The 144,179-nt window shown below is 37.3% G+C and overlaps 6 protein-coding genes across 6 annotated transcripts in view; 3 read left to right on the forward strand and 3 right to left on the reverse strand.

Annotated features, from left to right (window-relative positions):
- The first annotated feature begins 15,091 nt into the window (after positions 1-15,091).
- Positions 15,092-66,727, forward strand: LOC140171469 (uncharacterized). Its single transcript, XM_072194738.1, has 9 exons — positions 15,092-15,394; positions 21,581-21,827; positions 22,714-22,773; positions 23,968-24,040; positions 35,488-35,666; positions 38,366-38,605; positions 40,337-40,419; positions 41,225-41,433; positions 62,310-66,727. Exons 1-9 carry the CDS (start codon positions 15,208-15,210, stop codon positions 62,781-62,783), a joined length of 1,752 nt encoding a protein of 583 aa, XP_072050839.1. The 5' UTR covers positions 15,092-15,207; the 3' UTR covers positions 62,784-66,727.
- LOC140171993 (uncharacterized) lies at positions 54,417-59,717 on the forward strand. Its single transcript, XM_072195340.1, has one exon. It carries the CDS (start codon positions 54,417-54,419, stop codon positions 58,263-58,265), a length of 3,849 nt encoding a protein of 1,282 aa, XP_072051441.1. The 3' UTR covers positions 58,266-59,717.
- A 10,104-nt stretch (positions 66,728-76,831) lies between the features above and the next one.
- Positions 76,832-90,555, forward strand: LOC140171461 (hatching enzyme-like). Its single transcript, XM_072194732.1, has 9 exons — positions 76,832-77,106; positions 83,518-83,632; positions 84,487-84,680; positions 85,044-85,251; positions 85,840-85,998; positions 86,699-86,959; positions 87,799-87,923; positions 88,672-88,813; positions 89,604-90,555. The coding sequence occupies exons 1-9, from the start codon at positions 76,909-76,911 to the stop codon at positions 89,891-89,893; spliced, it is 1,692 nt and encodes a 563-aa protein (XP_072050833.1). The 5' UTR covers positions 76,832-76,908; the 3' UTR covers positions 89,894-90,555.
- Positions 90,556-92,224: 1,669 nt separating this feature from the next.
- On the reverse strand, positions 92,225-105,718 carry LOC140171462 (stromelysin-1-like). Its single transcript, XM_072194733.1, has 9 exons — positions 105,422-105,718; positions 102,106-102,229; positions 100,708-100,913; positions 99,938-100,163; positions 99,154-99,312; positions 98,239-98,394; positions 97,257-97,396; positions 94,212-94,347; positions 92,225-93,533 (listed from the first exon to the last, which is right to left on the reverse strand). The coding sequence occupies exons 1-9, from the start codon at positions 105,515-105,517 to the stop codon at positions 93,196-93,198; spliced, it is 1,581 nt and encodes a 526-aa protein (XP_072050834.1). The 5' UTR covers positions 105,518-105,718; the 3' UTR covers positions 92,225-93,195.
- Positions 105,719-115,245: 9,527 nt separating this feature from the next.
- On the reverse strand, positions 115,246-130,530 carry LOC140171463 (matrix metalloproteinase-18-like). Its single transcript, XM_072194734.1, has 9 exons — positions 129,977-130,530; positions 126,797-126,925; positions 125,745-125,945; positions 124,951-125,164; positions 121,759-121,917; positions 121,167-121,289; positions 118,991-119,130; positions 118,121-118,256; positions 115,246-116,277 (listed from the first exon to the last, which is right to left on the reverse strand). Exons 1-9 carry the CDS (start codon positions 130,085-130,087, stop codon positions 115,931-115,933), a joined length of 1,560 nt encoding a protein of 519 aa, XP_072050835.1. The 5' UTR covers positions 130,088-130,530; the 3' UTR covers positions 115,246-115,930.
- A 5,576-nt stretch (positions 130,531-136,106) lies between these two features.
- Positions 136,107-144,179, reverse strand: part of LOC140171465 (matrix metalloproteinase-18-like) — a 10,921-nt gene continuing 2,848 nt past the window's right edge. Inside the window, 9 exon segments of the mRNA XM_072194736.1 lie at positions 136,107-138,862; positions 139,510-139,527; positions 139,530-139,644; positions 140,124-140,263; positions 140,804-140,935; positions 141,092-141,250; positions 142,026-142,239; positions 142,564-142,769; positions 143,099-143,222. Of these exon segments, the coding sequence (XP_072050837.1) occupies positions 138,504-138,862; positions 139,510-139,527; positions 139,530-139,644; positions 140,124-140,263; positions 140,804-140,935; positions 141,092-141,250; positions 142,026-142,239; positions 142,564-142,769; positions 143,099-143,222 (1,467 nt within the window). The 3' untranslated portion in view covers positions 136,107-138,503.

Genomic DNA, 144,179 nt, shown 5'->3' on the forward strand with positions numbered 1-144,179 from the left:
GCTCCGTGTATTTTGGTTCACCACCGCCAGATTCAAGACCGACATACACGAGGCAATTTTCCAAGCAATTGCCTGTTGCACACACCTTGCAACAAGATTGCTCCGTGTATTTTGGATTTGCAAGGCATTAATCCCCGAGCATCAGGCAAATTAATCCCCCGGTTAATCCCGGGTATTCTGTAACGGGTCGGGTGCCCCTGTGCTCAGTGCTTTAAAATTCTTGTAAAGTTTTATATTTCTCAGTGCCTCATTCTTGTAAAGTTTTATATTGCTCAGTCCGGATGCTCAGTGCTTCATTCTAGTCAAGTTAACTGTTAAATAATGGTCGAGTGCGTCAATCTTGTTAAGTTTAATATTGCTCAATGCTTCATTTTTGCAGTTTTCTATTGCTCAGTTTTTCATTCTTGTAAATTTTATATTGCATGTTTCATTCTATTAAAGTTTTACATTGCTCAGTGCTTCATTCTTGTAAATGTTATATATTGCTTATGTTTCATTCTTTTGAAGTTTTATATTGTTCAGTGCTTCATTCTTTTACAGTTTTATAATTGCTCATCAGTGCTTCCTTCCTTCCCTCCTCCTTCCTTCCTACCTTCATTTATTTATTTTTTGTTTTTATTGATATATTCATAATATTGATTAACTCATTTATTCATCTATTCATGCTTGCTTGCTTACTTGCTAACTAACTAACTAACTAACTAACTAACTAACTAACTAACTAACTAACTAACTAACTAACTAACTAACTAACTAACTAACTAACTAACTAACTAACTAACTAACTAACTAACTAACTAACTAACTAACTAACTAACTAACTAACTAACTAACTAACTAACTAACTAACTAACTAACTAACTAACTAACTAACTAACTCACTCACTCACTCACTCACTCACTCACTCACTCACTCACTAACTAACTAACTAACTAACTAACACACTAACTAACACACTAACTAACACACTAACTAACACACTAACTAACACACTAACTAACACACTAACTAACACACTAACTAACACACTAACTAACACACTAACTAACACACTAACTAACACACTAACTAACACACTAACTAACACACTAACTAACACACTAACTAACACACTAACTAACACACTAACTAACACACTAACTAACACACTAACTAACACACTAACTAACACACTAACTAACTAACTAACTAACTAACTAACTAACTAACTAACTAACACTAACTATAGATTAGGATCGGAAGTATTATACAGTCTATAATAGGCCTGTGATTAGACATTGTATGACCTTTCGTGACCTGCCAGAGGTCAAATTCAAAATTGCTCCACACCTTAAAAAAACGTATAGACTTTGTGCTTCATGTGTGGTAATCTTCATCACAAAGTGCAGTTCCCAGTCCGGTAGCCCGTCCCGTAGCAGCTGCATTTTTGATGTAAATCTCACGAAAGCCAAGGAATCACACTAAAACCATAATGATTTAAAATTATTACATCATAGAAATAATGTCATCCCTGGGCTGCGTGCTTCCGCTCGACAGCCTTCGGTGATGCTGCATCATAGATTCTAGAAGGAACTGGTTGCTTCAAATTATCTTCGTTGGCAGTGCAGTGGGAGATGCCATGGTTTTTGGAACAAATAAAAATCTGTTTAAAAGGATTGTCGTGTAGCCAACTTTGTGGAATACATTGTATGCCTATGCATGGTAAACGTTTTTTAATAAACTAATGAACTGATCATTTTACTGTATTTATGCCAGAAGATGCGCATATTTTAAATATTTCACTTATACAGATCCACCGGAGCTGAGTCCAATGTAACAAAATACTCCTGTATCCAGTTTCTCGACATGAGCGGTCACTGTACCGCAAACTGGTGGACCGAGCAAAGTGTACCCTTCGCTTTTAGGAGTAGATCCCTGGTTGTCATTTAATTGTATTCTTTTTAATTATTAATTTCAAATTAAACAAATTAGTATAATTAATTAACAAAATCAATATTAATTAATTCTTACGTGTAAGAAAATCAATCGCATTATCGTGTTCACTCTAGCGTAAGTTTAGGCCCTATTTGACTCATTGGAACGTTCGAAATTAAGGACCTCCTCCCCCGCGCGACTGTCAAGGTAAAATGAATCAAGTATAGTTCTCTTGTTCGCGAACGCTTTGTGTACAAATCAATAGGGCATGCGATGGAACAAACTGCAACTTTTAAATAGGCATCTTCCTTGGGTTTTTGGATCGTCGTGTTTTTATTTCGATTCGACAAATGAGGTTTTAAATTCGAGCTAAAAGATGCAGCTATTGGCTGCTAGTTCCCATTATGACATCATCTGTCTTTGTTTAAGATATACAGCCTACATAGGGGGTGAATATAACTGGTACCTTAATTTTTTGGCTTCTAATCCAAAGTTGCATAAGTGCTGGATGTGTGAATTCTTTTGTTATTCAGCTATAAAACACCTTGTACTATTTCTGTCAACCATCTCCTATATTCCAGCATGGAAATGGGTGGATTAAATCCGCTTAAAATCGATGTTGAATTGTTTGTGTTGTAAACTTTCATCATGATTTTGTCTACGTGTAACACGGGTGATGAAATGCAGTTTAATATCCCCGCCAAGGCCACACCATTTCACATTTAAAGGCCGACATACACGAGGCAATTTTCCAAGCAATTGCCTGTTGCACACACCTTGCAAAAAGATTGCTCCGTGTATTTTGGATTTGCAAGGAAAAAAGTGGCACTTTTCAACATCCTCATTTATGTCAAAATTAGCTTCAACGAATCATTATTTTGCACTACATGATGTTTGCATGCATGGGTTGCTGAGAGATCAGAGACAGAAAGGTGATAAGAAAAGAAAACAATTATCGAGAAAGTTTTTTACATTATATGTATTGGATGTTGAAAAGTGCAACTTTTTTTAAAGCATCTATTTTGAAAAATATGATTATTTTTGACCAAAACAAAAGGATTTTGAGAAGGGATAACTTTGCTAAGGTAGCAAAAAGATGCCACTATTCACAGGTTTTTAAATTTTTTAAATCAACCAAATGAATGTCAAGTTGTGCAAAGAAATGTTTTGTAACTCCTAAATTTACCATTTTTTGAAATACCGGCTCAAAAAACCTAGAAAAACCACGTACATGTCAATATATACTGCAAGATGATTGCATGGGTAACTGAGTAATCGTATACATTAGAATTAAAGAAAACAAAAACACCATTAAATCAATCAAAACATTGATATCGAGAATGTTTTTGTACATAAAATGTATAGGATGTGGAAAAGTGCAACTTTTTCTGAAAGCATCCATTTTTGGAAAATGTTTTTTTTTTTTTTCCATAACAAAATGATTTTTTAAATAATGAACTTTGGGAGGGTAGGAAATGATTCCTTTATTCACAGGTTTTTGAATTTTTCAAATCAACAAAATGTGTGTCAAGTTATGCAAAGTTATGTTTTGTAATTTTAGGGAGGGGGTACTTTTTGTGAACCCTTTACTTTGTAACGATTCAATGTATAGGTGCCTCGTGAACGTTGTAGAGCTTGAGTTAAACACCATGATTTTTTTTTACAGTATCAAGCATTGTGTTTTTATTCTGACATTTACTAAAAAAATTAAAACTATTACTTTTAATTTAATAAATCATAACGTAAAAAGGCGTAGGTCAAAAAGTTTGCTCATTTCAACACTAATTCGATCGCTTCCAGTGCCTATAAATATGACTGAATGGGCATTGTATAACAATAACCAGCAACTGACTAACGTTCTGAGTGTACTGACCATAATTATACTGCATTCTGTACGAGTACAGCTCAACTGATCATACTTTTCCTACATTCGACCTTGCATGATTTTTGAGTTGACACAGTCATGAAAATAACTATAGATACTTGACAGACCATTAGTAGCCCAGTTCTGAACCTTTTCATTGATCATTCATAATGATGGATCAGTGAAGATAAGAAGGGATTATAATATATCCGTAACCTTGATATTATAGTACATCTCGAGGAAAAAGTGCAATGGACATGTTTTCATTTTATGTTTCAAATATCCCGCGCATGAAAATTGAGTATTTAACCCAAAATGGAAAATGGAACAATTTATTGGAAATCTGTTTTAACAGATTTTTTTGACATCTTTTTCTGCACTGTATTATACCTAAATTAAGAAATTTGATAAATATTCAAAGAAAATATAGGCCATCCAAAAACTTGTGATTTTTACACATTTTGGGGCAAAAAAGGAAAAATAAGCAAAAATATCAAAATCTGTTTTAACAGCTTCATTCATCAAGTCATAACAAACGGCCTACATGCTTAATTTCGAATAAAATATTGAAATTGTGAAAAATATAGGTATTTATTGATTTTCATGTTTTTTCTTGCAAATATGCTAATAATATACAAATTATGAAATTGCAAAAAGATTCGATGAAATGTAAAGGTGTAGTAACAGTTTTGGCATGGACTGTCTGGTTAGGCAAAGTACGGTAAGTTGAGCTGTAGTGTATGAGCTTTCAATCGATAACAAGCTACAAGCAGGGCTTCTCTATTCAATCAACAAGAATTGGATGGTCATTTTCTTTCTGAGGTTTTGATATAGGCTCTAATACTGATAACGATTTTTGTTCAGGGACCATCACAGATTTTATAAAGAAATACCCAGCTATAAAAATGCATGGTTGGCAAAATATGACCTAGCTTCTAATTCTACGAACAACTTGATATAATGATTCTTTTGTTATAGATATCACACTTCTATAATAGCCCACTTCGCTCAAATCAAATCAATTTCAGTTATCAAAAGAAATGTGGTATGTGTGTGAGTAAACTGCGTAAAGGGTCAGGACAAAAGTGCTTATTACCGGATTCGCACCATGCACTTGCATTGTCTACATTCAAATGAATTTAGTGAATGATCTCTAATTGTTGGGGCTAACGATTTCAGGGATTTACATTTCCTGAAAAAATTACAAAGAGTTAAAGAATCCCTCCAAGTTGGCTGCAATAATCAAAACTCGCAAAATGTTCAGGTGCAATCCTATTCATGTAGGTACCGGTCAATATTTGCGCATATGAAAAGAAAAAAATACTGTTCGGGTTCTACCGTTCTGGTATGAACGTTTACACAGTAATTTTTGTGGGACGGTGAGAGCACATCAGACATATCGAATTACATCTGAATACGAAGATATTTAATGTCCTTGTGATATCAAATAATTAGATTTTTTTGAAATTCGCAATATGATACAAATTTTATGGCAAATTATTCAAAATTGATATTTTTGACATCTATATAAGAGTCCTCGGAAGTAAAATTGATAAATCTAATGATATGTATGTAGCCGGGAGGAAACTCCGACAATCAATAACTTGTGATCTTTTGTATTAAAGATCTAGATTCCCCCCCCCCCCAAACACCTAGAAAATTGACAGGTGGTGAGCGCCACGAATTCTCTAAATTCAGTACATTTCCGTTGTCAACCGTGTAATTGAATAGGATTATAAGTAGGCCTATGTTAATAAATAATATTAATACAAGCTAAAACCGTTGGGGTTCGACAATGAACCCCACAAAACTAACCGAGTGATAGAAAATCATGCCATACGGCTGAGAGGTTTTGCCTTCTCTCCGCCCATCATGCCGCTCGCCGCCTGAAAATTAAGGCCTGTTGGGAAAAATGTGTATCTTCAATACGAAATGTCAAATTTTTCAAATAATCGTCGGCTTTTCCTCCCAGCTATACACACTTTAAGTACATATCATTACATTTATAAATTTTACTTCGAGGACTTTAAATATGTCAATTTTGAATATTTTGCCATAAAATTTGTATTACATCGCCAAAAAAAAAAAATCTAAATTTATAAATACCAACAGGACCCGGGAATAGGACATTCCTCGTATTCAGAATACAATTCGATATATCTGATGTACTCTCGTGTCACACAAAAATACTGTGCAAACGCTGTTACGTTGTTTGCTAGTCCAAAAATAAGGTTCGCTAATTCAAATTCAAATATAGAATAGTTTGCATCATCTAGGATGTTTTGTTACCTAGACAACACAGTAAAATTTAAAATCCCATCGGCTTATTTTACCTATTTTTCTATTACCTAGTTAAGTTTGATTCTCAGGGGATATGGGAGTTTGGGACAGGCATTTTTCTTTCACCGCCGAAGGCGGCAGATTTTTTTTTTACAGAACCAAACATTTGACCTTTGACCTTTGACCTTTAAGGTAATAATTCGAGAACGGAACATTGAAGATAGGTCAAACTATACTGTCCATTTTCCGAATCTTGAATATTTGAACCCTGTGGAACCCAAAATTTAACCCTTTTGCCAGTAACTCGAGAACTCACTGTATGCTTACAGTATTTTTTCCTTCTACATGAGTACTTAACAATTTCTTATTAGGACAACTGAGCCAAGTAGTACATCGGAGATAGGTCAAACTATTCTTTTTCGGAATCCTTATGATGCGTGCATCGTTATGATTTTTAACCAGATTTAATCAACTTTAAAAATTGAGCCCGGATAATCAGCCATTTTGGTTTTACGCAAATTACTCCCTATTGCAGAAAAATACAGCACTCATTTTTCATGGGATTAAAATTTTTTATCAAGTTCTGCCAAATGAAATATATAGGGTCCACACGTTCCCCTAAATACTTTTTAAGATAAATCGAAACATATTTGACGAAATGTAAATGTGTAAAAAGATATAAGTAGCCGAATTCGTTTTACACATGGCGTCACACGTCATTGCGTTCAGTGAATGGTTCATTATGTAAAAAAGAGACGGTGTTAAAAGTGGCATCCGAGTCCATAGGAGTCAGATCTCAAACAATACAGTAGGCCAGGCATATTCATATGTTTTTTTAAAGAAAACTTGACTGCTATGGACTCAAGTGCAACTTTTAAAACGGCTTCTTTTCTTTCACAATTAACCATTGCGACTGAACACAATAATGTGTGACGCTATAAATTGGCACACAGTGGTAAAACAAATGGATTATACATTATCTTTTTACATGTTTATATTTCGTAAAATATTTTTCGACTTATTTTAAAAAGTATTAGGGGTAATTTATAAGTTGTGGACTGGAGCTGTATAGCTTAATACTAATCATTCATTTAACACTAACTGGAGATAAAACAACATATTTTCACCAATTTCTTGATAAAAGAGCCAAAACATGCATTTTGGGCATGTTTTCTGATAATTAAGTTACAAAAAAACTTGCACCAAGCCTAAGCATTTAAGATCTTGAGTTGATTTTCACTTTTTTGTATTACTTTATTAAACGAAACATGTCTTTTCCAAAATTTAGAATGCATAAATTGAAATTAGACTTCGTACAAGTCTTTAGACTTTTTTAATCTCAAAAAATGAGTGCTGTATTTGTCTGGAATGGTGAGTAGGCCCTTTCCCCTGCAGGGGTTTTCGTGGGACTTTCAGTATGGCGTTCTGGTGAACCCGTAGATGTTACACATGGCTATGTCACTGACTGAATCGAACTTTGGACATCTTCCCCCGTCACGCATTTCCCTTTGCAACCAGAGCTTTTCAACATGTCACGGGAATTGATTAGCTCTTTTCGCGTCGCGACGCCTTAATTTGCGCATAGACCTTTGACCGCGAAGTTGGTGAAGTACAGCATGTCTGCCAATGCCGACTCAACCAGAACCAGAACCAGAATTTTTTAGATATCGAGCGATGACAATTATTCATACACTATATGAAATCAAACTATTTGCCCGAGATTTATCTCAGAAATAACAGGTTTACATTTGCAATTTATCGTGACCTCTAATTTGTTCGACTATGCTCTGCATACGTTTTGACAGTAAAATTAATCTATCGATGCACACAATTAGGCCAACAATAATAAAATTCTCACCCGCGCCAGACTATTCTGTCTGAAATTATGAGACATTAATCACTGATATGACTTACATTGCAAAGAGGTCCGGCGAACCCAGAAGATAATGCAAATAGACTGCAGAACGAACTAGGTACTCATTAATTAGACAGCCCTGTTTATCTGTGGCCATACGACTTGGAAAAATGGTTCCATCTCATGATCTATGTATATTCACTCAGTTCCAAAAACTTAAACTCCCTGCTCCTCAAACGTTCGAAATTTGTAGTTACTACAACTGGTATTCACTGGACGGCATAACTTAATAACATGCATGCCAATTTTCATGAATGTTTCGCAGTAACAGTTGATACATTTTAACACATTGTAATGCAAGCTATAAATTCACATACCATAGACAATCAATGTATGTTTACTTCAACGTGTTCGAGTCCGATACAGGCATGATACTGCTCAATGGGCTGTGAATAACTGATAGGTTATTGCATAATACTGCAATCCGAAGAACTTTTGTTTGCAAAGTCCTAAATTTGATCCAAAGGGAGTGAAGTGGGTGTGACCAATCAGAATCCAGAAGGCACTGTTCTCCATTTGATTTGGGGGTAAAAACAGACAACTAGAAGTGCGACCTCTGTCGTCGAACTCTTTTGGCATGAATAGAGGGCCAAAACAATTTCAATCAACGGTATCGCATTTTAAGGGGTCGTTTCGTGATATGTCGCCGATTTCGAGACAGAAAATGCATTTTTCAATTTGACACCATGGATTATATTTTCGTATTTTTTGCACCATTTATAAGAACTCGTGAATGTTACTAAAATTGTGATTGAAGTTAAGCCTTTACCCATCTGATGGGTAGAGGACGCCTGGTTTGGGGTTCCAGGAAGTAAAACGTCCCCCATTTATCACAAATCATAAGTTGATCTAAATCAACGTCATAAAAGATTTGTGATTTTTAGTTTTTGCTTCCAAAACATTTTTGTAGGGGCGCTAATTAATGCTCAAAAAGTCGTTTCACTGGTCTCCTCCACAGCCGAGATGATTCCGCTCATTCAACACAAACCGGCGGTGGAGGAGACTACGGTAAAAAAGGGTACGTAAATGCCTGCTGCTGATTCAGTCCTAAACCGCCTGGGAGACTACTAACTGTTGGTACGACAAGCCCCAAATAACAATTTAAAAGCCGGCTGAATGATTTATGAAAATAAATGACTTTGGTTCAGGGAAGTTGAATTTTGCTTGGATTGGAACTTTAGCAGACCAGACAGTAAAACGAATGTCATCTTATACAGATCATTCATGAAAATGGGATTATACTAGTTCTAGGAAATCTTACTCTCACTCTTCCTGCAGAATTTACCCGTGTAAAATTCAATCTGCGTAAGAATTTGTCATATAGTTCACAATGTTGAATGTAACCCAGTTGTAGCATAGACACAGAGTACCGGTACTCTGTGAGCATAGACAGTAGTTTTCTCTACTGTCTGGTCACTACAAATTTCGAACGGTTGAAGACTTGTTCTCGAGTTGTAGGAAGTGCCACACCAATAATATAACCACCGCTATTACTTCGTAAATCGAGTTTCATAAAACTAACATAATCAAAAAGGCAGATTGTTTTTGATATTCAGTTACTGCCAGCACTACTCCCTGGTAGTCATATAACGACCAATAGATAAATGACGAGTATGAAGACTCCGCAGTCTAGCCAGCACAGATACAGAGTGTTCAGTGGCAATCATGATCAGATTGGGTTGCCAAAAGATTTCAGCCCGAATCGCGGGTCAAATAATCGAAAAGTCGCCCAATTTTTCTCTTTACCATTGGTTTCTATGGGGCAGGAAACTATCGAAAGTCGCGGGAGCTAATGTTGAAAAGTAGCCCAATTTTTTCTTAAGCATTGTTTTCTATGGGACAGGAAATTGTCAAAAGTCGCGGGAAAAATCTTCAAAAGTCGCCCAATTGGGCTACCAAATCGCGGGTTTGGCAACCCTATCAAGCAAGTCCACACATGTACATAACAAGGAGAACAACTATTGATTGCAAACAATAATAAACTTATTGATTACAGTACTTGAAGATAAAGCATACAAAAACAGTTCAATCAGTTCAATCACTGTTGGTGTTGCTGTCTCATTTACTCAGGTGATGCTAAAATTGATGAGTTTATAAATTTTTTTGTGCCTACAGTTTACGATGAGTTCAGCGCGTTTTTGAGAGATGAATATTTAGAAATCATGATAAAGCATATTTCAGACAGGAGCTGACAGGCATAGATTACATCATTTTATTGCTGCCCGCTGAATTATGGACCATTTTATGTTAAAGTCTGTGATGACTTTCGGTGGAATTTGCTTTGGATTTCATTTTAAAGGAATGGGTGTGGTTTCCTAAAACTAAGAACGCCTACAAATGTCTGAATTATATATAAAATTTAAAAATCGAACAATCAATCAAATAAAAAGAAAGAAAGAAAGAAAGACAGAACTTGAAGAAAGAAAGAAAGAACGAAAGAAAAAACGAAAGAAAGAAAGAAGGAAAGAACGAACGAACGAAAAAAGTGGAGGGAGGGAGAGAAGCTGAGTGACAGAGGGAGAGAGAGGGGGAAATAAAGAAAGAAAGAAGACAGAAAAAGAAGAAAAGAAATTGAAAAGTATTTCATAGTAGGCCTACAGCGCGCTAATCGATTACGCCACGCGCGGAGGTAGGGGCCTACTGACCTCAGTTGATCTCAAAGCGAATATGCAATAGTATGCTTTCAAGCTCCTCGCCCCTGAAATTTAAGCTAATTATGCTTATCAATGGCGAAAAACCTCGTTTTTGCAATAGTATTTCAATTTGGTGTGAAATTGAAGCGTGATAACGAGTTGCAGAAAGTTGGGAAATAATATAGGTAGGCCTACAATCCCGGTTATAAGTAGTTAGAACACTTCAAAGTAGGACTGTTTGAAACCGACATATTAAAATTTCGCTTTCTTTGGTGTGAAGTACCCATGTTAAGGCAGCTGTGTACTCTCAGATACGCATGTAGTAAAAGTGCCATAACTTTGTAATTATTCACGCAAGAAATGTAAAAGTATACATTTTTATAAAGGCAAGACATCAATGAATCGCAATATAAGTACAGTTTTGGTGTAAAAACAACAATTATGAAGAAAATCACAAAAAAGTGAATTTTTGGCAATTTTTGTTCGGTACATCATAACAAAAATACACTCTTTCCAAAAATTTTTGTTTTGCTTTTTTCTTAATCTTGAGGCACCATTCCAAAAACTGTTTTTTTAGTTTTTTGATATTGGCCTTATTTTTGGAGATATTGACCATATAAGTAGGTATGTCACAGTGGCTGCACAATAATTCTGCTACACTGTGCATGCAAGCATAACAGTGAATTGAAAAGGGCGCGCTTCAAATTTGGCCAATTTTAGAAAACATCCATGTCGATAAATGAATTTCTTTATATGCTTCATTTATCCAAATTGTTTGAATTTTTAATATATGGTGTGTGAAGCCTTCCCGAGGCTACCATCGGGTCCCCCCAAATTAAAAATTGTTTTGTTTAAGAACTACTGCCTGTTTTTATGGATTTTTGAAGATCGCTCATAAATCAGTAAATATAGGCCTACTGAAGTAAAGGAACTACCACCATTTAGCTGAAATACTAATCTTTCTTAGCATGTAAATTAATTCCGTCGACAACAAATGAAACACTTCCCTAAAACCAGTTGAAGCAAAACATTAATCAATGGGTTTTTAGGGAGTAATTTTCAAACCACAATAGCTCTAAGCCATTGTGTGTGTCCAAGGCCATACTATTTTTGTATACGCGGTCAGGTAAAATTGCTGTTCATTTTAACGATTATCCTCCCATGTTAATCCAGATGACAAAATGTTAATTTAAAGTCTCATTGCAACTGAATTTTAATTTTTACTTTTCGGACTTGGCTTTGAGTAATGGTGACACATACCATGTTTACAGTAAAAATGAAAATTATGTTCCAGACACCGTCAAAATGTCAAACTTTTAATTTTTTTGTATTGTTTTTAAATAATTAACTGCAGTTCATTTATTCAACCTCATAACAGGATCATACTTAAAAGATTTATGATGAATGAACAGACGTTCATTAATATTGAAAAAACCCAAAATTACTCATGCCTAATTTGCATAATAATATCATAAATACATAATTAGCTGTAATTACCTAATTTGCATAATTAATTACTTTTTGTGTATTTTTTGTCATCAATTGAAAGAACTTTGTATACATATGTGTGCAAAAAAAACCGCACCTTTATATCATGTACGGTTTTCTATTGGCATCAATTTTGCATATTAATAAGCTGAACTTAGTCATTTTTTGAGATTTAATTTGTCTGCAGATTGGCCGAAATGGCTAAAATAGTATATTTGATTAATTTATTATAATTATTCAATGATGGATTTTTTAATTTTGTTTTCTGTAACGAAGTCAGGAAAGATAGGCATTTAACATGTGCTATTTAAATTAACGCTGTTTTTCCAAGCAAGCGTCCAAATAAACCTTCAAAATCTCGAAATGTGCCAATTGGCAGGATTTCATTCCATCTACGAGCATCTTTAAATTGACATTACATCACAATGCATTGACCGATTTCAATTCTGTTTTTGATTTTTGATGCTTTAATAAAGCTTAATAATGTAGGAACATTAAATAACGCGTTTCTGCTGCGATTATTTTTGAGGTGATATACCTAATATAAGGCATCAAAATGAACTTTTTAAAATTCACAACCGCCTATTTACACAAAATGATGCCTAAAATTGGAAATAGACCAAAATATAAAAAAATGAGAAAACCGTTTCTTAAGTCAATCATGCTTTTTATGATAAGCATAATTGCTTGCCTATAGATGCTGTATTTATTGAGTTATCGTGTACCTAAATCGTCATTTTACCGAGAAAATGAACATTGAAATAAAGGTCGTTGAAGTTTAAAGTGGTCACATTTTGCACTTTGATCGAAGCTTACAGGAGAATACGGCAGTTCTCGTTTTTCTACCTTACATTACGTGAACATCGGGTAAATCCACAGCCCCTTGAGAAGTTTGAGCGAAATCTATTCGTATCTTGATGTTTAAATCGGGGAAAGAACTTGAAAAAAATCACATTTTATCAGCTAAAACGGAGCCATTTGACCGCTAGGTTTTTGTGAAATCGGTGCTTCCGTGGTGTTTCCATAAGATGCGCCACGCATGCAGATAAGCGTTGCGTATGCGTAGCGTATCTGTGCGTTACCAAATTGCGCGATACGCAACGCGATGCGTTATTGCGCGCGTGTACCATGCTGGTACAACAAAGATTTTCTTTCCTTTTAAATTTCAAACACGAGTGGAATAGTGAAATAAAATCCTTAAAATATTGCAGTTGGAGTTTATAAATCTGGATTTTCATTCCTTGTATTTATAAAAAACATAACAAAGTACAAACACATAAAAAAACTCAATTTCGCGAAAGAAACAATGTCTAGAGTACACAGCCGCGTTAAAGTGTTCTAACAATGACCGGGATTGTAGATCCCTTGTAGATAGATGCCCAAAATAACGTTCCACAATCAAGATATCGATAATAGGCCTATAACAAAACAAAACAGTTTTTTGTCATGCAAGATTCGCCAAAAAAAAATCATCCCAAAACAACGGGCTTCTGAAATTTAATCGGTACTGTATTTGGATCTCGTGATATGGTGGATGCGTAAAAAGAAGGTAACCGAAGGATATACAAACGGATTCTAATGTACAGGGTGTAACAATAAAATGTGTACAATTTTGAAAATAGAATGACACAAGTATGCCGATGCCGCTTATTTTTTGATTTGATATTTATATGTCTATCAAGATAATTTCTTAAGCCACCAGATAAGCTTTGTTCCAATAAAATTGATGGTATACAAGTGAAGATTTGGCCAATTATGTAACCTAGTCTTAAAACCGCTTGGGCCACCTTTGTCTAAGTGTTACAAAAGTGACTGAATAGAGTTGAACCATGGACCAGTTGGACGGTACTCTAAGGCCTCGTATCCATAAGCTGTTCCCTTGTGGCGTGTGCCCTTGTTCCGTGTTTACTCTTTCCCATGTGACAACGAACCTTTGTTTTGCTTAGTGGCCGCTACGGTTCGTTGTCTGTGTGGCAGATCACATGGGAAAAAGTAAACACGGAACAAGGGCACACGCCACAAGGGAACAGCCTATGGATACGAGGCCTAAGGCCCCGTATCCATAGGCTGTTCCCTTGTGGCGTGTGCCCTGGTTCCGTGTTCACTTGTTCCCGTGTGACCTAGTGCCACACAGACAACCTATGGATACGGCCACTAAGCAAAACAAAGGTTCGTTGTCTGTGTGGCAGGTCACATGGGAACAAGTGAACACGAAACAAGGGCACACGCCACAAGGGAACAGCCTATGGATACGGGGCCTTTGGCCTGGCCCTGGGTCCCCATAATAAGGTTAATCCCACCTGGTTAAAGGGGCCCGCATTGCTCCTTGTCCATGGGCCCCTGATGCTCTTGCTACGCCCCTGAGCACATAAAACTCACTTCAGAAGTCTCAATATTTAAAAGGGCATTTCGTGATCCACAGCCTCATCCCCCCACTTTTTTCAAAAAAATTCGAAATTTTTATACCACTGGAAACCTCTGGCTACATACTGTTTATGTACCAAAATTTCTTGCAGATTAATTCCTTTAGAAAAAATATCGTCGAATTTGAATTTCGTTCTGGTATACCAGAACGAAATTACAACAGTGGCCTCGGAGTGGCCTATGGAGCAGTGACATACGGTACACATGATATGATCATACATAACTCGCAAACGCAAAATCGGAAACAACTCAAATTTTTGGAATAAACTTTTTTGTGTGGATATCTACTGACAAAATGTCATAAAAAAAGGATGCTAGGATCACGAAACACCGATATTGATATAATGTACCCGGGATAATGTAGTAGTCCTCCGACCCGCCTTTAATAATGCATACACCCAAAGTCACCAAAATTCCTGGCACCACTGTGGTGCCGTCAAATGAGGGCGCTCGTTTTATGGGTGTTTTCCAGGACAGTCTCTTACACATAATTGAGTGTATAGCAGCGCTAATATTATCCACATTGAATGACTAGTGCTAGGATTGGGAAGAAACTGTTGAACTCCCAAAATGGTGGCTTGCATAGCAGCTTTCTGATTTTCTGACATGCTGATACAGTGGTTATCAGTTTAATATTTAACTGATTATTTTGTTGATTTCGTATTTACGACCTTTAAGCTAACTCCATATGGATCTCGAGGAAGCAACCAAAAATATGGTGATTGGTTCGGGCTTTGGCACTGCCCCGTTCGCTACTAATTCGAGTGGGCATCAGCGACCGGCCATGTCGCTTTCCGATGCCATACACAGTCTTCAACCATACGATAAAATCGTACAGATTATTGAGGACAATCCGGCTGCCGTTAAAGACAAAGGTGGGTGGGGCACTCTTGCTTGTTTGTTACATGGAAATGGTGCGATTGAACTCGTTGTCAAACTTATTTTTGTTCAGACAAATTTAATTTCAATTTGACCTGTCACTAGAGTAGACGTTCGCCTTTCGTATCTCTTTCCTTGTTGGAAAGGTATAAACGTTGAGGAGATAGGAACATGTACAGAAGATCCGGGACCTACTCTGCCATTTTTGGCTGAGTAACGGTACATGTACACGGCCTTTTGTGCCTATGTAAATTAGTCATTGTGTAAAGCTGTGTTTATACCCAGACTGAATCATTGTCGCTAACTACACAAGTTATGTGTTCAATTTTAGAGAACGTTGATAGTCAGGCTCACATCACACACTATAGGTGGCGCTATTCGTCCATAGGGAAGTGGAATGTGCCTGTACGGTCCAAAAATGGCTTTACTGTGGGGCTCAATGCAAAAAATTACTAAAAATTAATTTTGACAACCAAAACCTAAGTGATGTTGACTTATGTTGGTACTGGCATAATAATGGATTCATAAGCTATCACATAGTGCAATCTATGTTCCACCAAGTGGACGCTCGTTAAAGCGAAAAAGCAATTTGTGTGCAAATCAAGACCATCCAAAACAGCTTTCTTACAGTAAAGAATAGGAGGTCATCTGGGGTCACATACAGTAGTGTACATTGTACATGTGCCTGCTGTCACAATTTCACACACAAAATTTTGGACAATTTGGTGACACTATTTTTGTCTGTAACTTCAAAAGTAAATGCACTAGAAACATGATTGACCCCTTATTGTTTAGATAATTTGATTCTCTTTCAAATGAAAGAACTTTCAGCTAAAAATATTGAACTTCAAAATTTTATGAACATACCTAACGTTGACCGACAGAGGGTGTCAATATAGGCCTACGACGTGTTGCTTTTGAAAAACAGCGAATCATGCGCATGCTCAGCAGCCTGAGCAGGCAAATACGACAGCGATTTAGTACACTGACCATGCGTGCGATTCAGGTTTCTCCAAAAGCGATTGAGTATAAATGCATCTTTAGAAATGACCGGCGATTGTGTGTTCTCAAGTGGGTTTTATCATGTTAATTAGTGACCTCGATCAAGCATTGAAATGCTGTCATTTTTTGTACTGGATCGTTCAAGCATCTCCAACAAAATTTTCAATGTAAGTGCCTCTGGCCCTAGTAGAAGTAAAAACGGATACTATGGCCAGAGTTCTAGGGCTACCTGTCACTGACAGTCGCCAACACACATCGTCATCATCCCTTTCCTTTCCTTTCCTTTCCTTTCTAGTACTTTCTTCCTATAGCAGCTCATTTGAGCTAAACTGGAAGTCCTCTGGAACTTAGAGGAGGTGATTATACAGATATATCAGAACCGGGGATGATCTAGTCATGCCAGCAAGACTTCAGTCTTTATCATAAACAAAATGACATCTACTGACCTGAAGTCTTGCAGCGGTACATAGTCATAGGGATGCACTGTACATTTAAGAAATCCAAACTTCAAGCATCAAGAAATATACCTTGTATTTGTCAGTTTTACCTCAGAGATGCTGTAGACCCTCTCTACACAGTGCAGAAACATCACAAGTAGAATGTTGCTCAATATGATAAATCCAAATCATGAAAATCAAGACATTTTGCAGAGCAATATTTTGACCACTTTTGCACTACATTGTAAGTAAATTACTCCCATGAAGATTGCAGGTTTTGCCAACCCTGGGAATTTTGAACCCACCCAAAAGATGAGATAAATGTTGATCAATTACCTCAACTTTGTGAGTATAGACTAGTACAGTGGGATTAAAATCATCCAAGCACACCCAAACCCTGGTACAATGGGAATAAAATCATCAGTGCATGCCCAAACTGTTCCTGAGCTACATCCTTAGAGCCCAAAAATGAGCCCACATATTGTGACGTTTCTTATTTGTGGAATAGATAACAATAGAGTGCACTGTAACTCTAGGTACGACGAGTTACAGTTACTGGAACTAGGGATGACCCCCCTTCTCTTTTCGAATAGCTCTGACACTTAACGTGCACAGGATTTGACTCTTCCTGTACACGGGACCACCAGCTTTACGTGACTTTCCGAACCACGAGACACCGTTCATACACTACATGGGTCATTCCATATCAACTCACCTAATTTTCAGAAAAGGTTGGCTGGTCACCCTCTCAGATTTTCTTTAAAATCACTTAGGCCAAGTAACAAAAATAACATGTATATCGTCCCCGCCCTCACCGATTTTTGGAGATTTTCAAATATTTTTGTTATTTTTCCTAGATTTGCTCCCTAACTTTATTTCTAAAATTGTTGTGACTAGAGTTAAAGCCTTAATGTACGATCTTTTTAAATTTTTAGATTTTTCTTTTTTTCTTCTAAAATGATAATATGCAATCATTGTGAAAGTTCCCAATACATTTGGACGCTTGAAAAACATTGGGAATTTGCAAAGAAACAACATCATAAACTTCACCTCTATCACTCGAAACATCTCGCACTATTTGGATTAGGACAGCGAAAAGTGCGGCCTCAGAGTTAGTCTCCTCTGGCGGCCAGTTTGGTTACGCTCCCTCCACATGTGGAGGGAGCGTAACCAAGCTAGTTTTGTACGAGACTACGGTTTGCGATCGTGCCCGACACAAAGTCATATTCTAAAAAATTATGACTTTATGTCGGACCAACAGAAAACCGTCCCGTTTTACTACAAATAGGACGAATTTGACAGTTTGCTCATAGATTTAAGTTAGAACATGTGTAAGTATTACAAATATACCAAAAAATCGGTTTTGAAAAAAATAAAGGTAAATTCTGAAAAAAGATCGTACATTATGACTTTAATACCCGTATGCGTAAATGATTATTAAGCTCAATATGCCCATATGCATAACAGCAACATAGCCGGACCCACATGACCTTTGACCTGTTTTATGTCCTTTGACCTCGGATGACAATTAATTAATTAATGAATTTATTTATTTATTTAACTGACCATTTCTTTCTTCAGTTAAAGGGTTAATATAGCCTAATACAATCACCAGCATAAAGTGGTATAGGTCTAATCCTGGGGACTTTTATTTATCATAGCCTGATTCCTCAGTTTTATTTTACCAAGTTTAAGCTCAATCCAGCTGATAGTGTACTGTTTCACCCCATTGACCCCTTATGACCTTTGACCCTGGATGACCTATTGGATGACCTTTGACCTCAGATGACATCACTTATTTACCGTAATTAACTACATCAATTAATAAATATATTTTTATTGTTTTACTGACTACACTTTCTTCCTTCCTTCATTTAATGGGTTAATATAAAACCCACAGTGGAAGACATTGGCTTGATAGCAAGAGTTGGTATATTGTGCAAGGCCTATACATGTATCAGCATGATCAGAACATATCATCAGAGCATGGAGGTAGTAGAGAGCTATTTATAGATTAACAGAGAGGGCATTCAGGGTGCAATATACCATACTGTGGATTTTGGATAAAACAAACAAAATATCACATTTTCGCAGATTTTGAGCCCAATCCTTTACCGATCTCGACCAAATGTGACCTCCGCATTCCCCTCGCATCAAGGAGTCCACCCTCCGAGTTACAGCCCAATTGGACCAAGTTTAAAATTTGACCTTTGACCTTCGACCTCCGATTTGACCGAAGGTAGCTTACGACACTCCCGTATTTTTCTGCATCCCCGTGCGAATTTGGCGAGGGTCGGATGAAAACTGAGGGAGCCTTTTACCAACACGCATACATACACGCAACATAAGGCAAATTATAGTAAGATGAAGAGACATGTTCAGAAGTTCTTGGTTATCATTTATAAACACATTGTAAACACTTTCTTCAAGCTAGGGGTAGGGCTTTGGGGAAATAACAAAAATATCTGGGGGCCTCCCCGATTTGATGATGTGTTGACAAACACTTTGCAATTGCGATTTTACACAGAAATGAATGGTAAAAAAATAACACAATAACAAATAATAAGGACCTCCCTCTCCGATTTTTGAAGAAGTCCGGACGATATACATGTTATTTTTGTTACTATGGGTCAAATGAACACATTTCAAACGGTAGGTCTCAACTCCTTGTCGTTTCTGAGTTATGGCTCGTTGAATATTTGATGTTTTTGGCGCTTAATTTGTCCACTTCCCATTGAAATACACACAAAATTGTCCTAAATACCAACCCAAATTTTATTATGTGGAAATGACCCACCATAATCAAACTCTCACATATTCAAAATACTTCTATGATGTTCCTCTGTACCAGAAATCAAAGTGGTGTCAAGCCATCTTCATGGATAAATGACTGTTTGGAGATCGCATTGAAATACACAGTAATGTTCTAATTCCCAAAATGCAAAGTTCATCAATTTACTGTGTATTTCAATGAGAGATTCAAACACTAATTTAACCATGAAGATGGCTTGACACCACTAAGATGTTTGGTACAGAGGAACATCATGCAAGTATTTGAATTTGTGTGAGTTTGGTTATGGTGGATTATTTCCCACAAGGTCAAATGGGGTCACGAACGGGGGGTCTTTTGGCCGAGGAGTCATCTTTGCTCCACACCTTGCTCAGCATTTTGTATAAATTTTAAACACAATTCGATGCTGTTCTTTTTTATGACCTTTTCATTGTAAGTCTATGGATTGGAAATATATATTAGAGAAGGCCGGAAAGGGTGCTAGCCATTATAGCATCATTTTAGGCACTTTAAAGGGCATTTCATGATCCACTGCCTCATCCTCCCACTTTTCTCAAATAAAGTTGAGATTTTTATACTACTGGAAGCCTCTGGCTACATAATATTTATATGTACAAAACATTTTTTGCAGATTAATTTGTTTAAAGCAAAAATATCGTCAAATTAAAATTACTTTCTGGTGTACCAGAACAAAATTACAACAGCAACCTATGAAGGAGGTGTAAAACACTCGCAAACACAAAATCTGAATCAACTAAAATTTTGGGAATAATTAAATACTTTTGGAGAGGGGCAGGGTTCGAATTCAGTCAATTTTTTTGCATAGCTGTTTGTGTGATGCAAAACACATGTTTGTATAGCAGTTTCCAAATTTTGCATAGCAGTTATTTTGCTATGCAAAAAAAAAAAATGCGTAGCATTTTGCGATGCAATATTTGTATTTTGCTATGAATCTACAACTTCTGTCATTGTCATCAAATCTCGGCTACAAAGCCCCCAGACGATCACATGTCACGCTCGAGGGCAGAGTTTGAGGGCAATTAGCAAATATAATTATATGCACGAAGCAGGATCATAGCATTTGAAAAAAGGTAGGCCTTTTACCGCGAGGAATGAGCATTGAAAAATAATGTTGCAATTTTGCAAACCTGGTAAAGTCGCCCCACGACCATAAAGAACAGCAAAAATACCACAGATAAAAAAACCCTTCAAAAACGATAAAACCAGATTAAGTCTTCAGTAAACTCTTCACTTAATTTTCGTTCAATATTTTCTCAACATTATCTCATCCCCGTAAAAATATTGCAAGCTTCCGGAGGTCGCTGATCTTATGGTTTTGGTAACTCCCTTCACCAGGAACATGTGTTATGATTTTGTGTATAGTTAGTGTGTGCAATCGCGACATTCTCTCGCATAATTGGGGGGGGGGTAACGCTAGTAAACATAAGCATGACATAAGCAATCAACCACGACAGATTCCGCAATATGGTACCCAACATTGCTTTGTCTTATTTTTGCAACGGAATACAGCATAATTATCTTAGATGTAACGAGAATGAGCAAATACCGACTGTGTGATGTTTTTCGTGGGGAAAACCAGATCATCCAGATGTGTTTTGAGGTAAATGCGACGTGTCGCGGAATTTGGCTCGCAAATAGAGATGCATTGTGGGACTTTTGAGGCAAATGCGACGTGAAATTTAGAGCTGTTTAGCTCAAATTGATGTATAGCACTTTTAGCGATGCATTTTGGAAAAGTGCATAGCAGTTGATGGAAATTGCATCGCAAAATGTGATGCGAAACCATCAAATTCGACCGCTGGAGAGGGGGGGGGCATGAGCATCACCTGATAATTTGGTTGATATCCCAAGCAATGACACAAGAGATAGTTTGTTACCTTTGTTCAAGTTTTGTAAAACATATGCTTTTTGTTTCATTTGTAACATTTTAGGATGGCATGGTTTAACCCCGATGCACAAAGCCGGCTTACGAGGTGACCGAGATGTCACCAAACTCCTCATGCAACATGGTGCTAATATCAATGAGCCTAATGACTACGGAGAGACACCGGTTCATTATGCATGCAAACGAGGTAATCCTGTGAATATTCATGAGATGGTGCAAGCAGGAGGGGATATAAGAGTGACGGATAGTGCTGGAAGGAATGCGCTACACCATGCAGCTTCAGGTGGATGTGTGTAAGTATATCACTTTTCATAAACTTTTGCCAAGTCAGTGAGTTATGTCACTGAGAACCATGTGTCACTGAAAACTATGTGTGTCCAACAGTGTCATACCATTTTTAAATACAATTTCAAATATGCATCTTTGTGAGAAAACAAGAACATTTTCAGCTTAAATTAGCACAATTAGCATGAATTTCTTTCTGGTCTGGCATCCCAAAACAACACTGTGTAGTAGTACAATGTACATGTAATATATTCCCCCTTCATATCCCAAAGTTTCGCCATACCACTACGCCCAAATAGATCTTTCTTGACAAGATATCTCATGCATTTTATTTAATTCAACCCTGAAGTATTTCTGTTTAATGTTGCTGGTATATATCATTGCTTTTATTTTATGATCTTTTTTTTTAATGAGAAAATGATGTTTCTTTATATTTTATTTTAATTAATTCTTTAGTGGGAAGCTCTCTTGTATTTTTTTGTATGTTCCTCGTGTCATATTTGAAAAGATAAGGTCATGATTTTTATTTCGTTTCATAAATATCATTATAGCACCCTCTATAAATTTTGATCTATTTTTCTGGATGAACTGGTATCGGAGTGAAACGTCTCAAATTCACCGATTTCATTCGGCCTGGTCCAGAATTCCTGGGTGTGATTTGGTAACCACAATTTGTGTGAAAAAATATTATCTATTACATGATACTAAAAAATCATCAACAATGAGAAAAATGGGGGGGGGGATGATGATTGGGTTACAGACCTTAAAAAAATGTGAAGGTCATTTTTGGTGACAAATTGATGTGATGTGTTCAGCAAAATAGTAATAACATGATTTCTAAAATATAAAATCTTTAGAATTACCAGTATTTTCCTGTTTGCTGTTATTTTACAGGGCAGCTATGCATTATTTATCGGAGGTTTGCGGGATGTCATTTAATGACAGGGATCGCAAGTGAGTATTTATGACCCAATTAATAATTGACCATTTCGGTAAATTCCATAAGTCTTTGCGGGTACACCTGAGAACTCATCATTTTATGTCACGCTGACTTGCAATGCGCAGTATCGATGTTCGATAAACAATGTGCGCATTGGCGCAGATCGATGTGACGTCAAATAACGAGTTCTCTGGTGTACTCGCAAAGGCTTATGGGATTTACCGAAATGGTCAATTGCCAAACATATTGAGCTTAATATTCTCTGATTTCAGACACATTTTTTGCACTGTAATTAATTTGTTTTTTCAGAACTGATTGGTTTCATAATCATCTACAGTCTACAGATTAAATTTAGATATGCTCTCTCCATTATAAATGTCATGAGATAGTTTTGTCCTGTGGAGGGGATATTGCAACATAAGTAGCATGTACTCAGTGTACAGAGAGCCACCCCTCTCCTCTAATTCAACATAGATGAAAGTAGTTTTGCCAGTGGACTTTCCAGTATCCTCAACATTAAGGGAGAATAAGGAAGGGGAATGTTTGTACTTCTCATAAGACATTGTATCTCTCTGAATTTGCAAAGCAGCAATGAAGAGTTTCAAAATAATGTCAAAGCATGTCCACATAATTTGTATGCGTCCACTGTGAAGCATACATCTGTACCGTCGTTCGTCCTGATGCTGTAGCTCTTGAATAGATAGGCTAATTGACTTCAGATATTGTAGGATAGGTAGGCCATGTTCAGAAACATTTTTGAGGGTCTAATTTGCATATTTGTTATTATGATGATGAGCTAATTTGCATATTGTGGGCTTAAATTAGCCCTCCGTCCATCCGGATGCAGTATGGATAAACGGAGCAACTTCAGCTATTGTAGGGTTTTTAGAACATGGTTAGAAACTCTGGCTACTTTTTTCTAATTTGCATACATGTATGAGCTAATTTGCATGTTTTTGTTTTAAAATTTAAAAAAAAAAGTTCAATTGTTTTTTTCAAATTTTTTTTTAAAAGGTTTTACTTTTTCAAAAACAAAATGTTCACAAATTTCGTACAGCAACACACATCAAGGTGGAGGTATTGTGTTCGAAGCTTTGCATTACGAATCATCCAATTCTATTTTTCTTTGATTGTAGATGATTTGATCAATAATAAAACCTAAGTGTGTTTTAATATTTGTGATGTTTTTTATCCCATTCTATGTACAGTGGACAGATGGCAATTCATATAGTGTGTTACCAAGGCTTTCAAGATGCTGTCAAATATCTACTAAGGAAACAGGTAGGCTTACATCTCAGGGAAATATTAAAGAAGGTTGTATCTGTGAAGGAAAAACCTAACAGTTACATTGTACACCCCTTAGGTAGACTGACAATATTATTTATACGTCCTACCCAGTCTCGTTAAGGCTTTTAGCGGGATCCCGCAAAGTGGGGCGATACCTCGTCCCATTTTTTTCACATGTCTGATTGTGGCAATTAGCACCTCGTAGGTGTTCCGATAAAATCAATGGTCAATAATAGTAGTGGCACCAGTCGCGGTACGCTGCAGTACGACAGACCTCTGCACCGTGTACATTGAATAAACAATTGGCAGTGATTACTCTGGCTTAAATCATGGGTCAATATAACTGTTAAAAGATTCTAGGAAGGTGTAAATGTGTGATAAATGGATGAATATAACTGTTTACTGTTACAGTAACCAGCGACTTTATTGCCAGGTTTTAATATTGCATTCTCCAGATCGGTGTAAGAATTATATATCAATCATATAAATAGCCAAGTAAAATGTGAACCCATGCCATGTCGTGATAATTATTTAGTTATTGCTATCACCATCCTATGGTTGTGGATATTATCATCTATTTTAGTGAAACTATGCAATTTATGATATATTTGCGATATGTGAATTATTTAATATTCAATTTTATTACATCCCAGCGACTCCTTCTGAAACAAAACAGAAAACTAAACAACATCAATTCAAAACACACATAGCGATCAAGATAATTAAAAATTCATGATAGGCCTATAATTATTATTAGTTATTTTCTTTGAACCTCGCCTATTAATGGGGGAAAAAGAAAAAAAATTCTTAGCTCTAATTTACGGTTTGTTGTTATGTGGTTTTCATCTCAATACTAAAGTTTGCGTGTACCCAGGCATCGAGGCATTCTCAACCAGGGACTCGTGGAAGCATCTATGTATAGATGGAGGCCAGCCGCGAAACCCCGATCTACAGCTGTAGCAAGCCTAGATAGCGGCCCGATGCTAGCGGGCCAGGTAGTAGCCAAACTCTTCAGCTCGTTAGAGAGGGAACACTTTCAAATGGTTATCATCCTTTTTAAAAGAGCGCCATCAAAGAGTGGTTGTTGACGGTCATCACTCGGAATGGATCCATGTCGACTCAGGGGTTCCCCAGGGCACTGTTCTGGGTCCCCTGCTCTTCCTACTTTTCATAAACGATTTGCCTCATAACATCTCGTCATCTGTCAGACTTTTCATGAGCGACTGCATTCTTTATAGAACTGTCGGTGGACCAGAGGGACGAGAGCAGCTGCAACAAGATCTCAACACGCTAAGAGCATGGGAAACTAGGTGGCAGATGGCCTTCAATACGGAGAAATGCTTCGTCATGAAAGTGACTCATGTTAAGAACCCATCTACCCATAAGTACATGTTGGGAGGATCCATCCTTCAGGAGACTTCAAACCACACCTACTTGGGAGTTGAAATTACGTCTGACCTCAAATGGAACCATCACGTGGACAAGATCACTGCCTCTGCCAATCGTAGTCTAGGCTTCTTACGACGCAACATCTCCATCTGTTCAAGAAGAACCAAGGCCAGGGCTTTCACCACATTCGTAAGACCTCATCTGGAATATAGTGCGCTGTTTGGGATGCATATACACAAGATCAGATTACTCAGTTAGAAGCCATCCAACGCAGGGGAGCCAGATTTGTCTTCAATGACTACCAGTATACAAGCAGTCCTACATCTATGATCACCGCCTTAAAGTGGGATCTCTCTCTTTGAGGAGGAAGGGCGTCGCCTGAATGTGCTGTATGGCGCAGTACACGGTCACCTATCCATCCCGGCAAGAACCATCTTACGCCCGACCACACGCTCATCTAGATTTGTCAACATAAACAACACCTACCACCGTATATCTACGAAGAAAGACTGCTACAAGTTTTCTTTTTTCCCAAGGACCATAGTCGATTGGAACCAATTACCTTTTCACATCACATCAGCAACTGACCAAGAAGTATTCAAGCAACAACTCCATGAACACTTAAGAAACTAAATCATAACTTGCGCACTCACTAAACCCTGCTCGGATTACTCCACCTGCATACAGCAACAAGGAGTGTTGGGCAGTATATCAGCAGATGCAGATACATTTTCGCCCTGGGTTTTCGCCGTGTTGAATCTCCACTCGTTGCACTCTAGGAATGCTAAAATTAAATAAAAATGAAAGTTTCTTAAAAGGTCCTATTGATGATTCGATCCTTGAAGGTTGAATTAATTGTATTCGATCGACACATCGTGTAGGTCTACCCGCTTTAAAATCAACAAGAAGTTCAACTTGAAACATCACTGGGAATCAAGCCCGGTCCCCGCACTCCGTGCATCCGCGGGTATTCATGCTTGTCGAAAATTTTGCGAAATAAGGGGTGTTTTCAGATGAAGAAACGCGATTCATGAAACACACAAAAAAGGGTGTTTTTTCAAACAACGTGTTCGCGAAATTAAAAAAGAAGGGCATTTTCATCCAGCAGCCTACGCGTTTCTGCCAGAAAAGGGTATATTAGAAATATCGTTCAAGCGTTTTAGCTAAAATAGGGTATTGTCGAAGGGCAAATAATTCGCGAAATCGCTAAAAAGGGTCTTTTTCCCTAAAACTTCGCGAAATGAGGTGCAAAAGGGGTGTTTTTAAAGTTCACCGACAAGCATGAATACCAGCGGATGCACGGAGTGCGGGACCGGGAATCAAGTTGAAGTTAAATTGATTTTGATATTATCGACATAGTTCATGTGCAAGATATTATCACAAGACTTGTAAATTTTATAGGCCTATCTTGCACATTTCTTACCTGATTTATATTGCTTGTATTGCTATAATCATTTCAAGACATAATTTTGTATGCGTTTCAGCAGTGTTTTTTAGTACTTTTGGCACATGTTCCCACTACAATTTTTTTACAATCGTCCGATGACGGCATTTTTCTTGTCAGATAGACCTACTTGTCATGCTTGTTCTCCATCTCATCATGACAACACATGCGCACCGATGGTATATATAGTAGGGTCATTAATTTATCTTTTCCATTTTCCATAGACCCTAGAGTGAATGTTGCATCGTATTTCCATTTTAAAACGTAGGCTAGTCATCGTTTTATCTTTGGTATTATATTCTGTCCAAAAAAATGGACCCGTAAAGTCTATGATGGACCATGCTCAAGGATCAGTGATCCCTTGCACGATCCATGGACATTGCCCTGCACTGCAGCTCGCCTGCCTGATGCCTACCGTGAGCCGAAACATCATCTTTCTTGTTGCTATTAAACCTCCCACGAAGCCTATCGGAGATATCAGTGAAAATCATGGTGAAGGCAGCTTTTAGCCTTGGGGCTGGTATTGTTCCAAAAAGTTCGCATCTCTAATATTCTGGCTGACCTCACTAGAAAATTCAATTCAATGAACACAGCCTTGACATAGATCCCGCCAGCGCTCAGCGGCGGGCCCGCCATGGAATCCCAGTTCACTATCTGATTCAGGTACATGTACATCATCGGATTTAACATCCATCATAAAAAATGGCTTGAAATTTTGAAATATACCCCAGGAGCAGTACCAGGCCTCACTTGCAGTACATGTACAAAAGTCAATTTAGTATTTAGCACCATGGCATGGCAACAGCTGATTTTCTCTGGAATATTGTCAACAAGCCCATATCATTGGTACATTAATACCATATGCATCGAGTTGTAACCATGGTAACGCCGGGCGGTGGTCTTTGTGGTCGATGTCCATACCATTGGTACATGTACCATGCATGGAGTTGTAACCATGGTAACGCCGGGCGGTGGTCTTTGTGGTCGATATCTGGTATATCATGCGTATACATTACAACCTGGATGTACAACCAATCACAGTGTGGGAAAGCGAGTTCAGGGGCTGTGCAATAGTTATGAGCCGGGAGGGGGCAGGGCTGTCAACGCATTGGGTCACTTTCTCACGGTCTCACGCCAAGGTAGTATAATATCACGCCTAGTAGTAAATCTCACATAAAAAAGCTGGAAAGCGAGTAAAATCTCACGCATCGTCAAAATTTTTGTTGTCCCTCCCCCCCCCTTTTTTCACATTCTCGAGCCCGTGGCTCAAATAATCATGGATCAAAATGAACATTGTAGTCGGCAAATCCCGGGATAAGTACGCCTCTGTCTCACGCCAAGCAATTCCAAAAAGTTGACAGCCCTGGGAGGGGGTGGGGGATAAGAGTTTTTCGGATTCACTTTACTTCCAAGAATTTTTTCCAACCCCATTAGAAATGTATGCCACCATAGGCGTAGATCCCGAGGTGGGGATATATCCCCCCAATATTTTGCCATGGGGGATTTACATTCATCCCCCCAGGGGCGTCGCGTCAAAGGGGCACGTGGCCCCCCCCCCCCCAATTGATTGCAAAATTTAGAAAATGCCATAGGAAAATGCCCCCAAAGCGGCTTGTGCCCCCCCCCCCCCCAATCAGACCCGGTTGGGTCCGATTGGTGCCAATTTTTGAAATGATTCCACTTTTGCACCATATTTACACCAGTTTAGCTTTAATAAGGCACAATTTTTCATTTGTACCATAAACTTATTCTCTTGCCAAAAGGTGCCTGATTTACTATACTTTTTTCCAACCCCACCCCCCCCCCATGTCAAAAAGAAATCTATGCCACTGCATGTTATACCATGGAAGTACTAGCCCTTCCATGCTTTATAGGCCTACTCAATTCATACTCACTGCGCTCTAATTTGTCAAATTATTATTGGAGTAGCTATAATTAATGACGGGGAGGGGGAGGCAGGCGCGTTGTTTCCTACAATAATGCTGGCCAATATTTTTAAATATTAAAATATCGTTGTCCTACACATTTTGGTGTGTAGCCAGTTTTTCAGAATGGACGGAGGGGGGATGGCCACAGACTTGCTATATTTTTTGCCAACAGAACCCGATTTTTTTTTGGGGGGGGGGGGCCAGAGCTCAAGAATCTAACTAAAAAGGGAGAGAGATTGGGGTGCAGAGGAAACTTTTCCAACAATTTTTCACCGCACGTTTATGGGGCTGGCATTTTCTTGGAAGGGAGGGGGGTCCAAATTTATAAAAAGTCGGCGCCAATAAAATTGCGACCCCTATTTTGACAACAAATATTTAATGACCCTCCCCCCACCTTACCCCCTATATATGCTTAAAACACACTATCTGTGGTCATCTTGTGACTCCTATACATTTTGGTCATCAAAATTTTATGACCCCCTTTTTTTTTTTCCAAAAGTTTATGAGCCCCAATATATTTGGGACCTACCCTCTTCCGAAGAAAATGCCAGCCCCCTTATATACCAATATCTGTTTCCCCTCCCTCTCACTGCTCCCCCTCCCATAATTCCCGATACCGTCACTGCGGCATGCGGATAAACATTTTGATATTGAATTTTAAAAGTCAATATCAAAATTATGTTTACACCAGGGTTACACGCACACATATTATGTTGTTGCCATTCCGTCTGGTTACCATGGTTACATACACATGGTCCCCCAACCGCTCCCCAATAATAATGATCAGGCGGCATAGGACACGCAACACGGACGTACGAGGCTGGCGAAGATACAGGGCTGACAGCCCCATTCACAATACACGGTTAGCGATTATAAATGGACAATTAACATACTTGCAGTGGGGTACTTTGCAGAACCCCAACGGTTTTAGAGTAAGATAATTTTGCTTTGACACCACATAACAAATTTAGAATTGTTTGTGAAGATTTCATGATTATGTGTTAATCCAATGGCGACGTCAAAAATAGCGATATCGCATCCACCATCATCTGATAATGATCATGATAATAGGTCATCAACGGGTCAAGTATGTTATTTACATCAGGGATGTGAGGCTATACTCTCACATCCCTGGTACCATGCATCTAGTTGTAACTATGGTAACGCTGGGCGGTGGTCTTTGTGGTCAATGTGTACAGCCGTTCGGGACAAGTGTGTGAGAAGCGATTTCACATCAGGCTGTATTTGTTTATATTTTTTTGCGTGTAAAGTGTTACATCTTCCAATATTTTTAAATAATAAATAGCCGTATTGTCCTGGCAGATTGTGTTTAAATGCTAAGTTCAGTATAACTTTTGTGGTGAATAGTTACATCAACAAATCATGGTTGAATGTTGGCAACACGTGCTTTCTACCGTATTTTATGGACATTCTACCGTACTTTTACAGAATACCGTATATATGCTAATTATACGGTACTTGTAAACATCATCGTTTTTGCGGTACAATGCTGGCAACTTTAATTGACGGGTATTTTACCGTCAGTGTATGCTATTAAAATGTATAAAAATCTCAACCTTTTTTTTATAGAAAAGCGGGGGGGTCCAGCAAAAGTGGATTTGAGTCCGAATCCATACATCACTGCAGTGTTAAATGCATGCGCGATTTGGGGGGGGGCTTTAGCGCCAGCCCCGAGGTAAAAGCAGGGGGCCAAAAGAAGGGGGGCAAAACAGGGCGGCAAAAAAGCGAAGGCGGCAAAAAGAATTGGGAAAGAAAAAAAGGCGGAAAAAATGTGAAAAAGGAACTAAAAAAATACAACAAAATGTGTTGCTTTTAGGGCGCTAGCGCCGAAAATCCTTTGCTTCAACCCCGGGGTAGGAGCGCCACGGCACGCCACTGAAAATGTATATTGAAAAAGCAAGAAACAGAAAAATAGCTCATGCAATAAGGGGCTGTGCAATAATTATAAGCCCCGGGTAAAATTTCGAACGGCCCGCCAAAATTCGCTTGCCCCCCCTCGGCCTGCCAAAAATAAAAACCCCCTCCTCTCGGTCCGCCAAAAATCTTTGCACCCCCCTTTTACACATGCCAAATTTTGGGATCCCAATTTTCAAACTTTAAAAGGTCTAGATATATGTTGCGAGCGCAGCGAGCAGGAACATTTGCATATTAAAGCGGTTTCGTACTGTTTTCCTAAGCCTTTTTAGAGCGTTATATTGAAAGGCGCCCCATGAATGTGTGCCAAAAATCGCTCGCCCCCTCTCGGCTGGCCAAAAATCGCTGCCCCCCCTTCGCTCGCCAAAAATTTCTTGCCCCCAATTTCACCCTCCCCCAGGGCTCATAGTTATTGCACAGCCCCTAAATAGGCCTATCTAAAAAACAAAACAACAAGCAAACAAACAGAAACAAAAACTTGCCCGATCTCAACATTCATCCCCCAGTAGGCCTCTAAATATTCTAGCACTTCCTTAAAAAATCATGAGAATTTTATTGACACATCCTATACCAATTAGTTAATTGATGTATGCATAGCAGGTATTTTATGGGGATAACGTAATCTAATGTAATCTGGCAAAACCAATGTAATCTGGCAAAACCAATGTAATCTGGCAAAACCAATGTAATCTGGCAAAACCAATGTAATCTGGCAAAAGCAATGTAATCTTCTCTGAATCTGTCAAAAGCAATGTAATCTGTAAACAATGCATAGACAATGTCAAGTAGTCCCTATATAATCGATGATATTGTACACAAACCTGTTAAATCCAATGTGCGGTGGACTGCGGTATACTTTGCGGCAAACTGCGGCATCCTTAGACACTCGACATATCTGAGAAATGTCGACAGACGTACGCATGAAAAAAAAAAAAAAAAGGTTTGTCTCAGGACCCCAGCGAATAGCTTTTAAAATGAGATTAACTTTTTAGTGCATTTTTTCTTTTCTTTCTACCTTTTTTTTTTTTTAATGATCATCGTAGTTTCCAAGAAAAATTACATTTTCGGCACAAACAATTGGCGATCATTTTGACAAAATGTCAAAAATAAATAGGCCTACTCCAAGAACTGTATGACATCGTTCGCTCTGAATACCGATCTGGGAAAATGGGTCTTTGTGACCTATATTTTGCAAAATTTTCTGACTGCGAGGCCTCGCACCCCAGTGTGGTCCCACAAAATATTTTTAAAGTTTAAGCCCCCCCCTCCCATGTTGAAAATCTTTCCAAGTCTATGAATTTATTTGTACTACACAAAGTGCCCAGTTCATTCACTTTTCTTGCATAAGGCACCCATCCAATCTCATCTAACCAAACATTTTTATGTACAAAAACTACATTTATTTACCGTAGTTAGATATTTGGAGAGTAGTTTCGAAAAATTGGTTTGAAATCGCCACTTCCAAACTCACTAGAAAGTCGTCAAAATTTGCCGCAAACAAGTGCCAATCATCTGATCTCTTCCGGGTTTGATGTGTGCGTTGGTACCATGCGCAATGGAGCTTCAGTTTTCATTTAGACTTAGAAACCTACGGCATGGAAACACCGCGGTTATCAGCGAATCGCACGTGGTTTTTTTAAATTACGTTTTTCGAATCACGGTCATCAGTACTATTTTCGTTACATATTTTATGAAGAATGAATAATATTACGGGGATGAATAATTAAAGGTTCTGTTTTAGTTCTACGGACATGCATGATTCATGGCGAATCGAGTCATAATGTAAATAAACATGGATTGGATATAAAACTAGCAAACATTTTACTGGCGATCTGTTGAAGACACAATTTTACTAGGCCATTTTCTGAGCACTGAACATGCTGGATGATGCTGAATCAGTCAAAATGGAGCCAAATTTATAGGAAAAAATTATGCATCGCACATGTTGCGATCATCTACTGTTCGATGTTGCGATGTATGATAGCAGGGAAGTGTATAGCAATTGGCAAGTTTTGCATCGCATTCGCGATGCGAAACCGGCTAATTCGAACCCTGCATGGATTATACTTTTCATTTAATATTCATAACTTATGATTCTGATATTTGTAGCGTTTAAAAAAATAAACACGAGGCGATTGTGCAGATTTATCAATGCGGAAAAGGGGATTGCATGACGGTCGTGGTCAGTCGTGTATATCCGAGGTTCTCGCGATAGCCCATGTAATATTACAACAATGAGGAATATTAGGCGCATTTAGGCCTAAGTTGGTGAGTTGATATCAAAAAGATAAGCTTTCTAGGACTAGGTTAAACTCCCGGGTTAAACTATGGTTAAAACAATTTTGACCGGCGATTTTAAAATGAGTAGGCCTAGGTCTATTTTCAGGGTTTGTCATATTAGACATCAGTAGCCCAGAATGGCTTCTTTATTCTAATTATCTCTTAAAAAGCTATAGGTCTAATTCAAAAGTTTGAGGCGTTGTCATTGCCCCTTAAATTTATTTGATAGTATCAGAAGGCCTATAGGCCTCACGACCACGATAACAGTTCATCCTTTTGACAAATTGTCTCATATCTTCTCTGCATATATACACCCGTGCGAGCTACCCGGACAACACAGTACACTTTGTGATCGCCAGCAAAATATAAACATACAATACAGTTATATCTTAATTATATATTATCAACTCCACAACATCATACAGTTATATGTAAACTATCAACTTCACAATATAATCATGATTTAAGATATTAAGTGGACATGAGTTTCAAATCGGTGACAACACAAGGTAAATACTCCCGATCGATCGAGTAGACGGTGACAATGTTTGTTCTTCCTTGTTGCCAATTAGGTCATGTAAATAGATCTGTGCTTGCGGCTTACCGCGGTAGGCTTCGTATTGAGTTGATGCGATGGTGTTTATTGATCAGTCTCACACTCTCGTGATAAAGCAGATTAGCTGATAGCGTCTAATTGGGTCGGCGGCCTGCGGTATAAATAAAACAATGGATTCGCGATATGCGGCGGGTCCGTTCTACTGCAGGAAACCTTATAAATAATATTGTCAGTCTACCTTAATTATGACCACAAGTACCATATTCAACCTAATTAGCCCCTTCCATAATAAACACCCCCTTCAGAATTGTTTGAGTGACATTGTCCAAGTGCCTCCTTATCAATGCATTTGTAAATATCGAATATTGTATTTTAGCTATAGACTTGTCTGTAACCATCAAATGGGTGCCACAACTTTACACGCTTTGCATTTCTGTGGCATCCACATCTCTCATACCACATTATTAAAATATTATTTTGTAATATTAATATTGGTATCTCAATTGTAAATTATTTGGCATTGCATTGTTACTAATTTATTACAAAATGTTTTTTTCTATATCATGTTATTTATATGTATGTGTGTTGAGATGAAAATAAAACTGAACTGAACTGAACTGAACTACAACTACATCGTAAATTCCACCCGGTGGGTTCAGTCTTCACTGACAATGTGTACGCATGATGGTTCCAATTAGGGGTACTTTTCAAGAAATGTCCGCGGAATTTTCGAGGACAAAATTGTTCGCGATTGTCATGTTACTCCGAATTCACTAAGTTTGTATTTTCGCTTATGTCTGCATTTAGACAGCAGTTCTGAGCACTTGTTTAGGGTCTTTATCAGCTGTCAAGATGTGGTATTTCTGTGCTAGACACAGTAGTTTGCCTGATGAATCCATCGTGGATGGATGGATGAAACTGCCAGTAGCAAAATAATTGAATTTTTGCATTATTACCATTTATACTTACGCTCTTCTTTACGAATCGAGCACTTTTACACGCTTCTTTAAGAATCAAGCACTTTGCCTACCAGCAAGTCAGCCTTATTTACTTTATATCAATAAATAAATATATAATATTCAATGTTTGATAATACTAGCGGGACACCCGTCCCGCTGGATTAGTAAGTATAAAGTCAATGGGAATGTTCACTAAAACAGTAATTACTGAATAGGTAGAATCATTGAAAAGGTAAATTTTATTTATCTAAACCTGCCTCTCCTTACATGTAGGTCCACATTTCCTTTTTAGCTTCTTTTTAAACCTACCCCTTGTTAGGCCTACATAATTTCCCTTTTAGCCTCTTTCTTTATTTTTAGTTTCTTCTACAGGCCAATTTTGTTCCATTCTTTTTTAATTTTGCTGCTTAGCTTGTGATTTTCCGTTTCCATGTTTTTTTACATATTTAGCCCTGTTCCCGTTATTTTCTAAATCTATTCTTTCTTTCTTTCTTTCTTTTGCTTCCTTTCCTTAGTCTTCGTAGGCCTAGTAATCCAGTTATCCCTTATCCCGTACCATAAACCATAACCTGTACGCAAGTTGGCTATGCGCACCTGTGTGCGAGTCAAGCGGCGGGTATGCCAACGCGCTAACTACGACTCGCTTTATGCTAGACATGTGGATGCGTTGGTTGACATAGCCCGTAAACAAACAACCGCTATATATTTGCCGGAAAAACTCAATTTTTTACTGATTTTGAGGCCAATTCTTGACCTTTTTCAATCAAAATTTCTTACTTTGGCCTGAATGGATCAGATTGGGCCACATATAGTATGTTGTAGTACCTGGGAGTGTGGGGGTTAAATAGTCAAAACTGTAGCAGTAGTAAACCTAGTCATGCAACAACTCAAATGAAATTTAAAGTCCCATAAAAGTAATTTTCTCACCATTTTAATTTTCCCTTTGACAGAGATCAAGTGTGAGTAGTACAGACAACTTTGGCAATACAGCCATCCATATAGCCTGTGTGAATGCGCTGAGTGAGACCTGCTGGACGCTGTTAGAAAATAGTAACTGTGCTATCCTTACCCAGCAGAACAGAGATGGTAAAACACCGCTAGATATACTACTAGATGGGAGGACTTCCTCGTGAGTATTAATTATTCTGCCATAACTGTTGTGATAAGTATATGTGACCTGCTACCACGAAATCAGCGTAAAGTTGCTGCGACTTTATGCTCATTTTGTGGAGTTGGTAGTTTCGAGATATTTGGTCTGACTAAGTTGATGTTCTTTGTTTACCGCCACCTGTACAAGCCAGTAGTATTATCCTTCGTGAATTAGGGGTTCATTCATAGGATTGAGGGCATAAATCAACGATCATGCCCGAAATCCTATGAATGAACCCCGTTCATACATACCCAACATTCTGAACATTGTTAGCAATTCAATACAAATGAAAATAATAAGGGTTTACACATTTAAATAACATTTCCATACCGTTTTCCTTCAAAAATTGGGAGAAAATGGGTAGGCCTACTTGCAGGAAGCAGCTCAGCTCATAAGGTCAACGGCCGGGAGTCAACGCGTTCATCTTTTGCGCTCCGCGTGAGATGGGCGCGGTGACATGCGCGTGTACGCAATACTAGCAAATCGTTGATCACGTTAATTGGGTTCCAACGTTGCGAGACGCAGCTAGTTTATGCCCTCTGTACTGGTCATAAACGGAATTTATGACCAGCAAAAAAGGGGCCAAATCCAATCAGAAACGTCGTTATATCGTGAGTATGTATGAATGGCCCATTGTACCCCCATTCACAACAGGTGAGTGAACACCAACGCATTAGCCAGGGGTTTTGTGTGACTAACACCTTGCGACTTTACGCTGATTTCGTGGTAGCAGGTCACATATAGAGGGCATGGTGGCTCAGCGATTTGGGTTTGGACTTGTAATTGAGAAGTTGAGGGTTATGTTTTCATGTTGTGTATTTAGGCAAGGCTTTTACTTTTATTATCCCTCTCCACCTAGGTGTATTATGGGTAGCAGCTAAAAGATGTGAAGATTTTTAGATTTACTGTATGGGAGGTGCCACCTGGCCACCTTTTATGACCCCTTTTTACCTGTTACTCACTGACAGAAAAAAAACCCATTTTGATTTTGTAAAGAAAATTCTGAATTAACTTTGTATCTAAAAGGCGTAATATATTCATATGTTTCTTTTACTTCTGTGTACAATACACACCTCCCCTTGACAGAAAGGTCTACCTTTCAGAGGGGATATGTAAAAATGTGCTCAAAAAAGTTAAAATTATAACGAAAAAATAACAAAAGGACCACTTTTTCAAAAAATATTCATATCAGCCGGAAAAAGTTCACTTTTTGCATGCAGTTGAATTTATTTTATGAAAAAGTCTACTTTTTGAAAATTCTGCCAAAAAAATTCTGCCTATCCCCTTGATTAAGTTCAACATTACATGCGTAGTAAGCGAACAAAAGTAATTTTTATCTCCTTTAGTTAACACTTCAAATTTCACTGTTTTTGATGAATCAAAAAGATCAGTTTTATCTTCACACAAAAATTAAAATTAAAATCTCACAATAAGATGGTATATAATGCCATCAAAAGGAGGGAAAATTACATCTTGATGAGGTGAGCGATTTATGAATAGGGAATGATGGAAAAATTAATTGGTATCAAAAAGAGATATACAAGGAATGGAACAATGATATTGTGGAACAATGGCACATTGTATTTGAAATGAATAGGCATTGTTCTCATTATGCTCTTGAGTAGACATTTAACCCTCTCCACATGGGTGTCAACTGCAGACGACAAATTTCACATTTTCTTTAAAAATTCAAAAATTTCAGAATTTTATATTTTCATGACTATAAAAAATGCATCAAAATGAGTACAAACAAGCCTGGTATTGGTTCAGTGGTTCTTGAGATAGTGCTTGATATTTTGAGAAAATGTATGAAAAGTTGAACTTTTTTATGTTGAAGCCTATGGGCTAGCATGCAGAGCATCAATGGGATCTTGATTGGAAATTGATTGGAGTTGAGCACAAGAGTAGAGTCAAAGTTTCTGTACAGATTATTACTACTGCTGTGTTTAATGATACTTTATAGAACCACAGGATATCACCCTTGCTATTTTTGTTCTTAATCGTCTGATCTTATGTTTTGACAAAGCAAAGAATTATTTTTAAATTCTTAATACTGATGATCCTTCAGGTATCTTAAAATGTCAAAACGATACTATATTGTATGACTTTCTAAATCTTGACAAAGAATTTTTTTTCAAATTCTTAAACAAATTTCTGAAAATTATTTTATAAGAATCTCAAAAAAATGATCCATACATTCTACAACTTTTGAAAGTTTTACAAAAATATTTAAAAAAACCAATTTAATTTTTTGAATTTTGATTTGAACGATATTGTAAGCTGTGAGCAAACTTCACGCCTGCTTTACACATGGCATGACTGCACTGTGGGTTAAAGTACTGTTCTTAAAAAGCCATGAAAAAAATTGAAAGTTGGAAGGTATTTATATAATTCATGTTCACTAAAGAATAAAATCATTAGCCCATGTTTGTTCTCACAAAATATGGGAAAATATGATATCTATGGTCTGGTATCGTATTCCATTCAGCCTTCGGCTTCATGGAATACGACACAAAACCGTAGATATTTTCCTGTTTTGTGAACAAACATGGCGGGGGTAACTAGTAATGTTCATATCCATGTTTTCTTTTACTGTCATTATTCATAGAATACTTTTATCTTAATTCCTTTCTTGTGAATTAATTACATGTAGTTCAATTTCTTTTTTTTCTTTACAGACACTTGTATGTATACAAGGAAATGGAGTACTGGTCCAGATCTCGCAACCCAAAAGCGCCCCCTAAAGGACCGCTCTTCACATGGTTCTTTATGTTGCTCCTACCATTCTTGGCCTTCTCTCTCATCGTGTACATAGGGACATTTTTAGGATGGTACAGCTCATTGGTAGTATGTGCAATGACATTATATTTGGTTGGTTATGTGGGCTTTAGGTCACATAGATTATCACATATAAGCAGGTGAGTTGATAGTGTTGCTAAAACTTTTCAGCGCCAAGGTGCGGCACATTGGATCACCAGGCCACAGTAAAGGAGTCTCAAGTAGCCCAATTTTTAAGCTTCCAAAAAAATGCCCAATACTGGATATTTGTGCGGATTGACCTGAGTTAAGAATGCAAATCGCTCACTTAATGGCTGAAAAGCACTTGACTTAAAAACTTCCGGTAGCTAATGGGAAGTTACGGACCGATCAATAAATGGTCACAAAACCCTTTGTAATTGAAATTTGGAGCTTCACAGACTCGCAACCTTTATAAATCAGCTAAATTTAAAGGAAAATACTAGCCCAAAGTAGCCCAGTTTTTTTTATAGGCAAGTAGCGGCACGGTTTTTTGAGTAGCGGCAAGTGATTGCCAAGTAGCCCAATTGTGCACCTAAGGCGCAGCGTTGGCATCACTGGAGTTAATGCAATTTGGGTTTTGTAAATTGGGCTATTCCATTTGAAATACGCTATCCCCTGTGGAAGATTAAAAGAAAGTCTTCCACAGAGGGTTAATGTTTTTCAAATGGAATTGGCTGAGGTTAATTATTTTGAAACTTATACTTACACTGTATATCATGGCTTTACCATCAGGAGTATTTGAAATTGGAAGTTGCCCAATTGTCTAAAATAATAATATTTATTTAAATAACCAAAATACAAACAATATAATATTCTGTAATTTGAAACTCATAATGCCCTCTGTGAAAGATTTATAGCTAAATCTTCCATGGGGAATGTGGATTTTAAATGGAATAGCCCATTGGCATTATATGTGACCATCCACCACAACTGAGCCCGGATGTCTCCAGTGCCACTATTGAGATATGCTCCATTCAACTTAACAATAAACAATAGGAAACAAAGGATTTATTGACTGTTTTATTGATTTTTCACTACTTAAATGTCAAGTACTATAGACATGATATACATCATTTTAAAGCTAATTTCAAGCGGAATATTTTGGTTGAATATCTCAAAAATGATGATTGGCGACTTCAGGGCTCAGTTGTGCTGGATGGTCACATATGTCATTTGAGGATCTGCAATGGGTGGATGTTACAATCTAAGTGCGGATAGGTTTGCGCCAGGCTTCGGCTGCAACCAGCCTAATTGATGCGTTCTGATTGTGACGATTCACCAGGCAGTGAAATTACAGCGCTTTGAATCCTCTGGAAAAATGCGCTATATAAAATCCGAAATTTATTTATTATAATTTATTATTACACAGAGAATTCTTATTTGTGTGTCTTCATTTGACGGTGTTTACGAAAGCATAAACATTCCTGTAAGCATTGTGTGTCAAACGGGGACAAATATTGGCCAACCAGGGACAAAAACACACAGTTCAAGTTTTTAATTGCCTATCCAAGGACTCTTTTGCTATTTTTTTTCACAGTTTAAAAAAATCTGCCTAATCGAAGTCTTCTACAATGTATCTTTAAAAGTTACTACCTTGAGGTCCTGTTTGTAAAAAGACCATTTTGGGCATATTTAGAATGTGGGGTTATGAAAGTTTGACAACCAGAGACGACCCCGGTTGTCCCAAAGGTGTCCTCATCCTTATTCAAACTTTTCGGAATATTTCGGAAGCTCATTTTATAACAAAAATAGGAAGATAAATTAGGGGAAGCCTAATTTGAACATTTTGACAAAGTGTAAAAGTTCATCATAATGTAGTTGATGTTTTGTCTTGCTTTTTTTCATTGTAGATGGAGCAATCCAGTTTTTTGTGGTGCATTTGCAGCAGGTCTCATACACACATCAGTTTGTTACTGCGTCATTCTACTGCCTGATATCCTTTTTGTTTTCATAATTGTATGACATGTGTAGTCATACTCCCTCTGATTGCATTGCCTTAATAGGGTGTGCTAACGCCTACAGCGAGGAGTGTAGTGTGATGGCTAGCACCTGTTTGAGGATAGGGTAGTGGCCTTGGCTCTTTAGCGCCGTTTGGATACAACTTGGACACACGTATATATCTAATTTTATACATAACAATCAAGGTGAAGGAAGTAAAATATAAAACCATCAAATGACACTTAATTTGGACAGATGGGTATTATTGTACATTCTCCGTATACCCAGAAGTTTTACTTATAACCATAATGTGTTATTTGCTCCACAGCGACACCCTCAATTTTTGCGAATTTCTTCTTTTGCATGATTGTTATGTACAATGGTGTACTAAAATGCCATGTGAAAGACTAAGCCTGAGGTTTTTATAATGAAACCAGGGATGCCTTGTTTTATTCGCCAATTCCCCCTTAGAGCTAAGCAGCTAAGTGTTTATTTCATTTCATTTCATTAGTTTTATTTCATTTTGCTTTGCCTCAGTAGTTCGGCTTAAAATGATCAGAATACCCCATATAACAAAATTTAAATTTGACAGAAATCATATATTACAGCTTTAATTCACCTGGTAATAGGCTAAAACATGTGAAGTAATGGATTTGCCCCTAGCCGACCGACTTGCATGTTAGAGGAATGGCCCATCATGAATAACCTTTATCAAAATAAGAGTAAGAAGTGGTATAATTCAAAACTTTGCTACAGAAATAATACCAACTTTTATATTCCTTAACAATACTTGTTATCACATCTATGGTATGAGCAGCCCGTGTTCCATATCATTATAGCCATCCCTCTCATTCTTATCATGTTCTACTTGTATATCTACCTGCTACTGAGAGAACCAGGAGGATGTCGTATATCAAAACCAGGACCAACCCTCAATGATCCATGTATGACCATCAAACATGTCGCTCTGGGACTCTGTAAATTGGATGAGTTTTGTCCACAGTGTGAGGTAAGAGAACTACTTAGAGAATGTAAACTGTCTATTTGGATGTTTTTGATGGGTTAATTTTTCATGATTTTATCAATTCTAGACAGTTTAGTGGGTGTTTAACTCATGTTTCGAAATGAAGAGTTTTGTTGCAAAACTCCTTGCATCCACTTGAGCAATTTTGAGAAAACATCAAAAAATCATCAAAAAAAGTACTGATTTTTGGCAGTTTTTGGCAGGATGCTTGGGTAGATGAGGATTCCACCAAAAACTGCTTTAGTTGCAAACCTCTTTAGATCAGTGATTTTTTGATGATTTTTTGATGTGTGCTCAAAATTGCTCAAGGGGTTTTGCAACAAAGCTCTTCGGGATTAAAAATTAGCGGCTGCCTGTTCGACCGCGAAAAGCGCAAAAATGAAACCCCTGTGAAACTATACAGTAAACAATTGCACTGGCATCCACTACTCAAAATATTGAAGCTGCCTGTCATTTACTCTCATTCTTTGTCAGTTAAATATTATTTTAATTACTGTAAATTATTTTATTGATGAGCAAAAATTAAGTTACCATCATAAAAACTCCCCTTATTCTAAAATGACAAAACTTGTTTACAACTTCACATCTTGCATGCAAATAAATCACACAGAAAAGAGGTCTACACCTCAATACAAAGACCTTTCGCACTGCCTGATTTGGTGCAGTTAAGACGTAAACATAAAGTCAGGTTCTGATTGGCGCCACATCATCATCATCACATCAGTACCTCATTCGCCAAATGTGTGTAGCATCGTGTGTGACATAGGCATGACTTTTTCACACAATCGTTCGGCCAGTGCAAAAGATCTTTACAAAATAGTGTAGTGCAACAAATTCTGCAGTACATACACTACTGAGGTGAATCAGCATTAGATTGCATGATTTGAGTACTGACAATTTGAAAAATGTGGATGAGCAGTGGGCCACAGATGGGTGTATACTCAAAAATTCTAGAATATCTTGTGGCCAACAAAGCACAAGTTCCCATTTCAATTTGAATGGAGTTACTTTAGAATCTGCTATGCTACTCCTCTCATACACCCTCGGATTGTTCTGAGAATGGTGCATACTTGCAGAATAAACCACAGCTTGTGGTTGTAAAACTTTGCCAAAGTTAAATGATAAGGTTACTGACCCTGCAATCAAATCTACACCTCACTATTGTCTGCAGATGATTGTATGATTATGAAAACTTCTCATCTCTGATGATTGCTATTTAAGGTGATATGGATGGTATGTCATGTTTGCTATTTAAGGTGATATGGATGATATGTCATGATTGCTATTTAAGGGTGGTCTTAACCCTGGAATTATGGAAACTTTCGGGCTTCATAACTGCTAAATTATTAGTCTAAAGAATATAAAAGTATATATTTTTAGACTGGAAATGACTTGCTGAATTCATCTGTGAGGTCCAATTTGGGCCAAAATTCTCATTTTGAGAAAATCCCAAAAACCGGTTTTTGGCCCAAATTTTAAATTGCAGCGTAACAAAAAAAAATTGTTTGGCCAAAAAATTTTTTATTAATTTTAAAAACTAGAAAAATATCTAGGAGCGTTTTTTATTTTGTTGAATTTTGACCAACTTTGAGAAATTTGCACCAAAATGGTCAAAAATGCAAAATTTTCAAAAAATCATAAAAAGCCTGATTTTCTAGCCCAAATTTCAAATATTTTTGGTGAAGTTGGTCAAAATTAAAAAAATGAAAAACGCTCCCTAGATATTTTTATCTAGTTTTTAAAATCAATAAAAAAATTTTTGGCCAAACAATTTTTTGTTACGCTACTAAAAAATTTGGGCCAAAAAACCGTTTTTTAGGATTTTCTCCAAAATGAGCATTTTGGCCCAAATTGGGCCTCACAGATGAATTCATCAAGTCATTTCCATTCTAAAATGTATACTTTTATATTCTTTAGACTAATAATTTAGCAGTTATGAGGTCCTAAAGTTTTCATAATTCCAGGGTTCAGACCAACCTTAAGGTGATATGGATGGTATGTCATGATTGCTATTTAAGGTGATATGGATGATATGTCATGATTGCTATTTAAGGTGATATGGATGGTATGTCATGATTGCTATTTAAGGTGATATGGATGGTATGTCATGATTGCTATTTAAGGTGATATGGATGGTATGTCATGATTGCTATTTAAGGTGATATGGATGGTATGTCATGTTTGCTATTTAAGGTGATATGGATGGTATGTCATGATTGCTATTTAAGGTGATATGGATGGTATGTCATGTTTGCTATTTAAGGTGATATGGATGATATGTCATGATTGCTATTTAAGGTGATATGGATGGTATGTCATGATTGCTATTTAAGGTGATATGGATGGTATGTCATGTTTGCTATTTAAGGTGATATGGATGATATGTCATGATTGCTATTTAAGGTGATATGGATGATATGTCATGATTGCTATTTAAGGTGATATGGATGGTATGTCATGATTGCTATTTAAGGTGATATGGATGGTATGTCATGATTGCTATTTAAGGTGATATGGATGATATGTCATGATTGCTATTTAAGGTGATATGGATGGTATGTCATGTTTGCTATTTAAGGTGATATGGATGATATGTCATGATTGCTATTTAAGGTGATATGGATGGTATGTCATGTTTGCTATTTAAGGTGATATGGATGATATGTCATGATTGCTATTTAAGGTGATATGGATGGTATGTCATGATTGCTATTTAAGGTTATACACAATTTTGCCATTTTCAGAAGCAAAATGGGATGCACGTAGCCCCCTTTAAACTTATCTATTTCTGGAAATAAATATCGAGAGAGAAAACATAAACCACGCCTAAAAGCTGAAAGTGTAAGGGTCATTATTATGCTTGAATTTTCCACTTGGCTCAAAATGAAATGTACTTTTCAAACATTTCAAATTTTTTCAATATCCGAGCATCAAGATTTTTGGGAACACGGCCATAATTTCTCATTGAAGTGGCGATTTTGTTGGGAACTTGACGACATTACAAACAAGTCAATAAAAGAATGTGCATATTCATTCTTGATATTGGTTGTCTCGATTTTTATGTAAGCTTAAAATGTTGGCCGAATTTGAAGTAAAATGGCCTCCACTTGTATGTCGTTTTGTAACCAGTAATAATAATTCCGTGCAAGATTTCATAGACAAAATTCTGACCTACATTATTTCTATAAACCCTCTTCTGCATGCAGGTGCTATTTAAATTTTCATTTCGATAGCAGAAAATTGAGATATTTGCTATTTTTCCGACTCGCTGCTGCCAAATTGTCTAGTTTCGCGATAAAAAGATACAGCGAAATCAATTTTTTTTCGAACCATTTCACCTCGTTTGCTTGTGCTTTGAAGTACAAACTTCAAAATTGATATAGTGATTCTATATTTCAAGCTGCGCCATACTGTGTTTTTCTTACCTCTGATTGTCGCTGCTCAAGGCCAAAATTCAAATTTTTTGGACAGAAGTGACACTCTCATTTCTTTTTAAAACACATGTTTACGCACGACATTGTTACTGACGGGCTGTATTTGCCAAGTGGTGTTGCCGAGGGCAAGTGGTGTTGCCGAGTTTGGATTTTAAAATATTTAGGTATTTTCTAGCTTAAAATCCAGCGCCAATGCTGCGCTTGCAACAGGTAGATATTTAGAAATCCATTTAAGGTATGGGTATGGGTATGGAAATTGGGGATCCCAAAAAATTGGCATATGCCTATATATAGGCTATATGCAAAGGGATTGGGCATCTTTGGCAGGCCAAGGGGGGGGGGCCACAAAATTTGGCAGTCCAGGGGGTGCGGACAAGCGATTTTCGGCTGGCGAGACGGAGGCAAGCGATTTTTAGCGAGTCGCTTGGAAATTTTGGCTTATAATTAGTAGGCTAATACCGGTACTGATTGCACAGCCTTTCGAGAAAGCAATTTTTTGGCAAGCCGGGGCCGGGGAGGGAATAAAATTAAATTTTGGCAGGTCGAAAGGAAGAATGACTTTACCTAGCACACATTAAAGGGGCATTTCGTGATCCAAAGCCTCATACAACCCCATAGGCCTACGTCCTTTCTCACAAGTTAAGATTTTTATACCAGTCATCCCGCTCTGGCCACATGTTTAGGCATTTTCACGCAGATCAATTCATTAAGCAATGGAAAATATTGCCAAATTTGAATTTCGCTTTTAAAAGCCTACTCCCCATTAAAAAAAACCCACTAATTTTGGGGGATTAAAAAAGTTCTGTAAAATGAAACAAAAGGCTGCCTCAATCCTAATTATTCATTTAATAGGCCAGGCCTTCATTTCTGAAAATATCGGGAGCTCAGTTAGTCACTCTCCTATGTGTAGGCCTACTGAGGAGCTTGACAAGGAGCTCAATTATATAATATCAATATTAAACCATAGGATTTTCAAGAAGTGAGCAGCTCAATAAATGCCATTAGTAAAATTATTGGGCCTACGATTTTTATATTTTATTTGACTGTGATCCGTTTTTCTATAGGCTATATACATGCCTACACTGTATATACTCGGGCCTACCTTTAAAATTTCTAAAATTGGCGGAATTGAACAAGCTCTAAATTTCTCATACGTCCAGCATAACCAAGGGCAACGGGGGGCGCCCCTAGCTATGGCCATACCCGTGAGTGGCGGAACCAGAATTTTTTTCCGGCATGGGGCCGGGGAAGTGAATTTGAGACGGGGCACTTATTGCACTTGAAATTGCCGCAAAAAGTGGAAAATTACATAATTGTGGGGATTTTGCCTAAAAACTGGATGAGAAAGAAAAAATATTGGGGGAAATACTGTCCCCCCCCCCCCTAGCGGCGCCACTGCATAGCCTATCCATCCATGATGCTAGAATGACGGAAGTTCTGGCGCTGAAATTCAATTTCAATATCACGAGTTTTTATCAGGGATTTTACCAAGGGAAGGCGATAGTGTAGGATTTTGCTGATATACCAGGCAACACGAGAAAGGTGTGGCTAAATAAAGGAGTGTTCATTATAAATTTTTTCCATTATCATACTTTTGACGCCGAGAGCATAATTATTTGAAGCGTACATCGTGTCAGTCACATGGTCACATTATTTTCTGTTGAAACGCACATGTCTCTGATTAGCTCGGGATTAGCTACTGCGCGCGCGTGCTGGTCTGTTGTTGTCGAGTGGAAATGGGAAATTTATGAATGAACTTCCGCAACTTTGCAACATCATCACGCAGCGGCGTAGCTGGGATTTTTTCCAGGAGGGCAAGACTGTAGGCCCTATGGGGAGGGGCCCAAATATCCACCAAATTTCCCACTGGGGGCGGGGGCCCAAATAGACAATTTTTGCCAGGCTTATCATAATCGTATATGGTAGGCCTATTGAGCTGTATTGCATATCGTTTGGATTCCCCATCTCTCTGCCCCTCCTCTCACCCTCTCTCCTCTCTTTTTTCCTCTTTCTCTCCCCCCTTTCCCTCTTTTTTTTCCTTGCACTAGGGGCGGGGCCCATATAGGCAATTTTGCAATTGCCCCCCCCGGCAGCTACGCTACTGTCATCACGTTAGACATACGCGGTAGGCCTACAAGCAGGGCTGTCAACTCTCACGCATTGGCCGTGAGTCTCACGCGATTGGGTCACTTTCTCACGGTCTCACGCCAAGGTAGTATAATCTCACGCCACGTAATAAATCTCACGCAAAAAGCTGGAAAATGAGTAAAATCTCACGATCGTCCTGAATAATTTGTTGCTCCTACCGTCTCCCCCGCTTTTCACATTCCCGAGCGCCGTGGCTCAAATATTAATGGTTCAAAATGAACATTGAGTCGGCAAATCCTGCACGCCTAGCTCTTTATACAGACAAATATAGTAGGCCTATCAAAATGTTGTATTTTTATATTTTCTGGTGGACTCGCGGAGAATATCATGTCATGTAGGTCCCGGCGCTGGGTGGGGGGGGGGGGGGGTCTCAAGGCATTTTGGTAGGCCTACCCATGCTTGATTCCGGGAGGTTTTTTAGCAGGCCCGACCATTTTTTTAAATAAAAACACCTCGGGCGGGTCTCTTCAAAACATTTGTACATGCTGGGATCAAAGTCATCCAAATTTGGCCTAATTTGACGCTTTTTAAGGGCACTTTTGCCAAAATGCGCCAAAAGTTGGTCTTCGCTGTAAACCCACCCATCATAGTCGTTGAAAAGGTAGGCCTACCCCAAAACTGTGGCACATCCACGAACCCGAGGGAGAGACCTCCGGGTAAAAACACACCTCTAGCGGGACCAGATTTATAATTTAAAATAGGCCTACATTTTGGAAGCCAGTCATCACGACAAAACGGGCCATGGCAGTGTTAATGGTATTAACACTTTGATTTTAGGCTTAAATAACGAGTGTAGGCCTATAAATTACAAATTTGCACACACCGGGGAACCTTCTCAAGCTGGTTTGGGTAAGGATGTGAGGCTGTGACTCCAAAAAACTACGGCACGATTTTAAACCAAATTTGAAGAAAACAGACCCAAAATTGTATCAACTTTTGGACTGAAAGTTTTCGCAAATATTTACTTTTTCGAGAAAATTATTGAAAATACCCTTCTTGAACCTAATTTTCATGACACTGAGGGTCAATAAAATCATGGCTAAAAATACAACAGAGTCTAAACTAAATGGCTGAAAATGCACCCCAAATCTGCCGCACATCCCCACGCCACATTTCACCTTATAGATTTTGAAAATTGTCGCAATAAAATAGGCCCGAACTTATCCCAAATTATCCCCGAAAAAATATTTTTTGCAGGTGAGGTTGGAGTCTTATTATTTTTATTCTCAGAGAGGATATGGGATGATATTTTTAGCAGGGTACAATTTGTCTTGTTTTTTGACGTTGAAGTTCCAGATTCTTTTTTTATATGTTATTATTCATTTATTTATTTATACCCCGGGATTTATACCCTGTACGTGGGGAAAAGTACACACGGCAGCTACAGAGAAACCACGAAAAACTCCTGTAAAGTGCATGAAAATGCCCCGAAAATGTGCCAACCGAAACACCTGAACAGGAAGATAAAATAAAAAAACAAAACCAAAAACCCAGGAAATTTCCCGAAATAAGTTCCAAATTCTTTGTCCCCCACTAAAATATATGAACACTCCCTTATGAAGTCTGCCCTCTTCCGGCTATTCTGGTAGTAGGCGTTGACAATTACCTTCATATTTTTGAAGCATGTTTGAACCCGATTTGTTCTCTATTCACATTTTTAACGTTGCAAGTAACATTTCAAGATTTGTGACAGGTATTTATTACCTTGCTAGAGATGTGCCTAAAGTTGAAATTCAATATTTCGGATCGCAAAGATCGAGAGATATAAAGTTGTTGAATATCAGTTTAACACCATGGATCATATGGGCGTCTTATATGAACGATTACGATAACTAGGCAAAATTGGCTGGGATACAGGTTGTGTAAATACTACATGAATATTCATGAACTATACAGATTCCATTCTTCTCTAATAATAAAGATGTCAATCAGTCTCCCAGACGACAGTTGCTTGGCGCTTGTAAACAAATCGAATAATAGTGCTTGATAACAGCTAAAAAAATAGGCTAAAAACACATTTTCACACAATTTTTTCCGGATTTTTTATTTCACATGATAAGTAGACATATTTTCTTACGTATAAGGTAATAATATATTTTTTCTGGAGGTAAAGCCCTTCAACACTTTGTTTAACCTTAAGGTGATATGGATGATATGTCATGATTGCTATTTAAGGTGATATGGATGGTATGTCATGATTGCTATTTAAGGTGATATGGATGGTATGTCATGTTTGCTATTTAAGGTGATATGGATGATATGTCATGATTGCTATTTAAGGTGATATGGATGGTATGTCATGATTGCTATTTAAGGTGATATGGATGGTATGTCATGATTGCTATTTAAGGTGATATGGATGGTATGTCATGTTTGCTATTTAAGGTGATATGGATGATATGTCATGATTGCTATTTAAGGTGATATGGATGGTATGTCATGATTTGCAATTTAAGGTGATATGGAGGGTGTGTCATGATTGCTGTTTAAGTGATCTGGAATGAGCGTTTTGAGCGTTCGACAGTATTTTTGTGGGACATGAGAGCACATCAGACATATCGAATTGCATTCTGAATACTGAAGAATGTCTTTCTGATATCAAATAATTTTCATTTTTGAAATTCACGATATAATACAAATTTTATGACAAATTACTAAAATTTGATATTTTTCACATTTTTGATATATAACAGTCCTCGAGGTAAATTTTATAAATCTAATGATATATTCTTAAAGTGTATGTAGCTGGGAGGAAAAGCCGACGATCAATTGAAAATTTTGACCTTTCATATTGAAGATATGGTTTTTTTTTCCCAAAAAGACCTAATTTTTTTGTGTTTTGGGAAGAAAAGTCCATATCTTCAATACGAAAAAGGTCAAAATTTTCAATTGATCGTCAGCTTTTCATCCCACCTACATACACTTTAAGTATAAATCATCAGATTTATAAAGTTTACTTTGAGTACTGTTAAATATCAAAAATATCAATTTTTAATGATTTGCCATAAAATGTGTATTACATTGCAAATTTCAAAAATTTCCGTCAACAATTATGTAAACCTTTTTTAAACTTACCCAAATTGGGCTATTCCATTTTAAATCCACACAACCCCTGATGAAATTCATACTCCCTATGTGGAAGATTCTGGTTGTGTCTTTCATTAGCCTTTTCAAAGCATGGCGTACACAATAGGAGGGCAGTATTCAATATGGGTAAAACCTGCCAAATTTAAAGGACTTTACCCACTTCGTGCAGCGCCAGAGGATGATTTAAGGAAGCCCCATCATGCACTGCAAATATGCTAACACTAGAGTTTCAACTGCCACTTTACTTTTCAAATCCCATTGAACTCTGTGCAAAAGATGTTGTTTTAGAATTGTGTGTGTGTCATTATTACTTGGTTGATTTCATAACAAAAATGATGTGTGTTTAAAAGATAATTCACACCTTCTGTAGATAACATAAAATGTGAAATCGACCAGCATGTTCACAGCCTTTTTAATGTAAATATAACTGTACAAATTCAAATTTAACCATGCATTCTATGCAGCATAGCAAAGCAGCGGTGTCATAGTTACTCACACTGCTCAACTGCTGCACAGTTAACCAGTGGGTATTGGGTAGTACTTAAATCATCCTCTGGTGCAGCGCCATCCTATTGTGTCCGCCATACCTCTAAAAGGCTAATAGAGGTGTATGTATTTCAACAGGAATAGCCTACCCAATCTTCTGAATCATTAGTTTTAATTGCCTTCTTCTGGGTTAAGTGCCTTCTGTGTCATTTGTAAGCTTAAGAAAATGGCAATTGATAAATTTAGGTAAAAAATATGGCATACTTATCGCATGCTATAATATAGTAATTGCCATGAATTACGAGCATCATTAACATTGTCAATATTATTAATTTTATTTCAATCAATATTTTGAATAGTATAGATAAGCTCCTCTTCTCTTAATTGTTTTTAAGCAGAGTAAAAAAACCAAATATGTTTAGCGTCCCCTCCCGCTTCCTTTATTGAAGATTCTTAAATTTTCTTTTTCTTTTCTAAAATTTCAGTCATAACTTTTTTTTATGAATATGTTTGAGAAGTTCTATAGCCTTATGTATAAGAAACATTTCAGGGAAATTTTGTGATCAGTAGAGGGGCCTAACCTACCAGCATGACAAAAAACAACAACATAGAACATGCCTCCTCCTTTTTTTTCCAGATATTGTAGTGTATGCAAAAGCGGACCAAATAAGTGGTTCCACTAATTTTTAAAAAAAAGTAGCGCCTCCTCCTTCCTTATTTTTCAAAAACCTGGATGCTAAACATATATCTTTTTTAATTTGGCCTTAAAACACCTTGAATTTAGTGCAGTAGTTGGTTTAAAACAGCAGTCACAAGACTTACTATTTGTAGAGCTGTGGTATCTTCAATTTACTTTTAATTGTTGAATATCTTTAATCATTGTTTAGTGGTTTAAACCTTTGATCACAACACAAAAATTTGCGTACCTGGAATTTTCAGTCGACACTTCGACTTTCATCAACACAGATGAACTTCATTCTAATCTTTAATCATTTTTTAGATTGGATGAATCTTGACTATAGGTATGAATTATATTTAGTTGTGACTTCCGAGATGTCTAACATTGTGATCAAGATTGCAAGGTATTCACTAATCATCTATCTCCCATGTTTAAAAAGAATTGGTAGACTTGGGTGGGGTATCACACAAGCTTTGAGAACTCCAACGTGAGGATGTTAATACCTCCTCAGTGCTAAGGCTATAGACAGTGTGATTATGTATCATCTATGCTTTATACAACTATAACTTATTTCCTCTGATGGCATGATACTGATTTACGTATTGCTACCTTGTTATCAAGTGGAACTCATCTTTATGTTAATGTTGAATCTGTTAATGTAGTTTCAGCTGGTTCTGAGTAGAACACCAAATGAGTTAATGACCATTCAAAGCTCTAGGTGACAAACGCTTATGTATGTTTCTTTCCCTAAACTTTTTCTCGGTTTGGTGGCAAATACAAAGCCTAATGGACCTGTTACTGATATTTAAACAAAGACTTGTTACGGTCAATTAAACAGTTTCTTCATTTGGAGAGAATTTGCTATCAAATAGGGCTGTATTAAAACATTTGCAATATACTGGCTACATGGTTTAACTACAATAATTAATACATTGTTATTGGTAGTAGTAGCATCTGCTTTGAACTCAAGGAAATCCAACTTTTCAATCGACTTGTGAAAGCAATAAGCAATATTTTCGTCTTTCGATATGCTGCTCTGGAGATAGGAGGTTCTACCTGCGAGTCTTGCAAGGTAAGTTTGAATGTTAATTGTCATTTTGGTATTTAAACTAAATTGCCTGATAACTTGCCTGCTCATTTAAATGACTTTCTCTGCACCACATTTATCCAGGTCAGGATTTACCAATGGGCCAGATGGGCCCGGGCCCAGGGTCCCAAATTTTTTGGGCCCCCAAAATTGCCTTGTGCATCTTCCTTTTTTGCCCGATATCTTGGGCCAAAAGTAGGGAAGGGTAAGATTGCAAAATTTTGCACCCTTTTGCGTGCACTGGCCTATTATATAGCAAAATTCACCTTCATTTTGGGCTAAAATTGAAATATTTTCGCACACTTCTATGTTCGTCTCCCTCTAACTTGTAATGCTCCCACCACCACTATCGATCTTATACCAAAACTTGGCCACTTGAGTGCACATGTCTTCCTCACATTGAGTTTGGGGCTTCCCAATTTTAGCCTGGCCCAGGGCCCCAAAAAAGGTAAATCCGGTCCTGCTTTTATCAGCATACTTAGTTGCAGAGTTATGAGGTTTAATAAAACTAATTTTCTTATGTAGGCCTATTTATTATTCATAGTTTTTTTTTTGCTCCCTATATTTGCATGTCCAATAGTTCAATTAATTAGCATCCTGAGCACTAAACGGTGGCTGAAACACCAAACCCTGCTCTATGGACCCAACCAATCCAAACTTTGCATGGTGGCCTGTATGCATGTAAAATAAGCTGTTTTTTCCCTCAAAAGTGGGTTGATTTTTTTTTTTTACTAAAAAAAGCCAAATGAATCAAGCACATTCGCGTTTTGGTGATTTTTAGGGTCATTTGGCAAAAAAAAGTTTGCCGTCCCATGCAACAGGGGTTTTTTTACCCTCATTTTAAAGGAGCCCTTATTTTGATGCAAAAATAAATTCAGATTATTTTTATAAATAACAATTTCAAAATTTGATGGAAATCATACATTATTTATTTATTTTATTTTTTTTATACTAAAATTTTGATTACATTTTAAAATTTTTATTGTAGTGTATTTACAGAAACTGCATTAACTTTATAAAACCCGACATTAAATGTTTTTAAAACATTTTACCAAAAGCATAACCGGGTTCAAAATGTTTTGTGTTTGCTGGGACAAATGTATTGCTTCTCTCCTCCCAGTTATCAAATACCCCTACTATAGAGCCTTTTAAACACTATACCTGAGAACCACGAAAACCCAGTGACTGCTCCACCCAAATGGGAGCGGTCACTGGATTTAGCAGTTCTCTGGATATAGCCAGGGTTTATGATATAGCATGGTTTTGGATCGTCACAGTCTAAAGGCCCTAGGGCTAGCATCAAGTAGGTACAGGGAAGGCAAAGCAGATTGATTGCTTGGGGCTGAGTAGGGTACCCCAGCTAGTTATTCTGGGGAGTCTGGCCAAATGCTAATGGAATGGAGAAAGGCACTTAATCTTAAGCATTATCTGGAAGAACCTTTGTTTTTCTTTGGCCAACTTTTGATTGGGCAAGATTTTTTCACATAAAATTGAAAGAAAAAAAAGGAGAAGGCTAATAATATACAATGAAATCCCTTGGGGAGGAAACAGTTATCTGAACATTGTATTTCCCATTTATATTTTCACAGGTTATATGACTGGCTCGATGAGTGGTAGCTTTTCTTGCTGCTCCATATTTGACACAGTGCCAAGTACAAGAATCCTGTGAGATGCCAGAGCTAGACTGAGAGTCTTTTGCGGTTAAGATTCCTGAATTTTGGAGTACTAACAAACAGAAAAAGCTTTGTAAAAGATAAACTGAACACTATATACTTGATTAGCATCTTAATCTATTAAAACTGCTCCATATTACTTTTAATATTACATTAGAAATGAACATTTTAAGTGTTTATTTTGCACTAATATAACTTTAATTTTAACTTAAAATTTACATAGTTTGATGCATGACACTGAACATTCTTAAAATACTGTGTAAACTAACAAGTTTGTCTTTGATGGGGAGTTGGGCACCTCGATTCACTTTTATCTAAGTTCTCGCAGGGCACAAGGAGAACAAGACAAGTTTAAGATTATTTAAGTTGTAAGTATGGCAGATTTTAGTTCATTTAGGGTTATTTTTAAGCTTTCAGTGCTATTGGGCGTCATCGTTATTCAACATGATAGTATGTTTGAATTTGTATTTGCTGATCTACATATACAACCATTATGGAAGGTGGATGGTAACAATTCCCAATCATGCAGCATTGAAACCCTTCAACCCCAAGAAGAAAAATACATCTTTCATGGTAGGGCATACACCTCCTGTAGCATCCAAATTGAAGCAACATCGGTATACCTGTATCCAGTGATAGACGTACCAAGCGAAGATACGCACGACGACTCGCTTTTTCTTGTATTACGAAAGCGAGTCGGTGAAAAGAGCTGGTGTGGTTCAAGATTTGTGAAGGTTGTTGGACAAGCTGAATTCTGCAGCTTTCTTATCCTTCAGGCTGAGGTTTTGCTGCACCTACAAGGCAATGCCAGCCTTGTCATCAGTGAAGTACCTGATATGCCCGGTTTGACCAGGACACAATTAACGTCCTGTCCAGAATCATATGATGATGATGTGGCAGGATTATGTCATAATGTTACAGTTTATGATCAGCAAATTCGTTGCGAGTCCCAATATAATGAATACAATCCAAATGTCTGTCAAATTGAAGTTAGATCTCCACACTGTAACTATTCTTTCAGTCTAAGAGAAGTTGAATCTCATTGCTTGATCGAAGAGCAGATTGAGGAGGACTTGTCCATGGTTGTGATTCCCAGTAGTACACTTTACTTGTATTTACAGTATAATAATATTGTCCAGCTAGTAGGCAGTCCATTCTATGGCTTAAACTATTTGCAACTGCTTGATCTTAAGAGTAATTATCTGACGCTGTTACATGCTGGTACGTTTTCTGGTTTGGATATGCTGCTGGAGTTAGATCTTAGCAGTAATGAATTGTCCTGGTTGGACGGTGAAGTATTTCAAGGCTTGCATGATTTATATATGTTAGTGCTGTATGGAAATCAGTTAGTCACATTACATCCGGATTTGTTTCACGATCTTCGTAGTCTCCGTCAGCTTGAATTGGATGACAACAACTTGGCTAGTCTGCCAGAGGGTTTGTTTAGAAATCTGACTAATGTACAGAAATTGTACTTGTTCGCGAACAGTTTGGCAGAGTTGCATCCAAGCATATTGCACAGTACGAGTAAGTTGTTATTACTCCATTTAAGTATCAATGAACTCACAACCCTCCCGTCAGAATTATTTTCCGCCACAAAACATTTGGAATTATTGAGCCTAGCACAAAATAACTTGATCACTTTAGACGAAAGTCTATTCTTTGGGTTGTGGAATTTGGTTGGTTTATATGTTGAGGACAACATGTTTTCAGTGCTACCTGTTTTGATATTTCAAAATGTTAGTCTAGTGGAGCTTGATCTGAGTATTAATAAGTTGGTGGTACTGAATGGAAGCTATTTTGACGGAATGATTCATTTACGCGATTTGTATTTGCAGGAGAATAATCTGAACTATTTAAGTGGCAATCTATTTCATGGACTAGGAAGCTTACAGTATCTCCTTTTGCATCGCAACAACCTAAGCCACCTGACTACTGGTTTGTTCCATGGTTTAAAGAACTTACAGGTCCTCGGTTTACATGCAAATCAGTTGGAGTCTCTTGATGCTGATGTATTTGAAGGTCTGGAACAATTGGTCGAGCTGTATCTTTTAGAAAACAAGCTGCGTTCTCTACCAGCTGAAATATTTCAAGATTTGGTGAATCTAGTTCAATTGGATATGTCTTTCAACCAGTTAGTCATGCTAGAGGATAACATATTTAGGAATGTACTAAGCTTGGTCAGGTTAACGGTTCACAACAATAACCTAACAATGCTGCCAGAGAACCTGTTGTCTAATTTGACAAATCTGCAGCAGTTACATTTGTCTCATAATCAGATTGAAGCGTTGGATGTCATTTTATTTGGCGAGTCACAAGAGCAGCTAGTCTGGTTAGCACTCTCAAATAACCAGATAGCAGCTGTACATGATGACATCTTTAAAGGCTTGGTTAGTGTACATCAATTAGATTTCAATCATAATTTGCTCACTACTCTACCAGAAATGTTGTTTCAAGATATGCAGAATCTTGAGCTGCTTTATCTGAATAATAATGAGTTAGTTGCACTTGATACTCGCGTGTTTCAGGGGTTGAGTTGGCTGAGGTTGTTAGCTCTCAACGATAATGATTTGAGGGTGCTGCAAGCTGGTCTTTTTGCCAGTTTGATCAATTTGAGGCAATTGTACCTGTATGGAAATCATTTGGTTTCATTGCAAAGTCATGTGTTCTATGGGTTAAACAACTTGAAAGAGCTACTTATGCAAAACAATTCCTTGTATGAACTACCAGAGACTGTATTCCAAAATCTGACCAATTTGAAAGTGCTCGATATGACCGATAATGAGATTGGTTATCTTGGAGCGGGCATCTTTGGCGGTTTAGTTGATCTGAGGTACCTGCTCCTGGCTCACAATGATATCAAAGTAGTTGATGATAATTTACTTGAAGATACGGTCAAATTAAAATACCTTGAATTGTCACACAACAGGTTGGATGATGTGCCCCGGTTAGTCATTAATTTGACAGGTTTGGAATATGTGAGCTTGAGAAATAATCCGTTGTTCAAAGTACAGCAGTCCTCATTGGATAGTGTGTCCAACTTAGAGTTATTGGTTAGCCAGCACGAGATATGCGAATGTTACGTCACAACATCGATCCAGTGTTCGGCAGCGAATAAACGCTCGCCTTATCTTACTTGTGAGAGAATGTTAGCAGATAGGGTTCTTATGGGCATGATGTGGGTCATTGGTGTTGGTGCTATAATTGGAAATGCATTTGTTATCGGATTTCGCCAGAAAAACAAGGTTAAGAACAAAGTGCAAGGGTTCTTGCTTAGCAATCTGGCATTGTCAGACTTTCTGATGGGTGTGTACATGCTGATCGTTGCATCGGCTGATATCATCTACGGAAAGTACTTCCCAATGCATTCTGAGAACTGGCGATCTGGCATCACTTGTAGGTTTGCCGGTGCATTGTCCATCATATCCAGTGAAGCTTCAGTGTTCTTTGTAATGCTAATTAGCATCGATAGGTTCGTTTGCATACGATTCCCGTATTCGACCAGAAAAATCGGTTTTAATTTAGCCATTGCATTATGTCTTATAACTTGGACTATTGCATTAGCATTAGGTATCGCACCATCGGTTCTTAGCGGGATTAACTTTAAGTTTTACGACAACTCTCATGTATGTATTGGCTTACCATTGGCGTTGACTAAAACCTACTTTCTCAATGAAAGCAAAACTTACATATGGGCTGAAGAATCGATTTACACTTTCATCCCTGTAGAGACATTTGAAACGACTTTTGAAGGAGAGGTAAATGGGCTGTTTTTCTCCACTGCTGTGTTTTTCGGTCTCAACTTTATTTGTTACTTGGTAATAGTTGCTTGTTACATTGAAATAGTACGAGCAGTCAAAGCATCTTCAGAAGAATCCGGTCGTACCAGGGACATGAAAGAGCAGATAACGATGACCGTCAAGGTGTCGGCCATAGTAGCGACAGATTTCTTGTGCTGGTTTCCTATCATTGTACTTGGTGTTCTTGTTCAAACCCGTACGGTTACACTGCCCGCGTCTGTGTTTGCGTGGCTGGTTACCATTGCCTTGCCGATCAATTCCGCCATCAACCCATACTTGTATACGCTCACCGATGTCATCGCAAATTATAAGAAGAAACAAGCTGAGAAGAGGTTGAATTTGATCAAAAAGCACTCCAAGAGAAACACAAAATCTGGTTCTGTGAAAACGATTGATACCATTTCTCAAAACGTTAATTCATAAAGTTGTATACGGTGAATTATTGGTTTGCGAGAGGTTGTGGAGATGCTTAAATATTTATACTGGTATGTCAATTTTTGTGAATTTTACGAGTGGTCATTGTAACCCACAAAAATGTATTTATGTAATAGAGTTATATTCAACTTATTGTATATTGCACTCACAACTTCTCAAAAACTGTGGTCAATTGTGAGAAAAGAAAATGTACACATGAATATTATAGCATTAACAGTATTAGGGTCTTACTATAAGTCCATTTGGTTTCCTCAAGCGAGTGACATCAGTATTTTGTTGCAGTTATTTTGAGCGTGTACTGATGCACCCTCTTTGATTGGGGGTGTAAACAAGTTTTTTGAGTCAACAAGTTAGATTTAGTATTATACCGTAAAACCCCGTCTACAAGCATATATAGTGTTTTTTATAAAAGCTTAATTAATTCGAAGCAAGCGTTAATATACCAATATAATAGATCGGTCTTAAAATAATACTTGTTTGTATATGCATGGATCCGTAATTTATTTGCTCAAACTCCATAATGGCGACTGGATTAATGTAGCTTTCATCAGAAGCAAACTATATGCTTGTAGACGGGGTTTTACGGTATTGTCTGTGTCACTGTCTTGAGGTAGCCAAATGGACTGAGGCTTTAGAAGAATTTCTATGTATATTTATTTTCATTAACAGCATCTTTATAGAGGGTAGCCCAGATCAGTGAACAAAGCACTGCTTTCCACTGGGGCCATATATGGGTATACTTGTATGTATAACTATATACTATACTAGTATGTCGGCGAAGTCAATTCATATGAACTGTATCTAATGGTTAATATTATTTTATCAGTCATTAGTTCTACACATACAGAAAGAAACAAGCACTACCTGCCGATTGGCCAAAAAGAAGTTTCCATTATCAATTGGACCAATCAGCAACATTGTTAGAATCATTTCACCACACAAAAATTTGGGTGAATTATTTGCAAAGCTCCATTCTGATTGGTGATTAAAGTGAAGATATCATGTAATTAACCAATTAGAGACAGTGTTAGATCGACAGGTAGTACACAGGGGGTTAAAAACTATTAAATGTTTGTTTATTCACTTCACTTAGCCAGATCTTAGAAAAGATCAATTTCACAACTTCCCAAAGGGGGGGGGGGACACCTTCTAAGTAAGTTTCATCCTAACAAAAATGATGTATCATCATGTACCATATACTATAATTAGTATAAGCAAGCTTTTACTAATTATAGTAGTTGGCTTACAGAATTCTCGTGCATGGCTTAATTTCATTGACGTAAAAATTTGCTGGACCTACATTGTACCTACAATCCAGTGGGCGTGTGAAAACATTGATAGCGCTCGCAAAAATTAAGCCCAACAACAACAACAAACAAAGTTGTGCCGTTGTATTGTAGTCTCTGCACTGAAGTATATTTAGAGAATAAAGGTATTGTTTTTAGCGCTGGAGTGCATCTATCGTCTCATATAACACGGGCGACATCATTATTTTAAGTAAAACAATGATGTCGCCCATGTTATATGAGACAATAGATGCACGACAGCGTCTAAAAATAATACCTTTATTCTCATTCTTAAACACTTCAATTCAAATAAAAATATCATAAGTATTACAAATTTTAATCAAATTAAATTCTACATTTTACAAGGAGATTACCTAGGGCTTAAAATCGATCAGTTCCGGTGTTGCTACGCGCCTCCGATTGGTTCAAATAGCGAGTACGCGTATCGCGTCGATGCACACGCGCTGACCCGTGTGATATCGTGTCATATCACACGGGTAAGAACCAATAAGATTGTAGGAACGTTCTCAAGTGTTTAAGAATACATAATATGTAACGATTTATATAAGATGGAAATAAATGCTCTTGCGTAAGCATTGTAAACCAAACTATTGGTGTGTAAGTTTTTGTGGAAGTAAAAGTATGTTAATGTTAAGTTGGGCTCCCTCTTGAACTCCTGTCATAGCCAGGGTTTACTTAAATGTATAAATATCGCATATATACGCATTCACACACTTCACCCTTAAAATCCAAATGTGGAAAGTCCAATTGGGCATATTTTTAAGTTTGACCCCATACAACCTTTGACCCTGGGTCACCTCGGTTTGATTTTGTTCATGCTCCCGTGATATGGAGAAGTACTTTCACTAAGTTTGAGCCAAATCAGGCAAAGTTTAAAATGAAGCCCCTAGATGACATTTGACCTCAGTTGACCTCGATTTTGTTTTGTACATATACTCCCCTGAAATCAACGATTCCACCCACCAAGTTTGAGCCCGATCGGACTAAGTTTAAAATTTAAAGCCTCTGTGACCATGAACTTTGACTTCCGATGACCTTTAAAGCCACCACGTAAACAATGCCACCACAGGTGACAATTGGCGATCTTCAGTTGGTTTCTTTCGCAAAATATGGTAATTAAGTAACTAATTTGCATAATTTCTGCATATCAAGCATAATAATCTTGTGAACAGATTATCTGGAGATCCGTATGGGTTACAGTGATGTGACTTTGTAGGAGTAGCACAGCCAGAGGTTCTTGACCTGATTAGATTTTCAGCGCAAAATATGCTAAATGGGCGTCATCTGGGGCCAGATTGCCATAGATTGTTGCAGGTTCATGAAATTCGGTGGGAACGACCATCCTAGTGAGACAAAAATGTCATGGTCATTTTGGAGTAATTCAGGGTAAAATTGTCATAGATTGTCGCAGGTTCATGAAAATTTGTGGGAGCAACCACCGAAACAAGACAAAGAATGTCAAGGTCATGTTGGGGTCATCCCGGGTCAAATTGCCATAGACTGCTGCATGTTCATGAAATTTGGTGGGAACGACCACCGTAGCAAGACAAATAACGTGAAGGTCATTTGGGGGTCATTCAGGGTCATCCAGGGTCAAATTGCCTTAGATTATTGCAAGTTTAAAAAAAAATTCCATTTTTTCCCTTTTTCCCCTTGAAATCAATCAGCCCTGGTAAAATGATGCAATTGGTGGGCTTTTCTCAGCTCCAAGTGAAAATGCACCATTGAAATAATGTACGTCATGGTGGAGGCATTACGGCCATGCTCCCCACAGATGAAGGATTAAGCCTAATCAGGCAAAGTTTAAATTTGAGCCCCTAAATGACCTAAGTTTTTAACTCCAACCCAAAAAAAAAAAAATATTGATAATTTGGTCAACAATACAGTGAAATTAAGACAGGCATTGGCTAAATAAAAAAAATACCTCCTGTGTTATAAAAATTCACAATTGATAGGGTACAAAAGTTGAATATACATATACCCCTTCTGCAAAATGCTTAAAAGGCATATATATTGCTTGGAAAACATTATACCATTGGCAAGCCAATATTATGAGGACAATGAAAATGACTCCTTTTTTGAGAAAATAAGACGTTTAAAATTGATATTCCGCAAAAACCAACTGTAAGCGGTGAGTTCCTTCGAACTGTCTGTCAAGGTATAATGAATTTATTATAGCTATCCATCCACCCATCCACCAGAACAGTATTAAAATGGTACATACAGGGTGTAAAGCTAGTGATCAAATTGATGTGTATATCGAGTGCTTAGAGCCAGAACTAGCTATGTCCATCTGTTTTCTTAATTACCTGTTAATCATTTCGGCAACAAATCTACGGTTATTATGCCCTCCATAATAAATGCAAGTGACTTTGGGGTATATGCATGGTCACTTGAACAGTTAGTTAGACGCAAGTGACCCCTGCATGCATATACCCCAAAGTCACTTACATTTCCTTATGGAGGGCAGAATTAACCCTCCATTTGTTACAGAAATCTGAAATAAGTAACATGTAATTGAGAAAACAAAGGGACATAGCTAGTTCTGGCTCTAAGCCCTCGATATATAGACCATTCATATAGTTGGCACGTGCATTCCTAGTTGTTCGAACTGTATCTGAAGTTGGTATGTATAAATAAAAGGTCGTTTGTAATTTGTATTATTTTGATGCATGTTCCGTATAATTGGACTAACAAAATATTGTCTTGTTTGCTGTCTTTTCAGATAATCAAGCCAGAACGTTGCAGACACTGCAAGTTATGTGAACAATGTCGCATTGATATGGATCACCACTGCCTGTTCCTACTCGGATGTATCGCCAAGAACAATCACAGGCAATTTGTCATCTTCATCTTTATAGTCCTAATAGCTCAAATCATGTTTGTGTGCAACAGTATGCATTGGTTGGTACTCATGTATCCTCACGGCACCTGGTATGATCTCAGCCTACTAGCTTGTCAGTTCCAGTGTTGGTTACTGGCGCTCATGATGCTGAATTTCGCCTCCATCTTCTGGGGCGTGAACTTGTTGAAATATCAACTTGGAGTCGTTTCGTACGGCGTGACAACTGTGTGGAAGCCGCACAAATGTGTGCACAGCAGGTTGCCGTGGAGGCATCGTTTGAATAATGTCATGAATTTTTTGGCAGGGAAGAGAACTTTAACGGCAGATGACGTTTATAGCACACACAAGATATGATTTATGTTACCATGGTTACACAGGGTTTTGATACACGAGAATTTCATATGCTATTCCAGTTAAGATCCATACACCCACTTTGGAAGACATGACCTTAATATAACCACACAGGGGGTGTAGATTTCAAATGGAGTCACCCATTCAGGTAACCCCATTTAAAATACACACTCCCTGTGTGGAAGATGTCTTTCATTAGGGGTGTATGGATTTCAACTGGAATTCCCTGTCGAAGTGATGTAATAATCGGAATAACTACCATAGCAATAGGTTCTAACAATTTTTGATTATATTGCGCTGCACTACAAGCAAGTTGCACTAATCACCTGTGCATCTGTAATACAATACCGTTCTTTTCAATATCAGCATGATATTAATATTCTATAGAATTGCGATCCAGGTCTTTATCCCTGCTCTTTGACATCTATGGCTCAATGCAGAGGTACCGCGTAAACGTAGTAGTGCAGCGTGATATAATCAAAAATTGTTTGAACTTATTGCTATGGTAGTTGATCCGATTATTAAACCACTTCGACAGCGAATAGCCCATTGTCCAATCACAGTGTTTAATGCTAAGACCAAAGAGTTAAGACTGAAATGTGTCCGGACTGTTTGGGTATGGCTTGCTCATGAAGGTTAAAATGGTGAACATCCAGATTATTTGGCAATGCATCTGGCAAGCTTGTTTGCGATCTGCACCGTTGTTATGATGATGCATGCAAAATGCTTCATGCAAGAACATTTTTAATTCTCAGGCTTAAAGATTGGGCTTTTGTTGATAGATGTTAGAGGGACACTAATTTGGTTAGTCCCCCATGAGTGACAATCCAGATTAACTGTTATGCACAGGGTTATTCTTGAGTCCAGACTCTCTCTCTCTTGAATCTAATCTGTTCGGCCAGGACAGATCTAAGTCATTTCAAAATGGGCTATTCCATTTAAAATTCACACTACCCCTGTGGAAGATTTTGGAAATATCTTCCACAGGGGGAGTATGTTTGTAATTGGTCAAGTTTAATTAATTTGAAACCCATATTCCCTCTGTATTCTGGCTTTACCTATATCTTCCACAACTGGAGTGAGTGTATCAAATAGAATTTACCCAATTGTCTAATCTATTAGAAACTCATACTCCCTCTGTGGAAGACTTTAGCTAATCAACTGGATTTCAACTGGAATAGCCCAATGCAGCCGTCGGTAACACATGGGTGTGGATGTCATGTGCAGAAGACATTAGGCTATTCCACTTCAAATCCACACACCCTCTGATGAACATTTGGCTGCCATATAATAACCCAATTCCAGTTGCATCATATGTGCAATCCAGCTGGATATTTTGCTTTATACCATTTTTCGCATTGATGTGGAAGTGACGTCAACGCGTGGAGGCAGCTGTGTCACAGGTGAAGCAAAGTGGCGTCTTTAAGCGTGCATGTGTATGACAACGCTTTGAGAACACTAGTGATTTGAAGCTGCGCCCAATGAAATGCGCACTGACGTCACTACCACATCAGGCAGTCGAAATTTATGAAATCCAGTTGAATTGTCACAATTTGGCCACAAATGAGAAAACTTTTTTTGAAATGTATTTAATATTCAATACCATTGCCACTTTTTATGGATGAAAATGGTTGCATCTGGAATTATTTTCAAGCTTTTAAGTTTTGGGTATAATTACAAAATCTTGGGGTGTGGATTTTTAAGTGGATTAGCCTGTTTTTTATATTTACCTGTGTAAGGCCCACTATATACTTTTTATTTGATGTAGAATATTTGATACAACATGTCTTTGTTATTTCAGTCATATTTAACTTCAAACGAATGTTTGATGGCGTAAAATCAATAATATATTTCCAGCAGACATACGACATCAAATATAATTGATTTTCCATTTACAAATATTCATTAGAAGATAAAAATGACTTGAAATAGATTTAATAACGAATCTACTTATTGAATAATTAGCAAGAAATTTTGATATTAAGTAAAATGAGTGAACAAAGTACTATTATATAGAAATCAAATTGTAAACCACAACTTGTCTGCAAAGTATCTTGTTCCCGTTTAATTTCCTGTAAATGACTAATTTAAGACAGATCATCACGACATGCTAATTAGGGTCAGGGGTTACTAACCATAGCCCCCAGTGGCGAAGCAAGGGGAGGGGGCATGTGCCCTGGGCACCACATTCTGTGCCCCCTCCAAGTGGTGAAAGTAAAACTTTTTGCATGCAAAAAGCTGCACAAATTGCATGCAATTGTTTCAACAATGGAGTGGGGGCCACCATCATGCATCCTTGCCCCGGGTGCCACAACCCCTAACCATGCTACTGGTAGCCCCTGACCCTAATTAGCATATCATGATGGTCTGCCTTAAATGAGACATCTACCTAATTTCCTGTGTGCAACATTGTGAACACCTAAGCCTACACCCTAACAGTTTAGACAATATATTAATGTCTTTGTGTTTGTAGATTGGCTTTTGGGGGGGGGTCCAAAAGGCACTGGAATGATGGTTGATGAGACACTGACCCAAAGATCCAATGTCATGAAGAGTGATGAGGAGCCTTATCTTAAAGTCATATTTAAAAACCTTCCCTAGTTGGTTGTGATGTCCCCTCTGCATTTGTAATCTCAACATTGAAAATAGGTATCAACAGTTATTTTGATGAGGAGTTTGCCACCAAAGAGCAAAACAGTAAGACATAAAAACTCCTTTGTTTGCCAAAATCCAATGAACCTTAACCCCATGAGAACTCCCTGCCGATTGGCCAAAATGAATATTGTGTCCAATTTTAAACCAATCAAGGAGGGTATTAATAAAATCATCTGCAAATGCAAGTTTGACCATAAATAATTTAAAGCCTAGACATAATTGGGAATTGAAATGAGCATTTCAAGTTATTAACCAGTCGGAAATGTGGTTAGATGACCAGTAGTGTCCAAGGGGTTAAACAAATACTGGCTTTTGGTTTTAAATTAATTTTCAATGTCCATTTTGTGTAATTTCTGAATAATAAAAACTTACAGTGGCGCATACCAGTAATTTGTAAAACAAAACAGTTACAATAAGGAAAAAGAAAGCCAATTACCCCAAAGTGAACTGACCCCACATATTTTAAGTCCGTTACGGTATACTTGCAAAATGTTTATTTTCAGTTCAACAAAATGTTCAATTTAATGTCTTTGTCTTAAGAACCCTTGAGTGACTTTGAATGGGCTGTTCCAGTTTAAAGCCTTACACCTCCTATGGAAGACATGACCTTAATCTTCCACACAGGGTGTGTAGATTTCAAATGGAGTCACACATTGAGGTAACCCTATTTGAAATTCACACTCCCTGTGTTGAAGATTAAGGTCATGTCTTCCATAAGGTGTATGTGTTTCAACCGGAATAGCCCAACTTGTACAGGATATCATTTTATACATGTATATGTTGTATATATTTTTCTAAATCTAATTTAAGTGCCATTTTATAATAGACCTTTTGGTCTTAAATATATGCATTGGTGTTTTTTATTTGACTGGGAGTAATATTATGTGTGTGTGCAGACTGTGCATGAATACTTTCCCCCTTCTTGACTGTGGTGGAAAGAAGGGGGAAAGTGGAGAAGGTTTATATGGAAATTTTAGTTCAGTACTGGTAATGACAGAACGTAACCTTGATCACTGACCCAGTGGTGTAGCAAGGCTGGAGTTAGGGGAGGGCAAATTGCCCCCTCACAGAAATTGTCAGGGATATAATGGACATAACAGTGAGTAAAATGTAATTAGAATGACTATAAATGGGATGAAAAATGACAAATGGGGAGGAAAATTTGGGTTTGCCGCTCACTCTAAAAGGCTGGCTACGCTGCTGCACTGACCAGGTTATTGTTGTTAAATCTGGGGTACATTTCACTAAACTTAACAAAGCTTTGTAAGTCTCAAAATCGTTTGTAACTTACGATGAGTACCATTCGTAAGTAATAGGGACCCTTAGTAAAGTTACGTATAGTATTGGGTATTGGTAACTTTACGAACCGTTAATTGAGTTACAAAGGGTTAAAAGTTTGGTGAAATGGACCCCTGGTGTGCTGAATTTGAATCTGTGCAGGAAGCAAATATCAATTTTATTCCATTTACACTTTCAAACATGTCACATTATTTTACTGGTCTCATGTATTCCAAGAATGTCATATTGTGCACTTACATCCTATAGCTAGGAAGTCATAGGGCACAAAAGGTCTACGGTTGATTGGCTTTTTTGTACAGGGGTCAAAAGTCAAAGTTTCTCCCAATTTAAGTAGAAATTGAAGGAAATTGTTTGTCTTAGATGTTTCAGACAAAGAATAGTTTGCACTATTTGTGAAGTTAATATGTTACACAGCAAAGGTCAGTAGGGTTCAATGACCTTTGTTTTTAACTATCATCTATCTTCTGAACTTCACATCACAGATAATGCAAACTATTCTTTTCTGAACCCCTTGAACTCGAGGAACAATTTGTCTCCATTTTTATGTTTGGTGCTTTATAAATCCATGTTTATTACTATATTATTATGTTTAATACGGCTATTGTACAGTAATGATATAAAATTATATTATTTGACAGGCTATTTTACCAATGAAATGTCTTTATTTATGTGTAATGAATTATAAAGTACAGGCATTTGTGAGTTATGTTTGATTATCGATTATGTGTATTACATTGCTCCATAGGCTACTGTTATAATATCATTCTCTTTTAACATACGTACAAAATTAACAATATTTCTGCCAAGTAAATGAATCTGCAAAAAAATTTTACACACAAATATTATGTAGCCAGAGGTTTCTGTTGGTTTAAAAATCTAAACTTCTTTTGAGAAAGGTAGGGGATGAGGCTATTGATCACGAAATGTCACTTTAAGGGTATACGAGGTATTGTTGGTCGAAGCAGCCATTTTCATTGTCTGAATCAATATATTATTGAAAAATAACACTTTGGTGTTTTGCAAAAGTTCATTCTACAAATCATATACTTTGAAAACTTGCTTAATTTATTGTTGTTAATGAGTTATGTACGTTTTACAAAAGTGTTGTTGTTTCAGCCCTCTTTACAACATAACTCAAGAACCACAGGACCTACAAAAGTATATCTGTGATATTTGAATTCTTCTACAAGCTCGCTATGAATTGAGCAATGCAATTTTTGCTAAAGCTCACTACCATTCGCAAGATGCTAAGAACTTAAAAAATTTTGCTGCTTCGACCAACAATACATCGTATACCCTTAAGCGTAATAAAAAGAAAATGCATAGAAATATAGGGCATCTTGGACTGTACATGTAATGAAAAATTCAAAACACTATTATTGTTAGTATGAATATTGCTGAAACATTGCTAAATTCTGCATATTGCCTCCCTATGTATTTAATAAAATATTTATGATACAGTACCGCCCGGCCGTATGGCATTTTCCATATACTCGGTTAGTTTTGTGGGGTTCATTATCGAACCCCAACGGTTTTAACTTGTATTTATATTATTTATCAACATAGGCCTATTTGTTTGTGATATTTCAAGCGATTTAAAATTTCAAAATAATCCCATTCAATTACACGGTTGACGATGAAAATTTACTGAATTTAGGGACTGCATGTCATACACCACCTGGTAGGTGACGATGCGCCACCCAAATGGGTCTTGATTTTCACAACAAATCCCTAGAAATGAGGGGTAGGTTGTTGACAGAAAAACCCTAGACATGGGTCCATGTTTTGGAAAATCATCCAAAAATGTGGTATTTTTTTAACAAACTATCTCGATGACAACACTGATTGGTGGCCAACTGCTTTTAGAAAGTGTTTGAGAGTCCATAGAAATGGGGTAGGATTTTGAAGCTCGGGCAGTACATCCCGTCAAAAAATAATCAAGTACCCCCTGGCCACAAGCTTATCACTTTTAATAAATTTCCAGTGCAAACCAAAAATGTAACTTACTTTCTTTGTTGCGTATATAACTATAAATATGTATTTGAAGAAAAATATACCTGAAATAGTAACATCTCTTTACATAGTTGTATGTATTAATGTTATATTTCTTGTTAGCTATGGTGTTTTGTATTGAGTTAAGGCAGGAATAAACAGTATGAAACAGTATCTTTCTCTGCTTGTTTCTGCATAATTATTATATTGATTATGCATTTCACACTGTCTGTAACTGCAAACCATAAAAGTATAAGTTTTAATGTTTAAAATTTGCTGTTTAAACTCATAATGATATGGTAATAAGGCCTGCTGTATACCCTTTATTAGATGTAGAATATTCTAGTCTTCATTATTTATTTCTATTCCCATTCTATTTCCAGTCATGTTTAACTTCTAACGAAGATGGTAAAATTGATAATATACACTGCAAAAACGCAGTTTAAAACTTATAAAACAACCAGGATTGTTTAGGTGCCATGCTTAAACAAGCTGTTTAAACCTGTTTTTATGTTGTTTAATTAAGCCTGACACTTAAACATATTTTTAAAACAGCATTTTTGCAGTGTATTTCCACCAGACATTCTACATAAAATATAATTGATTTTCCATCAACAAACATTTGTTAGAAGTTAAAAATGAATTGAAATAGATTGAATAACAAATACTTGTTGAACGAATATTCTACGCAGGCGGCGGATGACATGATCGAGCCGGCAACTTGTGAAACCGCCCAGCCGTATGGCATTTTCCAATATACTCGGTTAGTTTTGTGGAGTTCATTATCGAACCCCAACGGTTTTAGCTTGTATTTATATTATTTATCAACATAGGCCTATTTGTTTGTGATATTTCAAGCGTTTTAAAATTTCAAAATAATCCCATTGGATTCAATTACACGGTTGACGATGAAAATTTACTGAATTTAGAGGATGCAATGCGGCCACCACCTGATTCTACGTGGAATATCATGGCCCTTTATTACTGTGAATCTGAGACCCAACTGGGTCAACAACCACAATAATCCCTGTAACTCCTCCATTTGTTTGATTTCTCCACTTGTTTAACTAAACTAACCCTAACACTAGCTATACTCCTCTAACCCTAAAGTCAGCTTATGATAGGGGAAAAATGAGACTCATAATATTGTGTATTGATATAGAATGGTGTGCACACAGTTGGGCGCAATATGTAGTTGTGTAATGCATGACTGGCGAACGCTTATGTGAATATACGCAAGCGTAAGGTAGGACTTTATTGATGCATGCAGTACCAAAAAAAATGTTTTGCCTATTATAGAGGCCTTGCATGTGACGTATCATCCCGTAAATATGACGGACTACTCAAATGCATTCAACAAAAGCATGATTGCAATCTACTGTGACAGTTCACACACATAACCCTGCACTATGATCAAATAGGTTGATGACAACATTTGATTGAATGGACTGCACTCCGCCATAACTACGGTGTCCTTAGGACACCGGCTCAAATCCTTTGTTTGAAGCCAATCGATAATTTCATGTAGGGCCTCTATAGGCCGAACTAACTTTAACCCTATTGAACGTCATAATCAATCCAGTCTTTATTGGTGATTGGCTCAAAAGGTGATTATCATTTGCAATTCCACTTGTTTGTCATGAATCATGACAAACAAGTGGAATTGCAAACAAATGGAAGAATGCCATTCAGCCATTTCCAGCCTGCATAGACATACTTTATTATAATGTTAAATACGATGTTTAGTGCCACTATTACTTAATGATGTTTGTAAGTAATAATAATATGATTTTGGTGTGATTTGTAATTTTTCCTTAGATGGCAAGCCAGGGAGTGGGGATATCAGAAAACACACATTTGACATGCTGTGTTTCAGATCTTATATTCTGAATAAGACGGGTCAGTAACAGTCCCCTATGTCAAACGTTTGTCATGTTGAATATGTAATAAGGTTCACTATGTCGAATCGAACCCTATCTCCAGCTGTATTTCATATTGACATAGTGAACCATATTTCATATTCGACATTGCAAATACAGCAAATATACCAAATAAATTGCAATGAATATTATGTGCCAATTTCGATGTAATTAACGCCCTGCACTAATTAGCAACCTTTATTATTTGCACCTGTTTAACATGTTTAAGCACAATTGTGAAGATTGTCATTCATCCAGGTTTGTAACATCTATGAATATATAATATTATAATTAAATTTGATCTACTGGACTTTCTTTTATGAGTGGCAATATTTCACATTCTATCCCTGATGCATTTACAGGCCAACAGATGTTCTGGCGGCAAAAGTTTGTTCATTTGAAATATTGTCACTCATAAAATTAAAAAGTAAGACCAGTAGATCAGATTATAATCTCAAATTCATAGATGTTCAAGCACACTCCTTTCAATGTGTTTTTATCATGAAAAGGGTAAAAAATGTAAGTTGAAGCACAGCCAAATCATTTTAGCATCGAGTTACAGTAGTCATGTTCTAAGTGTATTATTTCTATTTCCTTGAAATACAAAATTACTTTGCATGACAATTGTCAAATTTGATTTTCGAAATATGGTAATTATTAAGTGCCCCTCCATTCAGATCTGCGGTGGAAATATCTAAATTTTCGTCTCAGCTGCAGATATGTTACTTTTAAGCCCCTGGGGTAACTAATCTGGTCGAGTGTAGTATTTTAAACAGTATACAAAGATCATTGACAATAAAATACCTTGTTTTCAAAATGATGTGTATGAAGTTGGATATAGTAATAACTAGTATCATCTTTTTGTGAGGCAAAAAAGACAATACTAAATATATGTCTCAAAGCTGCCACACTTGTTTAAATTTGTTTTGTGGTGCACACTTGTCTCGGAGAACTTGACCAATTTATTCATTTTTCCTCCATTTTTTTTTATGAAAACACCCCAAAATATTGGTAAATATAATTATGTTTTTAAAGCATTTGTTGGTAGAATTGTGTGATTAACACTTTAAAATTAGTGAAAATATTTCATTGCGTGTATAAGAATGTAACAGGTGAAAAAAGGTGGGGGAACACCACTTTCCGCATTGGACTTTAAAATCTTTGCAAGTTTTCATGGTATAATCATTGTTTATTGCTTTTTGTACCTATTTTATAGCGGCTTAGTGCAATTTCTTTTTGGTTTTTAGCGCTCTATTTATGTCATCTAATTTGCCTAATCTATTTCCAAGAATTTGGTCTGGTCATTTGCTTGTGTTTTTTTCATGAAATGTAATGAATAATGTATGTTTCTGATTTTATAATAACTAAGTGTACTTCATGTATTTACCTCTCACTAGTATGGAATAAAAGTGGTGTGTATGTATTTCACAATGATTTTTAAACACAAGTGACGAGTAATTATTTTCTTCGTAGGCCCTAAATGCTATTTTCAGAAGATAGCAAGCAAAAGCCATGGAAAAATAATAATGTTCCAAAAAACATTGCCTAACACGCGTTGTAGATGATGATTAAAAAACTCGGCAATAGGCCGAATGCAAAGCTATAAAGAAATGTTAAAATGACGAAGCTGGCCAAAATTTAAAACGGCACTTATAAAGCAGGGATTATCAGGGACATGAAGGAAATAAAGAAGAAACAAAAATGCAAAACATGGATGGTATTTAAAAAACAAAACAATGATGATTCAATATGCAAGAAATTACCTTTTGTGTCATATAAATCCTCCGCAATTGCTATCTTCAGTAGATAGTCAAAATAATAATCATAAAAAACATTAAAGATAAAGAAAAAAAAGATATATGCGAAAAGATTGCAGGTATTCATTGTGTTCTTGGTAGGCCCTAAATGCTATCTTCAGAAGATAAGAAACAAACAACATGAAAAATGATGTTCCAAAAACATTACCTTACACGCGTTGTAGATGATGATTCAGTACGGCGCAAAACGGCGATACGAATTGACTGCGCGCTTAGAAAAAAAAATCGGCAATAGGCCGATAGCCGAATGCAAAGCAATAAAGAAATGTTAAAATGACGAAGCTGACCCAAATTTAAAACGACACTTATAGCAGAGATTATTAGGTACATGTAGGGAAAAAGTAAACAAAAATGCAAAACATGGCTGGTATTAAAAAACAAAACAATGACGATTCAGTACGCAAGAAATAACCTTTTGTCTTATAAAAATCCACCGTAATTGCTATCTTCAGTAGATAGTCAAAATGATAATCATTAAAAAAAATCATTAAAGATAAAGAAAAAAAATTATGTATATGTTTTTAAGGGATCCAAAATGAGCGTTTATTGCGTTTCGACAGTATTTTTTGTGGGACATGAGAGCACCTCAGACCTTGCATTCTGAATACGAAGCATGTCTTTCTGATATCAAATAATTTTCATTTTTTTAAATCACAATATAATACAAATTTTATGACAAATTATAAAAATTTGATATTTTTCAAATTTTTGATATATAACAGTCCTCGAAGTAAATTATATAAATCTAATGATATATTCTTAAAGTGTATGTAGCAGGAGGAAAAGCCGACGGTCAATTGAAAATTTTGACCTTTCATATTGAAGATATGGATTTTTTCCCAAAAAGACCTAATTTTTTTGGTGTTTTGGGAAAAAAATCCATATCTTCAATACGAAAGGTCAAAATTTTCAATTGATCGTCGGCTTTTCATCCCACCTACATACACTTTAAGTATAAATCATCAGATTTATAAAGTTTACTTCAAGTACTGTTAAATATCAAAAATATCAATTTTTAATGATTTGCCATCAAATGTGTATTAAATTGCGAATTTCAAAAAATCAAAATTATTTGATATCAGAATGACATTCTTCGTATTCATAATGCAATTCGATATGTCTGATGTGCTCTAATGTCCCAAAATAAATACTGTCCAAACGTTCATACCCCAGCCCTTAACAGATTCCGCTGCAGGTATTAATTATTTTCTTCGTAGGCCCTAAATTTAAATGCTATCTTCAGAAGATAGCAAGCAAAAAACATGAAAAAATAATAATGTTCCAAAAAACATTGCCTAACACGCATTGTTGATGATTCAGTACGACGCAAAACGGCAATATGAATTGACTGCGCGCTTAGAAAAAAAAATCGGCAATAGACCGAATGCAAAGCTATAAGAAATGTTAAAATGACGAAGCTGAGCAAAATTTAAAACGGCACATATATAGCAGAGATTATCAGGAACATGAAGGAAAAAAAATAAATAAATACAAAACATGGCTGGTATTAAAAAAAACCCAAACCAATGATGATTCAGTACACAAGAAATTACCTCTTGTCTTATATAAGCCCGCTGTAATTGCTATCTTCAGGAGATAGTCAAAATAATAATCATAAAAAAAGATGTTTTTAACAAATTCCGCTGCAGGTATTAATTATCTTCAGAAGATAGCAAGCAAAAACCATGGAAAAATAATAATGTTCCAAAAAACATTGCCTAACACGCGTTGTATAGAGGATGATTCAGTACGGCGCAAAACGGCAATGCAATTGACTGGGCGCTTAGAAAAAAATCGGCAATATGCCGAATGCAAAGCTATAAAGAAATGTTAAAATGACGAAGCTGACCAAAATTTTATGAAGGAAAAAAAGAAGTGACGAAGCTGACCAAAATTTTATGAAGGAAAAAAAGAAGAAACAAAAATGCAAAACATGGTTGGTATTAAAAAACAAAAACAATGACGATTCAGTACGCAAGAAATTACCTTTTGTCTTATATAAATCCGCCGTAATTGCTATCTTCAGTAGATTGTCAAAATAATAATCATAAAAAAACACATTAAAGATAAAGAAAAATATGAAAAATAATAATATTCCAAAAAACATTACCTAACACGCGTTGTAGATGATGATTCAGTGCGGCGCAAAACGGCAATACGAATTGACTGGGCGCTTAGAAAAAAAATCGGCAATAGACCGAATGCAAAGCTATAAAGAAATGTTAGAATGACGAGGCTGACCAAAATTTAAAACGGCACATATATAGCAGAGATTATCAGGAATATTAAGGAAAAAATAAGAAACAAAATGCAAAACATCGCTGGTATTTAAAAAAAACCAATGATGATTCAGTACGCAAGAAATTACCTTTTGTCTTGTGTAAACCCGCCGTAATTTTTATCTTCAGTATGTTATTTTTAAATTTACATGTTTGCCAAATATTTTGTTAACACTTAAAAGTGTTAACAAAATATTTGGCAAAAATGTTGACAAAAAACATTTTACAACATTTGGACAACATTTTTAAAATTGTTGTTGTAATATACAAATTATAAAAAGTTCTGTAATCGTTTTCATGACCTTTATATAATTAACCCGACATTAATTTTCGATGCAGAAGTGAATACTAATAAATGGTTAAGCACAGATTCTAGAAGGAAGGAGTTAAGTTCCAGGGAGCAAGAAAATGGTAGCTTTATTTTTTCTTCGATGGGACGGAAACGGGAAAAGGGATCCCGCCCGGAACTTGAACCAAGGACCTCAGGTTAAGACGATGGAAATGAGTATGGGTAAAAACCGTTTTAGAAAGTAGTTACTAATCAATTTATTAGGGCCTATGCTTTTTGCGTGACTTCAGATGATGTTTAAAAATCCAAATTTCAAAACTCGCAACATGTCATGCAATAATGGAGCTGTAGTTGTAAATGCCAGTCCTCATCACAGGCTCTCTCTCATATATAACTGCTCTAAATTGTTGTGCACATATAGCACCAATATTGAAATATTGGGTTAGGACAATCAGCCTGAATTGTCAAAAAGTGGCTGAAAATAACAAAAAAATGGGTCCCCCGGATTGACGAACCCCTACAAACTGTTATGGATATCAAATGATCATTGGCTAAACAAGTTTCGTGATCGTGAAGGCGTAGGCCTATACATATTTTACAGGATTTTATATGGGTAGACAAATCTGTACAGTTGTATCGCGCCCATCTTGTCCTCTTGATTGAACCTAGAGGGTTGAGTACAGGTTTAAGAACCGGGGATGGCCCCTTCTCTTTTCGAATGGGGTGACTTGTCCTGTACACCGGACCAATGGCTTTACGTGACTTCCAAACCACGGGACGTCGCACATGTACACTGCCTAAACCTGCACGTGCTAATCAGTGTATGGGGTGAGAAGAAATTCTACAATTCTCACCTAAGGCAAGCCTAAGGCTCGAACCCTCGCCGAAACAAAAGTTATCTTCCTATCGTAAGCTTGCCTAAACCACACAAGAAACCACGCAAGCAGAGGAGGCAAAACATTAAACAACCACTTTTTCGCCAAATCAAGAGCAAACATATATCATAAATCATTTTCGCGCTTAGTTAAAAATGGTTTATAACTTACGGAATATAATATGTGGGTAATTTTGACACTTTTTTAACTTGATAATCTACAGAGTCACTTGCGGCAACATTCTATACGATTTTTAAGACAAGATAACTCGCAAAAGTTAAGCCCAGTCTAGGGAATATTTTTTCATTTTATCAAAATATATTTAACTAAATAAAGACCATAATTTTGCTTTTTTTTTGTATTGCTGAATATGGCTATAAAATTACTTTTCTCACGGTTTTTTGTTTTTTTGTTGATATTTCAAAAAATGGGGCGAATTGAACAAGGAAAAACTGAAACTTCTATTTTGAACTTTTTTGTATGTTGTAGCAAAAAATGGTGTAAAAAGTGTATTTTTATGATTTGTTTTTCAAACACTGAACATTTATTTTGTTCACATTAATCTGGCGTAACATATAGGATTCATCGGCTCATTTTCATTCCAAAAATACAGTTTTAGGCCTATATACTTTGGACATAGTGAAAACGGAAAATGTCTAAATTCTTGGTTTAATTGATTTACTTCATTCATTGACCTTAACCTACTTAAAAGTAAGCGATCGATTGATCGATCAACTCTTGTCACCAACCATTATCTGCTCGCCTTCCTATGAATCGATTAAGTTTATTATCAATTTCATTTTTACAAGTGCTGAAGTACATCATCATTTAAACATAACACAAAAACTAAGTTTGAAACTTATCGTCACCATGTAAACATGTAAACATAAACAAAAAAACAAGTTTGAAACTTGTCAGGATGGCAATGTCACTTCATCGTGACAAGTGACAGTGACACACACGCGCTCAACTTATATACATAGGAAATAGCAAGTAGATACAAATGTTTTCAAACGGATTTCGTGATAGGTCTTCGCGGTCAACATTGATAATTATTTTATTCCTAGTTTTCGTCGTCGCTATTTGTTCCGTATCTTGTCGTCCTATTCTAAACCGGAATCGGAATAAAAGAGCTAAAGAAGAGGACGGTCTCCATGGTGATAGTACCATAATCGACGATGTCGAGAGAATCGCTTGCACAGTAAGAATTTTGATTTTTTTTTTAATTCATAATTTTCATTGTTAGAAAAAATGAAATAATATTAGGCCTACCTGACACTGGTTTGCAAACTTTTTTCCTTACTTTTATTCAGGATATTTAAGGTGGTATTTGAGGCATTATGGAAGTGCTCTTTGGGTGTTTTAAACAGATTACCGTAAAAACTCGATTAGCATAATTATCGAGCAGTTTTGAAAAGATGAAATTGTACCATAGCCTGGCGCTTTACCAACCGAGCTAATGGGTTGAGACACACATTTGCAGATTTACTTGTTCGTATAACTATGTGTATCGATGATTTGCTCAAAACCCTTTACACTTTTGTGGAGGGGGGGGCTCTTCATGTTTGCATGTTTTAAAAGCACTCGATACATCGAGTTTATATACGGAGTATGGCAAAGCAGAGGCAAGTCATAAACCTATCAACTGTCTTTTTCTTTTAGACTAAAATACGATACATTTCTTATTTACTTTATTTATTTTACTTATCCGACTTATTTATTCAGGATATTTAAACGACAGGATGGTCCTTAAGGTTACGTAGGGTGAAAATTCCACTCAACTTGTCTTTTGTTTTTTAATTTTTATTTATGAAGTATATGTATATTAAACATCTCAGAGATGTAGATTGAAAAAATTGCATCAACAAAGTATTTTTTAAAATTATTTTTGTATATCAATATTTGCTCTAGATATCGCACAGCACTAATTCTTTTTTAAAGACAGTTCTTGTTTTAAGGGGACACTACACCAAATCCTTCCGTATTTGGTGTAACTCATGGAAGAAAGAGAAGGTGTGAGGGGCTATCATTTTCTATGGAAGGGGGAATCTCAAATATACATGGGGGGCCCGTGGGTTAGATTTTAAAAGGTATGCCAACATTTCCTGTCATCCTCCCCTGCTCTTGGCCAGCCTAAATTTGCCAATATGCAAACTTTAAATGGCCTAGATATTATGATGCAGATTTGAATGTTTCTGTAGTGTTTCCTAAGCCTTATAAAGATGCACTGTAAATGTTTGCCAAAAACTGCTCCCCCTCTCCCCCATTCTACCCTCCCCCAGGACTCATAATTATTATGCACCTGATCTGGCAACCCTGTCATTTTCATTTGATTCCTAAAATCACTGAAGCATAAGCACAGTGGAGCATGAGTATTCAACCAGCACTATACTAGACAAAATCTATAAAATAAGTACTATCACCTTGGCCCTGGCAACACTAACTAGCATTGTAAACAACTTAGCACATGGTTTGAACATGATATAAATAGTGTGGAAGTTTTGGCAGAAATTTGTCAATTTCTGCAAGTTCTGTGAAAATCAATTGATACTTCCCATGCAGTAAGGATTATCAGTAGTAATACAGGAGCACTGCACCTGGAATATTATGGGATTGTGAATTGATACTGTGAAATAGCAGAAAATGTGAGTACTTGAAACAAAATTTGTGCATATTTCAAAACTCCATTTTGGACCATTTAGCCTGATATGCTGAGATAAAATAAATTATTTTTAATGTTTCCCGTAGCTGATTCATAAAATTTTGATATGCATGTGTTAGCTGATACTTCAAAGAAATAATGTAGGGAATAATTGTGTCGATATAGTGGCACACTAAATTAATATTGTTGTTGCAAAAAAGACGACATTTACCCCATCATTTTCATTGACATTCTGTGAACATGTAAGCTTACTGTTTCAAATCAGGAGGACCTATCGAAAGAATAAATAGGTACATTATTTCATTGGTTTGTTTGTAACACATATCCGAAATCGCAATGAAATCGGACCCTCTCCCCATATTTTCCTGGCCTCTTTCCCAAAAAACCTCATGCTCATGAAATTGAACACAAATTGAAACACTTACAAAGTACATTTGTGTATGAGCTATGACGTTAAAAGTATTACAATAATAATCATTAGAGTGTCAACTTTAAGATGAAGTATGATTTTTAGGCCTGCCGTGTTTATTTTTTGAAAAACTAAATATTTTAGGTGGCTACGTGCAGCCAATTTGCCTACACAAAATTTCAAAATCCTGCGTAACCTTAAACATGTTAACTTTCTTTTCCTTACTAAACATGGATTAACTTAAGAGATAATACTGAAACTATTCAAATTTTAAAGAGGAAATGTTGTACAAGTTAACGAATGCTTGGTGACGTAAAATCGATAAATATTTTTAGATATCAAATATAATTGATTTTCCGTCAAGAAACATTCTTTAAAGGGAATTTTCGTTGGAAGATAAATATTTCAAATGGATTGAATAACGAATACTTGTTGAACGAATTCAACGGCGAATATTTAGCGATAGAATATTTAGAATATTTAGCGAATATTTAGCTCATGCCATCCGAATTGCCTTAAAAACAGTATTTCAACAGTGGCGTAGCGGGAGTCACTGTGGGCATGATTTTTCTCAGGGAGGGGGAAACGCCTAAAACTTTCGGTTTGATATATTATTGCTTGACTAAAGAGCTGCAAGACTCATCATGGAAATATACATTTCCAGTGGAGTAACTCCTATATGGGCTGGGGGCGCCCGGGCTAAGGGGGCACCCATCAGCAGACCGGATACACTTTCGACACGATAATACTTTGTTATAGGAAAGAAGTGGAAACCTTTACCCACTATGCATAGAATTATACTCATTTTCATATTTCATTTGGGTTCCCCCTTTAACACAAAATTTTCTCGCGCCTCGCGCGCATTGCACATAAATTGTCATTTGAAAGACCAAAATTCAACTTGATTAGGCTATACCAAATTTGTGTGCACATTTTTGCGCGCTCGCACCACTGGTATTGTGTATTCTTTCCTCTGAGCGCCACAACCCCTAGCTATATCACTACAGCTAGTGACGAATCTTCAAAAGTAAAGAAATTGGAGAAGATGAAAACATTTGTTATTAACATGAAGTTATTCGGGTAGGTCTATGGCTTTCAATACCAAAATTGATTAGCTCTGCACCATGCACACATAGTCCGATGAGTAGGGCATGTTTTTTCTTAGTTAGCAACTATACTCAAGACTCTGATCGCTCGAGAAAGATTAACTGCGAAAGTCCACTAACTGCCCCACCCGAAAAAAATTTCGGGCGGCGCGGTACGGTCACTGGACTTAAGTGATTCGTCTTTCTTGCGCCATGTGAGATAGTGATCATAGTCTGAGCTGAGCATACATGTAGTCTGTTAAAGGTGCATATTGGAATATCATCTTTCCCTGGGTAAGATCTGACACCAGGCCAGCCCATGGCCAGAGGGTAACATGAGTAGGTTTGTTTCACCTTGAAGGCAAGGATAGTCTTGCAAATATGGGTTGACTTTCCCCTAGGCCATCCAATATGCCATATACAGTAGGACTACAACTGGTATCTGGTCAATTCCAAGCAACCTCGCCCAAATTGTCAAAATTTAAAAATCAAGTCAAGTATGTGATTTTGGTCTCATATTGTAGCTAAAAGGCTATATTTTCTGAAAACGTACTTTTTTAGGAGGAAATGGTGTCCATTGTTAGAAAAACATCCTAATTTGCATAAATTTGCATATTCTTGACTGGTAAAAGCAGCAAAACTAAAAACACAGCAACTGCTCTGTACTGTAAAATTTTGGAAACAAATTATGCATGTTTATAAGTAGCTCAAAATATAAACACCAGAAATTTTCAAATTTTATAACGTGTAGCTTCGTCAGCATTGTTTGAGTACCAATTTTACGATTAAAAGCATCATTCCGCAACGCAAAAGTATCATTTATTACCACTGCAATTTTAAAATAAGGTTGATTTTCATTGAAACTAGAATGCAAAGCAAATTTATTCATCCCTATCCAATGACCCAAAAATAATTTCCAAAAAGTCTAATTTGCGGCGGTAACGACCAATTAAAGTTGCATCATTCCGCAACGTTGCGGAATGATGCATAATTCATAATGTGCCCGTTTAAAACCCCCTGCATCATTCCGCAACGCCATAAGGATTCATGGATTGCAAGGATTTTTTCTTTAAATTTACCATAAAATAAAAACAGTGATGATTATTTCTTGATAGATGGTGATAGTTGTTATGTTACATCCTATGGCTAACACCCAGTGCTAAATTTCACTTCCAAGAATTTTAGACTAGCAAAATGTTGACATAATTTTAGTTTCAAAATGTGACCATGCAACACAAGTTATCTGATTTAAAAAAATCGGTGATAAATATTTTTGGATAAATATTGATATTTGTCAGCTAACATAAGTAGCCAAGTATATAAAACACAATTTACTCAAATTTATTAATCTATTTATTTTTATTTTCAAACATGGACTGCTTTTCATTTTCTATGGGATTTTACACACAGCATCATTCCGCAACACTCCTTGCATCATTCCGCAACGTGACCTAGTGTCGGAAAATTTGGCATAAAGAGACGATGCCCAAATTTTTTTTAAATCGATACTGACAATTGTCAGTTTACATCCTAAGCTTTAGATTAAGTGGCAAATTTAATATCTCAGATTACTAAACTCACAGAGTTTGTCAAAAATGTTTTAGTGCAAAAAATACTGGTCCTGTGCGCATCATTCCGCAACGCGAACTTTGCATATGCAAATTAGGAAATTAGGGTGGTTTGGAAAAGTTTCTCCTACCTTAATCATTCACTAACCAAAAATACTTTAACATTATGCTATTCACCTTGTGCTGTTAATACATATTTGGCTGCTGCATCAAAAAGAAATTCGTACAAAGGCAGTTTGCATCATTCCGCAACGCTTGGAATTGCCCATCTACTGGTCAGTTTATACTCCTCATCTGTTATTTTTATATGCTCCTTTAACTTAGAAAATAGTTCCAACACCAGTGGCGTAGCGACGGGGGCAGAGCGGGAACGTTAGGGGCGCCGAATTAACCAATTCAGCGTCGATTCTGCGCCCCCTCTAGCGATAAAAGTCAAAATTTTCGCGCGCTTTGCGTGCATTTCAGCACGAAATCAGTTGAAAGATCAATTTAAGACCGATATTCAACTTCATTATGACCAAAATTAATGCGTGATTGGTCCTGTTTGTGCAAATATTCGCGCGCTCCGCTCCAAGAATTGGGGAGGGTGCCATTATGTATCCTTAGCCCTGGGCGCCACAACTCCTAGCAACGCACTGTCCTACACGTCGGACTATGCACATATCCTTGGTCAGTGGTACCCGATCTACTTTCGCCCCGGGCACCCTGGCCCAATGTTACGCCACTGGTTTTGTTGTAAAGAGGGCTGAAACAACAACACTTTTGTAAAACGTATTAACAACAATATATTAAGCAAGTATTCAAAGTATACATATGATTTGTAGAATGAACTTGTGCAAAACATCAAAGTATTATTGATTTAGATCTGCTGCTTCGACCAACAATATCTATACTCTACTATGTCTACCCTTAAGGGGTGGGGTATGCAGTGGCGTACCGTGGCCGCCCCAACCCCGGGGGGCTGAAGAAAATTCAATTTTACCGCCCCTTCCTCAACAGCCCGAAAAGGTTGACCCAATTTTTTTCTCGGTCGTTTGAACGGTTTCAGGCGCTAGCGCCCTAAAAGCAGCACATTTTGATGTATAGTAGGCCTACATAAAAAATTTTATGCGTTATCAAATTTTTCCGCCCTTTTTTATTTACTAATTCTTTTTGCCGCCCCTTCGATTTTGCCGCCCCGTTTTTGCCACCCCTTCTTCTTCCGCCGCCCCTTCATTTTGGCCGCCCCTGCTTTTTACCTGGGGGGCTAGCATGCCCCAAAGCCCCCCCAAAAAAAAAATACGCGGACAACGTTTGGACAGTATTTATTGTGGAGCACATCAGACATATCGAATTGCATTCTGAATACGAAGAATGTCCTTCTGATATCAAATAATTTTGATTTTTTGAAAATCGCAATGTTTTATGGCAAATGATTAAAAATTGATATTTTTAATATTGAACAGTACTCGAAGTTAACTTAATAAATAATCTGATGATTTATACTTAAAGTGTATGTAGGTGGGATGAAAAGCCGACGATCAATTGAAAATTTTGACCTTTCTTATTGGAGACGTGGATTTTTTTCCCAAAACACCAAAAAAAATTAGGTCTTTTGGGGGAAAATCCATATCTTCAATATGAAAGGTCAAAATTTTCAATTTATCGTCGGCTTTTCCTCCCAGCTACATACACTTTAAAAATATGTCATTAGATTTATAAAATTTACTTCGAGGACTGTAATATCAAAAATGTGAAAAATATCAAATTTTGATAATTTGTCATAAAATTTGTATTATATCGTGAATTTCAAAAAATGAAAATTATTTGATATCAGAAAGACATTCTTCGTATTCAGAATGCAATTCGATACTTTTATGTAACTCTTTTATATTGTGTCTTCTTCAAGGAATATCTTCGTCAATATTCATATCTACCCTATGGGTTTGGTGATGGTGAAGAAGAGCATAATATTAGTGATGCCTTGATACGATTTCAGCATATGGCAAGCATTCCACAAACAGGTAAGTATCTGTCTTCTGATATCAATTACGGAGTCCGGGGAGCATGCAGTCCGGGGGGGGGCTTCAACCGAAATGTTGTGTTGGTAGCCGTCTGCGGCGCGGAGTGCCGATCTTTGAACTAAGAACAGATTTTTTGGCAAAAGATGCTCTTGATGAACTGAAATTTCAACATGGGGGTCTGTTTACTAAAATTTATCCAAATTATATGCTTTGGAGCTAAAAACAAAAATCTAAATTTTTCCAAATTTGAGCTACAGAGCTGAGCTACAATTTTCAGAGTTTGAATCTAGTCAGGAACTGAATCAGCCCTGTACTTGAAGTTCTGGCCTGTGGTTCTTGCGTTCAGCATGTTCAGAACATTTTAATATGTCGCAGCTGCGTTTAATGGCAAAATGATTGAAGTCAAGTCCACATGATGACACCAGCTATTTTAAGAACCACAAGACCGTATTGAGCTGGAATTGCATTATTTGAATTTCACGTGTAACCTGTACAGACCAATAAGGAGGAGAAGAAGACAAACATACGATGAAGAAGAAGAGTGATGATGGGGAGGAGATGGAAGAATGCAGTACTGAAAATAAGAAAAAAGGAAGAATAAGGAGATGAGAAATGTAGGGAAAAGAAGGAGGAGACAAATAAGAACAAGAAGGAGGAGGACGAGGAGAAGACGGAAGAAAGAAGTGAAAAGAAGGAGAAAAAACAAGAAGATTAAGAGAAGAGGAGGAGGTGCTTGGGAGAAGGAACAGAAGAAGAGGAAATCATGACATCATGAAAAGAAGACTGTGGTGATTATTATATTGCCTTATGTGCCGATAAAAGATCAATTTTGCTTTGAACTCAATTCTTTTTAGGTACGTTAGATGGTAGGACTGTGCAGATGATGCACGCGGCTCGATGTGGAGTACCTGATACTCCATTGCCATTCCAGATTAGTTGGAGTAGATGGCATAAGACGGACCTGACTTACAAGGTCTATGACTGCCCTCGGACTATCGGCGTTAACAACATCGATATCGTCAGACAAACTGTTGCATATGCCTTACAGGTAGGTCTCTATAAACTTTTATAAGTCCCACCTCACCACCCACCTCTGGCAACGGGCCTGCGTGGGTATACCGTATACTGTCTGGTTTAAAGGCCAATTCAGTGATATTGCTCATCTGGAGAATCGTACAAATCATCAAAGTTCAGATTTTGGCACCTTTGTTGGTTTCCTTCAAAGTTGTCAATACTGCTCTTTTCCTAATTTTTGCCAAATTGTTTCGTTTCAAAAATACCTAATGACAAATTTAGTGACTTATCTTTGCAATTTATAGGTTAAACAATTTAATTGTTTGCACTTTTTCTGGGATCACTGAATGAGCCTTAACTTTTGTTAAATACCCCTTTTTTGTTTTCTCTTCATCAGATGTACGCCAATGTTAGCAGTCTAACTTTCACGGAAGTTGAGGATAGCAACACGGATGCTGATATTAACATACGCTTCAAGTTCGGTGATCATGGTGACGGGGCCAGTTTTAATGGACCAGGAGGATCTTTGGCACATGCGTTCTTGCCACCTCAAGGAGAACTGCATTTTGACGCGTCCGAAACATGGAGTTTGCAGCATTGGTATGGTAGGTGGGCTTTTGTTTCGTTTTTGCCGTTTGACATCTGACATCTCTGACATTTTGTGTAAGAATAGGAAAGAGAAGGCCGTGGTGTTTCGGGCAATTTTTCCCATATGGCCCCTGTCTCTCTCCATTCCACAGGATTGTCTAATTATCAAATCGATTGGGGGCCTATGACGCTATGTCACTGAAACGGGATTTAGCCATTAGACACATTCTTGCCTTTGTAAACACATTTAGCTGACTATTACGTATCAAATACCCAAACATCAATGTTTAATCACATCAAAAAACTCTAAACGTGTTTAGTATTTAAACACGTTCACAAAGTGAAGGCAAGAATGTGTTTAGAAAAGCTAAACACTGTTTTTGCAGTAATTATTGTTCTCTCCCTCTATACTCTCCATCTCTCTCCCTCCATCCACCGCTCGGCCTTCTCCCTATACCCTCCATCTCTCTCCCTCCATCCACGGCCTGCTCCCTGTACCCTCCATCTCTCTCCCCTCCATCCACCATTCGGTCTGCTCCCTGTCTATCTTTTACAATGTTGATCAACTGATGTCTCAATCCCTTTCATCTTTTTGTCGACCAAAGGTCACGACTTGTTGCAGGTTGCCATTCACGAGGTAGGACATGTACTCGGAATTCTTCATTCTGAAAACGTCGACTCGGTTATGTATCCATTTTATAGGGAAGGAAGATGTAACGATGGTTTACATGAAGATGACATTGCTGCAATACAGCTGCTATACGGTAAGACATTACTGAAAGTATACACTGCTAAAAGCAACATGTCTCCTGGAGCTACAGAAAACAGGCTGTAATATCCAGTGCCGCCGACAAGGGTACGTTACCCCCGGCCCGAGGTTCTAGGGGGCCCGGGTGTTCATTTTACCCCCGGGCCCGTAATGGCTCTCGGCGGCACTGGTAATAACCTCAAATTATGTTTGTTCATCATCATCTTCTCTTTCTCACTTTTCTTTTTATCTGTTCCCTTTTCCTATTTGTTCGTCCTTTTCTCTTCCACCCTACCATTTCCTTCCTTCATTCCTCTGAAAACCATCATTTTAAACACTTGAACAGTTAAGGCTTCATTTGGACTTTTTTCCTATTCGGGCATACCATTGGTTGTAGGCTCCTGTGTACGATTGCGAGCTCCAGAGGCGTTAGAAATGTGTGTGCTGAGTTTTACTGTCTACTGTAGATAGCAAGCCCAAACGATTGGTTAATCATGTTAATTGAGAGGGCGCTATTGTTCCAATCTGACACTTGCTCCACTTGTCGACAGTTTACGCTCCTGAAGCACAACTGTTCGCCCCCAAACCGTACTCTCAGTCTTGTCAAAACTTCAAACCGTCAGCACGAGTGTTTATATTCTCATAGTAATTTGTTGTTTTACCATCATTGTAAAATAAACTGAAACTGAATTTGAATGTGATTATCCAAATAATAGGTCCTCCTGCGAACGACGAATCAAGAACCGATACACCTGAAACAACAAGCACTTTGACACCATCTCAGCAGAATAGCGTCACTGACGTTCCTGCGACGACTCCTTCCTCTTCCCCAAGCTCCAGTCCGACACCGTCTGCATTGATTAATACGCCTTCCCACTCGGACGATTTGACGTTGATGTTGGCGTGCAACAGGAAGTTTGATGCTGTATTGACATTCACTGATGACAAGCACGAGGAGCAAACTTTGGCATTTGCTGGTAATTTATCATTCAACCGAAACTTTCTCTTTTTCCCCGAGATGTAACCTTTTATCACTATTATTTAGTGATTGAATACGAGATCATTAAAAAATGTCTGTCTCAAATCATATCTTGCACAGGATTGCTTCTTTAAATTATTGCAGTGGCGCTATCCTGGCCCTGTCCTACAGACCCGTATACAATTTTTCAAGAGGAAAGTTTGAATGTTGATTCGAGTAGGGTATGCATAGGTCTTCCAAATTCTACTAGGTGGAAAATTCCAAACCCGGGCAAACTCTGTATACAGCCATTTTTCAAAATGGCCGCCAAAATGTACTTATGAACCAGGTAAAATGACAATACGGTAACTCTGAAACTATTTGACCTAGAGGGGTGATTGAGGTGTCTATTCCCACTAAATCAAGTAACAATTTTCGTGCGCATTTCAGCACAAATACCCATTTGAAAGATCAATATAACTTAAAGACCGAAATTCACTGAACTTATTAGACCAATTATTACTTGGTGGTATTTGTGCAAACTTTCGCGCGCTCCGCGAGTGATTGTTTCAAGAATAGGGAGAGAGGCGCCATTATGTATCCTTGGCCCGGGCGCTAAAACCCCTAGCTACGCCACTGTTCGCCCAAGAAATTCCCACCCCGACGTAAATATTGATCGCCCCTTAATGGTCTCTTTGGCGATATTTTTCTATATTTCAATATAATAGTAGGCCTATTACAAGTATTATATTATGATTGCATAACTAAGCTATTATTTTCCGCTGTCATTTCTTGTTCTCCCCTTCCTCCATATTGCTTGTTTTATGCTTTTTGTGCGTTTGTCTTGTTCTATAATAGGTGATTACATATGGCGATTAGACCTGTTAGCGGCGTTACCACAACATATTGGAGATGTGTTCCCGGGTTTACCCAGTGATATTGATGCGGCATTCTCCACGCAAGACAAAACTTACTTCTTTAAGGTTAGTCCATGAATACTATAAGCAAAGTCAATTAAACAGAAGCCTATCGGCCGCTGGTTTGAAACACCAAGACAAAATCAAGTTGACCGAAATTTGCAATGTGCATCCCGGTTTTAGGCCGAAATTGTGCTAATTTTGGCTCATTTTAGCATTAAAATTGCATGTTTTCGCGCATTTTGTCCCGGTAAGATAAAGGTAACTTGGAGCGAACTTGTGTTCACAGGCCGGAGTCCACGTGTCTCTTTCGAAACGATTCCTCCATGAAATGCTGGGGGTCGCTACATCTGCTCCATCTTACCGGCACTGAATAGGTCTAAAGCCGGTACCCATTTATACACCTGGTGGGGAGAGGCAAACGGAGTGAAGAGCATTGGGGATTCGAACCCACCGGACGATTTGAAAACTTTGCCCCCCTTCCACCCTTTTGGTTCGCCAGGCGCCCCGGTACAAATACGTTTAGAGCACAGACCTGATAGTGTTTAAAACATCTGGAAGGATGTGCCGCAGTGGTGTTATTTTTTAAAATAACACAAATTCATAATGTCTATCCATTTCATTGTTGAAATGTTATAACTTGCAAAATTTAATACCATAAAGCAGTTATTGGATTTACCTAGTTTTAACAAACTCTTCAATAAGAATACACACATCTATCCGAATCGCAAATCGCAAATCTACTATTCAAATTTGGTGTACCAGATTATAGGACTACTTTTTTTAATTTGTTCTAATAATTATTTTCCTACAGGGCTCTCAGTTTTGGCGTTTTCATCTGACAAATTTGGAGCCGAACTATCCGAAAGAGATTGCTTCCGTATGGCGTGAGCTTCCTGATAATGTCGACTCAGTTTTCCAAGATAAACGAGATCAAAATATTTATTTCTTCAAAGGTAAGCTTGTTACAGCACAAGAAACGGATGGTTATCCGTCTTATTGAATTCACCTTTTGGTAAATCCCGAAGATCTTTGCGTTGGACCTCGTAATGACGTAATATCACCGATTCGCGTTTGACTTCAACCTTGGAAGCGTTGCGAAGTATTCGTCAAAGTCAAAGTCAAATACGAACATCGGCGCAATTCATCCATGCCCAAATCTTCATTGCGCACGCTGAACATGATCCGTTGAAATGCGCAGTAACAATTTGCGCATAGATGGTATACGTCATCAGGGGACCAATCGCAAAGGCATTTGAAATTTTCACAATTTATTGATTTTCGTTTCTGACTTTGGTGAAAAATGTGTTCTATAACACTATTTGAGGAATTAATAGGCCCCTGTTATAAGCTCCTGACTTGCTTTCATCATGTTTGTACTTTGACTTCCAGACTTTCAAACTGATGATCCAAACCTTACAAGAAAATTATTATTAATTGATAAAGTTTGTTTAACTGTTTGTAGTTCAGATAAATGCGTTTATATTTTGATCATTCCATCCGAGATTCCATCACTATGGTTTGCCTACATATACAAGGACTTCCCTTTTAAAGGAGTTTTATTTTTATATATAGCACCTTTTCTAATACATGTAGTACCAATATGCTGCTTGGTGTACCTGAAATGTCTGAGATGGGCTTACTGAAATGAGACACCAGCGTCACTTCCTTCTTCCGTTTGACACCAGTAAACGATGATAACACATTATACTAAAACCATGCACTTTTTGTAATCTCTTTCTCCAGGTAATTATTTCTACCGATTTCAAGGCACTTATCTCCTGGAATCCGGTCCGATAGGCTCAGGAATCACTTCTGGTTTAACACCACCTATAGAAGCCATCGATAATACCATTGACGTAGAGGGTTTTCACTTAGGACCATTTGCCTTCCAGGGACACAGTTATTATCGAGCAGTTTTTGATGACACTTTACGGACAGATGATAAAATGTATTGGAAACGAGAAGGGTTCATTGTACCTCGTTGGCTCTCCATTTGTAGCAGTTTTAATAATATGAACAAAATCGCAGGGTAGAAAAAATAACACCATACCGTAAAACCTCGTATACAAGCATACAGAGTGTTTTTGATGAAAGCCAAATTAATACGAAACAGCTGTAAATATGCCAATACAACAAATTGGTCTTACAATAATACTTGTTTGTATACGCTTGTATCTGTAATTTTGAGCTTTCATCAAAACACTATATGCTTGTAGACGAGGTTTTACGGTATTCTGTATACAGTAAAATGCTGTAAAATAAAGGGAAATTGACATTATATTTTTATAAGAAACAGAAAACACAATGCAAATGCTGTGTTATGGAACATGTTAGACACCTACACAACCAAATTCCTATTGCTGCCACCCCAGAGGTACATAGGTGCCCAGCAATAGGAATCTAGTAGTGTATATCAGATGTAACAACATGTATATTGAGATATTATATTATGTAAATAAGCTCATTTTATAAGTAAGTGTTGAACTAGAAACACTGTTTTGTTTATAATTTAAAATGTTGAGAATATAACCTTAAACAATTTAACTGTGAATTCTATGATAAGGCGACGAAAAAATTGTTAATTCTACGGCTTGTATTATTGTCAATATGACTGATTCAGGTTAAAATTCCAGTTTTTTAAGAACTGCCCAGAGAATAGTAAGAGTCCAATGCTAATGTTCCGTGACCAAATCTTTAGAACAAAAGTTTAAAAGTCAGTGTTTTTGGCATGCCTGAAGGCCAAGGGTTTTGAACAAATTTGGCTTGTGCTGCCCTCTTTAAAGTATCAGACTTTGTTTTTCTGTGTGACAGGGATTAATTAAGGTAAAACAGGGGTTAAAGTTATAAATTATCCCAATTCTTTTAAAAAGTATACAAAATTAATCGTCTGGTCATAAGGAATCCAAAAAGTATAGATTCCTTATGACCAAGCCAGTAATTCGGTATACTTTTTAAAAGAATTGGGATAATTAACCAAAAATGCCTGATACTTTGAAAAGGGCAGCTCAAGCCAAATGTCTTCAGTAACCCTTCGGTCATGCCAAAACACTTTCAAACATTGGTTTTAAAGATTTGGTCACGGAACATTAGCATTGGTCTCTTACTATAGAATTGCCAATAAACATGATAAATGCATTTTCATTGTATTGGAGTATGAATTACACAACCAAATAATCAGACATTTGACAAAAAAATGTTTCAGCAATTATTTTGGAACTGGGCTGATGTTTCAGAGCAATGTTATCATGACGGAGGATGTCGATATCTTCAAGGTGACACTGCCATACGCAATCAATTTCCTGTGAAATTTCCTGTTCACAAATCTTGGACAGTTCTGTTGGAAGGGGAATAGTGTAAATGCACATATGATCAATGTAACAACAATAATGAAGAATGCGTTTTGCTTAATATCAACTACATGAAATTTAGTTGAATAAAATGAGCTGTCTTCAATTGTGATGATTTATCAATTTTGATGCTGATTCGTCATGAAGAGGGATGATGCCGTCAATCAGGTTACGCACCTTAAGCTTCACGAGACCAATCTTTCCTGATTTGATATAGCCTTTTTAAGCATGTCACTTCATAATCGACAACACAGTTCTATCCGTTTTTATAATTTTTACGGTTTTAATTCAAATGCAAACCACAGATGTGAATGGGCATATTTTTGTAATTGAACATTCACAGAAAATATAAGTGTTGTACAAGACTGTAACAAATAATTGGTACCGTCAGATTGCAGTGATTATGGACAACCCTGAAACACCAAAAGCCAACATAAATTTACAATCCATCTACTGAGGGTATTTTCATCTCAGCTTGCGCTTAATTGGGTGTAGCTCTCCTATTAATTTTAACATTAACTAACATAAGCAAACAGGCTTTCTCAACGCGAAGTTTATAGGAAGTTATAGTTTTTCTAAGAGTACGCCGTCAGTTATCACAGTACCGGTGCAGCGGGTCCCTGCGTGAGTGGTCAAGCTTTCGTCAGATGTGACTCCGACTTCATTGAATTTGGATGAAGTCAGAGACACATCTGACGAAAGCTCGACCACTCACGCAAGGACCGGCTGCACCTGTACTGTTGTAACTGATGGCGTACTCTTAGAAATATTATAACTTATTGACTAACGTGTTTTTGGTTTTATCACTCCCAGCAAACACACACACACACACACACACCTACTCGTATCCACCGCCAAACGAGGACATCTAACTTTTCACAGTAAAACCGAGGACCTTGTACATTTGAATTTTCACATTCTAATCGTGGACTTTTGTGTGAAAACATGACAATTAATCGACTAACCGAGGACCTCGACATATTACCGGCATTGGGGACCTACCCCCTATGCAATTTTGAGCTGTATAGCGCCCTCTGCAAGCGTTAAAAAAATGAGGACGTCCTCGTTTTTGTGTGTGTCTGTAGTTTATAAGTGAAATGTCAAGTGGGTGTCCTCGTTCGTAGGTGAAAACGCACACACAAAGTTCAATGTCTGGTTATATAAAGAGTATAAAACGTTTTCATTAGGCCTACATTCAAAACATTTTGAAACCTACAGCAAACCTTATGCTGCAAAATATTCTAACATAATGTTATTTAAGTGTTGACAAAATATTTTGCAAAAATGTTTGCCAAAATATTTTACAATTATGTTGTAATGTTTTATCATACAAAACGTTTTAAAACGTTTTCATGATCTTTAACCCGTTATTAAGCCTAACTGTTATTGAAATTTTTAGACTACAACCAAAACGTGTTTTAAGGTTATTAATTATTTTAAACTGTTGTGATTTGGTAGTTCACAGCATCTTACGAATGGTAGTGAGCTTTGGCAAAAACTGCATTGCTCAATTCATAGCGAGCGTGTAGAAGAATTAAAATATCACAGATACACTTTTATCGGTGCTGCGGTTCTTGAGTTACGTTGTAAAGAGGGCTGAAACAACAACACTTTTGTAAAACGTACATAGCTCATTAACAACAATAAATTAAGCATGTTTGCAAAGTATACGATTTGTAGAATGAACTTTTGCAAAACATCAAGGTGTTATTTTTCAATTATATATTGATCTAGATAATGAAAATCGATTTCTAGGTTGCTTCGACCAACAATACCTCGTCTACCCTTAAGGTTGTTGAATTTTGTGTGTGTGTGTTTGCTGGGTAGCAGGGTATGTAAGCCCACATGTACTCTTAACAAAAAAAACAAAAAAAAAGAAGATGAGTATGGATGATTTTGTTAAAAATTTATTTTCAAATTGACTGATAGACAGTAGTGCATTTAATTGTTATTTTAGTGCCCTGTTTTAAATACAATTATTTACAATATTAAACTAGATGTAAAAGAGCAAGAGCAACTGACAAGAGAAACGCGAGGGTACTTGGTAAACTAGCTGACATGTTTCCACTGTTTTTGTCAGTAGTCATTTGTTCTAAATTACTATCCCCACAGCCAAACCACCAATATGCTGTAGGACGCGGGTACCCATCATCAGCCCCGAACGTCGCATCGTTGAAACGGTAGTAAACGTCGCCGGCGAAGAAATATGTGCGCCTGTTTGAATACTGAAAGACTGCGTCGACTTGCTGAACAGGTAGACCCCATACAGATAGAGGACGTGGATAATCGGGGTTATTGCGGACGGGATAGCGGTAGTATTGATCACCTGATAATGGGGGAAAAGAATCGATATAGAAATCTTTAATATGGCTTTAAGCAAATTATTTTAATACAATTACAAATTTGAGGGTAGGGCCTATACGATGTACGAGTATTGTTGGTCGAAGCAGCAAAAAAAAATGTAGTTCACAGCATCTTGCGAATGGTAGTGAGCTTTCGCAAAATTGCATTGCTCAATTCATAGCGAGCGTGTAGAAGAATTCAAATATCACAGATATACTTTTGTAGGTCCTGTGGTTCTTGAGTTATGTTGTAAAGAGGGCTGAAACAACAACACTTTTGTAAAACGTACATAACTCATTAACAACAATAAATTAAACAAGTTGTCAAAGTATATGATTTGTAGAATGAACTTTTGCAAAACATCAAAGTGTTATTTTTCAATAATAATTGATTCAGATAATGAAAGTCGATTTTTTTGGCTGCTTCGACCAACAATACCTCGTATAACCTTAATATCAGGCAACTCATAAAAACAATATGACTGCAAACTGGATTAATCGTCGTGAAACTTTTTTTTACAAAATCCTTAATTTTTACACAAAAGAAGCTGAATTAAGCTTGACGTTTCAGATGCTGATTTGGACAAACATTGTGTGGGCCTATAACATTTTAAAAACTAAACGTTGACTAAAATTAAGAACATCAGAACATGTCAACTTACCTTTTGTGAAATAAATTCTTCCGTTTCCACTCCATATAAATGCTGAATCAATATCGGCTGGAAGTCCCCAGTCACTGATGGGACGGGGATACCCTGCATCGGCTGTGGTACTGCTAAATCTCCAATATTGGTCACCCTATCAAATATAAAGGACAACAACTTTTTTGTTTGTGTGTCTAATTTCATACGTTTTCTACGTTATACTATACAGTGAGCCAAAAAATTAAGGTACCAGTTATGTTAACCCCCTGTATATCCTAAACAAAGGAAGGTGTGTCATAATTGGAACTAGCAACCAATAGCCGCATCTTTTAGCTCGAATTTAAGACCTCATTCGTTGAAATTGTTCAAGAAATAAAGACACGACGATCCAAAACCCCAAGGAAGATGCCAATTTAAAAGTTGCAGCAGAGAGTTGATATTCTTGAGAGGGCACTCTATTCACGTGGTTTCTTTTCCAACGCTAAAAGATCACGAATTTTGGTGGTTTGCAAATGAAAAGTGTCCGCACTATCGATTGATTACGTAACTGTTATGAATAATGTATTAGGTTTTCAATGCAATCGCCTCGACCCATCAATACATATTATCTGTATTTATCAAAGTACTTGGAATAGCAATCTGGTGTGTTCACTGAACTACGCCCTAATACTGATGGAGTTTTAATGGCGTTTAATGGCGCTAATCCTCTCCATACACAGATGAACAAATACAATAGGAGAAGGTCAACACATATGACCTCCTATATGACATGTTATATGAGATGTACAACAACCTGAATATCATAAAGATCAGTGTTCGTTTGTGCATATGAACTGCATATTTACAATACTAAATATTAGTTGTTATATATTATGCCAAATATTGGTATTATGACAACACGGTATATGCATTGTATATAAAACAACTAATAGATCCTGCTATCATGGCGTCAGGTCATTGGTTCATCATATCCCGTATGTTTCTTAAAATTCATTCATATTTGAGACAAATTTCTGTGCCCATTTTATAGGCGTACAGGTGGATCCGTTTTTTGGTCATTTTCATTTCTTTTTGATGAAAGAATTAAGGTTTTCCACTGCACGGAGGCCACTATGTGATACTAATTTAATGCTATATTTATAAATTGAATACGTGTTCCCGATTGGCTCTATAGCGATTTCACAGAAAAGGTATTTCTAGTACAATGCAGCGTCGGACTCTAGCTGAGAGCGTAGTAGCCTAAGTCATGGACTCCAAGAAAGGCTCTCCATACACAAATGAACAAACACAAAGGAAGGTAGTCTCCTCCGTGACCAGCTTGATTTCGATGGAGCGAAAACAAATTGGCTGCAGAGGAGACGGGTAATTTTGCCATGCAAATGAGGTGAGTGTCATCCCCCTGGTTGCAGTTTCCTTCATTGCATGCGCTATTGATTTGTACACAAAGCGTGTGTAAGCGTATGCTTCCATCATGGAAGAAAGAGATGAGAAGGAACCACAACGACTTCGATCGGCCAAGTTTTAATCCGCTTATCCATTGACACATGAAAAGAAAAGCTATCAATGGTACTTACTTTCATGTATGATCCATTTACCGCGATCGATGCTTGGCGAAATCATTACTGGAAAAAAACTATAACAAACCCATCCAAGAACAAACAAACGCTACCCAGAAGTAAGATTATGGAATTTCACTGATGCTCTGAACATGTATAGTAGCTTTGTTTTGGGATCTACAGTCAAACTGTTTTCTTGATCGTGTTGTGTAGAAAATGTCCTTTAACACATCGAAAAGGTCATCAAAATCGGCCGTTTATTTGCTGAGTTTCATCTTTAGCAAATAAGGTAAGATTTTGGTGACTTTTTCGATGAAAAATAGATGCAAAATGTTCTTAAATAATGCACAATGTTCCATTTGAGTCCGGTACATGAAACCTGTTTAATTTAATAGTTTATATGTGTATAATCGTAACTAGCTAACTCGTTTCAGTGCCAAAGACTGCCAACTCTGAGAAAAAAGTCATCAAAGTTCGGGAAAATTGGGCGAAATGGAAGAAAAAGATGTAGGCCATCAATGACCGATGATCACGTCACCAGAGAAAATCCTATAGAGTGCTTGCACGGAAGGTCATTAGTTCAAATCATCCTTCAGACACGCTCCAGAAGACATGCAAATACATAGAGTACAATACCAATCACCTATTTAACGCGGGGTATTGATCAAAGTAAATCCTCATGAATAACAATGTCAATTAAATGTCGGTAAAGGGAGTGGACAAAGTGAATGTGTTCGCATGTGGTTCCTTCTTATCTCTTTCTTCCATGCTTCCATTGATTAGCACGTTAAAACTAGCGTCATGCTTTCATTGATAAGAACACAAAAGTGCAACTTTTGATTTCGTCCCTTCATTAGGTTTTAGATCACCGTCTCTTTAATTCTCAACCAATTTCAACAAATAAGGTCTTAAATCGGAGCTAAAAAGTTCAGGTATTAGCTGATTGTTTTAAATTTGACATAATTGGTCTTTATTTAGGATATACAGGGGTGAACACAACTGGTACCTTAATTTTTTGGCTTACTGTATAATAGTTCTAATGTAAGCTGAATATGATATCCAAAAAGTTACGTGTGTATTAAGAAATAAGTCGATCCTTATCATTGGCTCAAGTGCTCAGTCATCGGGCTGCATGCATTGACGCGGCTATTCCACTGGAAGTTACGGTACTTTTCTCTCGACGTCATCGTTAAGATCAGACGTTCATTATAAAGACTTTTTTGAGAAGTCTATAGGTAAATGGAACACGCATAACATGGGGAGGGGTATAATAGTTTTACTTGTTTTATGAGCTGATATTTAAATAATAATAATAATAATAATAATAATAATAATAATAATAATAATAATAATAATAATAATAATAATAATAATAATAATAATAATAATAATAATAACACTAACACTAATAATAATGATAGTAATTATAATAATAAAGGCCTGCTGAAATAAGAAAATAATTTCTTTACAACACCAAAAAAGGTGTGTAAAAAGTTATAGGGCCTACCTTGAAGAAATACGTTTTGCGGTTTCCTGGATAGTATAATGCCGCATCCACATTATTAGGCAAACCGGCAAAAACTTGACTGATTTGTTGTGGGAATCCATCGGCTATTCCGTCATTCACACGTTCATACACCATATCACCTTGAATTGAAAGCAAAATCACATGAAATTAATGCGAGTTCTGCAATAAGCATTTCAATTTCAAGTTTCTTTATCTTCCATAGGCTATAAACATGATAAAGAACAAATGACGAAATTATGGAAGATGAACAAAACGGAGCAAAGCTCGGAATGTTGGTAACTTGAACATAGCCCTACCGACGAGACCGATATATGTAGATCCCACTTTCAGCCCATCAAATATTTTGTATCTTAAAATGCCCATCGCACCTATCGTCAGCCCTAAGGGGCTGTGCAATAATTATGTGTACCCCTGGGTGGTGAATTTTCAAAATGGTCTGCCAAAAATCGCTTGCCCTCCCCCCCTTTGGCTGTGCCAAAAAATCTTTGCCCCCCCTTTTTTGACGTGCCAAAAAACCTTTGCCCCTTCTTTTGACGTGCCAAAAATTCTTTGCCCCACCCTTACACATGCAAGATTTTGGCGAACCCGAATTTAAAACCTTAAATTGTCTTATTATATAATGCGAGCGCAGCGAGCAGGCAATTTTGCATATTTGAACGTGTTCTTAACGTTTTTCTACACCTTTTTAGGGCGTAATATAGAAATGGTGCCCAAAATATATGTGCCAAAAATCGCTTTCCCCCCTTTCGACCTGCCAAAAATCGCTTGACCCCCCCCTTCGACCTGCCAAAAAATGCTTGCCGCCCCCCTTTTGGCCTGCTAAAAATCTTTGCCCCCCCCCTATAATTCATCATCCCGGGGGTACACATAATTATTGCACCACCCCTAATGAGTTTTTAAAACAGATAAAACACGTCAACGAGGTACAAAGTTAGAAAATCGCAACATTATGACTACCTACCAATAAAAGCGAACGTTCTACCGTCGCCAGTTGAAGTGAAGGCATCAACTTTGGATGGGCACGTTGGTGGGTTGAAGGGCATCATGGTTGGATCTGGTGCTCCTGGAGCTGGAACATCTGGCATGTCTGGACCCTGGTCATCATCAGTATTTGTACCTAAAGAATTCGAAGATTTGAAACGTTAACATTCCTAAGATTTTACTTTTGAAATCGACATAGTGACATTTCTTCTGTTGAAGAATATTTGACTTTTGGCAAACGTAATGTTCGGGAAGCACTGAAATACAACTAATTTTAGGCGGCATGTTAGCCCTGGTTTGCAGTCAAAATTGATGCTAAATATAAGGTCTGGGCATAAGCCTCGTAATCGGCGGCCATAACATCGCGGATTTAATATCTATTTATTTTATTTTGAGAATTAATTGTCTTGTGACATCTCGCCAGAAACATCACAAATTATTAATTGAAGTCATATACTTTCTCTACTTTATTTAACACGCACAATATAGTAGATCAGACAGGGCTACATTTCGGCGTAGCTGTAAAAGCCACTCCTCACTCACTCCTTCACTTCCCACTCCTTCACTTACTCACTCACTCACTCACTCACTCACTCACTCACTCACTCACTCACTCACTCACTCACTCCTCCACACCCACTCACTCACTTACTTACTCACTCACTCACTCACTCACTCACTCACTCACTCCCCCACTCACTCTCTCACTCACTCTCTCACTCCCTACTCACTCACTCACTCACTCACTCACTCACTCACTCACTCACTCACTCACTCACTCACTCACTCACTCACTCACTCACTCACTCACTCACTCACTCACTCACTCACTCACTCAACCAACCAACCAATTTAAAAATCAATTAATTAATCAATCAACCGCCAAGACACTTACCATATAAATATTGAATGCCATTGATGTCATCTTGAGGAAGTTCAAAGTTTGGGATATATCCTCTGTAGAAGGCATACATAAGAGCATTCTGGTCATCGGAATGGCCTAATCCGAGACTATGTCCGAATTCGTGTGCCGCTACCTGGAATAAATTGATTCCTAATGGAGAGAAAGCGCGTAAAAAGGAAAAGGCAATTAATTCAAATACTGATAACAGCAGAATGATTGAACTCGTATTGAATCCTTTAACGTAATTTGTTGTTTTACGAGATAACCGGAAAATTTGCTGCCAGTGGTTTCCCCGTACTTTTACGGTGACCAGCAAAATTACGGAATTTTAATTTTACTTTCAGTGCCATGTGTTTAAGCAGGATTAAGTGTGAGTTAGTGATAGGGGTGGGTTTGTAGTATTATATGGGGGGGGGGGGGGGTGGGGGTTGGTACGGTGTGGAGGTAGGTAGGTGGTTCTAATCACAAAAAGCTGTTTTGCTTTCGGGAAATTTCGAAATACGGGCGTCCGTTAATTTACGATCATTTTTTTACAGTGTAGATCTCACACAGCTCTTATGATGCTATGCACTCAACCCTGTAGTATAAACACAGACTGTGTAGAGAATAGACTCGCCGTGCTTTGAAAAATGTGTGTACTCGGGTGTATCAAAGTGGAAACTGTGCGTATAGATGCATTTTAAGAGAATCGTTTTGTAGCCATATGAACCATAACCCCACGAGAAACGTTTGAACCACAGATTCCTCAGCAAAGAATTTATATACTTGAACTTACCAGCTGATGTCTGATCTGTGAAGGTCTCCTGATCATCAAAGTGAGCATCACCGGCAATGCTTGGACCCGTGATTTGTGGAATAGGGAAATAGGCATGAGCCAAGACACTGCCTGGTCCATCGAACGGGTTGCCATCACCGTGCTCTCCCGTGAAGAAGTCGATGATGATATCCGCACCAGCATCTGTAGTTTCTTCGAAGGTAAGTCCAGATACGTCAGACCAAATCTGAAAGAAAAAATATAACACGTGACTATCGTTAGGGGACACGTACCCCTAAATTTTTTCATGGGGGACGCCCCCAGTCCAAATAGAAGATGAAATAAAGCAATAATTGCCTCGTCTGTCCTCCTTTTTAGCGCGAAAAGCGCTGAATGATGTGGTATAAGTAGGATAAAATTGCACAATTTTGCGCGCTTCGCGCACATTAGACCATCAAATACCAGAATTACCTTTAATTTGGTCAAAAATAGTCTGAAAATGCAAAATATTGCAGTAAAACAAGCACAAAATATGCTTGTCCCCCATACATTTTAATGCTTCCGTCGCCACTGCGTATAAGCCTTTTCGAAGTATGGCGTACACAAAAGTAGGACAGCCTTCAATCTGGGTAAAACCCGGCAAATTCAAAAGACTTTACCCACTTCGTGCAGCGCCATCGACTAATACCAATAGCCTACACTAATACACAACCACATATCAAAACTCACATACACACAAACAAAGAAACGGATATATTTTGAATTTTTTTAATGTTTTCCTATTCCCTCACCTCTAGTGCACCTTGCATAATATCTTTAGTTAGGGCATTGTTTAAATCCGGCGTATTGCTGTTAATTCTCCACGTTAAATCATTTTTGTTCCACATAGTCATAGCAGAATAACGCCTCCTACGAGCTTTGTGAGAAAATCCCATGTTATCGGGCATACCACAACGAGGCAGATTCATCATTTCCATGGTCTCGCTGTCTAATTTACCTGTGAATAAGGAAGCAATGAAATTATTGAACATCTTGAAATAACACATATATAATAACACCAAACAACCTTAAATCAATGTTTTACGAAGTATATGATAGATAATTACGTTGCATTGTTTGGACGAGGCAAGTGCATACCGAGATAAGCCCTTGATCAATATCGCCGCACAACGATTCTCTGAGGTTTGTATCTGTCAATGAGTTGACCAGATCACAATGTCAATAGCTAGAGGCAGTATATAACTTAAATTGGTCAATGAAGTACATAAAAATGACTTTATGTGGTATTTGGTTCCCAGGAAGTGAGTTTTGCCTGATGAGGCAATTTGTGGTTAAATTTTGATCCCTCACTACAAGAGTTATTACCGTCGATTTGGTTGAAAAAGGAGTGAGACATGATCAAATCTCTCCAGGTAACAAAACGTAATGGCAACTATTTGCCACTTAGTACGTGCAATCCCAGTTGGGAGGTGGCGATTTCTTATGCCAGTGGAATTATGATCCACACTCTCACCCCTTACCTCCACAAAAGTTGAGATATTATATCAGCAGAAACTTTGGACTTACTATATGACTATCACTCAAGAAATAAAGGTTCTAGTAAATAGAACCTTTTTTGTCCTCTCAGGAGAACCCTCCCTCTTGAACCTCTAAAAAGTTCTTTAATTTTGGAGAACCCCTTAAAGGTTCCCTAAAGAACCAAAAACGGTTGTACATCACATTTTGGGGCCATTTTCGATGGTTTTGGAACCATTTTTGGTTCTTCAGAGAACCTCTGAGGGTTCTCCTGACAGGACAACTTCAGAACCTTTTTTAGAACCTTATTTCTTACAGTGTATATTCACTAAGCATTTCTTGCAGATTCGGTGGTTTGCCTAAGAAATTAATCCTGTAATTGGTAAATTCTTTAATTTGTATTTTTTATCTGTCGTCTGTCGACAGACGGTAGGCCTAATCATGGCAATTGTACTATTTACTGCATGACATATGCATCCTGATCAACTGTTTTGGAAAGGCATGTACACTGATATATAGTCCTCCTAGATTTCTGATGGTGTGGCAAATCTCAACGTTTTTGGAGTAAGGGGTAATGAGGATGTGGATCACGAAATAGGCCTACCCCTTTAATTCTGATCGATGTAATACCCATAGCATTTACGAAGTTCACTTCGGGATTGTATTATATTTACCTGTGACGGTAATGTTTGCCATTCTTTGAAAAGAAGAAATAGCTTCAATGAAGTCAGCCTCGGTAGGTAATCTTCCGGTGTCCATATTTCCCCTTCCCATGTGATTAAATCGTTGCAAATACATCTAAAAACAAAATTGTATATTATGGAATTATATATAGACGTCTTCACAGTATTTTCACTTTTGAGAGTGCAAAATAGCTTTAGTAAGGAACGTTGTAAGTGCCATGCAGATGGCGAGACTTATCTGGCCAAGTCGATATATTGTCAATGTTGAATCGACATGATGAGATAATTATTGTCAACAAGTTGATATAATTATCAAGATAATTATATCGTCATGGTGAGATAATTATTTTGACATGGTGAAATGCATATCTTGCTGCCTCCCATGTCGACAGATGTCGACATAGCAAGATAATTATCTCGCCATCTGAATAGCACTGAAAACGTTTCGTATTTTTTAATTAAAAAAAATGTTATGGCACGCTCCACCGGACATAAAACGCCGAGTCTTAAAAAAATAACGTCCAGTTCAAAAAAATGACGCCAAGAATGAAAAAGATAACGTTGAGTTTTAAACTCGGCGTTTAATGTCCGATGTGGCGTGCCATATTCTATCAGATTATCTGCCTATGTTGTCATAAGGTTCAATGCAACGGCAGGGGCGTACTATCGTTTATTATCTCACCACTCAAAAGAGGAAGTTTGATAAACTGGTGTTCAGACACAAAGGCCACCTTTTTCGGCAAAAGCCTTGCAACAAAGTCGAAAAGTCAGATAGGAACAAAACTGAACTTTATGATGCTATCAACTATCAACCCCCCCCCCAATGTACACTGATTAAAAACTGGACCACTGCTTTCTTAAGGGGGGACCACACCTCAACTTCCCAAACCCTTGTAAAAATGGAGATTTTGTCAGAGGTAAATTGTACTATTTCTGAGCTTTATTTTGGTCTTTGTTTGGTTACAATTGGACATTCCTATCTAAAGTTATTGCCAATACAAGATGATAAGTCACGGAAATATACTAGAAATAGCAGCTCGTTCTTATGTTATTACTATATAAATAATTTCTTTTGTATTTTATTGTTTTTCAAGCTGCGATAGTTAAGGAATTTCATAACAACCCAGCAAACACAAAACGTTTTCGACATCATTCGCAAAAGGTTATAAAAGGTTGTCAGAAAAGGTTTAAATGTCGGGTTATATAAAGGGTATATTAAGAGTATAAAACGTTTTCATAACATTAAAAATCATTTTTTGATAATCTACTGCTCAGCAAATAAAAAATGTTTTACTGAAAACGTTTAAATGTCGGGTTATATAAAGGGTATAAAACGTTTTAATAACATTCCAAAAACATTTTTGAAAACTTGATACAAAACATTCTAAACAGAATGTTATTTTGGGGTTGAAAAAATATTTTGCGAAAAATGTTTGCCCAAAATATTTGCAATAACGTTTTAAAAACGTTTTCATGACCTTTATATAACCCGACATTTAAATGTTATTAAAACGTTTTGAAAAAACACATTTTAAGAACATTTCTGTGTTTGCTGGGTGCAAATATGTTAACATAATGTTATTTAAGTGTTGACAAAATATTTGGCAAAAATGTTTGCAAAAATAGTTTACAATAACATTTTTTTTTTTTTTTTTAAAATATTGTTGTAGTGTGTTTTCATACAAAACGTTTTAAAACGTTATCATGACCTTTTCCCGACATTTTAATGTTCTTTAAACGTTTTTTTGTAGGACAACAGAGCGGTTTTGAATTAATGTCGTTATACGACATATATAGGGACCAAGATAATAAGTTACAGGATTTCTTTCGTTTTATCTCATTATTTTGGCTTGAAATGGCCAGAAAAGCTTCATTTGTTACACTATAATTGATGCAAAGAATACCAAAATTAAAATTGACCGAAATCGTATTATTATGGCTTTAAGGAATCGGATGCGCAGTATTTTTCGGTATACCTGAGAACACATCAGACTTGACGAATTGCATTCTGAACATGCTGAATTCGAGGAATGTCCTTCTGATATCAATTTTTTTGTTCTTGAAATTTCATGGCTAATTATTAAAATTTGATATTTTTAAAAAAAATTTAAATTTAAAAGTCCTCGAAGTAAACTTTATAATCTAATGACGTGTACTATAAGTGTAGTTGGGATGAGAAGCTGATGATCATCAATTGAAAATGTAAAATTTCATATTGAAGATATACATTTTTATTTTCCAAAAATTTATTTGGTGTTTTGGGGGAAAAATCTATATCTTCAATACGAAAAGTCAACATTTTCATATGATGGACTGCTTTTCATCCCAGCTACATACACTGTAAGAGCATATCATTAGATTTATAACACTTGCTTCGCGGCCCGGAGGGGGTTCTCCCTGGTTGAAGGTATACGGGGATGTGCCACGGTTTTGGGGTACCTTTTCAGCAATTTTGGTATATCGATGGGTGGGTTTTCAGTGGAGACCAATGCGCCCAATTGGACACATTTGGGAAAAAGTGCCCCTAAAAGCGCCCAATTTGGGCAAATTTGGGTGCTTTTTGGGTGTTTTTTGTGAAAAATTGGTATACTGATGGGTGGCAAAAACAGGAAAAAGTAGGTATAGAGAAAGTCAGCATCCGAAAGTCTGCGTGGCACATCCCCGTAAATTTTTTTTCGAAGAACCCCCCCGGGCTTCGCGGACTGCTAAATTTCAAAAATATCCATTTTAAATCATTTTGCCATAAAAATTTGTATTATATTGCGAATTTAAAACAAACAAAAAATTTGATATAATCAGGACATTCCTCGTATTCAAAATGCAATTCGAAGTGTCTGATGTGCTCTTGTTATCCCACAAAAATAGATGAAAACGTCGCTATCCGAGCCCTTAATTCTACAGCCAATTCAATTGAACCCAAGTGGTAATAATATCGTGATCCAATCATCATACAGCACACCAATCATGCCAATAGGACGTAATTAGCTGCAATTTGTGCACATGTCAAGAAAATCGCTCCTCTGAAATAATGGTCTATTCCATTTAAAATTTAAGATTTTGGAAATATCTTCCACAGGGGGAGTATGAATTTCAAATGGAATGAACACATTAGACCGCTCTATTTGAATCTCTTACTCCCTTTGAGAAAGATTCAACCTGAATCTTCTACCGAGGGAAGGTGAGTTTCAAATAGAGTTGCCTAATGTGTACATTCCATTTGAAATTCATACTCCCTCTGTGGAAGATATTTTCAAAAGCTTCCACAGGGGTAGTGTGGATTTTAAATGGAATAGCCCAATGAACTTACCCTTGCATCATCAGCATTTTCTACTGGTCTCGCCTGGGCGAAAAATGTGCAGAATGAAAGGCTGACCAGCAGCCCGAAAATATTAACTCCCTGCATTCTTTAAGATCCTCCCTTGATCAAAACGAACGCTTCTGATTCCAAGTTGTTCCGATTCGTCTTGGTTAATTGGTTAACAATGATCCTTCAGTATAAGAAATAACTATCAGAAGAACGGTTTTTCTGTTCTGATAAATCCAGAGCGATGTACCTGCAGCTTTGTCGACTAGAATATGTTGTTCTTAATCTGACCAAACTGAAGTCAAGCTTCAAACTTTATACTGTTTCACACCTCCGGGGGTGGTACCATGATAGGAATATGGTTATTCGAAGATCCTGAATCAGAGTGACTAAGCACAATGGCCCATCAACCCTGAACAGTTGTGTATATTGTTTTGTCTTTTTTAACCAAAATTTTGGATTTTGTTGTATTATATTAAACAATTCTTAACATGCATTTTCCTATATATTTGTGTACACTTCTTGAATCTAGATCCATCCAAAGTTCCCCTGGTGACGTGATCAGTTGGTACTGCTTTAGTTTTTTTTTAGCAAATTTATATTGAATATTATTGCATTTAATCTAAAATTTGATTAAACGTGTGATGAGGGGAAGGGGGGGGGGCACTAATGACTAATGACGAAAAAAGTGTCAAAAATGGTGTTACTCTTATGCCTATTTGTTGAGAATCAAGGGTGATGGGATTCGGGGTATACATAGCACCACAAGTGTCCGTGGGTATTGATCAATTTGGAGGTCCCGATTCCGAAGTTTGTATGTGTTATTCATAAAAATTTGACATTAAAGGGTAACATGGGGTCAAATGTCAAGTTTGATCAATTTTTGTTTCAAACCATACCAAAATATCCCCTTCATCCGAAGGATTCAGGAAAAGTACATCGTTCTTAAGTTATAAACAAAAAGATAAAACGTCAAATTTTAGGGGCCATCCCGTTTTTACAACCATTTCAGGATTTCAACGAAAGAAGCCTCAAATTGTTCGTCATGTAAAAGGCAATCAGAAAAGGAATAGTTTGCACTATAGAATTCAAGTTCGTTACTTGGGAAATACGGTAAAAAAGATAACTTCATAAAACCCTATTTACCATAACTTATTTTGTGATGATTCCCAGGTATAACCCAACCATTCTATCTAGACAGTGGGGCTGGTGCGAACTATTCCTTTTCTGGCTTGGTTCTTTCTTGGGCATTTTAGTGCTTTTCACAGGAGTTTTTTCGTGTCTTTTCCCCTCACTAGTCCCAAGTACAGGGAATGATAAAAAAACTATTCCTTTTCGGATTTACTTGGGCGATGAAAAAGGGGGAGGGTAACAGGGTAACAAAACAATTCCACTAAATTCACTCGCCCAAATTGGTCGACCCATAGGCAGAACTCATAGGCAGAAAGTTTTGCAAATAAGGGGTGAAAATTGCCCATTTTCACCGTAATCAGAACAGATTTTCTATCATAAAGGTGTCTTTTCTCTTTTCTCCCGATCCCTTTCTTTTTGAGAGGAGGTCTCGATCCTCCCCTGCGTATAGGCTACAATACGATATACCATAGAATTCCGTCTAGAAGCATATATGCCTCTAAACGAGGGTTTTTTTTAACGAAAGATATGAAAGGCCAATACCCTTCTCAAAAACATTGCAATAGATTGGTCTTACAAATATACATGTTTGTACAGCCGCCTTTATCAGTAATATAGTTGTTCAAACTCCAAATAACGTTTTTGTTGAGAGTGTCTGCCCTTGTGTCAAAAAAACCTCGTTTAGAGGCATATATATGCTTGTAGACGGAATTTTACGGTATTCTTTCCCCAGATATATCATTGTGTAGAGTGGATTTCAGACTTTTTTTTTCCAAATTCAGTTGTATGGATTAGAACTTCAGACTTGTACCTGCAGATTTTAACATTTCATAATTTGTCTTTGGACACTTAATTGTTGATGGAACCGGAAGTTCCAAAAGAAAACAATTTATAATTAGAATGAATTCAAGATTCCCTAATATTATCACCGGGAAAGCTTCAGTGATCTTTTTTCTTAGAATGCAGTTGTTTGATGATATCTTTGGAAAAATACACCGATTTGGAACTCTTAATTTAAATATGTTAATGAGAAAAATAGGATCTTTCATTTGATATCAATTTATTACATGATCATGAAGATTATCATTAATAAAAAAACCCAGAGACTGCCAGTATCATGCTATAAGGAACATTTAAATGCTTCAAAAGGACAACATTTTTTTGATGTTTTACGGCAGTTTTAAAGAAATCTATTTTCCAAATATATCAGGTCACATTCCTTAAGGTATCATCGCTTTACATACAAGTTGCCCACCCCTGTTTGGTTGTCATCCCCCGTTTGTAGGTGTGATTCCAGCATCTCTGAAGCAAGGACAATGATGGTGCGAAACTCTTCTAGAGTCATTTCCTGCTATACTTCTTATCAGGACCAGAGCTTGATATGGTTTCCTATGGTGTTAAAGACTGTGAGAAACATTATTACAGGGTGTCTCATAAAAAACAAGCCCAACGAATGTGGTGATATTGGGCTATTCCATTTAGAATACGCACTACCCCTGTGGTAGATTTTGGAAATACCTTCCACAGGGGAGTATGATTTTCAAAAGGAATGAACACATTAGCAGCTCCGTTTGAAACTCACCTTCCCTCAGTGGGAGATTCAGGTTGAACCTTTTTCAGAGGGTGTATGAAATTCAAATGGAGCTACCTAATGTGGTCATTCCTGTTCCATATTTTGGAAATATCTTCTACAGGGGTAGTGTGGATTTTAAATGGAATAGCCCATTTTATTTTGTGTTTTCAACAAGCATTCTATGTCAATATAATATCAAATTATGTTAACAGCTTTGAGCTATAATTACTGCCAAACAGAGCCCACTTTTACGAACCTGAACTGCAAAAAAGTGTGTTTAGGAATTAAACACTTTTCTAAACACTATCTTGCACCATGTTTTTAAACATGTTTAAATGCTACACATGTTTAGGAATTTGATGGGCTGTGTTTAGGAAATTTGACATTGCTGTTTAGGAATCAAACATGTTTAGAAACGTGGTGCAAGAAAAGTGTTTTATTCCTAAAAACCAATGTCAAATTCCAAAACATCATGTGTTAAATTCCTAAACACATACCCATCAAATTCCTAAACATGTGTAGCATTTAAACATGTTTAAAAACATGGTGCAAGATAGTGTTTAGAAAAGTGTTTAATTCCTAAACACACTTTTTGCAGTGCGCTGTCTGCACACCCCCATCACGTCAAGTGACCCCCGAGATGGAGCGGTTAGTAGCTATATATCAGGGCTGGCTGCCACTATAGGGTTTAGGAATCAAGCATGTTTAGAATGTGGTGCAAGAAAAGTGTTTAATTCCTAAACACGCTTTTTGCAGTGTGGTGTGAAAATGGTTGCAGGATCAATAATAATTGAAGACCGAATTAAAAAATATAGACCTATAATAGTTTGCGTATGACGTCCTGTCAACTACACCGAAAATGCGTATACTTCGCAGGTCAGCAACCAATCACGTCGCGCTTTCCCTGACGTCAGACGTAAACTAGTCTTTTTTTAAAATTCGGTTTTCAATTATATTTTGCAATTTTGTGTTGAAGTGCCACCATACTCATGCATGGTACTCATTGAAGAAACCAAGTTAAGTTTTTCTGTTAGCATGTTAAGATGTTACTGATTTCACTGCATATAACATTGTTGCCATGATCTCTTGTCACTTTTTTTCTGAGAAGCGAAATTGCAATTGTATAAATTTTATTGGTACAGTCTGTATATACGTGTTTCCGATATCGCAAAAACATTTATCCTTTAACACAACGAGTTTACAAAAGTCCAGACCTGAATGTATACCATACCAGGGTTTTACACGTAGGCTTAGCGTTTTATACACTTCTAGTGCCCGTTTCTATTCATCGTTATGTATTCTTCTCCCGTGCATTATTTTCGCGAACTACCCTTCACAGCCCAAATTATATAAACCTGCACGCTAAACAATGCATTATCTAAAACCTGCACGCTAAACAATAGATTCTAGATAATACGTGCACGCTCAAATACTAGAAATACTACTTTCACATAACCATATACGGCCTAGTAGAGTTAGGTGGCGCTTTCGACACAGAGGTCACATAACTATAAAATTGTCTGTTCGATATATATACCATCAAAAAAGTACGAATATACATTCTGTGGTGTTAAAATGGTATAGTTACAAACGGTGTTCTATATAGGGTACAATTACCGAATAGGGTGCAACTCGCTAGACTTGAGTCCAGTCCTCGTTTACGGAGTTTAGGGTTAGGGTTTAGGGTTGGGGTAGGGCAGTCTTGTAATAAGACTAGTAGAGTTGCACCCTATTGGGCAATAGCTCGTGCAAAGATCATTGTCATAAATTATGATTAATGATCTCAAATAAATCAAACATCAAATGAGAATAATCGAGCTTCTATTAATTAAAAAGGGCCAAAAACAGGTGGATCATAATTATACAAGATGACACCATTGCAAAATGTTCAGCATTTTACAAATGAAATACATGTAGGCCTGTATCTAAAATAACATAGCCGGGCCGGGAAACACACACTAGCGCATAATATCATGATCATGCTTTATAATACCATAGGCCTTCAAACACATGTGTTTGAAGGCCTATGATAATACTGAACAAATTGTTAAATCCCAATGTCGTGTGTTTTAATATAAGTAGATTTTAAAGTTCAAATTATAGAGCTATAAAGTCCAGTTGATATTCACCGTAGTACTAGTCGGACATCTAAATCGATCGTTTCCAGGTGAATCAGTGCTCTAAATGATCACAACATAAAGTCAATTGGTTACAAACCATGCGTGAATAAGTTACTAAAGTATGACGTATGGCGCAATCGATACCATTGATAGCTAACGTAACTTGATTGGATTGATTTTCTTTACCAGTTAAATGCTACGTAGCTGGTCAATGTCCTAACGGTGTTTTTAAAATGTAACTTATTTTCCCTAGTTTTAAAACTAATATAATGAATGCAGCAATTAATATTGCCTATTGTTTTAATAGGCCTACACTCAAAGTGTATGACGGATAATGTACTCGTGCAAATGCATTCGTCAAGATAATTGCACTTGCCATGGAGTTATTGCATTAGCTCTTGAGCCTATCGGCTCTCGAGCTAAATGCAATAACTCCACGGCGCGTGCGATTATCTTGACGAATGCATTGCACTCAGTTCATTATCCTTATCATAATCTAGAGAAGATACCTACTGTACCTATAGATATTCTGCGAGCCACGGTATTTAATAAACAATTTTTAAAACAAATAAACAAAAACAAACAATAGAAAAACATGGTTTCAAAGTCATTAAAAGGAATAGCCTTAGTGATTACGCCCGTTGCGTCACGATAATTATATCTTTGTAATGATAAATACCAATGGACATGATGGACAATAAACAACACGGTCAGGATGTAACATACGCGTGCCAAATAAGGTATTAATTTATTGAAACGTTGGGAGTGAGTGGACATCTTCTTTACATGGTAATTCTACACTCCTAAGTAAGAACACTTGCAAATTAATAACCCAGCAAACACAATTGTGATGCGATCAAGCAAAATCAGTCGGAACTCGGTAATAATAAATTTTCATTTTCTTATAGGAAAGTAAAAAACATTTACAAAACTGGATTTTGCAGAAAACCCCATTGAAATTGAACGGCCAGTTCCAAAGATATGAGCAATCAAAGAGTTTCCAAAACAAGGGAAAACAAAAGGAAATACTTCCTTTGTATGTCTCTATCTCAAAATCAATATTTCCGAGTTCCGACTGATTTTGCTTGATCGCATCACAATTTTTTACAGAAAAGGTTTAAAAATTTCTTGCATAGGGGAGACCGGGGCGTGTCCGCCCTATTCTCTTCAATCTCGCCTAGAGAGGACAATTCTCATGTTAGAAGGCTATAGTTTTTACATTTTTAAGCTGTATACTAAAGCTAAATACTAAAACATTTGTAAGGACATTGAGCTTTGAGTAACGACAGGAGAAGGGAAAACAAAAAACACGATGACAGGGCGGACTTGCCCCTTGCTGGGGTAAGTTCGCCCTGATAAAAAGAAAAGGTTATAATATTGTAAAACAATTATAAATTTAATGCAAACGTTTAGTAGGAGTATATTAGGCACTCACTCTCTTCCAATATACGTCTAGCCCTTTTCTATTCACAGATTATCCATTATATTCCTTTTGTTTGAGGTTCGTTGCCTCGACCATTACCTAGAGTAATGAAGGCAGCTAGCTGCCCAGAGACCGTTATCAACACAATAGCTCAAGATAACGGTCTCGGGCAGCGAGCTAAACAAAAGGAATACCATGGACATTCTAGAAACACTATGGAAAGGATCACAACATACATGTAGAATCTGAGTTGGTTACTAGTCTCAGATAGAATTTTGGAAAAAATGCATTTACAGCTCGATTTAAATGCAAATGTTACAAGGCAAGAGAAAATTATAGAGGGCTCATGCAGTCCGTATAATAGTAATTCATATAACACCACTGGTGCTCAGTTAGATTTATGCAAATTAAAGTTTAATTAGCATAACGTAGTAAATATTCATAAATAAAAAGTAACCGTTTCGTTGAATGTAAACTCAGTACATGTATATAAACTTGCCATTGGTTTTTAGAAGGGAATCTGCCTTTATCCTTGCCCGACCCAAAAACGCTCAACGGTCCATGCAAATTAGTTGCTAGGCAAGAACCCCCGGGATACTACCCGACCAGGGGAGCTTCGCAAACTAACCTGCGGTACTCATTACAAGTCAAGAGGCTGGGAGTGCAAAGCCTTACTGTGACCTACCCACAATGGGGAGCACCATTGGACACAACGTTACTAGGTCTTTCAAATATCTGCTTATACTCACATTTTTCTAAGATATAAATTTCATGGTGTTGAAACAGATTGTAGTCCACGTTGACAACTCTATATAATTTGCATTATTCATTAATTATTTGAATAACAATGGTCACGGGGTGAATAAACTCCAGCGGATTAAAGCAAGTGAATAACCTACCAAACCACTTCAAATACAATTGTCAATTGAGATCAATTCTGTATTGATTTGATTATTAAAATCACTTGCATTTGTCATTAAATAGACTCTCACGCAGGACACATGGGAAGAATATTACACTATCTCGAGGTGTTTTTATTTTGGGAAAAAACCCACAACTTTAACAAAATAATACATCCGTTTTTTCCATTTTGTTTTTGGAAAATGAATACACTTTTACAACAAATTCGTTTATTTTTGCTCGCCGTATATGTAAGATAAACGAGTTCAAAACAGACCATCACCATAGATAATCGGTGTCTTGTTGAGGTATGGTTCGCAGTTAGTCGCTGAAGGCTCGACCCTTCGGGGTCTCGCCTTCCGAGCGACTAACATGCTCACCATACCTCAACAAGACACCGATTATCTATGGTAATGGTCTGTTTCTCACCCTTTATCTACTACATAAGAGTCTACTAAATTTATTGGAGGGGTATAATGTAAGCTAATAAATGTAGGGTCCAAAATGAGCAAAACCTTTATTTACAACTTCGGCATTTATGGTTTTAGGGCATAAACGGTGGTATGAGTAATACTGATACATGTACCACTTTTAACTTTAAAAAATATGCTTGCATGTAGTTTTACTCTTCTTAAAGGTATTCTAATCAATATTTTGCACAATACGCCGATGGGGCGAATCCGCCCCGGGAATCCGCCTGCAGAAAACACAGGGCGGACTTGCCCCTTCACATACAGGGCGGACATGCCCCAACACTACTTTTTTTCTTTACCTCGTGTTATGCCTACTAAACACAATATGTCGATCTTTTAATTGCATAATATGTTGGGCAAAACGTTCACCTTCCAAATAAATATAAGAACAAAACCGTCTCTGCAAGGTCTTGAGATTATTACAATATTACTAATTTCAAAAATGTAAACTTCCTTGACTCAAAAACGTTTTTCGGCGATAATTTCTGTGGCGAGATGTGTCGGACTGTCTTGTTTTCTTGGGTACTTAGCTATGACGTGTGCCAGCTAATTACATCATCATTGTACTTTTCCCAGCAGTCACGAGATCAGAAACATGGGGTGGGCGGACTTGCCCCGAGGGCGGACTTGCCCCGGTCTCCCCTACACCCATAATACATCAACGCGTACAAAATCTGGTTCGGTCGGGCCCGTAGAACAGACTTTTTTGTTTCCTTAAAGTTAATCAGATACCAGGTGGTGTATGACGTGCAGTCCCTAAATTCAGTAACTTTTCATCGTCAACCGTGTATTTGAATGGGATTATTTTGAAATTTTAAAACGCTTGAAATATCACAAACAAATAGGCCTATGTTGATAAATAATATAAATACAAGCTAAAACCGTTGGGGTTCGATAATGAACCCCACAAAACTAAACGAGTATATGGAAAATGCCATACGGCCGGGCGGTTTCACGAGTTGCTGGCTCGATCATGTCATCCGCCGCCTGTCAGATACTATCACTTTAAAACAAGAAATGTCTTTAAAAAGACAACGCCATGGATGAAGATCATGTTTCATATTATTTTGCATTGTAAGTACTTGGAATGCTAGTAAATTTGAATGTTTGGCACAACTAACCGGGTGCGAAATATTGGCATTTATTGGTAAATACCACATACTTTCATGTTGAAAGCTGAATTGAAATCAACCCTGTAACAAACGGCTCAATTGAAATCACATCCTCTGAGTTTTACAACAATCCATCAATCTATATTCAGTAATTCAGACAACCTTTAAGAATGTTTGCTGCTTAGGGATTTCATACCAACCAAGTTTAAAGACAATCCAACTATCTAGTTGTCCTCTATGTGGAACTTTTTCTGGAAAGGTTAAAAGGAAACATTTTTTAGGTCTGAAAGGGTTCTGGAAATGCCAGACAGAACCATTTTGGGATTCTTTCAATTTTAAAGAACCCCTTTCTCTTGTGGGTTGTGCATGCAGGACAGCCAAGAACCATTTTTTTTGCTAATGTGTGTGCATACATTTTTATTTGAGAGACATACATTTTGAATCGGTCTGCTACTTCGAGTGATCGAGTCAGTAAGTTACTTCGTTTTCAGATGGGTAGAATTGTGATTGACTGGGTCTGAGGAATACTTGGTAAGTTTACCGGCCACACAACGTTCTGTGTACACTCTAAAATTTTTGGATGCCTGATGTTAAAAGAATGAACACTTTTTGTAAGAGTTCTTGAACACCATAATATGTTCCACTATTGAACACCGGTGTTCCAAATATCAACGTCAGGTACGTTCCAAGGTGGTGTTCCAAATATAAACGACAGTGTTCAAGGTGATGTTCTATAGGTTTGTTCCACTATTGAACACTGGATGTTCAAATTAAACATAGAACACCGCCTTGAACACTGCCGTTCATATTTGGAACCCCACCTTGACACTGCCATTCATATTACAAAAAAAGGTGTTTAAATGGTGTTCATTCTTTTAACATCAGGCTTCCAAAATTTTACAGTGTACGACACACAATTACCAATACCGTCCAGATGTTACGAAACTGTGTTCCGTTTAAGATAACGTTGTATTTTGGATTTCTGAACTGATTGACATGGGTTGTAGTTGATTGTACTCTATAAAGTACATCTGTTAGGGTCTGTATTCTAGAATGAATAACACATAATAACAGGCCATTTTGTACAAAACATCATTTTATTCCAACTTTATTTTATTAGTATACCTAAAAATCTTGCATGACCTGCATGGCATGTTACATCAATTTAGACTTAATAAAATTTACACCAATTATCAAACAACTATTTATACCGGCCTTTCTCTGTTTTAATTTTCTTACTATTAATATGTATGTACATTGATACTTCCGTGGACATTTCGTTTAAGCATCTAAAGCGAAGGTGAACAAAAGATGCAATATTCAATGCTCCAACTTTCCAAGACAAGAAATAAAGAAAATATTCACCCTTTCCATAAACAGCTAGACACAGCAATATATCTTTATATTAAAGGTGTGTAACCTGATTGACAGCCTCAACGAGATCACCCCCCCCCCCCCCCACTTCACCCCATCAAAATGCAGATTTTGGTGTCAGGTAAAAGCTCATGTTTTTCTCATTTACATATTGAAATTAGGTGTTCCAAATCGGTATATTTCAGAGAAAATATTAAAAAAAACTGTATAATTTGTCTCAACTGTGGTATACCACGTTTGAGCTAATCTCAGCAATTTTGTATGATATCTTCGGAAATACACCGATTTGGAACTCCTAATTTCAATATGTTACTGAGAAAAATAGGATCTCTTATTTGACATTAAGTTTATTACATGATATGATCATGATGATATTGAACCCCGAACGGAACTTTTTCACAACACATTAAAAATGCTGAAAGAAGGCAAAGATGACAAGTGACATGACAAGAGCTAGAGTGTTTGGCAAACATGAAGCCAAACTTCCGCCTGTCCCATCGTCCTCGTCCTCCAAGTTATTCTCGCCGCACCCAAACCACCAATATGCTGTTAGTCGCGGGTAGGACGCATCTACTTCAAATGAGGCATCGTTGTAACGGTAGTAGTTGTCACCGGCAAAGAAGTATGTTCGGCTGTTAGAAAATTGCATGGCTGCGTCAATGCTGTCAACAGGAAGACCCCAGACTGATAAAGGGCGTGGGTAGCCGTTGTCTATTCTACCAGTATAGGTGTTGTATCGGTAGTATTGGTCTCCTGCAGGATAAAATATAAGTAAAATAAAAAAAGAAAAGAAAAAAAAAGCGCAGTGATTTATTGTGCGCTACGCACAGGCACAACGGATCTACAAGCCTCAGTACACTTTACAGGTTGTCGCTGACCACTACGGCCCCACATCATTCCATAGACCATTAAACAACAAATCAGGGACTATGCTGCTTCAAGAGCGCACACCCTAGACATTCCACAAATAACCTTCGCAACCAGCATGACCAGGATCAGCTCCCCGAGTTTCGTACGGGTTACAACGAGACAAATTAGCAGTAAGTTCCTTGTCCAGGGGAATTTCAAGCTAACTCAATCTTTTTTTCCACGAGAGCGTACTAGGCACCGCCAGGGCTCGAACCCGCAACCTCTCGTACCGTAGTCGAACGCCTTAACGATTGAGCAAAATAAGATATTGATAACATTTTGAGTAGGTCCCATGTCATGGAGGAGGGGAGATCACTCTGAATCGGCAAAATTGCTGCGAATCAATCACAGAATTGTTAAATTGTACAGAAGAAGGCAAACCTGCATACAGTATAAACAGTGAACAGAGTGCCCATCCCTCTTTCACTGGCGATTTGGCCAGACTCCTTCATTGCTGTAGGGGGTCGCTACACATCCTCCACAGCGAGTCTGTTACCTTCCCAGCACTTAAGAATTCCGGTACCCATTTATACACTTGGGTATATGAGAAATTGAGGTGAAGCGCCTTACGCAAGGGCACAACACGTATGGCCACGGCGGGGCTCGAACCCAAAATCTCACGATCATGACTGAGGCCTGATAACTCCTCATAGGGCTGCCGTTATAGACTTATTGCGGGAGTGAAGACTATTCAGTCAGAGGCCTGTAATTGTCAATGCCTGATTAACCTGATTTTGTTCCTGCCCAGGTGTACAGTCATTTTCTGCATACAGTATAGGGGCCAGTATACCACATAGAGTTATAAGGGGCGACAAGATGGCTTGGACAAGAGTGGGCATAATCGATGTCGGGATACCTCCCTTGCTCCTGGCTACGCATGGTTCTTCATGTAAAGGAAGAATTCTAATAGTGGTGTCTTAATGTTCATCTTCCACATATCCCCCTTCTCCACCAATCGATGTTGGGATTCAGTGGCGTAGCCAGGGGGAAAAGGGGGCAGCTTCCCCCATGTGAGAGGTCTTGCCCCTCGTGCCCCCCCCTGTGGGAAGCCTTTGTGTAATTTTAGCCCATTTTCATCCATTTTTGACCCATGGAAATGAGCCTTGCCCATCCCCCTTTGGCTCCCCTCTGAAAAAGTCCTGGCTGTATACCACTGGAAACTTGGGAGAACATTCTGGTGATGAGCACATTGTGCATGAACAATTTGCAGGGAAGGGCCAGGGGACCAATGACCGTAGGAACGAGCGGTATCATACACACATTTAGTTTGAAAATGATACACTGCTTAAACAATGTTTAGAAAGTTATGGCAAGAATGTGTTTAGAAACGTTATGTTTAGAATATGGATGTCAGATGTTTAGAAATTAAACACCATCACTGACCAATGTTCAGAAATTTGACACATGATATTTAGCTCTAAACGTGTTTACAAAGTGATGGCAAAATTGTGTTTAGAAAAATGTTTAATCGCTAAACACTGTTTTTGCAGTGAACAGGATGTGTGTAGCGAGAAAGAAAACTTGCCTGTCAATCTTTCGAGTTTGCCCCAAAAGCGTAAGGTAGGCCTAATGTTAGTACTTTCCAAAAGTTCTTGATTTGATCTAGAAACACAAAATGACCTAAATTATTCATAATCATTTTAGAGCTAACTACAGGATTGACCAATTTAAACAAATTGAGGCGTACCTTTTACGAAATAGAGTCGTCCGTTTCCACTCCATACAAAGGCGGCATCAATATCGGCTGGAAGTCCCCACAAACTGATGTCAAGGGGATAACCAGCGTCAGGGGTTGTATCGCTGTATCTATAGTATTGTGCACCCTGAATAAAATTCAAAATGCATACTTTAATTAGTCCAACTATATTAGTATTATTAGCCCTCTCTAAATACATGGGTGTCGACTGCAAACGACAAATTCCAAATTTTCTTTACAAATTCCAAAATTTATGCCCATATTTGGAATCATCATTAAAAATGCATTAAAATGATCACAGATTATCCCAGAATTGGTTCAATGGTTCTTGAGATAGATCTTGATGTTTTGAGAAAAGGGACTTTTTAAATATATGGCCAACACGCAGAGCCTACTGAAACATAATGGAAAGGTTTCTATACAAAAACAAAGCTCTCAAGCAAGCAGTGAATTGTCTCCACACAGTCTATCACTTCCCATTAAAAACACTTTTCGTCACTAGGTTAACAGATAACGCAATAAAATCTTAGGCCTATAGCAAGGCGGATATGGCAAATCTGTTGAAAACTACCTATCCAAGCACAACTTTTGACCAAAATGTAGGTTTTAAAATTCAAAACCTCAAGTGTTCCTTACAATATTTTTCAAATTTTATGTCGTTAATTGTAAAAGCACACTTATATTATCCATATGCTAGCGTCATTAGAATGAGCAATGGCCATTTCTCTTTAAATTGCAAATCTTGTGCAAAAAGTTACTATTTTTGCCTGTTTTGTCATACGGATGGTACCGTTGTAAATTCAATGAATCATGACTTTGCTAAAGAGCGCTTACAAATTGACATGTAAATTACATACATACCTTGAAAAAATATGTCCTGCCATTGCCAGGCCAGTAAAATGATGCGTCGATATCATTTGGTAAATCAGCGAACACTTGACTGATTAGTTGTGGATATCCAGTGGCTACACCGTCGTTCAAAATTTGATAAACCAAATTACCTGCATGAAGTGTATGGTAGATAATCACTTTGTTATCAGAAGTTTCACAATTTTGATTTTACGTTACCATGGTTAGTTGGTTACTGACTAGGCATATGATTGTAAGCCTGCTTCATTTTAAACAAAGAGGGGGCATTGAGGGGAAAAGAGCATTTCAGGGGGGGGGAATCAACAAATTTTGCGCAAAATTACCGCAAAAAGGTGAAACTTTCGTAATTTTGGGTTTTTACTGGGGAACTCAGACACATGACCCGATTTTAAACTAAAACATGACAAAAAATATTCCCGAAATTAGACCAATTTTGGATATTGCTAAAAATGTATTTAAAACAGACACTTTCTTGAGAAAATCGGGACAAAACACCCTTTCGTAAACCAATTTTTTCGGCATTTAAGTTATATCACTATTATAACCCTTATACAGTCCCTCCGTTCCAATATTTTTGTACACATCAGGTATTAGGCCAAGTAAATAAAAAAAACATGTTTCTCATCCCCTCCAGCTTCCTTTTTTGAAGAATTTGCATTTTTCTTTTTATTTTGCAATCTTTCTGCCATAACTTTTCGTAAAGATACTACACTGAAAACGAAAATTAGTAATTTTCCGAAAATAGTTAGTCAAGTGGGTCGAAATAATTAGTCTTCTATTAAAAACGGCAGAGGACTAATTTCATGATATTGTCGACTAATGACGGACTAATTAAAGTTTGGTCATTACGAATGCAGGACAAATGATAATTCTTGACTAATTCGTTCAGTGTTGATTGACTAATGGCGCTTCGTCAATACGAACAGGTTTGACTGATATCACGCACTCGACTAATTGCAAGACTAATTAATTGTCGAAATACTAACTTTGTCCAGACAAAACGGGTTTCCAACTCAACACAGCGGGGCCAGCGGGAAAGTTCTGTGCCAGGCAAAATTTGGAGGTAAGCTTTCGTGATTTTTTTTCTCTAGAATTACACGTAAAAAATCGTTTTAACAAGTACACATGGAACATAAATTAAAGGTGTACATTTTATTATATATTACACTCGCGGTCTTGGCTTTAACTCAGATTTTAGTCCCATTGTTGGAGGTAATTCGAGTCGGCGTGGCTCATGCTGCATATTGTCATGATTATGGGGCTTAAGCTTATGTAAATTATCAGCAGACGACTCGTTCCACGACGGTCGTCTCTTTGACATTGTGAATGTAAGTTTTTATGCAAGTCATCTGCCATTGTCTGTGTTGCCAGGGAATGTAGTTAAAATCTTAAAATTAAATCTGTGGCCATTTTTATAGAAAATAGAAAGCATTGGCATTGCATGATTATGTACATGTTCATGTCAATCATGACATGAATACTACTGTTTTTGGATTTTAATTGAGTTGACGCTTGAGTCTTGAGTTGACGCGCACACCACGACCTTGAAAATGTACGCTCGCGTCAGAGACCATTGCGTATACGCTGCAGGCACTCGTTCACGAATTAAGACTAATTATAATGCCTTTGACTAGTTGATAATTAGTCAAGAGACTAATACAAGACTAATCGATTTTAGTGTATGACTAATTACGGACTAATTAATTTTGTGCTAGACTAATCATTTTCTGGATTAGTCAAATAAGACATAAGCTGGAGGACTAATTAATATTAGTCAATTCAAGAACTAATGACTAGTTATTTCTTAGTCAAATAAGACATAGCAAATGACTATTTTTTTTTAGTCAATTGACCAACTTTCGTTTTCAGTGTAGAGAAGTTGCAACTTCTTATAGCCTTTACAATAGTATTAGAAACATGTGTGAAGTGTTTTGTGATGACCAGACGGGTTGACATCTCCAAACAACAAAATAAAAAGAGCCTCTTCATGTTTTTCAGCTTCTAATCTTTACGCTATAAAAAGGATAAAAAGCGTCTAAATAGGCCAATTTAGGGCATTTTTTCAATAAAAAATAAAAAGCCCCTCTTCCTTCTATTTTTCCAAAACCTGGACGAGAAACATGTTTTATTTTTTACTTTGCCTTATGTATATAGAAATATGACTTACCAATAAAAGCAAATGTTCGGCCATCGCCAGTTCTGGCTATTGTGTCAAGTTGACCCGGACATGGACTATTCGGGTCAACAGTAAATGGTCTCATCGTTGGATCAGCTGCGCCAGTGTTTTCACCTGTAAGCAACAGAATATTGCATGATTGATACACTTGCCTCCAAAGAAGTTTTCACAGAAATACCACCAGAAATACGCCAAGTGCTGTAAATACCACTTAATAATGTGAAATTTGACATTTGAACTGACCTTGACATAGGCCTATCTATATACACACATGCTATTGTTGTATGATTATTTATTATAAGTATAATGAATGGTCTGGTGGCCAACTGGCCAACCCACATGAACACTTTCATAGACCATTCCTATGATGACACTGACGTTGATATGATGGGGTGAACATCGATATACATTAACGAAAGCGAGGACATGAAGGGTACATGCTGATATCGAAAGTGAGGCCAAGAAGTGGTGAAATCAATGTTTACCCTATCACCAGGAAAGTGCCACAGGAATAACAGTCGCCGTTAGCTTGTTTCGAGTTAATAAATAATTTACAAATAAATCATCTCAGAAAAATACTTACCATACAAATATTGAATGCCGTTAATATCATCTTCAGGAAGTACAAAGTTGGGGATATATCCTCTGTAGAAGGCATACATTAGGGCGTTTGGGTCATCGGAATGGCCCAATCCGAGACTATGGCCGAATTCGTGTGCCGCCACCTGGAACAAGTCGATTCCTAAGGGGAAAATATTAATATACGAAGAAGATGCATGTTACGCGTATAAAGGAGGTAAGATGAGATAAGAAAGCTAAGGCAAAAACAAAACAAAACAAAAACAAACAAAAACAAAATAAGATAAACAAAAAAATCAAGGGTCGCATTTTATTTTCATATTTGAAATTTCCTGTGTATAACAAGTTGTACTGCAAAAGTCTTAAATAACCATATACAGAGTCTGACAACCGTATAAATCATTGTTTAGCGCGGTATTTTGAAAACTCAGCACCAAAAGGCCCCCTTTACCGGTAGGCCCGTCAGCTCCCAAAGAACTCAGCTCACTACCTCAAAATTCCAGGGAGCATACCCACCAACATTTTATGAAGTTCCCCCGGAAGTGTATTGAGTTGTGTATTCGGTTGTAGCCCTACTATAGGGCCTTTTAAACACACTATATCCGAGAACCGCTAAAACCCACTAATCGCTCCACCGGGAAGGGAATAGCAGTCACAGGGCAGGGTTTAGCTTTTCGGAGAAAGATTTTTCAGAAGTTGGATGATCTTCAAAGCAACAATCCTCAAGCTTTCTGGAACATTTATAATGATCTATGCGTCTCTAAGAAAAACATGTCCAATCCTATTTCACCTAAAAAATGGTGGGACCATTTTCTTACTCTAATGAATAGGAATATTTCGCATAATGATGTTAATTTTGAGAAGCACATTGATGATTTTGTGTCCAATTTAAATGTTAATGAAATTAATTCACTTGATTTTGTAATCTCTCCATCTGAGATCATTCAGGCGGCTAAACACTTAAAAAGTGGTAAGGCTGCTGGTATCGATGGCATTAGACCTGATATGATCAAAGAAGGAATTGATATATTTGCTCCTGCTTTAGCAAATTTGTTTAATTTAATCTTCCAGGAAGGGAACTTTCCTTCCCAATGGAGAACTAGTTCGCTCACTGTTATTCATAAAAGGAGATAAAAATACTCCTAGTAATTATCGTGGTATTGCTGTTTCTAGTAATCTGTGTAAATTATTTTGTATTGTACTTTATAATCGTTTATATACCTTTGTTACTAACAACTCTGTTATTCCAAAACAGCAAATTGGTTTTCAAAGAGGCTCACGTACAAGTGATCATATTTTAGTTCTTAAGTCTCTGATTGATAAATATATTAATCGTGCTGGTAAGTCTTATCTTTATGTTTGCTTCATTGACTTTTCTAAAGCGTTTGATACAGTATGGAGAAATGCACTTTTATATAAATTAGTCCATGTTGGAATTGGTGGCAAATTCTTAAATATCATTAAAGATATGTATAATTCAGTATCTTTTGCCATTAAGTGTGATGATAAGATTACAGATTCATTTCAAACTAGTGTTGGTGTAAAACAAGGTTGTGTTCTTAGCCCGGTATTTTTTAATATATTTCTTCATGATCTTCCGCATATTTTTGATACAAGCTGTGATCCAGTTACTTTAAATAATTCTTTCTTGAGCTGTCTTATGTATGCTGATGATTTAATTCTTATTTCTGAAAGTGCTAAAGGATAACAATGTGCTATTGATAAATTGTATGATTATTGTAATAAGTGGAAGTTGATAGTCAATATTCGTAAATCAAATGTTATGATCTTTAATAAGAGTGGTCGCATGCTGAAGAATTATACTTTTAAATATGGTGATGTTACATTAGACTTAACGAATGAATATTGTTATCTAGGTATCATTTTTGTTCCATCTGGCTCTTTCACTAAAGCTATGAACCAGTTGAAAGATAAGGCCAATAAGGCGTATTTCAAAATAAGAGATAATTTGTATAGTTCATCTGTTGCTTGTAGCCTAAAATTGTTCACTACTCTTATTCAGCCCATTTTGAATTATTGTTCTGAGGTTTGGATGCCCTATTTGCTTAAGAATTTAAATGATTCTAATATTACATCTATTTGTGATAAATTGCCTGGTGAATCTTTACATGTGAAGGTTGGTAAATTAATTCTTGGTGTTAATAAAAGAACCACTAACAATGCAGTAAGAAGTGAATTAGGTTGCTTTCCAATGTTACTTTTTATGATGAATTTATCTGTTAAATATTGGTGGTCTTTAAATAATCATTGTTTACATGGTAATAATTCCCTAGCCATTGATGCTCTTTTGGACAATAGAATATTATGTGATACTGGTTTATTCTCATGGTCTTCTGGTATTAAGAGAATTCTTGCTAGTAGGCCTATAGATAGATTAGATATTTGGGATAAACCAAACATATTAACTAAGCACACTTTTCATGTTAATATTCTTTCCAATCTTCAATCCAATTATGAAGTTCAATGTTTAGATTTTATGTGTCAACATCAGCCTAAACTTCGTTCTTATTGTTTGTTCAAAACAAATTTTCATTGTGAGAATTATGTTCTTATGTTTCATCGCGCATTTAGATCAAATTTCAGTAGATTAAGACTCAGTGCTCACTCTTTGATGATTGAAAAGGGGCGTCATTTAATACCTAAACTAGATCCTCATAAGAGAATTTGTCATCTATGTACTTTAAATATGATTGAGGATGAATTTCATGTTATTATTAAATGCCCATTTTATGATACTTTGCGTAGAGATATGTTGAAAATTTTAACTGATATGTATGATAACTTTGATAATCTGACTGACGATGTTAAATTTATAAAATAATGGGTGTCACAGATTTTGATACTAAAACCTGTTCTTACTTTTGTAAACTCTGCTTTTGAAGCACGTAGTAACCTAGATGTTTAATAGTTTAGTTTTATAATTTACTTATTCTCTTTTATATTTTCTATATGTGTATCTATTGTATAACTTGACTGTACCTATTTGTTTGGTGATGTCAATAAAATAACTTGAACTTGAACAGTTCTCTGGATATATCCTGGTTTTATGATAGGCCTATAGCATGGTTTTGGATCACCACTATACTAGTAGTAGGGCTATTCGGTTGTTCCCTCTATTAATTATTTCAAAATCAAAAGGACCGTATGCCGTTAAACATGTTAAAGTTAAACTCACCGGCATCTGTATTTTGTGTGAACCCCTCATCATCATCAAAATGTGCGTCACCACCGATTGGATTTGTCGTTGGAAAGTACGCATGCGCTAAAACAGAACCTGGTCCATCAAATGGGTTGCCATCTCCGTGTGCGCCGGTGTTGAAGTCTATGATAAAATCAGCATCGGCAGCAGTCGATTCCGTGAAGGTTAAGCCAGACACATCAGACCAAAGCTGGGAGAGAAAGAAGAATCATGTCACTGAAATGCTTCAGTTTTTACAACATGTAACAGAGGTGTCCTGAAGCCCCGGCGGTCGGCAAAAAACACCGGGGGGGGCACTTAACACAAATGACCATACGGGTAGACCCCTTTTGGATTTCGCAGCTCCGAAACACCCCCTATAATTGACCAAAATAGAGCTCCGAAAGACCCTTGATTTTGATAATTTCAGCTCTAAAAGACCCAAAATTGCTCATTCCTCATATTTCTGGTTTTTGCAGGCGATTTTCAACCAAAAATCCAAGAAAGACCCTTGATTTTGACTGTTCGCAGCTCCAAAAGTCCCCATTTTACTTGTTCGCAGCTCCAAAAGACCCCTTTACCGGTACGCCGTCAGCTCCCAAAGACCCACCACGGCCCACGAATCGCGAAATACACTACCCCGCCCACCTTTTTTGGGCGGGCGGTGGACTTTATCGCGGTCAATCTTTCTTGGACGATCAGAGTATCCCGCAGAGTATGCGCATGAGTAATAGTTAGTAACCATGGTAACTAAGAAAAACAGGTTCTATTCGTCGGACTAGTTCATATACCTTGAGCGAATCTGCCATGATCCTATTGATATCCGCTTCTGGTAGATCTGTACTGTAGCTATTTATTCTCCACGTAATATCCGTTACGTCCCATCTTGCCATAGCTGCGTAACGTTTCCTACGAGCTGCGTTTGAGAAGCCCATGTTATCTGGCATACCACAACGAGGCATGTTCATCATATCCATAGTTTCATTATTAAGCTTACCTGAAATAGGAAAATTCAATAAAATAATAGGCTTGAGGTTCATCAACACGTCATCGTCATTATCGTCACCATTCCCTACTCTTCATCATCATCATCATTTATAATCATCTTTCATCGTCATCGTCAGTCACTATCCTCCTCCTCCTCCTCCTCCTCCATCATCATCCTCTTCCTCCTCCAGTCCTCCATTCTCATCATCCTCCTCCTCCTCCACCATCCTCCTCCATCATTCTCAATATCCTCCTCCTCCATCTCCATCCTCATTATCCTTCTCGATCCTCCATCCTCCTCATCATCATCCATCCTCATCCTCTTCCTCCATTCTCCTCCTCCATCCTCCTCCATCTCCTCCTCCATCCTCCTCCTCTTCCTCCATCCTCCTCCATTCTCATCATCATCACCATCATCATCATCATCATCATCATCATCCATCCTCCTCCTCCAGTCCTCCTCCCCTCCTCCTCCATCCTCATCATCCTCCTCATCATCATCATCCTCCATCCTCATCCTCCATCCTCCTCCTCCTCCTCCAGCTTCCTCCTCTCATCCTCATCATCATCCATCCTCATCATCATCCTCTTTCCTCCATCATCATCATCCTCCTCCATCCTCACCATCATCCTCTTCCTCCATCCTCATCCTCCTCCTCCTCCATCCTCATCGTCATCCTCCTCCGCCATCCTCCTCATCCTCCTCACCCTCTATCCTCCTCATCATCATCATCACCATTCTCCATCCTCATCATGATCTTTGTCATCATCATCGTCACCATCCTCCGCCTCCACCTCGTCTCGTCATAGTCATCATTGGTGTCAATATCAACATAAATAGGTATAATGATGATACCTTACCCGTAACAGTGATGTTTGCCATGCTTTGAAAGGAAGATATGGCTGCAACCATGTCATCTTCAGTCATCATTTGTCCTGTCTGCATGTTAGGTGTTCCCATGTGATTAAAACGTTGCAGATACGTCTGAAATACGATCAAATGAATACTTAGACGGGTATATACCAACATATTTCAATTCTTCTTGTACTTTCTGAACTTCTGTGAAAAGCTATGTTCGACCAAAATGAACTTTTTTGAATTAATTGACTTTTGAGCCATTCCATGTCAACTCCAGGGATGTGCACCGCAGCACCTCTTCAATTTTTTTTTTTTTCTTTTTCTGTGTGGTGGTAGATATTGATGAGAAAGTAAAATGCTGACAATTTGAGCTTCATACTCCATTTCGTTTTCTCGTGGCATTAATTTGAAATTTAGGGGGTTAGCGTAAAAAATGTGTCGATTTACGATTTAAAAATCGTTACGCATAAAATGCAGTAAAATATATCCACAGCAAATAGCAATGGCCGCTAATTAGTGTATTGCATTTCAAGTTAGTGTATTAAAAACAAAACCTGGGTTTTACCTGAAAACAAATCGAATTTTATGGTAATAGCAACATCATATGGCATGTATGGGTATACTAGAGCATGCGCAAATCGTAATAATGTGTAGAATAGAAACTTGGTGGTATCTCTTCGTCATATGATAGTCGTATGGTGTAAATGGTATGCTTAGCCTGAGTCGCCCGGCCTATCTCGAACAAAATCGCCATGCGTAGCTATATTGAAAAACGAGAGGATTCGCCGTACTATCACGGCAATTTTTGACACGAAGATATAGGGATGATGACGCTGTGTGATATCAATAGACTATTCCTATTAAGTTTTTCAATTTAATTGATGATAGTAGTGGTGGGTTAATGAATCCTGATGCTTCAAATTTCTTAGGGAAAAGGCTATTTGATGCAGTATGATCTCCTGAGCATTTTGACACCATTTTCATCCAAATCAGCCAAAAAATGAGTTGGTGCCGGCCAAAACAAGTATTTGGACAGGGGGGTCTGTGGGGGGTCTGAAAATCAATATTTTTTACAATAATCATTATTATATGCCTAATTCTGTTAAAGTTGATTTGTATGTAATTGATGTCTAGAATTCCATTTATGAAAGTTGCATCAAAATTGGAGTTGTCGTTTTCTTAAAATGGCTGTTTTACGTCCAAATATGGATGTGAAGGCGCTTTGCATAAAACATGCAAACCCCTGATGCAAACGATCTTTCAAACGGAAATTTAAATGATGTATGTATGAAGATAATCATAGTTAGTACCTGCTCAAGAAATTTGAGCGGTTTACATAGTGCGTTTCAATGGAAGGCTTCCTGAGAATACGAAAAATGGTACCACGGTCAAACTTCTTGAGGATATGCCACATGTGATTATATTCAAAGTGGCATCATTAAAATTTCTTGTGAAAAAAATGTGCACATCCATATTTGGACGTAAAACAGCCATTTTAAGAAAACGACAACTCCAATTTTTATGCAACTTTCATAAATGGAATTCTAGACATCAATTACATACAAATCAGCACCAACTTTAACAGATTAGGCATATAATAATGAATAATGATTATTGTTGAAAATATTGATTTTCAGACCCCCTGTCCAAATACTTGTTTTGGCCGGCACCAACTCATTTTTTGGCCGATTTGGATGAAAATGGTGTCAAAATGCTCAGGAGATCATACTGCATCAAATAAACCTGATCCCTAAGAAATATGAAACATCACCCTTTTTAAAAGGCTGTTTAACCTACCCCTAATGATAGGTTATGAATCGTGGTCTTTTCCAAAAGGGAGTTTTTATTGCGTGTGAATAAATCATTAAAATGGACTTTCAGCAACTATATATGAATTGAATGTACGCAATGAATAGGCTACTAACACGGAAGTAAAATACATATTTACAATCAATGGCCTTACCATTAGCCGCCTTGGCACAATAGGATTGCGATGTTCAGTTTGGGTAAAGCCTTTTGAAATGGCATCACTATAATTGGCTATAATATATACAGATTGATAATCCGAAGCGGCATCAATCCGAAAACCCAAAAGCTAAAATTAAAAACCCTAATCCTTAACCTAACCCTAAACATGACCCTGGCTACTCGCATTTGCTGTAAAATTTGGGCTATCGAGCCGGAAACATTTTTTCATGAGCCATCCCATTTGCAAAAGCATGGAGGATCAGCCACTGATTATTAACAAAAGAAGAAGAACATATAACCCCAAGATCAACTGAGATCCATACCGATCTCAGGCAAGGGTAAACACTAATACAAACAGCAAATATACACATAAACAATGAGGAAATACATCATGGCGGTGAGAAAAAAGTTATATGACTTCTTGGACATTCCACTTTGGCTCATGTCTTGAGTTGAAGATTGTGTAAGATGACATGAGAACAGATTTGGTAATTTGGTCTTTCAATACCTTGAATTTTTTTTGGGTGTTAAGTTGTTTTGACAAACGAGTCAGCCTATTTTTGTTGTCGGTGTCAATCAAGCCTCTAGATTGAGCTTTATTTTGCTATTTCAGTATTGAAAGTTAATTGGTAGATTATGAATGGTGGTCTTCCAAAATGGGATAGTTACTGTTTGTGAATAAATAATTAAAACATGTTTCAACAATTGGAATGTACACAATGGAATAATTTAATAAATTACATCTAATACACGGAAGTAAAATACAATTTACAAGACTCCCAAGATTTTTAAGGAAATTGTCCCAGGACCCACTCGGATTATGCGCATTTGCCGTAAAATTTGGGTGATCGAAGCCAGCCGGAAACATTTCCATGAGCCACCCGCAAGTTTCAAAAACATGGATCCGACTCGGATCACAAATGAATACCAACATGTACAGATCTCGATCATGTCAGAAATTAATATTTTGTTCTGGGTCTGATTATTCGGACCGTAGTACAGATCATACTTCTATCAAAAAGGCCTTTTCTTCTGGATGATGAATCCGGTTTAATTTGCTATTTGAGTTTTAAAATCTAATAAATAGATACGAACCGTGGTCATTTTTTTCGAGTTTGTCATTAGATTAAAACAGACTTCAACAACTACAAATGTACATAATACAAGGAAGTAAAAATACATAATTTAAAATCATCTCAATTCACTTACCATGGCATCATCTGCATCCAGAACACTTCGAGGGAACGACGGCATTCCATGCACTAAAAGAACACACCATAGAAGGCTGAGTATCAGCCCTAAATTACTCGATCCTTGCATCTTGAAGTTCAACTCCACACCACTGAGATAACTAACTGATGGAGGAGGAAGTGATGTTGCAGTTAATTCACCTGACTTGATTATGCTGAACTGAAGAAAAGACGGTGTATAAATAGTGCTGTTTCTATACGCTTCATCAGATGTTCTGTAGATCCTCGGCGCGGGGTGCCACTACATTATCACACGAGTGTTATTGACTTGGATTTAGTACGTGATTGTGAAAAGTATGTGAAGTTCAACTTTCCTGGTTGGTTTTTGCCAGTAATAACAGACTTTTCAGTGGATGCAGAATATTCGATGTAACACATCTATTTAATCTATTCCCATTCTTTTTTCCAGCAATGATTAAGTTCTAACAAATTTTTGATAAGATTCCAACAATTTGAGACCAAAATTGGAGCATTATGTCAGCCCTTTGGATCTTCCAATTTAACTTTTGACCTTTTGGCTTATAACTCCGGAACGATAAGTCGACGTTAGGTCAAACTGGTGCATTTTCTGAATCCGGATGGTCTGAGGAACATCTTGGTGTGAGTTTACAAAAAAGGAGCAGTTTTGAATTTTGACCCCTGTATAAACGTTGACCTAGAAACTCTTTAATTGCCCGGCCCATTGGTAACATTAACAATTCTACACCCCATATATCTCATTTTGTACCATCTGTAGAATAATAAAAACACCTTAACTGACAAACTTGACCATCTTGTCTGATAAAACAATAGTTAGCAGCCGGACTAAACTAGCTACATCGGGTACATGTATTTATGGCGTACGCAACATTTATTTTTCGGGAGGGGTGAGGGGCAGGGTGTCCCATATCCCCAAATGTATATGAAAATGAAATACATCAATGTTAAAAACCTCCCGAGAAAATGATAATTGTCATCCCCCGTGAGATGGTCATTATTATTCCACAACAGTAACTGTTTCCTTGAGCTGAGTAAATTCACAATTGAATATTTGCATTAAATGTATTTCCTGGTTTGCTAGATTTTCGTCATTCGTACATACGTACATTCATGCGGGCTTTATGACGTCGAGCTACATCGGGCATGACGTAGGCCTACTTCAAATATGAATTATAACCCGGAAAGTTTCCAAAGGCGCAATCAACTGATACAAATTATGCAAAATATTTTTTATTGCAATATAGGCCTATTTATTAGTAGATAATTTTTGAAAACGGGTTTGCGAATATTTTTGTTCATAATAACAAAAATCAACTTTGCTGATGAAAAGCTTACAAATAAATGACGCATTCTTCAAACCGATGTATTTTTACAAATAAAAAAGACTTCCAAATGTAATCGAGTATTCCCCCCCCCCCCTGTTACGTTTATAGGACGTCATCGTTCTTTTGGTTTGTTCCCTTGGGGTTTAGATCATCGTTTCTTAGATTTGGCCATTCCATTTAAAATCCACACTCCCCCTTTGAAAGATTTCGGAAATCAACAGGAAGAATATAATTATAACCACGTTAGGCAGCTCCATTTGAGTTTCATACACCCTTTGAGAATGATATCTTCCACTGAGGGAGGATGAGTTTCAAATTGAGTTGCTAATGTGTTCATTCCATTTCACACTCCCGCTGTGGAAGATATTTCCAAAATCTTCCACAGGGATAGTGTGGATTTTGAATGGAATAGCCCATACATAGAAAAAAACCCAATTCAATTAAAAGGTACAAGAAAATTGAAGGTGATTAACTTATTATATTTTGGGAGAACGTGTTGTTTTGGGACAAAATCAAATCCTGAGTAAATCGTCGCTGATTGGCGTTTGAAGATTTGGGGGCAAACAGTTCTAAAAGTTTTAAAAGGTTCTAAAATAACACGTCAACATTTATTAATACACGTAGTTTTCGAAAATAACGTTATATAAATAAACATAATTTTTCACCAAGTTCGCCGTCGCAAGTAATAAAGGAGGCAAGTTGAAAGTGATCCCGCCTGGGAATTGAACCCATAACCTCAGGTTTGCGAGACCTGTGCTTTAACCACTCGGCCACGTATACCCCAAAATCAAAAGTTGATATTTTACGATTCAGTTGTGCCTGTTACATTGTGTGCTTTGTTTTGCTTTTATTCAGTATCGAAGTTACGTAATGTTACTATGTCAACGGGATCACGCGCTAGAGTAATGAACCACGATCGAAATGATCACCACATAAAGTATATGGCACTCGAAGGCATACCAAAGTAGCGTGATCCGGTAACCAAGAGATTACGTAACCACTTCGATGCTGATATTCAGCATCGAAGTGGTTACGGTTCGTTGTCTGTGTGGCAGGTCACATGGGAAAAAGTAAACACGGAACAAGGGCACACGCCACAAGGGAACAGCCTATGGATACGAGGCCTTAGTGATTGGCCCGTGGTGCTTGTGTGCAATACAACGATCAACTTTTGATTTGGGGGTTTCAGGGTTTGGAGGCGCATATCTTGGTCAATTCTTGTTCAATTTTCACGAACAGGGTGTCAAATGAGAAAGCAAAGTCCAATTAACAATATGTATATTTCTGATCAGGATTTTGAACAGCAAGGATAAGTAACTGACGAGTTTCTTTTTGTGCCTGGTGTACATTATATCAGTAGCATTCAAAATTAATTCAGATCTTGATTTCCATGCTCTTTTTACGAAGTATTTGCAGAATTTATCAAAGGTATGATAGACATCTTCATACTTAAATTATCAAACAAATTTACACTCTCAAGGGTCATATTATAGGCCTACTTTATATCTAAGTTACCAGAAATGAATAATTCCCAAATATCGATTCCATTTAAGGGTAGACGAGGTATTGTTGGTCGAAGCAACCTAAAAAACGATTTTCAATTAATAACCTTAAATTGATTAACTCTTTCTCAAGTTTACTGTATTCATCATCCCTAATTGTGTTGAGTGAATGACATGTGAAAGTGTTTTACATCCGCACGATCAATATTACATAATTTACAAATACCATCATTGTCTGGTGTCCATTTACAAATTTTACTGTGAAATGCACTTGTAATCTACCAGTTTTGAAAGTGGGAATAGGTTTTAAAAGTGGTAAGCAAGTTTGAATCAGGCCCCCCTGGTGCCAGGGTAGCCAGCTTTCTTGGTCAGGGGGGGGGGGCAAAATAAAATTTTGGGGGCACAGACGAAAAAAAAATTGCAGTTGCATCATACAATACATAGAGACTGTATGTCTTCGAGCTTCCGAAAAGGGCCTTATTGGGATGATGTGCGCGCGTAGCGCAAAAAAAATGGTATTTTACACTATTTTCGCCCATTATCCGGCTAAAAAAAGATCTTTATCGTTACAATGTGCGCGCGTAGCGCGGAAATTTTTTTTATTTTACACTATTTTGGCCCTGAATTTTTGCTAGAAAAGGGCTCCTTGCCCTTTTCTTTTCCTTTGCCCTCCTGATTTTCTCTTTCATTTTTTGTCAGAGGGGCACTTTTTCTTTCATTTTTTGTCAGGGGGGCACTCTGCCCCCCCTGCCCCCCCGCTGGCTACGCTACTGCCTGGTGCCAAATGTCATAAACATACACAAAGAAACAATGTGTGTTCAATCAATCGAATCATTCAGTCACCGACTAGTCGTGAGTGGCGGTCGGGAAGTGACTACGGTACGAGCACGTGAAGGTACAACAGAGGCAAGACCTATTGCGCTAAGAAGGTTAAGGATAGTGACGAGGGCGGCAACAGCTAGACGTTTGAATGTGCATACCGCCGTGTCACTGCACATGAGCCTACCTGTTGTGTCGAAGCACCCAAGCTATCCTGAGCTTTCCAGCAGCATAAGGTCGAACCAAAGTTATACCGAATAGTAACATTATCCCATTATGGTTCGTTGTACTGGCTTGACCGGTTAACGGACTGGGGAATAATTTACTATTCACAAGACTTGGCAGTTTGCTATAAGGGAACCGACGACTCGGACTAGTGCGAGCTAGTATAAAACCGATACGCGCCTTACATGGCTGCCACAGGGCTACGCTGAAACACAAGTCTTCAAGAAGTCACTTCAGATTGACCAACCAGAGTGGGTCGGCTTATACAGCGACCAAAAGTTACCCAGTTCCTGTTCTTTTGAACAGATTTTTGCAACCAGAGGGACAAGCTTTTAGCAATGACCCTGCTCCTACGAGAGCGAACCTAACGAACGAACGAACGAACGAATGTGTGTTCATTAGACAACCAGGTATCCACGCAGGTTTTTTTTTGTATGGGGGCATTCAAACTTTCTGAGTACGTACCACTTTAAGAGCCATATTTTTAAGCTCCTCCCATTTTCAAAAAATTAGTACATTGCAAGCCTTTCAGCTGTGACGAATGCCAATTGCTGACGAAATTTAGGAAATCACCTCAAGCCCCAGAACAATGAAGCATAAAAGTCCGAAATTGTGTCCCCACCAAACTCAAATTCAGCCTCCCTAAATCCGTCATTTTAGTCAAATTCACGAAATTATGAGCACCATAAATGTAAACTCATGGAAAGCACATTTTCATTCAAACAAGTTGGCTATTTCACACCATCTCCCGACGCATGCCAATTAATATTTAGCCCGTGCGGTTTATGCAGACGCCTTAGTTAAGTTCAGACCAATCGTGTAATTTTGTGAAAAAATATTCTATATACCTCAAAAAGGAGATCAACGTGATATATTTTAGAGTAATTTCAAAGGACAATTCAAAATAAAAAGGAACAAGTCACTTTTCTAACGTGTAACTTTATAAACATACACGACTTACAACTTAAAGGGTATATTTTGATTTAAAAAAAAAATGTTTTCGCTATCTACTGAAGATAGCATTTGGCATCTCATCCCAATTCATCATCTTTTTCTACTGTAGAAATCTTTTTTTACATTATTTTCTCTATATATTTTCATTTCATCACGTAGCGGCTAGTTCCGATCGAAATTTTAAAGCAATATTACAAACTCATTACATTCCGGACCTAATCCCTAATCCTGAAAAATACAGCACTAATTTTTTGGAATAAAAAAAATATTATCTTGTTTTGCCAAATGAAGTCACAAAATTCTAAGACTTGCCATGTCTAAGCATTCAAAATTTGTATTTAATATAGGCTAAGAGTGAGTTCGCAATTTTAGTGTTTTATGTTATATCTGATAATAGGTTATGGCAAATATTAGAAAATGTGTTTTCCAAAAGATATAATGCATAACTTGAAATTAGTCTTTGTACAAGTCTTTGGCCCTAATATATAATACAAAAAACGCATGATTTTGGCCCTTATTTAAAAAAAAATTGACCAAATATTAAAATTTAACTTTCTTTGCCAATTAGAACTAAATCAAGGACCGGATTTAGCTGCATTTCATTTGGTAAAACAGGATACGGTAATAATTTTTTAATTAAAAAGAATAGTGTTTTATTTTTCTGGAATGGGGAATACATGTTTCTTTGTTTTTACTTTACAATACTAATAGCTCGGCATTATGCCGAATGAAATTTTTTTAATGCGCACAGAGCGCGTGCTAGAAAAGTCTTAGGGTATATTTTGATTTAAAAAAAATGTTTTTGTCGCTATCTACTGAAGATAGCATTTGCCACCTCATCCCGATTCATCATCTCCTTTACTGTAGAAATCATGTTTTACATTATTTTCTCTATATTTATATTTTATTTCATCACGTAGCGGCTATTTGTTTTCTTTCTAGTACACCAGTGTGACTTCCACAAAATCCTAAAATTGTGGTACCCGTTAACATCAAAAACATGAACTGTACGCTCGTAGTTCTTCTGTACATAGCAACAGAACAATGAAAAAAAAATTTGGCTCAAATTACTGTATTTGGTCGATTTAGCCTAACAAGTGCCAATTTTTGCGCACTATCCGCGCAATTATGCCACATTTTTTCAACATATTTTACCAGATTCGCTTGAAGATAACCACATTTTACTCGCGCGTCGCGAACATTGTTACCAAATAGGCCTACCTTTAAAAAAGAGATCATTTATCATAAATTTAACGAAAGATAAAATAATACTCAGGTAAACAAATTATTATATTTAGGCAAGTTTTATTAGACAATCCACAGATTGTTTACAATAATGTAACACAGTAAATAACTTACCCCACCCTCGCACATAAAGCCATAATTTACGATCTTATAAATATGACATTTTGTTTATTATTTCCAAACCTGAATTTGTTGGCATATTTTTAATATTTACACATGTCCTAACTTCCACCTTAATGGAATCACTGCCAAATCCGTTGTGTTTGTCAGATCAACATAGCAATTTGGACATTATGTAGACCTAAGTCCCCCATAGAACTGCACGTCAAAACGGCCGATAGCCAGGGCTTCTTTCACTTTACCTTGTTATTTCGGTTTAAAATGGACACACACGTTTCCTGATATTTATTATTATTTCAGCATTTTGAATAAAGAATAACAAAATTAAAATTTAATGGAAATCGTACATTATGGCTTTAATCCCACACACACTCACCCCCCCAATCCTCGCGCACTTAATTACATAGCACACTCACTCACCCAATCCTCGCGCACCTTCATAACACACTCACTCCTGCATTCTATTTTAAGTAATAAATTTACAATCACGAATGTTTAAAAAAATAAATTAAGACCGCATGACCAGCATGCGTACAAACTTACAGTTGTTTATCAAAAAATATTTACAATTTCAACCAAATTTAAGATGCCAAAAACAGTCTATAGTTTCATCATGTTCATGAACTTACAAAGAATTGCTTTTCGAGTTCTTCATGTTCATGAACTTACAAAGAATTGCTTTTCGAGAGCAACTACTCGTGGCATAGAAGCCATCTTTTCTTTATATAATTCAATGGCATCTGCTTCAGATACAAAGCTAGTAATGTACACAGGCAATTTTTTTTCTCACAAGAGTTAAAACGAGCTACAGGGTGAGGGTGCATCAAAATGATTGGTACTCATCAATATCCAGTATGAACAAATGAACAAGCCCCATCAAAATGCAGTGAGTGTAACATTCACATTATTTGTAGATTTATGTAAGAAAAGGTCATAAAAGTATAAAATGTAGTCATTTCAAGAGAATCTAATGCTGAATTTGAAAGAAGCATGAGCAAGTTTCATCAGACGACAAAGCGGATGAGTACCAATCCTTTTGATATATTCTGATCTGCATTTAAATTACTTAGGGGCCTATTCCAGTTTCTGTGAATGTGGCGTATATATGTATACTTTTGTTACACGCCAAAACAGGTTTATTGTCTGTATTTGACGTATAATTCATTGTTGTGATAAATTAATTCACAAAATTAATAAATTAAGACCACATGTCCAGCATGCTTGCGTACAAATTCCAGTTGTTTATAAAATACATTTACACTCAATTCAACAAATATTAAGATCAGCTAAAACAATGAACTTATAAAATTTGGTATGAAGCATAATTATGTCGATATGTCTGCGGATTAAAGACTTTAACCATCAAACGTATTTACATTGTATGAAGCACATTTAAGAAGTAAAACAAAATCAACATTTGCAAAGCACTTTCCAAAAAGAATAGTTTTCCGATAAACAGTACCGGTACCATAATTTTGGTACAATTGTACACTTTCTGATGGAAGCATGAGTTTCCATACATTAAGTACATGGTCCAAAGTTTTTTTAGTGGAGGAAACTTGGTTCTTACCCCTAGTGATCGCTAGAGCTCACGAAATGTAATGCAGGGCTAATTTGTTTTCAATAAAATGCTCCAGTCTTGACTTGACATATACACCAAATTATTCGGCTGATCACACAATGATTTCAGAAGTGTATAGTTTGTGCTATCTACGACTTATCAATATTCTACCAAAACCTCATTCTAGGGTCAAACGACACGTTATATGGCTGTGAAAATGGTGGCAAGTGTTAGTCTTGACAAAAGAATCAAGAAAAGGTATTTAGGTTAAAGGCCCATTCAGTGATTTGCTCATTCGGACGATCGTAAAAATCATCGAAATTCAGATTTTGGTACCTTTGTAATTGTCATAGGCCTAGATGTGCTAGCCTGCGAGTGGTTCAGCTGAAAGCCGTGTATTTAAGACAAAATAAGACATTTTACACTAATTTGTAATTTAGATACTGACAGTAACTAAATTAGCTATGTGTATTTCAATGGGGCTTCATCTACGTCAGTACTGCTGTTTTCTTCGTTTTTTGCCAAATTTGTCATTTTAAGAACACCAAATGACAATTTGAATGACTTATCCTTTACTTTTAAGCAATTTATAAACAATTTTGATTTTTTTACACTTGCGCTGGGATCACTGAATGGGTCTTATGCTTTAACACAGTCGATAGGCAAAACTATTCTTTTTCTGACTTCTTTCCTTTTTTTATGCCTTTATTCCAGAGGGTATGCCTATTTTAGATTACAAGTACAAGTTCTTATCACTCAAATGCGATGAAGCAGGGCAAAAACAACGGAGAGAATAAGTGCTAATGAACTTGGCAAACTATTCGGTAAACTTCCCCCAGCAGTTTCTTCAGTAGTCATAGACTCCTCAATTAAATTCGTATTCTCGCCGCATCCAAACCACCAAAATGCTGTTAATCGCGGGTAGGACGCATCAACTTCAAATGAGGCATCGTTGTAACGATAGTAGTTGTCACCAGCAAAGAAATAAGTGCGTTTGTTGGACCACTGCATGGCTGCGTCAATGCTGTCAACAGGAAGACCCCAGACTGACAGGGGACGTGGGTAACCACGGTCGATGGTACCGTAACGGCTGTTGTAACGGTAGTACTGATCACCTGTAAGGTAAGAGAAAGGAGAAAGAAAATACTGTTAATTGATGGGTATGAAATAAAATAACAGAGATTACAAAATACCCGGGCCCAGCCAGCGGGGAACAGATAAAAATGAAAAAGAAAAATGCCTCCCTGATAAGTAACGAAAGAAAAAATTGGGAAGGCAAAGGAAAAGAAAAGGGGCAATGAGCCGGTTATCCACCAAATGCACCCCGGTCATGAGCCAAAATAGTGTAAAATACCACATTGTCCCAATAAAATCCTTTTTTGGAAGCTCGGAAGCATTTTTATACACAGTCTCTCTCTAAAAAAAACCCCCAAAGACAACGGTATGCCCATATCACAATGATTATACCGGGAACCGAGATTTTTTCTTCGTTTTTGCCCCACCTCAACAAAAATCTGGCAACGAATTACACAAAATTGACCACGTGTACAAAATTGTCGATGTTCCGTGACAAAAGATGACACGCATCGTTATTATAAACAAGAAATGTCTTTAAAAAGAACGACGCTGAAGATGGTGTTTCATAATTTGGTATTGACAAGTGCCTGATGTTACAGTATGAGGTTCTGTCTAGAAAGAAATGCCATTTATAGGGTCAGTCTCTACGTACGTAGAGACCATATCTTATTATTTATCATCTTACCTTTGGTGAAATAGACTCTCCGTTTCCACTCCATACAAAGGCGGCATCAATATCGGCTGGAAGACCCCATAGGCTGATGTCACGTGGATACCCGGAGTCTGGGCTGGTACTGCTGTATCTGTAGTATTTATCACCCTGTAAAACAAAACCAAATAGAAACATAAAATCCTTGTGGTCTACTTTGGATCTGGGACAAATGTATCAGCCCATAATCATGATTGGTAAAATGAGTTAACTCATCATTTTAGTGATTATTTTCTTGCTACCCTCGTCTCCGCTAGCTTCATATGACTAAGGTCTAAGATCTAGAAAGAAATCATGCCATGCTGACAAAGGGCGACAAACGCATTTGGTTTGTTTTCTCGGCGTCTACACATTAATCGCAACGGACAAACGCACGCAAAGCCGTCAGCTTATGATAATAATGTTTCCATTTGATCAGCTATGAGGAGAATTTTTATCCTATAATTTTATCAACTGTTTTCTCCGACTTTCAAAAAGTAGCTACAGCTCATGTTTATGGAAAGTTCACAACTTGGTACTGAAAAATTCGTGTGCTTCAATTTTGGATATTACTATTATCATGATTATTGAATTTATGCACAATACATTACCTTAAAGAAGTACGTTTTTCCGTTCGCCGGGTAGTACAATGATGCATCGATATTATTGGGTAAACCGGCAAACACTTCACTGATTGGTCTTGGATATCCATCCGCCACACCGGTGTTCAAAATTTGATAGACTTGATCACCTGAAAGAATTAAGAAACAACTCATTTAGAAACGTCATCGAGATCCGTAAGAGTTACTAGCATACTATCACGTGTTATATCATCTTCGAGCAGTCCCAAAGAAAGACCAAATACCAGATGGGGCGACGTAGTATCCAAAGGACCCAAGGGACGGGAAACTGCAAGACTGGTGGACAAAGAGCAAGACCCGCGATGACTAGAGCTAGGACATAAAACTAATACAACATGATCTAGGTCTGGAAGTAAGACGTTTCGAGTAGATAACTCATGCACTGATACTGGGATGTTTTTGGAAATACATCTGCTTGTGTACTAATCATTTTTAGATGCACTGCAGACATGGACATGAATACCACATAATATATACAATGTAGCTATTTTGGTTGAATTTACGGTCTTTTTGAAGTATGGCGGGAACAAAAGGAGAGGGCGTACTTTGGTTTGGGTAATCTTTTGTATGCTTCTTATCTGACAAAAGATTACCCAAATCAAAGTACGCCCTCTCCTTTTGTGCCCGCCATTAAAAAGGCTAACACTTACCAATAAATGCAAATGTTCTCCCGTCAGCAGTTGTCCCTATGGTATCAAGTTTAGACGGACAACTTGGTGTTGGTGGGTTGAAGGGCATCATGGTTGGGTCGGGTGCTCCTGGTGCATCATCAGTATTCTCTCCTGTAAAATCAAAATAGATAATATTACTTTTCTGAACATCATATACATGTTCCCATATGTCCATCATGTCGCTGGGTGAAAGGTAAAACACGATTAATTCCTATAATATTATAATAATGTATAGAGGTTCATAAGAAATAAACTGTCTGAACTTACCATACAAATATTGAATGCCATCGATGTCGTCTTGCGGAAGTTCAAAGTTTGGGATATATCCTCTGTAGAAGGCATACATTAGGGCGTTTGGGTCATCGGAATGGCCTAATCCGAGACTATGGCCGAATTCGTGTGCGGCTACCTGGAATAAGTTGATTCCTGAGGAGAGTTAAAAAAATCACACATTTGTCAGTCATTTTAAAGGGATTACACTGCTAAATTGTTAATTAAAGATGCACTTTCATATGGCAAAAGGCATAATAAATAAGGAGACTTGAAAGTAATAGTTAATTAGTATCTGCATACAACAGTGTCCTTACTCAGAGGATGATTTAAGGAAGCCCCATCATGCACTGTAAAAGTATTATCACTAGAGTTTCAACTGCCACTTTACTTTTCAAATCCCATTGAGCTCTGTGCAAAAGATGTTGTTTTAGAATTGCCCGTGTGTCATTATTACCTGGTCGATTTCAGATTTAAAGTGATGTATGCATGAAGGATAATTCACACCTTCTGTAGATAACATAAAATGTGAAATCGACCAACTTTTTGAAGGTGTTTTTATTGTAAATATATCTGTCCGGTGTCATGTTCACTCACACAGCTGTGCTAACAAGACTTGCTGGGAAGTGCTTAAATCATCCTCTGGTCCTTACTATTTAAAGTTGCAAAGACCTATCGCACTGGCCGACCAATCGCGTAAAATCAAGCCTGCGTCACGCGATGTTACGCAGATTGATCGACGAATGAGGTGTTGGTGTGATGATGACGTGATTCAATTAGCCAATCAGAACCCGACATCATGTTTACGTTATAAACTGATATCATATTAAAATATGATATCAGAAAACAAATCATTTGCTGAAAGTTTTTTAATGAATGAATGAATGAATCAATCAATCGATATATCAGTCAACCAATCATTCGAACTTACCACTACTCGTCCCTTGCGTGAAAATCTCATCATCATCAAAATGTGCGTCACCACCGATTGGATTTGACGTTGGGAAGTACGCATGCGCTAAAACCATGCCTGGTCCATCAAATGGGTTGCCATCTCCGTGTGCGCCTCGGTTGAAGTCTATGATGAAATCAGCATTAGCATTTGTTGTCTCTTGGAATGATAGTGCCGACACATCGGACCAAAGCTGTAAGAGAAAGGCGAGAAACAAAAGAAACACTTGTTACCATGATCTTGATTTTGAGAAAAAATAACAACCTTGTTTAACAAGGTAACGTGTGTCGTGGCTGGCGCGGGGTCGAAAGAAAAAGAAATATTCGTTGTTCTTAGTACTGCGCACACATTTGGATAAAAAAAAGTGTAAATTTGGGTCGAACTTATTCTCGGTCTCAATTTTTCGTTGCCCCCTATGTATTTTTATCTGATGGAAGTGAAACGTTTGTAGCTCTTTGTGTTTGCTTGGAGGACCATGGCGTACCATCACACTGCACTTGCGACATTTTTGTCTTACCTTCAGCGCGTCCCCCATAATATTATTGATATCCGCATTTGGTAGATCTGCACTGTAGCTATTTATTCTCCACGTAAGATCCGTAACGGGCCATCTTGCCATAGCTGCGTAACGTTTCTTACGAGCTGCGTTTGAGAAGCCCATGTTATCAGGCATACCACAACGAGGCATGTTCATCATATCCATAGTGGCATTATCAAGCATACCTGAAATAAAATAATAATTAAAAAAAATAAGGGGCTTACATTATACATGATTGAAAACGTAAAGTTACTGCTCAATACCATTTAAATTAATCAAAATATGGATCGGAATCGAATTTATTATGAACTCAAAATATCACGTTAATTCGAATTGTTTGTAGGCTTTATTTGAAAAAAAAAAACCTTTCAAAATATCGCAAAATCAGGTTAAAATTAACTGGACAATAGTGACTAGCATATTTTTCAATAATATAATGATTGCGATTGATGGTCTGAAAGTTGTGTCTAAAGTTATAAATATACACAACAAAGAAAGAAGTTTGTACACCTACCATTGACTGTCAGGTTTGCCATGTGTTGAAAGGAAGAAATGGCAGCAACGAAGTCATCTTCAGTCATCATTTCACCCGTCTCCATATTATCTCTCCCCATGTGGTTAAATCGTTGCAAATATATCTAAAAAGAATAAAATGACAATATCATTTATTGTCGTTATACGCCAATTATCAAGCTACATCTCATTAATCATAAATCCAATTAACCTTTTCAATAATAATATTTTGCATCATCTTAGATGGTTTTAATGCGCCTTAAGAGGAGCATAGGATTAGGACTCCAGAACTGGACCTTAACTAAAATGTGCCAATATGTCATCATAGTTATATGATCTTATCTGTGTTGGGATGTGATCTCATTCCGTAACACATGGAAGCAGGCCATAGCGAAATAGGCACTGCGCCCTCAATAGTAAAACAACATTCTCGCTTGATTGGTTAGTCACAAGTTGACACCGTGTGTTGGCACTTTCAACACAGTACTCCAGTAGTGGTGACGAAATCAAAACTCTGTGTCGGCTACATGTACTATAATTAGCTGCCCATTCTTGACATAGAAACAAAAAAAAAAAAGAATAACATGAAACGGGAAGTGGACACGATAAAATATAGAATGTGATCTGACTTCCATTAAAGGAGTATTTCGTGATTCTATTATCCCGGCTCGAAGTAAACTTTATCAATCTGTATAAATCTAATGATGTGAATATAGCTGGGATGAAAAGCCGACCATCAATTGAAAAAAAAGAGATTTCGTATTGTAGACATGATATTCTATAAAAGACCTAAAATATTTATAGGGCTTTTGTGAAACTTTATGCATATATCTTCAATACGAAAGGTCACAATTTTTCCATTGATGGTCGGCTCTTCATCCTAGCTACATACACTTTAAGTAGGCCTACATATCATTAAATTCATAAAGTTTACTTCGAGGATGAGAGAATCGCGAAAATACCCCTTTAATGAAAGTCCGATCACATTGTACTTTGTCTTGTCCACATCCCGTTTATTCTTTTTACAAAAATGTTTCTACATAAATAATGGGCAGCTAATTATAGCGCATGTAGTATAAAAA

Source organism: Amphiura filiformis, chromosome 15 (genome assembly GCF_039555335.1).
Source record: "Amphiura filiformis chromosome 15, Afil_fr2py, whole genome shotgun sequence".
NCBI lineage: Eukaryota > Metazoa > Echinodermata > Ophiuroidea > Amphilepidida > Amphiuridae > Amphiura > Amphiura filiformis.

Coding starts and splice junctions, on each gene's coding strand:
- LOC140171463 (XM_072194734.1), bottom strand. CDS start 130,087: ATGCAAGGATCGAGTAATTTAGGGCTGATACTCAGCCTTCTATGGTGT. Junction 121,290..121,758: donor CGGCATTCAATATTTGTATG/GTAAGTATTTTT, acceptor TGTTGCTTACAG/GTGAAAACACTGGCGCAGCT. Junction 116,278..118,120: donor ACGACTCTATTTCGTAAAAG/GTACGCCTCAAT, acceptor TTTATCCTGCAG/GAGACCAATACTACCGATAC.
- LOC140171461 (XM_072194732.1), top strand. CDS start 76,909: ATGTTTTCAAACGGATTTCGTGATAGGTCTTCGCGGTCAACATTGATA. Junction 83,633..84,486: donor GGCAAGCATTCCACAAACAG/GTAAGTATCTGT, acceptor AATTCTTTTTAG/GTACGTTAGATGGTAGGACT. Junction 87,924..88,671: donor ACAAAACTTACTTCTTTAAG/GTTAGTCCATGA, acceptor ATTTTCCTACAG/GGCTCTCAGTTTTGGCGTTT.
- LOC140171462 (XM_072194733.1), bottom strand. CDS start 105,517: ATGCAGGGAGTTAATATTTTCGGGCTGCTGGTCAGCCTTTCATTCTGC. Junction 100,164..100,707: donor TTATGCAAGGTGCACTAGAG/GTGAGGGAATAG, acceptor TTTTTCTTTCAG/ATTTGGTCTGACGTATCTGG. Junction 93,534..94,211: donor AAGAATTTATTTCACAAAAG/GTAAGTTGACAT, acceptor CCCCATTATCAG/GTGATCAATACTACCGCTAT.
- LOC140171993 (XM_072195340.1), top strand. CDS start 54,417: ATGGCAGATTTTAGTTCATTTAGGGTTATTTTTAAGCTTTCAGTGCTA.
- LOC140171469 (XM_072194738.1), top strand. CDS start 15,208: ATGGATCTCGAGGAAGCAACCAAAAATATGGTGATTGGTTCGGGCTTT. Junction 24,041..35,487: donor AATATCTACTAAGGAAACAG/GTAGGCTTACAT, acceptor TCCCTTTGACAG/AGATCAAGTGTGAGTAGTAC. Junction 35,667..38,365: donor CTAGATGGGAGGACTTCCTC/GTGAGTATTAAT, acceptor TTTTCTTTACAG/ACACTTGTATGTATACAAGG.